Below are 126,193 nucleotides of genomic sequence, written 5' to 3'. Positions count from 1 at the left end.
CTGTGCTGCCCAGCCAGATGCCCGGCCCCACGGGGCGCTTGTCTCCAAGCTGGGGTTCGCTTCAGGGATGTGATGGCGGGAGGGACGGGGAGCCCTGGGGCGGCTGGTGTGCAGTCACACAGCCTCCTTGGCTCCTTCCTCTCACTTGTGAGGGCTTCCATGTCGCCCCCCTCAGGGTTGCTGGAGGGAGTGCCCAGCGAGAGGGGAGCCGCTGCCAGTGCTGCCCAGGGGCCAGGGGCCTGGGGATGCTGCCTGGCAAGACGGCAAGAGGTTCTGCTGCCGTGGAAACCCTCCCCTCTGCCCCCACGCCTCCACCCCCTCCCCCAGCCCCCCTCTGCCCCCTCCCCTCTGTCCGTTCCGTTTGCCCTGGCCCCTCCATCCCCTCCCCTCTGCCCCCTCCCATCCGCCCCTCCCCTCCACCCCCTTCCCTCTGTCCCTCCTCCTTCCTCTCCAGCTCCCGGGGCAGAGGCCCCAGCCCAGGGGCTGCCCTGTTGGATGGAGAGTCCAGGATGGAGGCTGTCCCAACAGTCAGTGTAGGGAGAGGAGAGTGACCATGTCCCTGGGCTGGAAGTGAGGACTCGTTTCACAAGTGCGGACAGGGTCCTGGGGAGGAGGGGGACATGTCCCCGCACCGAAGGAGCAGTTGGAAGCTGCAGGGAAAGCAAGAAAGCGGGGGATGGGTGGGGGTGTGAATAGTGAGGACATGTTGGCCCACTGGCGGTGGGCAGGGCAGGGCAGGGGGGCACAGGACAGGGGAACGCAGGATAAGGGGACACAGGACAGGGGGACACAGGACAGGGGCACACAAGACTGGGGGACACAGGACAGGGGGATACAGGGCAGGGGAACACAGGACAAGCAGACACAGGACAGGGGACACAGGACAGGGCACACAGGACGGGGACACAGGACAGGGGCACACAGGACAGGGGCAGAAAGGACAGGGGCACACAGGACAGGGGCACACAGGACTGGGGAACACAGGACAGGGGGACACAGGACAGGGGCACACAGGACTGGGGGACACAGGACAGGGGGGTACAGGGCAGGGGAACACAGGACAAGCGGACACAGGACAGGGGACACAGGACAGGGGCACATAAGACGGGGTACACAGGACAGGGAGACACAGGCCGAGGGACACAGGCCAGGGGCACACAGGACTGGGGGACACAGGACAGGGGCACACAGGACAGGGGCAGAAAGGACTGGGGGAAACAGGACAGGGGCACACAGGACAGGAGGACACAGGACAAGGGGACACAGGACAAGGGGACACAGGACGGGGGACACAGGCCAGGGGCATACAGGACAGGGGACACAGGAAAGGGGCACACAGGACAGGGGGACACAGGACAGGGGCACACAGGACAGGGGGACACAGGCCGGGGGACAAGGCCAGGGGCACACAGGACTGGGGAACACAGGCCAGGGGGACACAGGCCAGGGGCACACAGGACAGGGGGACACAGCACAGGGAGACACAGGACAGGGAGATACAGGACAGGGGGACACAGGACAGGGGGGCACAGGACAGGGGGACACAGGACAGGGGCACACAGGACAGGGGCACACAGGACAGGGGGACACAGGACAGGGGGACACAGGACAGGGGGACACAGGACAGGGGCACACAGGGACAGGGGCACACAGGACAGGGGAACACAGGACAGGGCACACAGGACAGGGGGACACAGGCCAGGGGCACACAGGACAGGGGCACACAGGACAGGGGGACACAGCACAGGGGGACACAGGACAAGGAGACACAGGACAGGGGGACACAGGACAGGGGCACACAGGACAGGGGCAGAAAGGACAGGGGCACACAGGACAGGGGCACACAGGACTGGGGAACACAGGACAGGGGGACACAGGACAGGGGCACACAGGACTGGGGGACACAGGACAGGGGACACAGGACAGGGGCACATAAGACGGGGTACACAGGACAGGGAGACACAGGCCGAGGGACACAGGCCAGGGGCACACAGGACTGGGGGACACAGGACAGGGGCACACAGGACAGGGGCAGAAAGGACTGGGGGAAACAGGACAGGGGCACACAGGACAGGAGGACACAGGACAAGGGGACACAGGACAAGGGGACACAGGACGGGGGACACAGGCCAGGGGCATACAGGACAGGGGACACAGGAAAGGGGCACACAGGACAGGGGGACACAGGACAGGGGCACACAGGACAGGGGGACACAGGCCGGGGGACAAGGCCAGGGGCACACAGGACTGGGGAACACAGGCCAGGGGGACACAGGCCAGGGGCACACAGGACAGGGGGACACAGCACAGGGAGACACAGGACAGGGAGATACAGGACAGGGGGACACAGGACAGGGGGGCACAGGACAGGGGGACACAGGACAGGGGCACACAGGACAGGGGCACACAGGACAGGGGGACACAGGACAGGGGGACACAGGACAGGGGGACACAGGACAGGGGCACACAGGGACAGGGGCACACAGGACAGGGGAACACAGGACAGGGCACACAGGACAGGGGGACACAGGCCAGGGGCACACAGGACAGGGGCACACAGGACAGGGGGACACAGCACAGGGGGACACAGGACAAGGAGACACAGGACAGGGGGACACAGGACAGGGGCACACAGGACAGGGGGACACAGGACAGGGCACACAGGACAGGGGGACACAGGCCAGGGGCACACAGGACAGGGGCACACAGGACAGGGGGACACAGCACAGGGAGACACAGGACAGGGAGACACAGGACAGGGGGACACAGGACAGGGGCACACAGGACAGGGGGACACAGGACCGGGGCACACAGGACAGGGGCACACAGGACAGGGGGACACAGGACAGGGGCACACAGGACAGGGGCACACAGGACAGGGGCACACAGGACAGGGGGACACAGGACAGGGCGACACAGGACAGGGGGACACAGGACAGGGGCACACAGGACAGGGGCACACAGGACAGGGGGACACAGGACAGGGGGACACAGGACAGGGGCACACAGGACAGGGGCACACAGGACAGGGGGACACAGGACAGGGCAACACAGGACAGGGGCACACAGGACTGGGGACACAGGACAGGGGCACACAGGACAGGGGGACACAGGACAGGGGGACACAGGACAGGGGCACACAGGACAAGGGGACACAGGACAGGGGCACACAGGACAGGCACACAGGACTGGGGACACAGGGCAGGGGACACAGGACAGGGCACACAGGACTGGGGACACAGGACAGGGGCACACAGGACAGGGGACACAGGACGGGGGACACAGGACAGGGGCACACAGGACAGGGGACACAGGACGGGGGACACAGGACAGGGGCACACAGGACAGGGCACACAGGACTGGGGACACAGGACAAGGGTCACAGGACAGGGGCACACAGGATGGGGGACACAGGACGGGGGACACAGGACAGGGGCACACAGGACTGGGGGACACAGGACAGGGGGACACAGGACAGGGGCACACAGGACTGGGGAATACAGGACAGGGCACACAGGACTGGGGACACAGGACAGGGGGACACAGGACAGGGGCACACAGGACGGGGGACACAGGATGGGGGACACAGGACAGGGGCACACAGGAATGGGGGACACAGGACAGGGGGACACAGGACAGGGGCACACAGGACAAGGGGACACAGGACAGGGGCACACAGGACAGGGGGACACAGACAGGGCACACAGGACACGGGCACACAGGACAAGGGAACACAGGACAGGGCACACAGGACAGGGGCACACAGGACTGGGGAACACAGGACAGGGGGACACAGGACAGGGGCACACAGGACAGGGGGACCCTGGAGGGGCTGGGTGGTGCTGGGGGCTGCAGGCAGCTGGAGCCCCAGAACGGAACTGGCGCCCTGGGAGAGTGTCTGGGGGTGGAGGCGGCGTCGCTGCTCTCTGCCAGGGCGACCTGTCCCCCAGAGGAAGTGTCCTGTCACAGCTGCTGTCCCTGCAGCACCTGCCCCAGGCCACTGCAGCAAAGGGGGCAGAGAGCGACAACTAAATCCGCGGTGGGACCCCACGGTCAGCCGTGCGGCATGCCTGGGCCTCGGCAGTGGGTGCAGCGTGGGGACACACAGGGGTGCACGGGTGTCAGGGGGGAGCCCAGACCCCACCCAGGGCCCGCCGTGCCCGCCCAGGGCTGCTTCTCCAAACCATCGCCCTGCCCATCTCCTCAGCCACCAGCAGCGACTTGGCTGCCCTGTCCCCCGTTCCACGGGCCGGGGCACCTGCTCTGCACCGAGCGAGCTCTGGGCCCCGTGGAGCAGTGACGCCCACAAGCAGGGAATGAAAAGGAATGGCCGCTGGCGGGGAAGGGGACACCCAGAGCCTCCCTGAGGGGCAGCGGGGGGCACTCCAGGCAGCAGCGAAGGTGGAGGGGCCAAGGGGGGGCCCGAGGGCTGGACAGCTAGAGTGGCAAGGGGCCACCGGGCAGCTGGAGTGGCCACTGCAAGTCTCGGGGGTCACGGTATTTGGGTCTTATTATTGGGGTAACAGGTGGAGGGAGTGCAGGCAGGGGAGGAGAGAGGGGGGCTGAGGAAGGGGGCAGGATGGTCTCCCCAGCCCCCACGGGCTCAGAGGTCTCAGGAGATGCCCTCACTCTCTACCTCCAGACCCCTACAGGTCCCCTCAGTTCCCTTGGGGTTCAACCCCTCTCTTGCCCAGGCCCCCCAACCCTGGCCTGACTCCTCGGAAGCGGCCCACGGGGTTGCAGGCCTGCCGAGGAGTCTGATTTCCCAGGAGCCTGGTTCTGGGGTCCCCCACCCCACTGCCATCCCTGAGGCCACCTGCAGGCCTGGGGCGCCCTCTGGCGGCCAGCGGGCCAGACTGGCGTGGGTGCCGGTGACCCCAGAGCCAGGGTCCCGGACGTGGCACCCCTGGAGCCCAGGTGGGAGGGGGCCCTGCAGGTGGTCCCACACTGTCTTTGGGGAGGGGGAGCCTCAGACACCTCACCCAGGCCCTGTCCTCCTCGTGTGTTACCCTCAGCCCCCAGAGGCCAGGCTAGCAGGATCCCCGTTTTACCAACAGAGAAACTGAGGCCTGCGTGGAGAAGTAGCTCGAAGGTGGCAGAACCGGGCATGTGCCCAGGCCCAAAGGGCCCCCACGGCAAACCCTCTTGCCCCCCAGGAAGGGCAACGGGTGCTGCCCAGCTGCCCAGCAAATGGACGTGGCCTGCGCCACCCTTGGTGTGGTACTGCCTCCGCGTGCAGGGACTATTCTGGCACCTTCTCCTTATCACGTCTCTGCACGGCTGAGCACCCAGGCCCGAGGGTCTGGGGACCATGGAGCCATGAGCCGCTGGGCCCTGGGGGCCTGGGGGCCACGCTCAGCTCGGGCCACTGCTGTTGGGAGCTCAGGTGGTCACAGTGCTGCCCACACCAGGGGACACCTCGTGGCTGCCGTGTGCGCCCCAGGCTGGCTGCCCTGCGTCCACCCATCCTGAGGACCGTCCTTGGGGGCCCTCGGATGGGTGATGGGTCGCCTGTGCCTCCCTAGCCTCGGTGGGCCACAGAGGTGTGCGCCCTTGTCAGGCACGAGGTCTTGGACCCCCACCCCGCCACGCCAGGGGACGGGCCCTGTTCTCACGCGCCGGAAGGAGAAACTGAGGCTCGGCCGAAGCTGACACCAGGAGCCAGGCCTGATCACAGGCCAGGGCGTGGCCCAAGCTGATGTGGCCCCGGGTGCCCCCCTAGGCCTGGACCATGGGGGACCCGACAGCCCCCCGTGAGCTCGCCTGTGGCAAAGGGCCGCACCTGCTCAGAGTGGGCGTGCCCGGGCACCCAGGTGTCACCAGGCCAAGGGCGTGCCCACAGGGGGTGCTGGGCTCCTGGGTCCTGCTCCTGGGGGAAGGAGGGAGAAGGAGCAGAGGGCTGCACCCTGCACCCCAGCCAGCAGCTGTGTGCCAGGGCTCTGGGGAGTAGACAAGCAGGTAGGTGCCCCCTCCTGCAGCTCCAGCGGGCGCCCCTCTCCCAGGTGGGCAGGCTGGATGGTGGAGGGAGTAGGTGGGTGCTGGTGGGCCCAGCTCTGCCCCTCTCTGTGTCTCCTTGTCTCCCTTTCCCACCCTAGAGTGGGGAGAACCCCACCTTCCCGGGGCATGAGGGGTAATAGGGCCCAAACCCAGTGATTAGGGAACCTGGGGAGGAGGTGGCCTGTGGGCTCCGGCCAGCACGCTGGGCAGGAGAGGTCGGGGGGCGCAAAATTCAGGCCCCTGGGGGGCCGGGAGGCCAGGGGGAAGGTGGGGGTTCTTCACCAGGTGAGGGTCAGTCCACAGCATGGACCACGGGCCTGCCGCGTGCAGGGACTATTCTGGCACCTTCTCCTTATCACGTCTCTGCACGGCTGAGCACCCAGGCCCGAGGGTCTGGGGACCATGGAGCCATGAGCCGCTGGGCCCTGGGGGCCTGGGGGCCACGCTCAGCTCAGGCCACTGCTGTTGGGAGCTCAGGTGGTCACAGTGCTGCCCACACCAGGGGACACCTAGACATGGCCTCCCGACCGTGGGTCTTCCTCTCGGGGTGGCATGAGAGGGGTCTGGCTCCCCGGCCCCCTCCAGGAGCACACAGGGAGGGGCGCTGAGACCCAGGCACCTGCTTATGCAAATGCCGGCCAGTTTGCATACCTTCCCTCCGGAGGCCCTGTTCCCTGGTGTCTGGCCTGGCACCCCCAGTGGCCCCCAGCAACCCCCAGCACCCACCCCCCAGTGCCCATCTCCAGTGCCCCCCAGCACCAGCCCAAGTGCCCAAGCACCCCTTAGTCCCAGGCTGGGAAGCTGGCGGCTGGTCCTGGCTCCCTCTCCAGGGGCTACGATGGCTACCGGGGGGGCCAGGCTTAGCCCATGCAGACGGGGGGAGGGCGACTGTCATGGCTTCAGGGGTTGGGACTGGTCCCCGAGGCCCCTGTCCAGCCTCCCCTGCCCGTCAGCTGCCCTGCTGGCCGAGGGGGTGCTTGCCGCGGGGCTGAGCTGTGGGTGGGGGAGGAATTTCAGGGCGCGAGGAGCACCCCCTCGGGCCCCTCGCAGAGCAGAGGCGAGAACTGAGCCACGGCCACGCAGCGTCCAGCCTGAGGCTCACCAGGTCGCTCAGGGCCAGGCGAGGACAAGGTGGCCAGCCCCAGGCAGGGAGACCGGGGTCCAAGTTCCCCAAGGCCGACCCACGGCCTGGGCAGGGGGCGCACCTGGCTGTACACCTCGGCCGGCGGGGGGATGGGTGGCCGGTGGGGGGCAGCTGGCGGGGCAGTTCCTGAGGGGAGCAGGACACCTCCAGCAGGGCTTATGCACCCCTCCTCACCCCGCACCCCGTCCTGCCCCACCCAGCCCACGCCGACATTAAAACCCACAAACAAATTCCCGCCAGCACACAAAGGACATATTCAAATCCCACATCTGTCCACACCCTGCAGCCAAGAGCCAGCGCTGGGGGGAAGGGGGCGGGCCAGGGACTTGCCCCCCGCCTCAGGCAGCGCCCACAGCTTCGGGGGGACCTGGGAGGCTGGGCGGGCACGGTCGGGGGAGGTGGCGGCTGCCGAGAGGCGAGGGCTGTGACCCCCGCCAGCGGTCCTGAGTAGGAGGGACCTGGGGTGCACACGGGGCCCCCAGGCGTGGCCGGGCTGCTCTCCCACCCCCTCCCGAGGCCCCGTCACCCCATGGGTGGCCCCCCACCGCTCCCGTGTGCACAGGTAGACAGGGCTAGCCCAAGGAGGGTGCACAGGAGGGCCCTTCTCCTTTCCTCACCAAGAGCCCATGCAGCCCGCGTGCCAGCCGGGGGTGAGCGCGCAGGGGCGGTGGCCACCGGGCAGTTGGCGAGGGGGCTCAGTGGGCCGGGGGCTCGGGGCTGACGGCATTGCAGACTCCGGGGCTGGGTGGGAGAGGGGGGCATGTACCACCAAACTCCAGAGGAAGTGGTGAGCACAAGGTCGGCAGGGCCGTGGGGTGGGTGGGCTGAGTGGTCACTCTGCCCTGTGGCCAGGCCTCTGGGGGCTTCCCAAACCCCCCGCGGGAGCCTTCAGAGAAGCGGGACGGGGTGAGGGCACAGTGAGCAGCTCCCGGCGGCCTTGCAGGGGGTGAGGGGCAGAGGGCACTGGCCGGCCCCTTCGTCACAGCCGTCAGGAGGGCAGAGGGACATGGGACGCGGGTGGGACGGCGTCTCCTGAAACAGCCATCGGAGGGGGTGACGCTGAGCTGGGGGGGAGGCCGGAGAGGGGCCTTTAGACCATGGGGCTCAGATGCGCCCCCTGGCGGTCCCCCCTCTTTCAACACATCCGTTGGGCAAGAACGTCCCAAAGAGGGAGGCTGGGGTCCCGGGAGCTGCCCGTGCCCGGTCCTCAGGGCTCTGTGTCCGCAGGGTGCCCCATGCAGGCTGTGCAGGGAGCCGCGCCCGGCAGCCCCGGGGAGGTTGGCACGGGGAGGGGCCCCGGCCTGCGCTGCGGCGAGATTGACTTCGGGGGGTCTGGGAAGAAGCATGGCAAGGTAAGGACAGACGGCCGGAAGGACAGGCGTCCCCACCCACGGCCCCATGTTCTCTCCAGGACACTGAACCCCTGGTACCCGCTCACTTGGGGCTGGTGCTCCTGGGGGCTGGGCAAGGTTTGGGGGCTAGCAGAACCCTCTGGCACCTGGGGGCCCCTGCAGCAACCCCCCCACTGAGGGTCTGCCCCACCCCCACCGCCGCCCCCTCCACCCCACCCCCTGCACCTGGGACCCTCCCCCGCAGTTTGTGACGGTGCCGAGCGGCGTGGCCCCTGCCCTGCTCTTTGACCTCATGCTGACCAAGTGGCACCTGCCGGCCCCCAACCTCGTGGTGTCCCTGGTGGGCGAGGAGCGGCCGCTGGCCGTGAAGCCTCGGCTGCGGGATGTCCTGCAGAAGGAGCTGGTCAAGGCAGCTGAGAGCACAGGTGAGGCACCAGGCCCGGCGGCAGAGCCCCCACAGGGCGTGGCGCCCCCCAACCTGCTGTGGGGTGTCCGGGAGGGGTCCCGAGGCCTCCAGGGGTGGTGGATGCGCCTCCCTCAGCCCCGCTCGCCGTTCCTCGGTGCAAGGGGTGCTGGTGGCAGGTGCTCTCCTGGGGCACCGGTCAGCTCCCGGACTCGGCATCCGCCGGCTCTGCTTTATTTCCGGGCCGGCTCGGCTCTCAGGAGAACCCAGCTAAGGCTCTGGGTTTGCTGAAATACCCTAGACGTGGACGGAGCCGCAGGCCGGCTGCTTGGTCATTTGGTCATTTGGTCATTTGGTCATTTGGACCCCAGGCCAGGACGAAGCCCCTCCAGGGGAACGCAGCCCCCGGCGGGCACTCTGCAGGGGACTGTAGTGCCATCGCCTGGCCTGGGGTTGGCAGGGGCCAGCAGCAGGTCTGAGGGCCAGGCCTGCTCCCAGCTGATCCCATGTGGCAGCTGCCTTGGCCAGGTGTCTTGTGCTCACTGGGCCTCAGTTTGCCCTCTGTGCCCCTGGCACTGCCCGGCCATCGGCACTGAGCCCGCCACCCCTCAGGGGCCTGGATCCTCACCAGCGCGCTCCGCGTGGGCCTGGCGCGGCACGTGGGGCAGGCGGTGCGCGACCACTCGCTGGCCAGCTCGTCCCCCCAGGCGCGGGTGGTGGGCATCGGCGTCGCCTCGCTGGCCCGCGTCCTGCATCGCCAGCTCCTGGACGGTGCCCAGGTGAGCATCCGGCTCTGGGCACACGGCCCTGGGGCGTGCGGGGGCGGCGGGGAGGGGACCGCGACCTTGGTCGCTGACCCCCTGGAGTGCGGAGGTCCAGGCGTGCCTCTCGGACTGGCCCTGCCCACCACCTAGGGTGGCTTCTCCTCAGGCCAGGGTTTTTGACCTTTGCCAGGCACTGCCCTACTGGGTGTGGGGGACAGCAGGGGACAGAGGATGAGGCTCCGGGGAGCATGGGGTGTGGGGCAGGTGTGATTGGGACGGTAAAGGGAGCAGAGGGAGGGCAGAGCCTGCAGGTGGGGCGAGGGGGCGGGGGAGGAGAAGGGGACACAGGGCAGGAGACAGGGAAAAGGGACAAAGATGGGGACAGGGACAAGAAGTGGAGGGCAAGGAGGCAGGCTAAGGGCCGGCAGGAGAGGAGGGGTGCAGGAAGAAGACAAGGAGACGACAAAGAGGGGGGCCACCGCAGGACCACACACAGCCGGCAGGGGGCAGCACTGCCCAGGGAATGGCCCCAGGGGCTGACAGCCCAAATGGGACCAGGCCTGGCTCGGCCACAATTCCCGGAGAGCCTGCCCTCATGCCTGCACCCGTAGGCCCCTGTCCATGGCTGCGTGGAGGCTGGGCAGCCCCCCAGCAGGCCTGACTCCCAGCTGAGCCTGGAAAGAGGGGCTCCCTGCAGCCTGCCCCCGTCCCGGCCTGCCCCCACCTCAGCACCAGCTTAGAGGAAGCCCCTCCCTGCCACACTGGCCCCTCAGCTGGGCCTTCCAGGGCCCCAGGCTGTCCCAGGGAGGCCCCCTCCCCCGCCCCCAGCAATCCAGCCCTCCTTCCATCTGAGGGCAGTCAGGGAATCAGGCCTGGCTGGGAGTGAGAGAGGGGGTGGTTCCCAGAGCCTCAGGGCATATGCTGGGAAATGCTCCCCATGCTCAGGGCATAGGATGAGGTCCAGGGGTGCCAGGGGGGTGTTCTAGTGTGGGTGCCAGTGGGGGTGCTGGGGGGTGCCAGTGGGGGATACTAGAGGGGGTGCCGGTGGGGGTGGCTAGTGGTGGAGGTGCCGGTAGGGGTGCTGAGGGGCCCTGCCGAGCTGCTCCTGCAGTGCTGCCCATCTCCCCTGGGCCAGGTGGACAGCCCCGTCCACTACCCGGCAGACGACAGCGGCAGCCCGGGCGCCCTGTGTCCCCTGGACAGCAGCCACTCCCACTTCATCCTGGTGGATCCAGGCCCCCCTGGGGAGGGCGACGGACCCACAGACCTGCGGCTGCGACTGGAGAAACACATCTCCGAGCAGAGAACCGGCTACGGTGGTGAGGGGCAGGGGCTGAGGAGGGCTGCCAGGGAAGGGCCTTCCAGGCCAAGGAGCACAGGGCATGTGGGGGCCCTGAGATCAGGCCTCCATGGGCTGGGAGGAAGGGCCTGGGGGGCAGGGACAGGGCAGGGCAGTTGGGCACGGACAGGTAGAGTGGGTCCGGGAAGGGCCATCTGCCTGAGGCTCTGTGTCCATGGCGGCTCCCCTGGCCAGAGCCCGGGCTGTGGGCTGTGGGCTACTGTGAAACAGAACAAGCTTTGCAAACCGCAAGGGGTTCCCACCACAAGGTATGCTGCCACCAGGGGGCGGCAATGACCCAGGAATGGACGTTGCCCGGGCCAGTGGCGGGCTCGAAAACTTGATTTACCAATACTAGTGCATAAATTTTTATAAAAGCATATAAACAAGTTCTCGGTGAGGTCAGTTGAGCCCTCTGTAAAAACAAGAACACAAAGTCGTGTTTAAAACCAAGCAATACCTTTTCAGTTTGGTTTCTCTCACTACCATTTTGGCCAACCCTGGTGGGTCCCTTAGGGTGCAATCAAGAGGTGCCTTTTGAAGTCGGGGTACCCCCCCTGGGAGTCCGGTTCCCTCTGGGTGACCTTAAGACTTCCGGGGCCGGGATCTGCTCTGGGAAGCCGGCAGCCAAAGCCTCTACCGGATGGGGAGTTGGGGAGGGGCCAGGGATACAGTCCTGCTTTAGCCACAAAGCCTGTGACAGGACATCCAGAGGCCGGCCTGAGCCCTCCTCTGGCCAGGGGAGCCACCCAGGGCTGGTGGGAAAGGGGCTGCCACGGCAGCCCACGAGCCAAAGCCCCCTGAGAGGCACTGGCCCAGCACACAGGCAGGCTGGCAGGCTGGGGCCTGGGGTCTCCCTGTGGGGGACACTAAGGCTTGGCCGTGCCCTGTCCCGAGCGCGTGTGGGGCCTCAGGGGATGCTCCACCTGCAGGAACCGGCAGCCTTGAGATCCCCGTCCTCTGCCTGCTGGTCAATGGCGACCCCAGCACCCTGGAGGTAGGGGTGGGGTGGAGGTGGAGGGCCGGGAGGGGAGGGCTGGGGGCACTGGAGCTGACGCTGGGCCCGCTGTCCCCCGCAGAGGGTCTCCAGGGCCGTGGAGCAGGGGGCCCCGTGGCTCATCCTGGCGGGCTCGGGCGGCGTCGCGGATGTACTGGCCGCTCTGCTCGGGCAGCCCCACCTCGTGGTGCCCCGGGTGGCCGAGGAGCAGCTTAGGGAGAAGTTCCCCGGCGAGTGCTTCTCACGGGAGGACATTGAGCACTGGACCAGGCTGGTACGCTGCCCAGATACCAGCCTTTCTGGAAAATTCCTGTGGGTCTGGTCCTCCACCCCTCCTGCCGGTCCACCCCGGGAGGGCCCCCCAGCTCTCGTTCAGGCTCGGCCATGCACCGGACCCATCGGGCAGCGGGCCCCAGGGCGGCAGGCAGGGGTGGGCCTGTTCCCCCTACACTGCCGGCTCCAGGCCCGGCTGCCCACCCACGCCATGTGCACGGGCGCCCGCTCAGGGCTGTGCTCCCGCCCGCAGCTGCAGAGGATCACCTCGCACCCACAGCTGCTCACCATGTACGACTTCGAGCAGGAGGGCTCCGAAGAGCTGGACACGGTCATCCTGAAGGCACTGCTGAAGGGTGAGGGCCGGCTGCGGCTTCTCTGTGCGTGGGGGCTTGGCTGGCGCTAGTGATGGACGTCCCCGGGGGGCCTGCAGGGACAGGACAGGGCAGAGGCGAAGCTGGGGTGACTGCAGGTCTCCCATGGGCCCCCCACCCGGGACCGAGTAGCTGTGCCATCCAGGGCCCCTGCTGTGCCACGTGGTGGTCAATGCATGTCCCCGAGGCTGTGTGGCCGTCACCACCAGCTAGCTGCACAGCATGTCCTTCTCCCTCATAGGAGACCCCTCCCTCCCCCGCCCCTCCCTGCCCCCCACCCCAGCCCTGGCTCTGCCCACAGCCTGCAGGAGCCACAGCCAGGATGCCCGGGACTACCTGGATGAGCTCAAGCTGGCCGTGGCCTGGGGCCGCGTGGACATCGCCAAGAGCGAGATCTTCAACGGGGACGTGGAGTGGAAGGTGCCCGCCCCGCACCCCCGCCAGCGGGCATGCCTGAGTGCCCCCCGGGCCCTGTCCCGCCAGCCGAGTGCACCCTGGCACCCGGGGTGCCAACATAGCACAGGGGCCACGCGGAGGGCTCGGGGCGGTTGGTGTCCTGAGAGGCAGGAGGGCCCCAGGGCTGCTGACCGGACCTCTGGGGACAGCCATTGGGGTGACACCTGGTGCAGCCGCTGCCCTGCGCCGTGGGCCCCCCCAGGACTGGAGACCCCTCGGGGGAGGCCACGTGGGGCCGGCTGGGGCGTGCGGGAGCTGGGCGAGCGGGTGGCTCCACGCCCTGGGGGTCCCCTGCCGGCCCCCGCTCACGGGACGCCCCTGCCCACGCCCCCGCCCAGTCCCGTGACCTGGAGGAGGCCATGATGGATGCGCTGGTCAACGACAAGCCCAAGTTCGTGCGCCTCTTCGTGGACAACGGGGCCGACGTGACCGACTTCCTGACGTTCGGGCGGCTGCAGCAGCTGTACCGCGCCGCGCCCCCCAAAAGCCTGCTGTCGGAGCTGCTGCAGCGCAAGCACGAGGAGGGCCGCCTCACGCTGGCTGGTCTGGGGGCCCGCGAGCCGCCCGACGGCGCGCCCGCCTTCTCCCTGCACGAGGTCTCCCGCCTGCTCAAGGACTTCCTGCACGACGCCTGCCGCGGCCTCTACCAGGACCACCGGCCAGGGCGCCCGGGTGGGGCGGTGAGTGGGGCGGGGCCAGCGGCTGGGGGTGGGGGCAGGCGGGGCTGAGGCCCACGGTGGTGGACGGGGGCCCAGGGCCGTGAGCGGGGCGCCCAAGGTGGCGAATGTGGGGCTCGGGGTGGGTAATGGAACCCAGGGCAGTGAAGGGGCCGGAGTCGGGCGGCAAGCAGGCCCTGGGCCTGGCGGCCGGGGGCCGACGTCTGTGTCCCCTAGGAGAAGGGACCGGCCAAGCGGCCCCCGGGGCAGAAGTGGCAGCTGGACCTGCGGCAGCGCAGCGAGGAGCCCTGGCGTGACCTGTTCCTGTGGGCGGTCCTGCAGCACCGCCCCGAGATGGCCACCTACTTCTGGGCCATGGTGCGTGGCCCCTACAGGGCCGGGCAGGAGGCACTGGGGCGAGGGTGGGGGTGGGAAGGGAAGGGGCTGCCTGGGCCCGCCCCCTCAGTCCCCGTGTCCCAGGGCCAGGAGGGCGTGGCAGCCGCGCTGGCTGCCTGCAAAATCCTCAAGGAGATGTCCCACCTGGAGATGGACGCCGAGGTGGCCAGCTCGCTGCGCGAGGCCAAGTACGAGCAGCTGGCCCTGGGTGAGCGCCGCTGTGGGCAGGATGGGGGGGGTCATGGGCGGGGCACGTGGGAGCAGGCTGGGAGCCCTCTGCGGCCCGTGGCCGCCCCCGTGAGACAGGACGGAAGCAGCAGGTCGCCCCGGGGTAGAGCGGGACCCCGGGCTCTGCGGGAGGTGCCGGGTGGGGTGGGGAGGCCGGGACGCAGCCCACCCCCGTGTCGCCCCAGAGCTCTTCTCCGAGTGCTACAGCAGCAGCGAGGAGCGCGCCTTTGCCCTGCTCGTGCGCCGGAACCGCTGCTGGAGCAAGACCACCTGCCTGCACCTGGCGGCCGAGGCTGACAGCAAGGCCTTCTTCGCCCACGACGGCGTTCAGGTGAGTGCAGGTGAGCAGCAGGGGCGCGGCCAGGCGGGCAGGGGCCTGCTGACCTCGTCACCCGCCGCTGCTCATCCCCATGCACGACGCCCGGCCACGCAGGGGCTTCAGGTCTCAGAAGGTGGGGGCATGCTCTTCCCCCTTGCCCCCCCGGGCCCCCTGGCCCCAAGCGCCCACCTCCCCCTACTGCAAGGTGCCCAAGGACCCTCACCCCCCAGGAGCGAGGCAGGAGCTGAGTGGGAGAGGTTTTGGTGGGGGCCGACCATCTGACAGCCTGGGGAGGAAGGGCGTCCCCGGCGTGGGCAGGGGTGTGGGCGGGAGGCAGCCTGCCCCGCCTTCCTTCCAGGCCTTTCTGACCAAGATCTGGTGGGGGGACATGGCCACGGGGACGTCCATCCTGCGGCTGCTGGGCGCCTTTGTCTGCCCCGCCCTCATCTACACCAACCTCATCACCTTCAGGTGCGCAGGCGGGGGACGGGGGGGGCGGGGAGCAGGGGATGGGGTGGGCCGGGGTCGCGGTGCCCACGTGCCACAGCCACAGGGAGCGTCCAGGCTCAGCGGGGGCTGATGGCTGTCTGTGCCACCCCGTGCGCCCTCAAAGCCCGCCCCCATGCCCGGCACGGGCATCTCAGCCTTTGTCCCTTTCTCGGTGGCCCCAGAGGCTGGCCATGGGATGCTTGGGGCCATGTGGGTGCCTCCGGCGGCCTGGCCCCACCCTCTGAGCGGGTCTGTGCTGCTCGCAGTGACACGGTCCCACTGAGGGCGGGTCAGGACGCCGTGCCGGGCTTGGACAGCCTGGACGCAGAGAAGAGCCTGCTGTGCCGTGATGGCAGCCGGTAACAGGCCGCGGGGAGGGTGGTGGCATGGAGGCGGGGCCGCTGGGACTGAGGCCCTGGGGACTCACCGCCCCCTCACGGCTGGGCTTCCTTTATGACCCAGGGCAGACGGGTCAGCGGAGGCGCCAAGGGCTCCCGGCCACCGAGGGCCACGTGGGACCTTCCTGCTGACGCGCTGGCGGAAGTTCTGGGGCGCACCTGTGACCGTGTTCCTGGGGAACGTGGTCATGTACTTCGCCTTTCTCTTCCTGTTTGCCCACGTGCTCCTGGTGGACTTCAGACCACCGCCCCAGGGGCCGTCGGGGCCCGAGATCACCCTCTACTTCTGGGTTTTTACCCTGGTGCTGGAGGAGATCCGGCAGGTGGGTGGTGGCCAGGCCCCCCTTCCCTCTGGCTCAGCCGCTTTTCTGTAAACCAGCCAGCTGAGCCCCAATCCCACCTCTGGACTGAGCCTGATCCCCGTGCCCAGCTGAGCCCGGATCCCAGGTCCACTCTGAGCCCCAATCCCAGCTCCATACTGAGCCCTGATCCCAGATCCACACTGAGCCCCGATCCCAGCTCCACACTGAGCCCCGATCCCAGGTCCACTCTGAGCCCCGATCCCAGGTCCACTCTGAGCCCCGATCCCAGGTCCACTCTGAGCCCCGATCCCAGCTCCACACTGAGCCCCGATCCCAGGTCCACTCTGAGCCCCGATCCCAGGTCCACACTGAGCCCCGATCCCAGATCCACACTGAGCCCCGATCCCAGCTCCACACTGAGCCCCGATCCCAGGTCCACTCTGAGCCCCGATCCCAGGTCCACTCTGAGCCCCGATCCCAGGTCCACTCTGAGCCCCGATCCCAGCTCCACACTGAGCCCCGATCCCAGGTCCACTCTGAGCCCCGATCCCAGGTCCACACTGAGCCCCGATCCCAGGTCCACACTGAGCCTGGCCGTGGTCTCCCCAGCCAGGGTCCAAATCCTGACCCTAATCTCAGACTCAGCTGAACACAAAAGTAAACTGGTCCTGGACCCTAGTGACAAAGAGCAGTCCTGACCACAGCTCTAGACTGACCTCAGCCATCATCCCAGGGCTAGCCCTGATCCCACTTCCACCTGACCTCTAATCCCAGTCACAGACGGGGCCCTGATCCGCTGGTCAAAGGCTGAGCCTGGATCCCTGTGCCCAACCACGGCAGCCTGGCCTGGGCAGGGATATCTGCAGCCAGAGGTGGGAGCTGGGGCAGCTGTAAGCAAACGTTTGCCCCTGCAGGGCTTCTTCACAGACGAGGACACCAGCCTGGTGAAGAAATTTGCACTATACGTGGAGGACAGCTGGAACAAGTGTGACCTGGTGGCCATCTTCCTGTTCACTGTCGGTGTCACCTGCAGGTCAGTGTGCAGAGGCCCGACAGGGCAGCCCAGGCCCGGTCCTGCTGGGTAGGGCAGGGGATGCCTCGTGCAGAAACCGCCCAGGGCCTCTGGCCGCATGCCCAGCCGGTCGCCCTGCAGGACTCTGCCCTCCGTGTTCGAGGCTGGCCGTGCGGTCCTGGCCATCGACTTCATGGTCTTCACCCTGCGGCTCATCCACATCTTCGCCATCCACAAGCAGTTGGGCCCCAAGATCATCATCGTCCAGCGTATGGTGAGCCCCGGCCCGATCGCGGCTTCCCCACCCCGGTCCCCATCACGCCCCGCCACGCCCCATCTCGCTGTGGCCCCGCCCCCGTCACGCCTCGCCTCCGCCCCACCTCGCCGTGGCCCCGCCCCCCGCCAGTCCCCGCCCCCGTCACGCCCGGCCCCGCCCGGCCCCGCCCTTCCCCCCGCCCCTGCGGGCAACTGCTGACGCCCCTCTCCCCGCCCCGAGGAGATGAAGGACGTCTTCTTCTTCCTCTTCTTCCTGAGCGTGTGGCTCGTGGCCTACGGGGTCACCACGCAGGCCCTGCTGCACCCGCACGACGGCCGCCCGGAGTGGATCTTCCGCCGCGTGCTCTACCGGCCCTACCTGCAGATCTTCGGGCAGATCCCGCTCGACGAGATCGACGGTGGGGGCGGGGCCTGAGCACGGCGGGGGTCAGGACAGGGTGGGGGCGCGGGGAGGCAAGGACCGATGGGCCCCTGCCTGGGGTGTAGGTGAGGGAGCCCAGCTCTGCACGTGTGGCCCTGAGGGAGGCCCAGGGGCCGGGCCTGGACCTGGCTGAGACTCCGAGGTCCGTGAGACAGGCCCCCACGCCTTGCCCAGGGGCCCCAGAGCAGGTGCACTGGACTGCTGGAGTCCTGGGCTGCTGCCAGCTGATTTCCTGGGTCACACGTGACCACCCCCCCGCCCCCCCCACACACACACAGCTGAGCTGGGACTGGGACTGAGGCAGGAGGCAGCCAGTGGCTGGCTTGCTGGGGGAGGCTGAGCGGGCCCCACTTTTGGGGTGGTCTGTGTGGGATGGGCACACTCCAGGGGTGCAGCATGGGGCCCCTTCCCAGCTGTCCCTGGCCATCTCCTGAGGTTGGGGCCTTGTCTATCCTCTTAGCACCCCCACCCCACCACCCACTCAGGTACAAAGCTCCCACCCTACCCCACCCCAGCCTGCACCAGCCTGCACCAGCCTGCCGGAAACCCTCTAGAAGGAGCGGGTACCATGCAGGAGGCAGAGCCCTGGGCTGCCAGGGTCTCAGTGGTGGTGGTGGGGGAACACCAGAGACGGGGAGGGGTCCCTGCCACCAGGGACTGGGTGAGGGGATCCTCGGGCTCGCAGACGGGGCATGGAGTGGAGCAGGGCAGGGTCCCGGCCAAGGCTGGTGTCAGATGCCTGGGGTCACTACGGGCCACCCGAGGCACAGGGACTGACCCCACCCACTGCAGGGAGCAGGAGGGGGCCCCTAACAAGGCTGGGACCCTCAACAAATTGAAGGCAAAGGCGGCCATCCTGTAAGCAGCCTCCGGAGGGGCTTCCCATGGCCCATGGCCCGGGGCTGTTTGCTTAACTGCCCCACTCTACCCCACTGCATGAAATCTACAAGAATTAAGGCTCCAGGCGATGTGTCTAACCAGGTCCGCCTGCCGCCAGCACATCCGTGGGACCTCTGGGGGCATGCCATGACCCCCCAACACTGCCTGCCAACAGGGCCCTTTGGGGAAGCCCCAGCCACATACCCTCCCCACCCATGAGGGACAGTGCTGATCACAACCCCTCTCCCACCCTGAGCCCTGGTGCCACCCTGGCTGGAGCGGGGGGGTGGGGAGTGGGGTGGGGAGTGCTGCCAAGGCTCCCCATCACCCCACTCTGGGCTGCTGAGAAAGGCCTCTGAAGGACCAAGGCCAGGGCTCCGGGCTGGCTGGGCCCCTCCCGCTCTGCTCAGAGGTCCTGGGCGCACATGTCCAGCTTACCTCACCAAGGGTCCGGCATGCTGCCGAGGTAGAGTACTCACGAGCATCCCCCTGGGCCAAGAGGGAAACTGAGGCCCAAGCCTCCCGCAGCCCGCTGGTCCCCCCTGCAGGGCCCAGGGCTGAGCTGTGCTGAGGGGAACCCCAGGCCTCAGGGCGACTTTGTGCCCGCAGCTTGCAGCAGCCTGGCCCCATGATGCCCCTGGAACCCAGGAGGGGTGGGGGTGAGGGGCTGGGGGTCAGCCCAGGAGCAGATCCGTGGGCCAGGGCAGGGCTCCATGACACTGTACCCACCACACACTCACACACGCACACTCAGTAACACACAGGGTCCGCACGACGACTCTAGGGAGAAGGGAGGCAGATGCAATCGCACGACTGCAGGCACGCCCATGCACACGCACACCACCGGGGGAGATCGGGAAGTGGAGCCAGGGCTGGGCCCTGCCGGTGGCCAGGAGTCGGGCTCGTGACGGGCTGGAGCAGCCCAGACAGGGACGCTTATTCCCCTGGCCCAGAAAATGCCCCTCGGGCCAGCCCACTCAGAGGGGTCTGTGCGCCCCCCGTGCCCAGAGTAACTGGGGTCCAGGGCACTGGGGCTCAGATTTGGAAAAGAACCAAACTTGCTTCCAACTTTGAGGCCTGTGATGGGCAAAGGCCCTGAGAAGTCCTGCAGCCCTCCCCAAACCCACTCTACGTCTGAAGCCATTTTGTGGAATCCAGGTGACAGCTAGCAGAACATGGTCCTCTGATCCCTGCCGCCCGCCTCGTCCCCTCAAACGGCCCTGGCTCTGCCCCTAACAGAGGGAGACGGGGACCAGTTCTAGGCTTTCCCCTCCAGCCTGCCCTGGATATGGGGAGTCCTGGGAAAGCCTGGGCCGCGCCCCTGCTGCCACGCATCCCCCCGCATTTCAGAAGCCCGCGTGAACTGCTCCCGCCACGCACTGCTGCAGGAGGACTCGCCCTCCTGCCCCAACCTCTACGCCAACTGGCTGGTCATCGTGCTGCTTGTCGCCTTCCTGCTGGTCACCAACGTGCTGCTCATGAACCTGCTCATCGCCATGTTCAGGTGGCCCTGCCCCCCGCCCCCGGTTCCCCCAACAGCCAGGTCCCGCTGGCCACCTGCGCGTCCCCCCACCCTGGCCACGACCACGGCCACCCCCTCAAGCCACGTGCCGCCCGCTCTGTGCCCACAGCTACACGTTCCAGGTGGTGCAGGGCAATGCCGACGTGTTCTGGAAGTCGCAGCGCTACAGGCTGATCGTGGAGTACCATGGGCGCCCGGCCCTGGCCCCACCCTTCATCGTCCTCAGCCACCTGAGCCTGCTGCTCAAGAGGCTGCTCAGGAAGGACGCCCAGCCCAAGCGCCAGCTCCTGGGTGAGCCGTGGGGGCGGGCCGGGACCTGGGACCCCTGCCTGTAGGCGAGCCCCCGGCCCTTGGCCTCGCTCTGTCCCGGCTGACCCCAGCCCCAGGCACGGAGGGGCCCGTGCAGGCCGAGTCAAGACGCCTGTCCCCACGCCCGTCTCCTGCCCCAGCTGGCCCGGCTGTCCCCTTCTGCGGCGGTCTCCCTGAGACCCACCTGCCACCCTCCCCCCACCCCAGAGAGAGAGCTTCCTGAGCCCCTGGATCAGGAGGTGGTCACGTGGGAGACCGTTCAGAAGGAGAACTTCCTGACCAGCCTGGAGAAGAGGCAGAGGGACAGCCAGGAGGAGGTCCTGCGCACAGCTGCCCACAGGTGTGCGCCCCGCCCCCCACCCTCACCTCGCCTCTGCCTCCGTGCCCTCCAGGTCCTGCGCAGGCAGGCGGGCAGTGAGATCTTGGGGGTACAGGCCAGGGTTGGGCATGGGGGACTGGTCTTGCGGGGCTGAGCCCCCCACCCCTGATTCCCTCCCTGCCCATGAGTCTGTCCTGATTGCTGGGGGAGAGGTCAGGTGCCAGCCACAGAGGACCTGAGGGGGGTAACTGAGGTTAGAGATGGGCCTGCAAACTGGGCCTCCTTCCCACTGGGGTGTCTCCCCAAAGGACCCGGCACCCCCTTTCATGTCCCCCTCCCCACTTGGCAGCCCTCTAGCCCACACTGCAGGGCTCCTGACGGCTTGGGTGAGGACCACCTGACCTACCTCTCTTGCCACATTGGGCTTCCAAGGGCGGGGAGAGCACTCCAGCCCCTCCTCATGCACCCCAGGAGGGGACAAGAGAACCCTACCTTCCATTGCAGCTCCCCAAACAGTTGGGGCGTCACCAGCTGAGGGGGGCAGGGAAGTGTGGGGAGGCTTCAAGTACCCAAGGGTTGGGGGAAGGGTGGGCAGCCTGACGTGGAGCCCTGACTACCCACCTGCCCCTCGCCCCTAGGGTGGACTTAATTGCCAAGTACCTCTGCGGGCTGCGGGAGCAGGGGAAGAGGGTCGAGAGGCTGGAGTCACAAGTAAGCCAGCGAGCTGCTGGGCCCTTCCCCACCTGGCACCCCGGCACACGCTTCCCCAGCCCCAGTGGGGACCTGCCCGCAGCCCAAGAGGAACCACTAGCCTCGGGCTCGGCCTGCTCAGGGTAGTACAGGGAGGCCCTCAGGTGGGGAGCTCAGCCTCGTGCCTGCCCCCTCCTTGGTTCAATTAGCAGAGGGTCTCTACTCCACTAGCAGCAGGGTACCAGCATTTGAGCCGCCCTTGCTGTCTGCTTGGAGCCCAGCTCTCGCCTCCCCAGGCCACAGGAGCTCCATGCAGGGAGAGGGGCCCGGGGGCCAGCCCGTCCCTGGTGGAGGAGGGGCCCAGGGGGGCTGCCTGGGTGGGCGCAGGCAACTCAGGTGCTCCGGCCTGTCCCTGCTGTTGCGAGGCCTTGTGCTCAGCACTGGGCCACCTCCTACCCTCCCGCAGCTCAGCCACTGCACCGTGCTGCTCTCCTCCATGGCTGACATGCTGGCCCAGGGCAGCGACCATGGGGGTAAGTGCGTGTCTGGGGGAGCAGGGTGGGCACGGGCAACTCAAGTGCTCCAGTCCTTGGACCGAGGCAGAAGGGCTCTCGCTGACCATGGGGTGCAGGGTCCTCTAACAGCTCCCACCAAGTCCTAAGGCTCTACCAGGCTGCCTCTGGGCATCACCCTGCCTGGTCCCTTGCCTCTGGGCAGCCTCCTCTAATCTCCCTGGGACCTGCCCAGTGGGGCCAGCAGCTTAGGGCTGGAGAGGGGCCTGCCTTCCCCACCAGGCCTTTGGAACAGCAGCAGGGGGCACCTGGGGCCTGGCCACCTGCAGCCTTCAGCACCCGAGCCCACCTCCCCAGAGTCCCCAGCCTGGCCCACTCCCATCCCGAGCAGGAACTGGGGCCTGGCCTTCATGCAGTCATCCCTGTTCCCAGGACTTGTCCCCCTTGTCCCTCCAGCAGAAATTCCTGGTGGGAAGAGGCCCTGTCGTCCTTGAACAGCCCACCTCTTGCTGGAAACCTGGCCCGGTGAGGACCTACTTCTTGCTACCGGGCACGCCCACTCTGGGCCTCCCTCTGCTTCAAGGACAGCCCCTTGTAGGGGGCAGTCTCCTACTGCCCAGCCCCCAGCCTGGGCCAGGAGAGCAAGTACTGGGCAGTGAAGGGGAGGCACCTCCCACCCCTGGGTGGGCAGCTGCTCTGCGGCCTGTGACTCCCACCCCAACCAAATTGTACTGCCAGAAAAGAGATGAGTATCTGAAACTCCAAGGGCTCAAATTTCTTCCCTTTGGATGTGAATGGTCTCTCAACTGTCTGGGGCACCTCTCAGGGCAGGGCTGAGGTCTCATGTTTGCCACTCCCAGCCCCATACCCCCAAAGGCTTACACACATTCACCAACACTGCTTTGTGAGCCAGGAGAACCCCGTCCCCCCAGCCCATGAGCTGGCAGCCCCAGGAAGGACTGGATGAGATTAAGATGGACACCTGGGGAGTGGTGAGGACTCATCTACCTTGGGGAATTGGGGTCTGGATCTGGCCCACCCCTTTCCCTGGCCCTCCACCTGCACAGCTAGGGACCTACAGCCCTGGGGAAAGTTCAGGAAGCTCGAGTGGCATGGCCCTCCTGGACAGGACTGGTGCTGACCAACAGCCCCCTGCCTGCAGCACCAGGAAACACTAGTTATAAATACTGCCTGAGCACGGGGCCCAGGGCAGAGAGAGGGGACGCCACCAGCCTCTGCCCTCAGCAAGACAGCCTGCAGGACCCTTCCACCCCTGCCTGCCCCCTCCTACTCTGGACAGACGGTCACTCCAGTACTCCAGGAAAGTGCGCTGTGCCCTGCCAGCAACAACCTCTGCCACCCAACGGCACTGGGCTGGGAGGTGCCAGTGTGGTTCTATAGAGGCTGGAGTAAGTGCTCAGGTACCAGGCTGTGGGTCGCAGGGGCCAGAGACAGAAATACAGCCTGAACCAACGCCCAAAACCTTTATTATCCCACAGCAGAACCATGGATCCAGCGTGTCCGGCCCCCTTGTCCACACCCTGCAAGAGACCTGGACGAGGTCTCTGCTCCCCAGGGCATCTATTCTCTATGCCCGGACTACAGGTTGCCAGTACACCTGCAAGCAGCTAGTGAGGTCCCTACTAACCCACGAGGCTCCCCTTGCGAGGCAGGCATCCCCGGCAGAGCTCACTGCTGCGGGCATGGGGCACCATGGGGCTCATGTGAGGGCCGGGCCTGGGCCCAGAAGGCAGGGCCTCGGCAGCGGCCAGAGTGACCTAGCTGGGCAGTCGTTCTGTCAGGCCTCAGTTTCTGGGCCCTCGGGGCTGCTGCCTTTATTCCGGAAGTGCTCTCTACTCCGCTTTTTGCTACCATGGAAGCCAACAGCCTCCACCACTGGGGGCCCCCCAGGGTCAAGCACTGACTCACTGCGGGCAACCTCCTCGGGCAGCCCCCCCTCAGTCTCAGGACTTGCCACTAGATGGGCCAACTCCACGGAGTCCTCGGCCTCTGCCAGCCCCAGGTCCCCAGGGACACTCCTGCCTGGCCCTCCTGCCTTGCCCAGGACCCTCTTCCTCTCAGGTCTGGCCTCACCAGCCCGGGCCGGTTTGGAAAAGATGATTCTTCCTTCCCCGCGGCTGGAGGGGTCCTGGTTGAAGGAGGGCGCATAGTGAGTGGGGGCAGCCGGGCCCCGGGAGCCCAAGAATGCCAGGGCTGCAGCCTTGTTGCTCTGCTCGCTGGCTTCGGCCACGTCCTCCAGGCTGTACCTGGTCCAGCGCTCGGGGTGGGTCACGTAGTCAGGGACAGATGGTGCCCTCAGGGGAGCAGGGTTTCGACCAGACCTACCCAGGGCCTCTCTGAGAGGCTGGCTGGGGGGCACAGGGGGCAACTTGAAGTCCCCATCGTCACCCACGCTGGTGACATGGGCCAGAGAGGGCAGGGCCTGCTTGGCCGCCCCCTCCAGGCAGTCAAAGATGTCCCGGCTGCGCTGCGAGAAGGTGGAGCTCATGCCTCTCAGGTGGAACAGCTGGACGGGGGCTCCTGGGAGGTCCAAGGGGAGACTGGGGGGCTCATCAGGCTCAGAATCCCCACCAGCTTTACCAGGCAGCCCCTCAGGGGACAGAGCTTCCACCTCAGCACCGACCGGCAGGCTGAGGTCCGAGTCCGACTCCGAGTCGCTGAGGGAGACTGTGTCAGAAGGCAGGGCATCATACTCTGCCCCACGCTCGGCATCCAAGCTGGGGGACGGCTCGCCTGCCCCTGCCTCCGCCATGTGTGCCGAGGGCTGCACCACACCTAGACGCAAACAGCCCAGGGACTTAGAGCTGCCTCTACAGAGAAAGGGCCTGGGTCCCACCCTTACCCATGGATAGCCCTCTCTCACCTCCCTCGTTTCCTGGACGCTTGAAGCTGGTGCCTAAGTGCTGGCTGGCGAGGCAAAGGCGCCCTGACCCAGTTCCGCGGCTGCAGAGGCGAGGTCTTCCCAGTCCCAGGAGACTCCCCAGCACGGCTCTGCTTGGCTGCTCAGCTACAGCTGGATGAGGGTTGGGGAAGAGACTCAACCATCAGGCCAGAGAGTGAGCGTGCAAAGTGGCACTCACGAGGGAGCCTGTGTTCACCATGCCCCCAGTGCATGCTAGGCACTGCAGGAGGCACTACCAACACATTACTTCACTTAATTCCAATAACCCTCTTAAGACAACATCGTCTTAAGTGCAGGCTGCAGAGATGGAGGCTCAGCAGACTCACTGGCCTACTTGGGGGTGGGGGGGATTTCACTGGTCCACAACTCAGCTAGGGTCTGAGCCTAGGATGAGGACAGCCTCTGCTCACGTACTGCAGGGCCCTTGACGAACTGCTTAACAGAGTACCCAGCACAGACTCAGTATCCCACAGAGGTCGGGGCACCTTCCTGGTCCATGGGCAGGAAGTTGGCATGTACTTGCAGGGAACTGCCCTGGGAGCTCTGAAGAGATCAAGACCTTCGCATCCAAGTCTTGGAAAACTGGGGAGTCAGTGACCACCTGGAGCAGCTTTTCTGACAAACAGGCCCTAGGCAGCTTCTGGAACAACCTCCATTCCGCATCTCCCCTGCGGCATCCAGGCAGTCAGAGAAGTGCTGGAGACACAGGCAGGGTCTGGCGTCTCTGGGAGGCTTGGAGCTTGGCTGACCGCAGGCTGAGGACAGCGCGGCCTCGCCCCCAGCCAATCGCCACCACCACCTCCTCCTGCCCAGCTTCGCTGGCTGCTGCACCCTGAGGATGCAGACAGGCCAGGAGGGGCTGAGAGCTCCCTGCCGGGCCAGACACGGGGAGATCTCAGGGTAGGAATAATCGGCCTAAGTTACCCAGTTCCAGCCGGACTCTGCTTCCCCAATTCGCACTGTCCTCTGCACCCCGGGGACGCTGCCGCGACTAATCAAAGTAGCCTGGTGGGCGGGACTCCTGGAATAAAGGAAATTCAGCTAGCGGAGCGCAGAGTTGAGCGGAGGCTGAGGGTCTAGGCAGCCGGGGACAGGGGGCAGCTTCCTACGGTTGTCTCTCCCCTCGGGACCCAGCGAGCTAGCACGCGCAGGCTCCCCACGTCGGGGAACCACGGGACGGCTCTCGGGAGCCGGTAGATTCTGGCCGGATAGGTCCCGAAGGCCAGGCCGCGAAGGGAGGGGGTCCTGTGTGCCGCGGGACCTCTGGGCTCGGGGATGCGGACAGCCGCCTCCCAGCCACAACCTACCAGCTCTCGGCGGCCTTCGCCTCCATCTTGATGGGCGCGCCCGCCGGGTCGCCGCGCTCGGCCTTCTGGGAAACCGAGTCCTCTGAGGCCGAACGCGGCGGCTCCCGCGGCCAGAGAACTACAACTCCCACAAGGCACTGGGGGCGCGGCGCCCGAGGCATGCCGGGACTGCTAGGCCAGGGGGCGTCGGCGTGCGCGCTCCCTATAATCTCCGCGCGCTGGGGGCTAACAGCCCAGGCAGCGGCGGCGCTTCTTCTAGAACGAAGCCCGAACTGACTCAGACGCGGAGGGGTGCGGGGGCCCGGGCTGCGACACTCACAATCCTGAGGGCTAACGGCCAGCGTGAAGCTCCAGGCGTCCCAACACCACCAGGGGAGGGGGGCCGCAGGGAGAGCGCGACGGCCCACGCCGGAAGCGCGGCCTCGAGCGCCGCTAAGCGGGGTGGGTCCTTCGGACCTCAACCGGAAGAGGCGGTGCCTCGCGCCTCAGCCGGAAGGGGCGGTGCCTCGCGGGTGCTGTAGTCCGAGTTTCAGCTCCGGGGCCGTCTGCCGGCGCTCGTGCGCTTTCCGCCGCGTTCCCGTCCCCGCCTCGGCCAGCTGCCGTGCCAGCTCCGCTCCGGGCCTGGCTGCAGCCGACACGTAATGCGGGCGCAGTCTGGGCACCCCGCTGGCCTGGGTGCCTCCCACCCGCATCCCAGGCGCTCCCCGACCCCGGCCCCGCGGACCTCCTGGTTCCCTCAGGGACGCGGCCGCGGCCAGCCATCCCCGCCACGTGGGCTCTGACGACAGCGGGCCCCATCTGGGCTTTCTACCCGGGGCACTGACGGCGCGCCTGCCTCCTTCGGTCACCGGGGAGACGCGCCTCAGGGGAAGTGAAAGGGAGACCTGCAGGTGGGGAAGCCAGGGCCCAGCGTTCGCCTGGCTGCGTCCTCCCAGGGCCCCCGGGGAGAGCCCGAGTAGGCCTGGGGGCCGTGGCCCGGACGGCCCCGCCTCGGGAGGCTGGCAGCCTGTTGGAGGGGCCCGCTGCTGTGAGGCAGGTCACGTCCGCACAGCAGAGAAGGAGGTCCTGGTCTCCCTTCCCCCGGGACGGCTGATGAGCCCATCCGTGAGGCCCCTCAGCTGCCCAGCTCCACTTTTAGGGGGACGGGGTGGTGGTCGAGAGAACCTGCCCTTTTCCCCGGCCTGGCCTCTCCTGGGAACCCAAGGACTCAAGGTCCTGTGTGGTCCAGCCCAAAAAAGACCCAGAGGGGTTTGAGACGTGCCCCCTCTCAGTCCCTGATGTGCTGGGCAACCCTGAAATACCCCATTTGTGAGGCTCAGTCCCCACCTGCCTCATCAGGATCCCACTGTCGAGTGAACCATAAACTTACTTTTGGACCCCACGTCTCATCCTGCAGCATGCCATACGCGAGGCTATACCCAGACCACCAGGCCACAGTCTTGGGCAGGGATCCAGGGGCAGCAGAAGGGGCTCCTTGGACCATCCTGTGCTGTCCCAACCTGCCCGAGCGTCAGTAGTAGGGAATGGGGGAGGCCTGCTGAGACCCCGGGGCAGGACTGGAAGTCCCTGACATAGTCAGATAGGCACTTGTCAGGACTATCCCTGACATAGTCAGATGGGCACTTGTCTCTGGGGGCCCAGCTGAGCTCATGACACCTTCACTCAGCATCCTTGGGCTCCCAGGGAGCGGGGGACCAGGCAGCAGGGTCTGGGCTGCACTCACTGAAACCTCTAGAACAGAAAGACCTCCGTGGGCCCAGGGAGCAGGCCAGGTGGTCTTCCCCACCAACCCTACTCCAGCCTCCCAGCTTCTCCTGATGGGCAGTGAAGAGTCCCTCACCCCTTCAGGAGGGGAACATGTCAGAAGGAAGGGGAAGGAGTGCTAGCACCAGGCATCCATGCCAAATCCTTGCAGTCCCAGGCAGACAGCAGCCCCAGAGCAGCCCTGGTGCTCTCAGATGGGGTGTGGGGCTCTGACGAGCATGAGGAAAACCCAAGGCTGGAACAGCCCTCAGAAGCAGGGAGGAGTGGGGGGTGGGATCTTGTAGCCACATGGACCGTTGTCCAAGGACCATGGGTCCACCATTGCCAGGTCGGGTCCAGAGCCAGCTGGGGCCCCCCAGGCCTCTAGCCATCCCCGGGGTGTGGCATTGCCTGGCACAGGAAGGGGCTCGGGCAGCCACGTTAGCATGCCTGGTTTTCCTTTTTTATTGAATGACTGTTCCAAGATGTTACAGTTACAGTTGAAGATGACATGTTAGAAAGGATAGCTGCAAGAAGGCATACGGGTGCTCTAGAAAAGGGGTGGGAGGAGGAACGCGGATTAAAAAAGGCGGGAGACGCCCAGCCCCCAGGTCAGGCTGGGGTGGGAGGACACAGCCCATCAGCCGGGACAGGTGCCCCCCTGGACAGCTGTGCTGGACAGACAGAGCCCCCAAGGCAGGGACTCCTCGTGGACCCCTCCCCTGCTTCCCCAGGCTGGGCCCAGGCCCTTCTCCTGCCACCTACGCCTGGCGCAGGCCCCAAAAGGGTAACAGGAAACCAGAACAAAACAAAACCTCAAAAGTAAAAATGCTAAGTATAGCAGGGTAATACCGGAAACGTTATATACACAGGTGGTGCCAGGGGCCGCCTAAGAGATGGCCGGGTCATGAGGGGAGGGCCGTGGGGGTCCCACTGGCTGGCTGCTACCCTCTGCCCTCCCCCACCCCACAGCCAGGGCTGCCGGGGCCTCAGTACACGGAGCTGTTCCGGATGCCGCAGCACAACACCATACTCAAGATCATCTCGAAGATCTGCGGGGACAGGGGTGGGCACGTGAGGTACAGGGAGATAGTGACTGGCCCCCCAGACCCCCGCGGCCCAGAGTCCCAGCCCCCACCCGCCCGAGCCGGCTCACCATGATCACAGCAACCACAATGGCGGCGATGCCGATAAGGTACAGCTTTCCCGAGAAGAGGTCGTCGATCTTCTGGTGACAGTCCTCCTGTGGGGAACACAGGAGTCATTAGGGCTGCAGGGCACCAGCCCTTGGCTCACTGTCCCACCCCCCTGCCCACACCCTCCCTCCTGGTGCTACAAAGCTTCACAGAAAAAGTATGGGAAATACAGGAAAAGCACCAAAGGAGCTTGCCCCTGCCTCCTCCTAGCCATGTTGGGCCAGTGCGCACCACCCCCCTGCCCCCAGCTCAGAGCCCCTTGCACCCATCTGGGGGCCTGCACGGTCACAGTGGCCTCCCAGGGGCACCAGGAGTGCCGGCCTCTCACATGGGGCCGTAGATGGCTGCCTGGGGGAGCCTGCAAGCTGCCCAACTCCTCATCCCCAGATCCCCAGACAGGTCCCCCCAGAAAGATGTGTTCAACTTGTCGCCCCACCCAGCGGGCGCATGCCCACGGGAAATGGGACCTCTGCAGAGAGGCCCAAAGGGACTGGGGTGGGCCCTACACCAATGGGACTGAAGGCCTCACACGCTGGGGACATTGAAACTCGGCCAGGGAAGGCGAAGGGGCCGCCGGGGAAGCAGCAGGCTAGTGCCGGCACAGCACACAGCCTGGGAGAAAGACCCTGGCGCTTTAGACGCTGTGAGACAAGCCCCCAGCAGGCAGCTTTGTCCTGGGAGCCCCAGCAGACGGAGATAGCAGATGCCATGGCCTTCCTCGGCCACACCTTGACCCCCCAGCCACAGTGTCCCAGCAAGGGGCAGCCTGCCCACGCTGGCCAGGGACCCGCCACCCAGAAACAGTCAGGCCCAGCCCCACTCCTGCCTCAGGGGTCGCCCCGAGGGGCGTGACGTACCTTGAGGAAGTTGCTGATGATGTTGCTGCCCGATGGACAGAGGTTATTCTTGGTCAGTGTGCTGGCCAGCATGGTCAGGGTGCTGGAGCCACAGCAGTTGAGCTGCAGGGAACGAGGGCAGTGGTTGGGCCAGGGCGTCACGCCTTCCCACCAGCCCTCGGCCGGGACAGAGTGATGGGGTGCGGTGAGGTCTGGGGGATGCTGAGGACCCCAGGATCAAGCAAAGGGCGGAAAACTGGGCCCCAGCAGCACCCCGTCTGGGTTCCCAGGGGTGCAGAGCTCAGGGGACCAGGCTCCTGCCTCCCGCAGCTCCAGGCTGAGGCCAGGACCTGACCCCCGGCCCCCGCACCGTCTCATGGAAGGTCTTCACGACGGTCTTAGCCTTGTTGTCGTCGTCGTCCACCACAGCCTGCTGCAGCGCCTGGTCGTAGAACTGCTTCACGTCCTTGGCGATCTGGGGGGCGGGCGGGCACCCCTCAGTGGAAGCGGTGCACCCACACTCCCAGGAGGCAGGGACACGGCCCCGCTCTGCCCGCGGCTCAGCCCCGAGGCCGCCTCCCCCAGAAAGCCCTCCGTGACTTTGCTCTCAGCCCCGAGGCTGCCTCCCCCAGGAAGCCCTCCGTGACTTTGCTCTCAGGTGGGCCCCAGGGGAGCCCATCCCCGGCTAAGGGCCAACCCGCCCGCCCACACCTGAGCACAGGGCCCTCTCCGCTGCCCCCCCAGGCTCTGGCTCACCTGGTCTTTGTTGACGAAGCCCCAGATGCCAGCGGCCACTTCACAGGCAAAGAGGATCACCAGGCAGGTGAAGAACTGGGTGGGGTGGGGGAGGGTGCAACATCAGAACAGGACAGGACACCCAAACAGCCCACGTTCCGGACCAGACCCCAGGGTCTGCCCGCTGACCCTTCCCCAGGCCCGCGAGAAGCACTGCCTACTCCATCTCCCAGGCTTGTCCATGAGAACTGCAGCTGCTCCTGGGCCTGCCCCATGACCCCCAATCTCCTGAGGATCCCAGGCCCGCCCTCACCCTGTCCCTCAGTCCCTGCCCCCCCACACCTCCCCTGTAGTCCCCAGGTCCACCCCACAGTCTCCCCACTAGCCCCAGCCCGGCCATGGCCCCCCTGCCAGTCCCTGCCTGACCCCACCCTCCCACGGTCCCCAGCCCACCCCAAGCCCCCTGTGGCCCCCGACCCAGTGCCCCGCCAAGCTCTCACAGTCCCCAGCAGACACTGTGACTCCTGGATAGCTCCGTAGCAGCCCAGGAAGCCAACGAACATCATCACGGCGCCCACAGCGATGAGAATGTAGATACCTGGGGGAGGGGGCGTGGTCGGCTGTGTAGACGCAGTGGCTGGCGCCCCAACAGCCTGAGAGCAGGTGCAGTGAGGCGGAGCCCCTGTCCCCCGCAAGCTGGCAGGGCAGCACCCTTTCTGCCGCTGTCAGCATCAGCACTTGGCCGCCTGTCCCCAGGGGCTGCACTGTGACAACTGCCCCAGGATGCCCTTATCAGACAAGGTGGCCGCGCTGGTGGGGGGCAGGGGTCCCTGGTCCCAGGACAGCACAGTGACAGAGTGGCAGGGAGCACTCAAGAAGGGCCAGGGGTCCGTGTCTCCTCCTCCCTCCCTCCCACCTCCTGCAGCCCTAGGTGGGCTCTCCATGGTGGGGGCGGTGCTGAAGGGCAGGGGCTGCGCCCGCTGACAGCACCATCACCAGAGCTCCTGGGCCTCCTGTGCTGTCCCCCTTGGTGCTGAGGCGCCCCCCAGTTGGGGACGGGGCTGTGGGGGGCAAGTGCCCTCTGGGCCATCGCCTCCCGCTGCCCCTTGGGACATGCTGGCTGCGTCCCTGCAGGCTCCCCCTCGACTGTTACCGGGCAGCCCCGGCCTCCTGCTGCAAAGCCAAGAGGTTCCCAGGGCCAAGTCAGGCAGGGAGGGCCATTGTCTTCCTGCCCGGCTGGCCAGGGACCCCTGCCAGGCTCAGGGTGAGCTCCAGGCCCAAGCCACCCCCCACCAGCCTGCTTCCTGTTTGCCACTCGCTCAGCCGTCTGGGACTCCCGGGGGTCTGGAGTCCTGTGAGTAAGGCAGGGGTTTGCACCCAGAAAACTGGCATCCACTCCCCGTGTGGCAAACAGCCCACTGCCCCCCTGCTGCACAGGGGCTGACCCTGGGCTGGGTAGGGACGTGGGGGCCAGGGGATTCTGAGTGCCCCCACCCATAGGGACAGAAGCCCGAGCAAGCGAGTGGCACAGCCTTGCCAAGCACTCAGCCTACCTGGGGGGCCAGACCCAGAGCCATCTCCCCCAGTGGCTGGACTCAGGGAAGCCAGACTGAGGAGAGGGGCAGGGGCTGCAGCAGGCCGGGGCTGGTCCGTGGTGAGGGAGTACCTCCTCACGCAGCCCCCCGTGCCAGGGCTGAGGGGCACACGCAGGGGGCCTGAAGCAGCTGCACTGCCCATCGCCCGCCCCAGCTACCCCCTCCCCTCCCGACGAGTCCTCTGTCTTCCTGCCCTGCAGCCTGTCCTGCAGCCTCTCCGGCCAGCGCAGGGGAGGCAGGGGCTGGGATGGAGCACTCCAGATACACCTTGGAAGCTGCCTGGGGCACTGGCTGGGAGGGGTGGGCCTGGTCCCAGGTTTGCCTCTGGGGGCTAGTGGCCCCCAAACACCCGACACCAGGGATGGGTGGAGAGAGCAGACGCCTGGAGGACTCCCAGGGTAACAGCCCTCGAGGGGCCCGAAGATCTGCCCAGGGCCCCCAGCCCACTACCCCAGGTCCTCAGGCACACAGGCCTCTCTCCACAAAGACAGCTGGCTGGGGGCCTCTGCTCTTGGGGGGGGGCTGCACCCCATGGGAGAGGCCAAGGGCCTCCCAAGGCTGGTGGACCTCCGAGGCCTGCTGGGTGCTGCTACCCTGTAATCAGCTGGCCCAGGAAGCTGACGCTGCTGGGTGTGTATGTGGGAGGTGGGGAGAAAGGGATCGCCCCAGAGATGCTGGGGGCAGGAGCCAGGGAGACAGCGGGCACCCCTTCTCATGGCCAGTACTCTCGGCAGGCCCTGGGGGTCTGGGCAGAATGGCCTGGGGCCCTTTCTGTCCCCACCCGGCTAGGAGAGGGGGCTGCTGAGGTCTCCAGGAGGGGTCTGGGTGTGGGGTGGGGCAGGGCCAGGGTGGAACTGCTCCTTTAAAAGAGAGAAACTCTCAACAACATTCCAGGGCCCGGGAGACCTGAGGGCGGGGCTCAGTGTCCTGCTGGTGGGGGTGCCCCCTCCCCTTTCCCCTCCCCCAGCCCCTGAGGGGCCTGCAGCTGGTGCCTGGGGTGGCGGCCAGGCCTAATAAGGCAGCGCGCGGGGGCTGAGTCACCCCGGCCTCCCGGGGCACAGTTTTCCATCTGCCTCTCCCTGGCTCCAGCTGCTCCAGGGGCTCCAGCTGCTCCAGCCGCCTGGGGCTGCCGCCTCGGCCTTTCTGGGGAGCCGCCGTGGTGGGGTCCCCCCTGAGCCACGCAGCCACAGTGCCTTGGCCCAAGCCCCCCGAGGCCAGCCCGAGCAGCCGGGTCTTAAGCTGCTCCTGGAAGGGGACCCAGGCCCTGAGGCTACCGTCCTGGGCTGCCTCCTGCCCCCATGCTGGGTCCTACCACCGTTCTTTCAGGGAGGCATTCCCCTCGCCCGGGACCCCCACACAGCCCCACGCCCGCCTGGCCCCGCGGGGCGCTCACTCACCCACGTAGAAGGTGTTGGGCGCCTGCCTGTCCCCGAGCTCCAGGTAGAGGAGGTTCGTGGTCTGCGGGTCATGGCGCAGCCACAGCGCCACGCCGAGGATCACACCCCCAGCCAGCTGCGGACAGAGGGCACAGGGGTCACAGGCCGCCCATGAGGCCACCCCAGGTATTGGGGACCAGCCTGGCACCTCAGCAGGGCCGGGACAGGATGTGGTTAAGGGACGTTGCCCAAGACAGGCTGAAATAAACAGCTGTACATTGTTTATCCGCCATTCAAGTCTCCTAGACCCCGCCTAGGGGCGGCTGCAGCCTGGCAGCCTCGGCTGAGGACACTGGTCCCCCGCGGTGGGGTCTCGGGGTCTGTCGGGGGACAAGTCTGGGTACAAGCCTGGGCTCTGGGGGATGTGGCCTATGCGACGAGACGGGGGAGTGGAAGCCGGGGCCTGCGGGGAGAGGGGCCAGGCTGGCCGGTGGGGTAAGTATCTACCGCCAAGAGTCCGTGCTGTGAACCCACAGGGAGAGGAAGGATGCACGGCTGTGGCTGCAAGACAGGCCAGGAGGAGAGGCAGGGGGTGGGAGGGGCGCCCGCAGCCGCTGGGGCAGGACGAGGGGGCTCTGCCCGAGGGACCCAGGTGGCTGCTGTGGGCCTGGGGTGGCGTCCGCCCCTGAGCACACACCCTCCCTGCCCCAGGTTGGCCCCCTCCCCAGCTGCCTTCCCCACCCAGACCCAACACCACCCCCCATCTCACTGTCTCCTGTGGATGGCCCAGGCATGGCTGGTCCCCGGGGACGCAGGGTCCCCTTGGTGACCAGTACAGAGGGGGCCCTGGGCATGGGGGCAGTGCCAGCATGGAGGGGGCACCGGTGGACCAGGGCCCCGAGGGCCTGCCAAGTGGCCTGTGCTTCCAGGGCCGGGGCTCGGCAAGGAGCAGAGAGCGGGTGACCCGGGGGAGCCGAGCCCAGGGCAGGAGGCTTTGGGGCCCCGCTCATCTCTCCGCAAGCACGGGTGGCTGTGAGGGCTTCTCTGCCTCCAACCCCAAACCCACAGCCTGACCTCAGCACAAACCCTGGCCAGCCAGATGCCTTCTCCAGGGGAATGGCAGGGGAGCAGGCAGTGGGCCCCCTGATGGCTAGGGGGGGGAAACAGGCCCCCTGATGGCTGAGGGGGAACGGGCCTCCTGATGGCTGGAGGGGGAGCAGGCCCCCTGATAGCTGGGGGGGAACAGGTCCCCTAATGGCTGGGGGGGGAGCGGGCCCCCTGATAGCTGGGGGGGAACAGGCCCCCTAATGGCTGGGGGGGGAGCGGGCCCCCTGATGGCTGGGGGGGAGCGGGCCCCCTGATGGCTGTGGGGAGAGCGGGCCCCCTGATGACGGGCAGAGTGCAGTGCTGAGGCAGCGTGACGGCCACCCCTGAGGAAAGCCCCGGTAGGGTGACACTAGGTGACATGGGGTGGGGCCGACCTCTCCAGGCCCTCTTCTGGGCAGGGTGCACCCCACCTTCCTGCGGGCCAGAGGCTGAGAGGGGCCCCATGACAGGGCCCTGGTCACGCTTGGCGCCGTCCAGAAGCCACGGCTGCTCAGGGGAGAGGGACACCTGAGGGGCAGGGGACGGGGGACCCGGGGGGCTGAGAACTGGGTCAGGAAGGGGGGGCGGGGCGCTGGCAGCCATCTGCGGGCAGGAAAGGGGTGGTGAGGACAGTTGCCGTGGCAACCCTGGCTTCCTCCGGGCTTGTAGAAAGTTGTTTGCTTTTAGAAAGTGGTTAGTTGTTTTGAAATCATAGTCCAGGGACTGCTAAATGCAGGGGGGGGCCCAGGGGGAGGGGACTGCAAGGAGTGGGAGGGGCTAGCATAGACGGAGGGGACAGGGAGGAGAAAGGACAGGAAGGAGGGGGAGAGGGGCCAGCAAGGACGGAGGGAGTAGGGAAGGCAGAGAGAAGCAAGGAGAGGGACAGGGAGGAGGGGACAGAGGGACAGGGAGGAGGGGAGAGGGACAGGGAGGAGGGGAGAGGGGACAGGGAGGAGGGGAGAGGGACAGAGAGGAGGGGACAGAGGGACAGGGAGGAGAAGACAGAGGGGCAGGGAGGAGGGGAGAGGGGCAGGGAGGAGGGGACACAGGGACAGGAAAGAGGAGACAGAGGGACAGGGAGGAGGGGACACAGGGACAGGGAGGAGGGGACACAGGGACAGGAAAGAGGGGACAGAGGGACAGGGAGGAGGGGAGAGGGGCAGGGAAGAGGGGAGGGGGCAGGGAGGAGGAGAGAGGGGCAGGGAGGAGGGGAGAGGGGCAGGGAGGAGGGGAGAGGGGCAGGGAGGAGGGGAGAGGGGCAGGGAGGAGGGGAGAGGGGCAGGGAGGAGGGGAGAGGGGCAGGGAAGAGAGGAGAGGGGCAGGGAAGAGGGGAGAGGGGCAGGGAGGAGGGGAGAGGGTACAGGGAGGAGGGGAGAGGAACAGGGAGGAGGGGAGAGGGGACAGGGAGGAGGGGGGCACAACGAGGAGCCCCTGGCCCTAACCTGCGCCCCCCGTGCTCATGTGCCCTCGCGGCCCCCTCCACGCGCTCCTCTCAGGCCCACTGGGGTGGCCCAGGCCGGTGGTCCAGGTCTGCTGGAGGGCCTGGGCCAGGGGGAGGGACGCAGCCTGTTCCTGCATCGCCAGCAGCCCTCCAGCGCCTCCCCACCCCAATGGAACCTGAGGTCCACAAGGTCCCGCCCCCCCCAGGCCCGTGCAGCCAAGGCCTGTGCCCTGCATCAGCTCCCAGCTGGCCCTCGAGGGTGGGCGGGGGTCAGGGGGCTAACCAGAGGCCCCTCCTTGAGCCTGCACCCCACTTCTGATAGTATGGACCAAGGCTGGCCGGGTGGCACACCTCAAAAGGTCCGAGCTGGGGTACAGCTTCCCACCCCTGCCCCAGGGCCCTGGAGAGGCCCGGCTGAGGGCTTGCGGTGAGAGGGGTGGGGAGACCTGGAAATGGGAAACAAGGCAGGCCAGAGGAAGGGTGAGTGCGCAAGAGGGGAAGGCCCCAGGGTCCCCAACCCTTCCTGGGGCTGAGATGAGGGGCAAGGCTGCACCCACCGGGACACCTGGTGGCAGGTGGGGGGAGCCAGAGCTGCTTTCACATGGGGGTCCACTGCTGCAGTGGCCAGGGGTAGGGCGTGGGGCTGCGGGGACACGGGTGGTCCCCCCAGGACCACACCCTCCCCCCCCCCCCCCCCCCGTTTCCAACTGAAGGTTCCGGCAGCCCTGAGGCACCCCCACCATGTGCAAAGCCAACACCGGTTTCGGGGCAGAGCAGCACAAGGGGGGAAGGGCCGCTGTCAGGCAGTGGGGCCCCCAGGCTGGTGGACAGAGTTTGGGGCCTCAAGGAAACGTCTTCTAGACGCTGTTCAAGAATGGAAAGAGGCCGTGGCCAGGGGAAGCCCTTACAAACACACGATTGCATATCCGGAATCGATAAAAAAACCCTCAAACCTCAACATAAAAAGTCAAACAACCCAATTTTTAAAGAAGCAAAAGGAGCAAGCAGACACTTGCCGGAGCACGTTCCAAAGGCCCAGGGAGGCCGTGCACAGCCACCCAATGGCGGGGATCCTGGGCCGCACTGGTGGAGGTGGGTGCCCGGCCCCGCTGGGTGCAGGCTCGGCGCCCTTCCAGGGTGTCTGCGCCCCGAGAGAAAGAGCGCCGGGTCCTCACCACACCTCGGACGCGCGCTCGCAGCATTCCCGAGCTGGCAACTCCCCGAGGGCACACCCACCGGTGGGTGCAGTGGGCGCCGTGGGCGCCACTCGGGGGCACTCGGTGTGGAAAGAAAACGGGCCGACTGTGGCGTGGGGGTGTTGACGGGGACAGGCACGCGGGCAGGGGCTGCGTCTATAAAAGCGTAAGAAGCGCGCCTGGCAGGCGGCCACAGCGAGCAGGTCAGGGGCGCCCTGGGTTCCTGGGAGGCACCAGACACCCTGGGGTGCCTGGCGCAGGGAAGCCGTGTCCGTGAAACACCACTTCACCGCGTGTGCGGGTTACTGTGCGTCGCACACGTGGACATAAAGCGGTAAGAACCCACCCAGCCCCAAGCCCCCCACCCGGACGGAATCCCCAGCTGTGAGGTTGCGGCTGACCTGGCGTCCGTGTCGGGGTGGGCTTCTGGAAGCCCCCAAGTGTTGTCCCCAGAGCCGGGGCCCAACACCAGGGCAAGTCCAGTATTGAGGGCGTGGGGGGAGCACAGGCCACAGAGGGGGCCCAGGGCGACCTCAAGTGACCAGCCTGGGGCACACAGGGTCGTCCACAGTCCAAAGTGTAGTTGGGGACTGCCCAGCACTCCGTCACTGCCCAGTCTGTCTGCGCTTCCAGGGAGCTGCACAGGGGGAGTGGGCACCACCCAAGGGGGGCTGGGAGGCAGGGCGGGAGCTCTCCACCCCAGCACACCTCCCACTTCCCCACGAGGGGCCCCGATTGGGTGTCTGTGTCCCCACCCCTTATCCGGTCACCTAAGCCCTGCCCGCCAGGGTAAGTGAGGGCACCCAGGTCCCAACTGGCTCCCCAAGTAGGTGGGGGTACAGACACAGGGGCAGAGGCAGAGATGTGCCAAGGGCCTGAGGGCTCTGAGCCTGCTCCCGGCTCCCCAACCACCACAGGGGGGCTCTGGAACCTGGGGGTGCATGCATGCTGGGAACCGTACCCCAAAACACCAGCTGGGCTTGGCACCTGGGAGGCCCCGGGGCCTGTGAGTGCACCCTGAGAACAGGAAGGCGGGGGCGGGGAGGGCGTGAAGGCCCCGTGCGGACACTGGGAAGCTGATCCCTTGCTGTGCGTCCACCTTGAGGGGACGGATGGGCTGCCCTGGGCCATGGGCCTTGGGAGCAGAGCCTAGGGGACAGGGCTCCTCGCAGGAAGGAAGTGGGAAGGGCATCCTCTCCGGCCTGTAGGAAGTGGACCCAGCCTCTAAAAATAGGAGCTGCAGGACGCCACCAGCCCCTCTGTGGCCCCTCAGCCGGCAGGGGCGTGGGGGACAACCGGGTCCCAGCCGGTCTACTGGGGGTGGGCCCCTGCCCTGCCAGACGCCAAGCCGCCATCCGTTGCCCCTCCCCAAACAGGCACACTTCCTCTAAGGCGCTGGACCTCTGCAGAGCCATCCCCCAGCCACATGATTGTCCCAGCAACAGGATGGAAGAGGGGCCAGATGGGAGGGGGGCGTGGGTGAAGCCGGGGCACCACTGGGCAGGGCAGGTCCCAGCCTGTAGTATCACTGGGCAGAGAAACTGCAGCCCCCACTGCCCGGCCAGGCTCCTGTGGGCACAGCCCTGATGGGCACCTGGGCCCTATAGCAGTAGAAGCACAGGCTCTGCTTTCCAACCTCCGTCCCACAACTTCCTAATGTGGTCCCTTCTGAACCTCGGTCTCCTTATCACCCAGGGGCCCAATCAGAGCCCGGCTAAGCTACAAGGCAAAGGGGCCGGATGAGCCCGACATGCCAGGCACGGGGAAGTGCCGCTGCCAGCGAAGCCTTATCATCTCGGGACAGAGGGAGACACTGTTCTGTCCTGTCCGAGGGCAGGCCAGGCCCCGGGGGGTGGGGAGCAGCCTCTGGCCGTGGAGGCCTGGGCATTTGGCCAAGACAGGCAGGCAGCTATGTGACGGGATGAGCTTTCCGTGAGCAAAGACTGAAACCCGTGATTCTAGACCCGCTACCCCTCGGGAGCCCCTCAGCCCCACCAGGACCCCCTGGCACCAAGACAGGGGAGAGGGGCAGGTGGGCAGCCCTTAGCCCTCCCTTGCGCTCCGGCCACAGCACCACACCCATGGCCAGGCAGTCACGTATGCTGGGCAAACCCTCACCCCCCCACCGACGGCACGGCAGGGACGGCAGGCCTGGGCACCCTTAAACACACCTTGAGAGCAAACGACCACCTGGTGCTAGAGCAACTCTAGATCAGTCCGTACCATCAGGTCGCATGGCGACAAACCAGCACAGGCAGGGGTCACGCCCAGGCACCAGCTGCCCTCCTCGTGGCACGTGACCTGCAGCTTGGGGGTAGTAGGAGGGGCACATGGCCTTTCTGAGCTTAGACAAGGGGGATTCTCCTCCCAGCCAGCTGGCTCCCTGCTCCCAGGCACCCCTGTGCCCCTGCCCCAAGCAGCGAGGCTCTGACATGCCTCCCTGCACCCCAGCCTCAGCCGGCACCAGGCGTGAGCCTGGACGGCAGCAGCCCTGGCGTGAAATCCGCAGTCAGTACTCCTGCGTCTGGGGGCTGCCTGGAGGGTCCCCAAAGTGTCCTCACAGGGCTCAGCATTTGCTCTGCAGCACCCCCAGAGGCGGAGCTGAGGCTAGGCCCAGAAGTATAAAGTAGGGGCACCGAGGAAGTTCAGGGGTTTCTGGGAGGGGTCCCCCGGGGCCACCAGGCAGCCCTTCCTCGGCCTGGTCCCAGAACTCAAGGCTGGACTGATTTCATGACCAAAGCTCTCCCCAGGGTGGGATTTCAGCCTGGAAACTGAAAGCGTGGGGGGCCTGGGGGTCCATCTCCCCATGTGGGCTTAGAAGTTGTCAGGAGACAGGGAAGTCAATTTACAGAGTGACCACACAGGGGTGGGCAAGGGTGAGACCTGAGGGATCAAAGCGGGGGAGTGTCTCACATGCTGCCTGGGGAGGGTGGGAGAGGGGCTGGCCTCAGCCAGCACCCACAGGGTCCCCGGGGCCCAAGCTAGCACCCATGGGGTCCCCGGGTTCCCCCGTGCCTGAGTCCTGCGCAATCTGGAGGGTGTAAGCACCCACGGGCCAAGCATCCTCGGCTGCGGCCAGCCCGTCTTGGACAAACCACAGATATGCTCCTACCAGCCAGCCTGAGAGCAGCTCCCCAGTGCCCAGGGGAACTGGGGGTAAAACAGGCACGAGGGAATCCCCGCCCCGCCCTTGGGTGCCAGCTGTCTCCACCAGGAAGCTCCTGACCCATGCTGAGAACAGGTTTTGCACACTGCCTGGGTCTTGGCCGGAGGAGGAAGGCAAGTGAGAGCGAGCGAGTGTCCATGTAGGGGCACCTGGGCCAGGATAGAGTGGAAGAGCCATGTCACGTGGGATGGCCCCCAGGCACTGCCACACTGACCCATCATGGCTGCTGCCCTGCTGGCCATCACATCCAACGCCCATCTCCTGCCCCCCCACCCTGTGCCAAGTCACCAACAACCCCGGGAAATGGGACCCCTAGGACAGGGCAGGAAGCCAAGGCCGGACTCCACCCAGCTCCCACTCCAAGTGGTTCAGGGGCTCGGCCAGCCCCACCCTACTCTGTTCTGCATCCCCCCCCCAGGGCCCAGGGGGTGGGTGGGTGCTCCTGTGTCTCAAAGTGCTTGGATAGGTGGCCCACCAGCTCCCGCACAGGGCAGAGAGGCTCAGCTCAGAAGCCGTTCCTGGAGCCTCGATAATAAAGAGCAGCCCCCCCGGGGACTCGTTAGACTGCCACCCCTGCGGGGGGGAGGGGGGAAACAACGGCCGACTGGCCCAGCTCCCAGGGGAGGTGCGGGAGGGACTCGCCCAGCAGGGTCCCAGGAGGCAGGAACACAAGTCCCTTCCCTGTGCCTGTGCCTCCCTTCCAACCAGGGTCGACACCCCCAAATCCAAGCAGAGACGCCACTGGGACATCCCATATCAGTCTCCTGGGGCCAAGGCAGGCAGACTTTAAACATGCTGAAGCCAGCACTCCAGGACCCCCAGCTGGGAACTCCCACCCAGCCCTGGCCAGAGGGACCCCGTGCCCTCCTGCAGTATAGCCCAGCTTGGAGAAGGACAGCACGACCCCTCTCTTGGGTGCTCAGTCCAGTCTCTGTCCCCCCACCCCCCTCCCAAATACCTCACTGCCCCCGCAAGCATCCTCAGTGTCCAGATGGGAAACAGATGTGCCAGGCCCAAACGCGCCTGCCTGGGGGACATCTGCAAGTTTACCCTGCTGGACTCCACAAAGATGCGGGCCACTGTCCCCTGTGAGAGAGGGAGTTCATGCCCGGGATGGAGGGGCAGCAAGGGAAGGGACCCGCGGTCAGGCCAGCCCCCCACCAGCAACCTCCCTGCCCCCAGTCCTGAAGGAGTCTCCCTCTGCTCCCAGATTCCAGGGCTAACGGGAAATGGAAACAAAAGGAAAAGCGCACCCCCGGGGAATTCCCAGCAGTTCAGGCAGGGCAGAAGAAAGCAGCTCCTCCAGGGAGACTCTCCAGTCCCCCAAAAATTCATCATCAGAGGTGACCACAGCATGGGTCCCTCTTCCCAGAAGGCAAGCTCTCGCCCAGGACTTGGGTACTGGTGCCGGGACCCTGTCTTGAGCCCACTCGGGACGCCGGCCCCCCCTCCCCTCCACGGCAGTCCCTCCCCCTCCCCCACACCCACTCCAGGGTGCATGGGAGACAAGGCCAGGGCTGAGGTCCCACGACGGATGGGCAGACGAGGCGGGGGCAGGCACCCCAACACGCAGACACGCCTGAGCCAAGCCCACTGCTTTCCTGACCCCAGGATTCAGAAGCGGTCACAGCGGTTGGAGGCTGGGCTGGAGGGGGGGCTGTGGACGGTCCCAAAGCCTGGGCCAGTGGGCCGACGCAGGGGCGGTGGCCCCGATGAGCTCATGGGGGCGGGGCGCCAAGAGCCCCGCCCCAGCCCCCTCCCGCCCCCCTAAGTAGGGTGGTCCCGGGATCAGCCGCTCGGGAGAGCGGGCTGCGGCCGTCCCCCACCGAGGGGTGCCCGCGCGCGCGGCCTCGGGTCCCGCAGCCCCCACTCCAGTCCCTCATGTGGGGATCGGCGGCTCCGAGCGCCGACGTCACCCCCCCCCAGGGCCCCCCAAATGCCCCGGCCCGGCCGCGCGGCCCGGAGCCCCTGACGCACAGAGGCCCGGGCGTCCCGTAACCCCGCGCCGACCCCGCGGGCAGGGGCGCAGCGACCACGGGCGAGCCCCCGCGCCCCGGGCACGCAGGCCGGGCGCCCACAGGTGGCCCCGCAACTTGGCGGGCCGCGGCCGGGCTGCGCCGCCGCCTGCGCTCGGGCCTAGCCGGGGCCCGGCCTGCGGGAGTCCGGGGCGTCCCCGCAGGAACCACCCCGCCCCCCGACCTCCGGCGGCGCCGCTTACCCAGAAGACGAAATTGAAGACGAAGAGCAGGTACTTGATGCACTTGGTGCAGCCTTCCACCCCCATGGCGGCGGGAGCGGCGGGGGCCGGGCCTGGGCGGCGGGCGGGGGCGCCGAGGGGCCGGGGGGAGGCCGGGGGTCAGGGACGCGGCGCGGGGGGCGCGGGGGGGGCGCGGGAGGCCTGGTCGGTGCGCGCTCGGGTCGCCGCGGCCGCTGCTGCTGCTGCGCGCTCGCTCTCTGGCCGTGCGCGCGCCCCGCTCCGCGCCTCTTATAGGACGCACGAGGCCCCGCCCCTTCCCCGCCCCCCGCCCCGCCCGCTGCCCGCAGCGGCCCGAGCGCGCGGGGCCGCCGGGAGTCCAGAGTCGGGCCCGCGCGCGGCGTGGGGGGTGGGAGTGCGGGCAGTCCATTGGTGTCCCCACGGGGTTCCCGCAGACCAGCGCGGGCTGGCTGGGAGGTCTGGGCCGGCGGGAGGACGGTCAAGCAGGCTGTGCTTCCCCTCATCCCCTGGGAGGGGCCGGAGCCCCCCGGGGCGCCAGGCCCCACTTCCCGCTGTGGTCCCCAAAGCCTGGTGGCCAGGCCCCCGCCCCCGCCGGCTTGGGGCAGTGAGGAAGGGAGACCCATGGGGACGGTGTGGGGGTGGGTGACCCACAGATGAAGTTTCTGCCCATTCTTGCCCAGAGAAACAGGGAGGGCCAGGCAGAGCCCACTCACGGTTCGCCCCACCCTCCGGACCACAGAGCCACCCTTTAGGAGCTACCCCACCCCACCCGCCACTCCCGCAGCTGCCATAGCCGAAAGCCCTGTGTCTGCCTGACACCTGGCTGTTTGTGACCTTTGAGCCGGTGAAGTGTGGCTGGTGCCTCTGAGAACTGCATTTTTAATAGAATTTAGGGGTAGCTGAAATTCGGATAACCAGCCATCAGTCTCAGCTGCTTCTACTTAATTCTGTCGTCTTCTCTGGTTAATTTGTAAATCTGTGTTGGTTTTGTACTTGGACAAGAGCTGCAAGCGTGAGTTTAGAGCTAGTTTTTTGTGCCTATCTATGTGACGTGATAATAAAAGTAAGTCTTCCCCGGGGTCAGGGAGTGTTTGTTTCACTTAAAGGAGACGGAACAGTGATGGAAGGAAACAGTCACCCAGGTGTTCTGGGCACCTGCTGTCCCATCACAAGTTGCATCTAAGTGACAAGGAGGGGTGTGGGGGCTATGGCCGGCTCGTTCTCTCCCTTCTGCAGTCGTGGAGAACACCTGCTGGACACCTGCTACATACCAGACACGGTGCCGGGGCCCGGCTGGGGACTGGGCAGCCAGGGCGCCTTCCCCTGAGGGCCCTGGGCTCCGGTGGGGGAGCTGGGTGATCAGACTGACCCTGGGAACCTGGAGAGTAGCGAACGTTGCGAAATCCCCCATCCCTTTGTGTTCCGGAAGGTGGCTGGCTGCAGAGCCCGCCCTCCCCGTGAGATTCAGATAAGCCCCTTATTTCCCAGGAGCAGCCGGCCCTGCACAGGTCACTCGTGGCTCACAGAGGACGTGCTGAGCCGCGGGTCCCACTGAGCCACCAGACCCTGAGCCCTGAGGGTGCGTAGAGGGCAATCCTGCAGAGGGCAGGGAGGGGCATTCACTGGGCAGGGGGGAGGGGCCAGGTGCCTTGGAGAAGCAGGAAGGAGGCCAGTGGGATAGGGGCAGAGGGAGTTATGGGGACAGGGCTGAGGCTGGGCAGAGGAGAAGGCAGGGCAGTTGGGGGGCAGGTGGAGAAGTCAGGGGCAGGCAGGACACTCGAAGGGGCAATCAGGGAAGTCAGGGGGGCAGTTGGGGGGCAGGCAGGAAGGTCAGGGGCAGGCAGGGAGGGGTTGGGGGCAGGCAGGCCAGCATGAGGTCCTGAAGCATAGGGAAGGTGCCCTGGATTCGGAGTGGCAGTGGGAGTGGGGGGCTCCGGTTTCCCGGGGGGATTGACTGAAGGGTGGCCCACATGGCAGCAAGGAGAAGGGTCAGGAGGCTGCCTCGGCCCGCCATGGAAGGACACCCCGGCCCCACAAGCTGGCAGGGAGCACGACTAAGAGGGTACAGGCGGACCCCTCCCAGTGCCCTGCGCATGGGGGGTGCCCACACGCTCAGGCCAGGCCCTCCCAGGGGCACCACGTCATGCCCTGCACACAGCTAGGTTCCCACCCAGTGGCCCCCGGCTTGATCCAGCGGGGACCGCAGGGGACCGGCCAGCAGTGATGGCACAGGCCTGTCCTAGGAAGGGCCCCCTTTGTCATCTGGCCAGCTCCAGGACACCAGGAGAAGGACAGAGCAGAGGCGGGGCCGTCCAGAGGCCATGCCCGGGGCCCAGGCGCTGTGGGCCCTGAGAGGGACTGAGGTTGTGCATTCGTTTGCAGGCTGCTGGAATGCAATACCACAGAACTGGAAGGGCTTTGACAATGGGGGAATTTAATAACTTACAAGTTTACAGTTCTAGAGCTGAAAAATGTCCAAATTAAGGCACCAACAAGAAGTTACCTTCACTCAAGGAAGGCTGATGCCATCAGGAACACGTCTGTCAGCTGGGAAGGCACATGGCTGGCATCTGCTGGTCCCTTGTTCCTGGGCTCTGTTGCTTTCAGCCTCGGTTCCTGTGGGGGCTCCTCACTTTGCTTCTCCAGGGCTGACTTTCATCTCTTGCCTCCCCTTGGCTCTCTCCAGGTTCTGGCTTGCTTAACATCTCATGGCAACGTCTGCTGGGCTCCAAGCATCTCCAACCATCTGTGTCTCTGTTCTGCAAGTGTTGGCATCAGTGTCAGCTCTGCTCTGAAGTTTCCGTTGGCTCTGAGGCTTCTGTCCTTTCTCCAAATTGTTTCCCCTTTTAAAAACTCTAATGATCTAATCAAGACCCACCTAGAATGGGTGGGGTCACATCTCCATTAAATCAAAAGATTACACCCACAATTGGGCGTGTCACGTCTCCATGGAGATAATCGAATCGAAACTTTCCACCATGCGATATTGAATCAGGATGAGAAGAAAAAGCTGCCCTCACGAGATTCAGTCAGGATTAATACATGGCTTTTCTGGGGTACATAATACTTTCCAGCCAGCACAGGGTGTAATGAGGAGACAGTGGCTGCATGGGGACAGCAGGCCAGCCGGCTGTGGCTCGGTCTCCTGCTCTGTACTGGGTTGGGTGATGTTCCCCTAAAACTGATGTCCACCTGGACCCCAAGGACATGACCGTATTTGGAAATAGGGTCTTTGCAGATAGAATTAGTAAAAATTGAGGTCATTCTGAGTTGGAGTGGGTCTTCTAATAAAAAGCTGCTCTTCTAGGAAGGCCAGGGAAAGACACCGAGAGGAGACAGTGTATTGCTGCCGCAAGCCGGGGGGGACCCCCAGGAGTGGGAAGAGGCAAGCAAGAGCTCACCCTCAGAGCCTCTCAAAGGAACCAACCCTGCCAACGCCTTGATTTCGGTCTCTGGCCTCCAGAGCTATGAGAGACGGTATTTCTGTTGCTTTCATCCTCCCAGTGTGGGGTGTGTGCCCCAGAAAAAGCCGTGTTCTTTTCATCCATTTCTGTGGGGGCAAACCTGTCGTGGGCGGGGACCTTTTGTTTAGGTTGCTTCGTTTGAAATGTGACCGGGCCCATGCAAGCTGGGCCCTAATCCTTCTCTGGAGCCCTTTATGAGATGATAAGGACAGGAAAAGCCAAGAGAGCCTATAGAGAAGAGCCCTGGAGAAGCTAAGAGAGGACGCAGACACTCAGCGAGGAAGCCACTGGAACCAGGAGCTGAAAGCAATGAAACCTGGGAGCAAAGGACCAGCAGACCCCGGCCATGTGCCTTCCCACATGACAGAGGTGTCCTGGATGCCAGCAGCTCGTTTTCAGAGTCCAGGTATCGTCCTGTCAATGCCTCAATTGGCACACTTTCATGGCCTTAGAATTGCAGACTGTAAGCTGCAATTTTTTGCACCCCCGTTGCAAAAGCCAACCCATTTCTGGTTTGTAGCACCCTGGCAGTTTAGCTAACCGAAATGGGGTGCTTTGTTACAGCCGCCACAGGGCACTGATACCAGGCAACTCTGGCGGGGTCCCGGATGCAGCCGGGGGTCTGGGTGGGTTAGACCTGCAAACAGCACAGCCATGAGGGCGGGGTCACCTTAGCAGAGCCGGCGCCGGGCAAGTTGTGTCCTCCGGGGGTCCACTGTCCCGGGCTCCTGGAGCCGGCCGCTCAGCACCCCCTGGAGCCCACCCCTGGGAATAACTGAAAACCACCGAAATACAGACAAACGGGTGACTTATTCGGAGAGGCTGTAGCAAGGGAGCTGATGGCCGTCACTGGGGGTTGGCAGATAAGGGCAGGCACGGGGTGGGACAGCTTCGTAGTGGAAAAACAAGGGTGGGGAGGGCCTAACTGAAAATCAGTCAGGGTGATACAGCGTATTAGCACATAAGGGACAAAAACAAACAAACAAACAAAAAAACACAGAAACGTCTCAATTTTCTTTTCATGCAGAAAAAGCATTTGACAAAATCCAACACATTTTCAAGATGAAAAACAAAAACTCCACAAAGCAGGAACAGAAGGGAGCATTCTTGACCTGATAAAGGGAATCCTCAAAAGCCACAGCCAGCCTCATACGTGAACGCTGAAACCCTTCCCCCATGGCAAGGATTCAGCTTTCACCATTTTTAGTCAAAATTTGACTGGAAGTTCTAGCCAGGGCCACTAGACAAGAAAATTAAGTAAAAGGCACCCAGATTGGAAAGAAAGAACTTAAAACTATCTCAGTTTGCAAATGAATGCTCTCATGTAGAAAAAATCCTAAGAAGTCCATTAAAAAATCTCATAGAATTAATAAACCCATCCAGCAACGTGGCAGCTCACAGCATCCGTGGACAAAAATCAATTGCATTTCTCTACGCCAGTAACGAACAACGCCAAAATGAAATTGAAGACACAATCCCATATAACCCCATATTTATCATAGCAGCAGAAAGGATGAAATACCTAGGAAGCATTTTACAAAAGAAGTGCAAGGTTTGTATATCGGAAACTACAGATACTCTTGAAGGAAATTTAAGAAGATCTAAATAAATGGGAAAACACCGCATTTTCATGGCTCAGAAGGCCGCATTATTGAGATGACAATGCTGCCCAAACTGATTTACAGATTCAGCCCAATCCCTACCAAATCGAAGCTGCATTTCGGTGCAGAAATTGACAAGCTGATCTTCAGCTTCATATAGAAATGCAGGGAACAGAAGAGGAGAGAACAGTCAAGGAAACTCACACTGTCAAAACTTACTGCAAAAGGACAACCATCAGGAAAGCGTGGTGCTGACATCAGGACAGACGTACAGACCAGCGAACTAGCCCTGACAGCCCAGAGACAAACCCCCACACCCACGGTCAGCTGGTCTGGCCGAGACCAGGCAGGGCAAGAGTAGTCTCTTCACCCGGTGTTGCTGGGACGACTAGATACCCATTTGCAGAAGAGATTTAGACCCCTGTCTCTCCCCATGCACAAAAATTCAAAGCAATTCAATGACATAAAATATTTAGAAGAAAGCATTGGAGTAAATCTTCATGACCTTGGGTTAGATAATGGTTTCTTACACTTAACATCAAAAGCACAAGTGACAGGGCAGGCCACGGTGGCTCAGCAGGCAGCGTTCTCACCTGCCATGCCAGAGACCTGGGTTCCTTTCCTGGTGGTGGACCATGCAAAAAAAAAACCTAAGGAAAAAAGAATAGATAAATCAGACTTTATTAAAAGTCAAACATTTGTGCATCAAAAGACAGCACCGAGAAAGTGAAAAGAGAACCCACAAAATGGGAGAAAATATTTGCGAATCATGTATCTGCTAAGGACCTGGAATCCAGAACATACAGAGAACTCTTACCATCCAACCAGAAAAAAAAAAAAAAAAACCAATTAAAAAAACAGGCCGAGGACTTGAATTGGCAGTTCCACAGAGAAGACACACGGTTGGCCCATCAGCCCCGGAAAAGACATTCCACATCATTAGCCGTGAGGGAAATGCAAATGAAAACCACAATGAGAAACTGCTGCATACCCACCAGGACAGCTGTAATTTCAAAAGGGAGAATAACAGTGTTGGAGAGGATGTGGGGACAGTGGAGCCCTGGCGGGCGCGTGGCTGGGGACAGTCAAGCTGGGGCAGCCACCATTGACAGTGGTTTAACAGTCCCTCAAGCAACCGCTGTGGAAGGCAGTTTGGCGGTTCCTCAAAAAGCTGAATATAGAATTGCCATACGACCCAGCAATACCATTGCTGGGAATCTACTCAAAGGACTTAAGGGCAAAGACACAAACGGACATTTGCACACCAATGTTTATAGCAGCATTATTTACAATTGCAAAGAGATGGAAACAGCCAAAATGTCCATCAACAGACGAGTGGCTAAACAAACTGTGGTATATACATACGATGGAATATTATGCAGCTTTAAGACAAGATAAACTTATGAACCATGTAATAACATGGATGGACCTAGAGAATATTATGCTGAGTGAGTCCAGCCAAAAACTAAAGGACAAATACTGTATGGTCCCACTGATGTGAACGGACATTCGAGAATAAACTTGAAATATGTCATTGGTAACAGAGTCCAGCAGGAGTTAGAAACATGGTAAGACAATGGGTAATTGAAGCTGAAGGGATACAGACTGTGCAACAGGACTAGATACAAAAACTCAAAAATGGACAGCACAATAATACCTAATTGTAAAGTAATCATGTTAAAACACTGAATGAAACTGCCTCTGAGCTATAGGGTTTTTTTTGTTTTTTTCTTTTGTTTGTTTGTTTGTTTTTTCTTTTTTTACTATTATTACTACTTTTATTTCTTTTCTCTATATTAACATTTTATATCTTTTTCTGTTGTGTTGCTAGTTCCTCTAAACCGATGCAAATGTACTAAGAAACGATGATCATGCATCTATGTGATGATGTTAAGAATTACTGAGTGCATATGTAGAATGGTATGATTTCTAAATGTTGTGTTAATTTCTTTTTTTTCTTTCCGTTAATAAAAAAATAAAAAAAAAAGAACAACAACAACAACAAAAAACAGTCCCTCAAAGGGTTAAACCTAGAGTTACCATAAAGCAAATAAACCCCAAGGTATAGACTCAGGAGGCTTAAAAACATGTCCCCACAAAAACTCAGACGAGAAATTTCACAGCAGCCTTATTCAAAATAAGCAGAGAGTGGAAACAATGCAAATGTCCTCGCAGATAAATGGAGAAACGATGTGGTCTGTCATAAGATGGGACGATGTGGTCTGTCATAAGATGGGACGTTATTCAACCGTGCAAAGGGAAGCAGTTCTGACACCTTTAAACCTTGGCCTGCGCCCTTAGACCTTGGGCTGCGTGAAAGCGGCAGTTCTGTGTTTATGAACTGTTCAGGATGGCAAATCCCCAGAAACCCAGATACAGAAAGTAGATTCATGGTTGCAGAGGCTGTGAGGAGAAGGGGGGGATGTGGGGTGGTGGGGGAGGGGGGATTGCTAATTTACGGAGTTTCTTTTTGAAGTGTTGGAAATGTTCTAAAATTAGATGGAGGCACTGGTTGCACAACCTTGCAAATAGACTAAAAACCACGGAACTGTACACTTTAAATGGGTGGGTTTTATGGTAAGGGGGCTGTAGCTCAATAAAATCTACAAAAAAAGTGGGGTGGGGGTCTCTGGGGGTGCGGGGAAGCTGGAGGCAGGCTCACTGGCATTGGGGCGCCCTACATGATCGGTTTGGAGAGCTCGTTGAGCCTCCCCCCGCTGGGCCTGGGCTGGGGCTCAACGGGGGAAACTGGCAGTTACTGACCGAGTCCCGTCTGGCCGCCTTGGGCGCTGTGCACGGCCCCCGGGCGCCCCAGGTGGGCTGAGAGGGGCAGATGGCACACGGGCGGTCACCCGGACCACAGGGCGCTGAGAGGACAGGAGGGGCTGCTGAGGAAGGAACCGAGAGCAGCAGGGAGTAGAGGGGCTTTGGGACGGTGCCCGGGGTGGGGCTCGGAGACCTGAGCAGACACACGGGGGAAGGTGGGGAAGGTTGGGGCTTTTCCAAGCTCAGGAACCCACAAGACCTGAGGCCAGTCAATGCCATGGGATGGGGGGATGGGGGTCCCTGGGCCCGAGCGGGGTGGAGCCTGGTGAAGAGCCTGAGGGGGTGCAGAGGCGGCTAAAGAGACTAACTGAGGGGACCCGGGGCGGGCCGTAGGTGGGCCTGAGCAGCTTGGAGCTAAGGAGCTACCCCCTGCTGCCCCTGTCCCCAGGCCCTTGGAGGCAAAGCCGCCCCGCCTTCCAGGGTGAGAGGGGAAGGTAGCGGGAGGCTTTGGGAACTGCCTGGGGCCCCAGAGGGCTTGGTTGGGAGGGTGCAGGGTAGACTGGGGGCAGCGGGGTTTGCACGGCCCCTATAAGGCATGTGGATGTCCTGGTGGGCCCCAGGGGCGGGGAGGGGCAGCCCCTCTCCTCCCCGGCCTCTCCTGCCTGACCGAGGCCCATGTCCCTCGTTAAAGGCTTCTAGGGACCAGGACCAGGGCCCTCCCGGTCAGTGCCCCATCGGCCAACGGTGGCCTCTCCAAGGCCCCATTTACGCATGCACGTAAGCAATGTCCTGGCCACACCCACGGAGCACGGTTGACAATTTGCATGTCCTGTCGTGGGGGCACAGCCGACCACCTGAGGCCAGGGGACAGGCACGGGAAGGACCCCTCTGAGGGTAATGTGGCCTGCAGATGCGGGTCTCAGCGCCCATCCTTGCGGCACTTCACCCCACGCGGGCATCCACTGGGCCTTTGTCTCACGACGTTTTTTAAAATCCCAACTGCTCTGGTTTTTGAAAGCTACAGGAATGCCAAGTACCCGGGACGGGGTGGCTTTGCCGTGGGGATCTGCTCACTTGCAACTTAGAGTTCTCAGGCTGTGAAAATGTCCAGCTAAAGCCTGTCCTTCTCCAAGACAGGCCGCCGGCGCCCGGATGCCTGGGTCGCTTGGGAAGGTGCTTGGTGGTGTCTGCAGGTCCTGGGGACTCTGGGGTTCGTTGCTTGCAGCTTCTGGTTCCTGTGGCTTTTGCCCAGAGCTTCTCTGGGGCTTTTCTCGGAGCTCTCCTGGCTTCTTCTGCGTGTCCCTTATCCTCTCGTGAAGGGCTCTGGTAAAGGGTGACGACCCACCTTGCCTGGACCGCAGGGCCCCCCACAGCGGGCCTGCCCCCGCGGAAATGGATGAGAAAATCACGGTTTGAAGCAACAGCTTCGAACTAACACACCGACTCTCGAAGTCGGGACTTCTCCAACCGTGCCAAGTCCCTGCTTCTGGACCCATTTCCCCATTTGCTTTCAGTCTGTCTGCGAACTTAGTCCCGCCGCCCCCAACCTCTCGTCCACGGCTGTGGACAGTACCGTGCTCCCGCGAGGACCCGTGGGTGCTGAGCCCTGGTCCCGGAGTGCGACGCTGTCTGGAAACAGGCCCTCCGAAGATGCCACTGGCAGGTAAGGTGTGCACTCATCTCCTTTCTTTCTTTTTTTTTTTTTTAATATATTTTTATTGAAGACGTCTTCACACACATACAGTCCATCCAGACTACAATCAATGGTTCACGACATCACATGGTTGTGCATTCTTCCCCACGATCATTTTTAGAACATTTGCATCACTCCCGAAAAAGAAATAAAAAGAAAAAAACTCATACAACCCAGATCCCTTACCCCTCCCTCTCATTGACCACGAGTACTGCAATCTACCCAATGTTATTTTTACTCCTTATCCCCCCTACTATTTATTTCTTTTTGTCCCTGTGCTTTTACTCATCTGTCCATACTCTGGATAAAAAGAGCACCAGACACAAGTTTTTCACAATCACACAGCCACGTTGTAAAAACTCTATCATTATACAATTGTCTTTAAGAATCTAGGCGGAAGGAACACAGCTCAACAGTTTCAGATACTTCCCTCCAGCCACTGCAATACACCATAAACTAAAAAGGGATATCTATGTAATGCATAAGAATAGCCTCCAGGATAACCTCTCGACTCTGTTTGAAATCTCTCAGCCACTGACACTTTATTTTAGTCCCATTTCTCTCTTTCCCCTCTTGGTCAAGAAGGCTTTCTCAATCCCTTGATACTGGGTCCCAGCTCATCCCGGGAGTCCTGTCCCACGTTGTCAGGGAGATTTACACCCTGAGAGTCAGGTCCCACGTAGAGGGAAGGGCAGTGAGTTCACCTGCTGAGTTGGCTCAGAGAGAGAGAGGCCACATCTGAGCAACAAAAGAGGTTCTCTGGGGGTGACTCTTAGGCATAATTATAAGTAGGCTTAGCTTCTCCTTTGTGGGAATACATTTCACAGGGGCGAACCCCAAGATTGAGGGCTCAAGCCTATTGAATTGATTGTCCCCACTGCTTGCAAGTATATCAGTAATTCTCCACATGGGGAAGTTGAATATTTCCTGCCTTTTCCTCACTCCCCCTAGAGGGCTTTACAAACACTTTTTTATTCTCTGCCCAAATGACTCTGGGATATATTGGGGTGTCACACTAACATGAAATAACCAAGAAGATCTCACACCGTATTCCAGATTCCATATACTTAACAGTGTTCAAGTAAACTGGCCATACAAGTTAAATTAGATTGTGTTCTACCAAAAATATAAATTTTGCACCAAATAAACCTTCCTTCGTTTGGTCTCACGCAGAAGTTGAAGTTCTAAAACATGGGCCATACCATCCTTTACCCTGATTTACCTTTGTGCCATCCAGCTCAGCTTTGTTTATGTCTCTAGTTGCAGGTGGGCTCGTTTCCGAACCGGACCTTAGAAGACCCTGTTTAGACGAGGCCAGGTAGGGTCAGGGTGGGCCTTAGCCGAGATGCTGAGGTCCTGAAAAAATAGAGGGAATCCAGACTTGGTCAGTAAAGCCAGAGGTCAGTGGAATTCGAGGGTGGGCCCAGGAGAGGGACCACAAGAGTTGGAGGTGGCTGGGACCCCCAGCTCCGAAGGGAAGCCCACCCTGCCATCATCTCACAGCTGGACTTCCAGCCCCACGGCGCCGAGCTACAGCAGCTGACCGCGCTAGCTGCCGTACAGCCCGGCACACCAGCCTCTGCCTTCCCCCGTCTCCCGTGGGCTGCCGGCTCTGTCATCTCACAGCCTGCCTCCTGGGTGACCCTGGATGGCTTTTGCTCAACGTGCTGTCCCCCGCCTCCCTGCGCTCGCCGTGGTCCCGGCCTCTGCCAATGCACGGCCAGCAGCCAACTTCAAGCCAGTGCCACGCCACTCCAGTTTCGAGGTTTATTTGTCACAGCAGCATAACCTGGTCTATCCGACTAACATAGGAACTGGGTCTTAGACGTAGGGCGCTGCCATAATGAGGACAAATGTCCGCAAATTCCCCCGGCACTCACCAGGGGAGGTCCAAAGCCAGGAAAGTCAAGGATGGCCGGGGCCGCTGGAAGCCAGAGGCAGGAGGTCCTCCCTAGGGGCCCCCGGGGTGCAGCCCTGCCCTCAGGGGGGCGATAACTTCGGGTGCTTTAGGCCGCCCTGTTGAAGGTGCCTGGTGACGGCTGTTCCCCACCCCCTCCCCGCGGCCAGCCTCTAGGCATAGGTCGTTTCCGTGGAGATGTGACGGTCCATTCCAGGCGGTCTCCACCCTTTACTGGAACCCTTAGGAGAGGGAAAAGGACAGAAGCCCAGAGACCTCAGAGAAAAGCCCCGGGGGAGCCGAGCGGGTAACGGAAGGTAGTAGCTCCCAGCATCCCAGCACAGCGACCTGTCCCAGGGAAGGTCCTGGGGGTGCCCTGGGCAGGGCGGATTCCCGGCCTGAGACGTCTAAGTGGGCAGCACCCCTCTGCGGAAGTCCCCCCTTCTGGCTGGGCCAGGGTCCCCTGCCCACGGCCAACCTCTTCTCCCGTCCAGGACGGGGACTGGCCAGAGCTCCTTGCTGGGGCAGCTGGGGCCTTCTTGCTCCCTCACCTGCTGGGCTCATAGCCCCTTGCTGGAGGAGCCCCGTGGCACCTTCTCTCTGGCCCCAGCACGTCTGCGCGTTCGGGGAATGTGGGGAGCAGTCCGGGGCAGGCGCGTGCTCTGAGCTCCGGTCTGGGTGGGCGGTGTGTGTCTCTGTGTGCTGTCACCGGAACCCTGGGTTCTGTCCCTGGCTCAGGCCACAGGGAGCTGGTGCCTCCCAATGGAGGTATCCGCCTCGTCCCGATGCCCCGAACGCCGATCCCTCGGGGGCTCTGGGGAGAGAACCAGTCCACACAGATACAGGCAGAGAGGTTCTTTTAGGGAACTGGCTCCCACAGCTGCCGGCTGGCAAGTCCTCTCTCCACTGGGCCGGCCACGGGCTAAGATTCTGGCCGGGAGGACCCCGTACAGGCCACCTGCTGCCGCTGGCAGGACTCAGCTCCTCGCTAGGTGGGACGGGGAGGGTCCCGGGTCCTCACTGCTGCTGCCCTCAGCGCCCCACCACCTGGACTTCTCCACTGGCCAGGCAGGGGATGGCCTCTGGCTTGCGGCTGGGGGAGTGGGCAGGAGGGGATGAAGGGATGGGGGCCAGTGCCATGGGCAGGCCACTTTTAGAAGCGACTTCCCATAGCATCGACCTGCTTGTTTCCCAGAAGGAAGGCCTTGTTCCAGGCACCCCTTGAGAAGAGGCCTGCCCAGGCCACAGTGGTCAGGAGGGGTCATGGGAGGGCATTTTGGACACTGCCCATCCCAGTGGAGATTCACCACCTTGCAGCAGTAGCGAAGTAATTGATTCAGTCCGTGCCCAGATGCCGACCCGGGAGGGTGCTCGTGGGGATCTGGAGGCCATCACAATGCCCACAGGTGCTGGCAGATGCAAAGAAGAGTTGTAACTTCACAGTGGAAATGGCCTGGCTGCCGCTGAGCGAGCAGACAGCCTTGTCTTTCTACTTTTCTCTGTGTTAAGATTTTCATTAAAAGGTAAACAAACAAACAAAAAACTAAGAACGTCTGTTCACCAAAAAAGCACCATAAAAAAAGTGAAAGTCAAACCACAAATAAGGAGACATTATTTACCAAAGTGAAACAATTGATGATTTCTATTCATATGCTTCTCTGTCTTGATATCTAAAAACTTCCCTATAAATCAGTAAAGAAAAGGGTATGTGATCCAATATAAAAATGGGTGAAGCACTTGAATGGACATTTCACAGAATAGGACACAAAAATGGTCAATAACGCATAAAAGCCCAGAAAACAAGCAGGGAAATGAAAATAAGGCCATGATGTCATGCCGTTTGCAATGCACCAGTTGGCACGGGTTTTTAATTTGTGGGTAGAGCATACAACACCAGGATGCTTGGGCAAGCTGGCAAGACTGCCCGTGGGACCAGCCCTCGGAGGGCTGTCTGGCCACGTCCTGTCAGGGAGAACGCGTCCACACACGATGGCCCAGCAACCCCTTTTCTGGATGGAAGCCCAAAGCCGGGCTCTTAAAATGGCCAAGGTGTTCCCTGCCTCTACCCTGACAGGTGGCCCAAGAGGTTGTGGCTTTGAGCAAGGAGCCCAGGGTTTGCTGCAGGCCGGACAGTGGCCTGGTGGCTGGGACCCAGGGGTTCAGGGCTCCAAGCCGTGTCTTGGTGGACTGGGTGCAGCGGGGCCTGTGGGCGGCTGGGGGGGGGGCCTGGTAGTGTGCGCATCAGGGCGACGCAAGCTGCCCACCCTGGACCGAGGTCATCGCGCCCCCCGGGTTGTGGCGTTGGCAGGCCCAGCAGCCCTCCGCACCAAGTAGAGCCGTGTAACTGGACTCTTGGAAGGTTCTGGCAACGTTGCAGACGACAGAGAGCCTGGGCTCTTCGGCCACCGTCCTGTGCCTCCCTCTGGCCTGCTGCACTGATAGCGCCAGAAGCTGCACGTTGCCCGACTGCACCGTCCCAGCCGGCCCGAGTCGCAGCGGGCGCCACCACGGCCGAATGCCCGTCAGCCGGCAGCAGCAGCCAATGCTGACCCGCGATGCGGCGTCACGCGCCCCCAGAGGCCCGCCTGCCAGGTGGAGGGGGGAGAGATTTCCCCGGCATTGGACTTTTTCTTTTCTTTTAAAGTTTATTTTATTTCAACTAGTTCCATCCCCCTACCCCCTATGATTGACAGCCCCTTCCAACATTGAAAAAGTTAGAATGGGCACAGCCCAGGTACCCTACAGAGTGGGAGAGAGAACAAGGGCGATGGTGGAGTTACACAGAGAAGGTAGGTTTAACAAATGAATCCGACTGCTGAATTCACTATGTTCCCATTTCTTTTAGTCTCCAGTGTCTTAGAGCAGCTAGAATAAAAACCTACAATAGTGGAATTGTAACCCAAACCAAACTCTGAAATGTGTTCTACAACTAATTGTTGCGATGTGCTTTGAACTTGATTGCTTTTATGTGTATATGCTATTTAAAAAGGAGGAGTACAACAGAGGAGATAGGATTTAACAAATGAGTGTGACCGATGAATCCTTACATCAATATTTCTGTTGGTCTCCAGTGCTTGGAGCAGCTAGAAGAAAAAATGAGAAGTCGTGACACTGTCACCCACACCAAACTTTAACATCTGTTCTATAACTACTTGTTAAAACGTACTTGGAAATGGATTGCCTTTTTGTATATCTATTTCATAATAATAAAAAAAACATGAAAAACATTTATTTTTCTTTTTAGAGCAGTTTTGGGGTTACAGAGAGATCATGTGGGAAGTACGAGCCCCTGCCGGCCTCGGCAGCACACAGGGCTGCCCTGTCAACATTTTACATGACCGTGACAATCACTACAGTTTAGGTAGCCGCATAGTCATTGGTTAGCTAAAGTCCATAGTTTACAGCGAAGAAGTCCCCTCTGTGGATTGTGGGGTTCTTTGGTGCTTTTTTAGAAGCGTTTTATTGTGGCAGTAGGTGTGCGACACAGAATTCCCCACAGCGAGCACGGCCGAGTGCCCGGCGCTGCCCTCGCTCTGGGTCTGGGCGTCCTGCCCGCCCTCAGCTCACCCAGCGCCCGCGTTGCTGCCTGCTCCTGCCTGCAGCTTCTGCTCCAAATGGGCTTCGCGACAAGAGGAGGGAGACGGCGACAGGAGGCCAGGGGATGCCCGAGCCCGGCCAGTGTCCCGGGGCTGCAGGCCAAAGGGTCACCGCCTGGTGGCTTTGGGAACAGAAATATCTTCTCTCCTCGTTCCAGGGAGACCTCATGGGGGCAGGCCATGCTCCCTTGGCACCTGTGAGGGGCTCCTTCCCGCCCATCCCCACCCCAGCCTCCAGCGGGGCTTGTGTCCTGGGCACCCTGGGCTCATGGCTGTGCCAGCTGCGGTCACCCGTGGCCTCCCCCGCCCACCTTCAGGCTTCCCACTTCCCATCAGGCCTGTCGGATTGGCGGGACCACCCTCAGCCACCCCCCGCTGCAGAGACCCTGTTCCCCAATGAGACTCCGTCCAGGGTTGGGGGTCAGGGACCCAGCTCAGCCCCTCTCCTGAGGCTCCCGTTACCCTGCGACCCCCAAGGCAGTGCCCCGTGGAAGGTGGCCCGGCCTTCTGGCCGCAGCTGGGGGTCAGCGCGGATGCCCACCAGGACCTGGCACTGGGAGCACATGTGGGTGCTGTCCCCCCAAACAGGGCCCACGGTGGGGGCCTGGGGTGAAGCGGGGCATCGCACCTTACAATCACGGCTACTGAGCCATGCCCAGCGTCTCTGCTCCTGCCGCTGGCATGCCACCTTCTCCCGCGTGGAGAGTTCAGTGGCCAGCAGGGGCATGCTTGGGGCGGAGAACAAAATACGCTCGTCATTGGGTTGGAAGCCATGGGAGGTCCCGGCCACTGCAGTCTGTGCCCCTGGGGAAAGAGACCAGCAAGGGGCCAGAGGGGGGCTGGGCGAGCCTCTTGCAGCTCAGTGTGGGTGGTCCCGAGAGCCTCTCCCTGTCCACCCACGGCCGGCGATGCAGCTGGCGGGCGGCTGCAGCCACTCTGGGCCCACCCAGGTGAAGACCCCTGACCCGCTGGGGGGCCTGGCAGGGTGGTGCAGGCGAGAGCCGCGGCCCCACGGCCCACTGCAGAAATGAGCATTCTGGAGCTTCCATTGACATTTCTTTTCTTGCAGCGATGTGTAAGATTCTACAGAATGTAGCCATCTTCCTCTACTTTCTCTTTCCCCCATCGTTGTGCCTGCACGTGCTGCCAGTGGCTTCTTTAAAACGGATTTCCTAGGTTGTGGAAGAGTGGGGGCAGAATCAGACAGGTGCACCCTTCTCCAGAGATCCTGGATGACACGTGGCGGCAGTGACCCGTGGGCACTGGGCTGACGGCCTGTGCACACTCAGTTGTAGGAGCAGCATTGAACTTATGCTGGGTGGGAGCATTCTTGGTTTTAGAACTCTGTGTGTGTGTGTGTGTGTGTGTGTGTGTGTGTGTGTGTGTGTGAGAGAGAGAGAGAGAGAGACTGACGGACAAGGGGGTGGTCTATAGTGGGCATGTGGAGCCTGAGAAGATGGGGGGACTGTGTGGACGACTGTCACTGTTGGCTCCTCTCCCAAGCACCTCCTACTTGGGGCCACCCTCCATCACTGGTCTTGGCGGGAAGCAGAGTCCACTCCCTCTGTGGATGTCAAAAGGACCCTGACAAACCTACAACCTCCAGATGGGTCCCTGGACCAGATAAGTCCTGAAACCTAGAGGGCCCAGACTCTCCAGAACATCAGATAGTTCCATCTTCCTACCCCATATTAGTGACATCCCCTTCCAATGCGAAAAAGTTAGAATGGCCATAGCCCAAACACCCCTAAAGAGAGGGATGGAAAGATCAAAGGTGATGGTGGAGTTATGCAGAGAAGATGGGATTTAACAAATGACTATGCCTGCTGAATCATTAAATTACTAACTCTTTTAGTCTCCAGTATCTTAGAGCAGCTAGAAGTAAAAACCTAAAATTGTGAAGTTGTAACCTATGTCAGAGTCTGAAATCTGTTCACAACTAATTGTGGTGCTGTGCTTTGAAATTTATTGCTTTTTTGCATATATGTTATTTTTCACAAAAAAAGAAAAAAGTCGATTGGGAAGATACAAAAATACTTAAGCCCTCTAGCCTCCTATATCCTGGAGCAGCCGGCAGGAAAAATCTAAGAGGATGGTGTGGTGGCCCATGACAAACTCTGGGATCTGTCCTATAACTACTTGTTGAGGAGTGCTCTGAAAACTGTTGCTTTTTTCTTTCTTTGCTTTGTATATATGTTATGCTGTACTATAAAAGACATTTAAAAAGGGGGGCCCTGGCATCCCCTCCCCCATCAGCTGCACCCCCTAACCCCGTTGGACATTGAGGGACACTTCGTGCTCATTCATCACAGTGTTGGTTTGGGTGTCCAGTGAGAGGGACTGGGCTGGGTGGGGTTTCTAAAACGGCCCCCGAGATGTTCCACCTTAATCCCGAATGCTGGGAACTTGGGAATGTGTGCTCTATGGCAGAGCTGGCCCTAACGTGCTGGGTTATCCAGCGGAGCCTCATTGTACCAAGAGCCCTTACAAGCAAGAGCTTTCCTGCTGGTGGCAGAAGGGAGATTTTAAGCCCTGGAAGGACTTGCTGTGCCATGGCCAATTGGAAGATGGGGGGTCAGTGTGCAGGAATGCGGGTGGTCTCCAGACTGCAGAGAACGGCCCCGAGTGGACGGTCCGCAAGGAAGCCAGAACCTCAGTCCTACAACGGCAAGGAACTGAATCTGCCGGCGACCGGAGTTTCCCCAGGTCCCAGCCCTGCCGCCACCTGCAGCCTCCTGAGACCACCCAGAGAGCCCGCCCAGACGTCCAACCACAGAGCTGGAGCTGTGGTGTTCAGTTGCTAGCTGTGTGGTATTTGTTATGCAGCAGAGGCAGCTAGCACATTGGGTGTCCAGTGCTGGTCACGGAGACCCTCCCCAGCCAGCGCTGTTGCTGCAGCCTGTCCTTTCTTCTTTCTCATTCGCAGCCCCTCTCCCCAGATTCGACGAATGACTCTGCATCCTTCCATCTACTTGCAACGGGGCTTTTATCTGGCTGGGTCTCCTCTCCCTTGTCCACCCCCCACGGCTGCGGAGGCAGCAGCTCCTGAGCCTCCCCTCGGAGGGCAGGCGGCGGGCAGCGGGGCAGGCGGCTGGAGCAGGGCCTCTGCTGTCCGGGCAAAGCCAGGGGCTGGTGGAAGGTTCTGTTTGCTGTGGATGGCCATGGGGAGCCTCTGTTTTGGAGGGACGTGGATGGACGGGGCCACCACGGGTGTGTCAGGAGCAGCTGGGGTCCCGGGGCTGGCGGCCGTGGACGCTGAGAAGCAGAGGGGACTGCGGGCTCTCCCAAAGAGCGGGGGCCAGGCACGTGCTGCACACAGGGAGTGGGTCCGAATGGCCAGGGGCGAGTGACTGGGAGCGTGATAGGGCTGGGGCAGGCAGGGTGGCCCTGAGCCCTGGGGAGCAGGAGAGCTTCCCGGTGACTGGGCCTGGGTCCCCCAGCTCCCCTGTGAAGGGAGCCCTAAGGTTCCCCAAAGTCAGAGACCCTGGCCCCGGGGCTCCTTCTCTCCGTGTTGGCAGAAACAGCCCTTGGGAGGGCAGGTCTTGTTTGTGTGGGGCAAGTGGAGGGGGGTCCACGTGCAGCCATGAGGGGCCACAGGCCTGGCCACCCCCCTCAGCCCGGTCAGCCCCAGGATCTCCCTTCGAGTGTCACCTCGGGCTTGGGGCGGAGGGGAAGGCGGGCTGGGAAAGGATGCTGCCCGGGCGCCCCCCCCCCAGCTGCCCCACCCTCCCCCCGGTCCCTACCGCGGCGTCAGGCTGTATGTGCCCCGGCGTCCCAGGCCGTGGCCGGAGCGGACAGCGAACCAGAGAAAGGAGCTCAGCAGCATGGCGTACACCTGGGGGCCGCCGGAGGCGTCAGCAGCTGGCGGGGAGGCCGACCCACCCCCACCAGGCCTTTACCTGGGGTCGGGGCCTGCCCTTGGCTCTGGCAGGTTGGGGGGCCGGCGGGGGAAGGGCTGGCGGGGGAGGGGCCGGCGGGGGAGGGGCCAGCAGGGGAGGGGCAGGGGGAGGGGCAGGGGGAGGGCTCAGCAGGTACCATGAGGGCGAGGGCCAGGCTGGTCAGGGTGGAGGCAACACTGAGCTGCGTCCTCAGGAAGCCCCGGATCCCCCGCAGGCAGTCCTATGGGGGGGGGGGGCGGCGACATGCACAGCCCTCACCTGCTGAGCCAAGGGGCTGCTGCGCCCACCCAGGCCAGGAGCTGGGGCGGCGGGGAGGAGGGGGCTGCAGGGGGTCCCAGGGAAAACCACCCCTGGGGAAAAGGCCATGCCGAGCAGGGAGGTCACAATCAGTGTGGTCAGCACCACGTTCCCGAGAGCAGGGTCGGTCTGGTCACTGGGGACCCGGCTAACGGGGAGGGCGGGACCCTGCAGCAGGTGGAGGGTGGGGTCCCGAGTCCTAGGGCGCAGCATCCCTCCCAGGTGCAGGAGGGACCCCTTGCTTGGTTGTGGAGGGGTGGGGTGGGGGAGGACCCCCATTCTGGCCTCCCTACTGCCCTGCGCTGAGACAGGGATGGGTCTCGGCGACACAGGCAGGACTCAGCCTGAGGCTGCTGGGCTGCCACCCCTGCTCCTTGGGCCGCGAGCTGCCCGCAAGCCTCCGCTCTGCTCATGGAGGGGTGCCAGGGCCTCTGGGCGCGAGGGAGGCCGCTCTGTTCCAGGATGGCAGGGGAGGGCGCTGGGCAGGGACCCAGAGCCAGGCGGGCTGGGAAGGGGGAGGCGGGGCCGGGACCGTCCCCCAGCCAGGCTGCCCCTCCACCAGCTCTCGCCGTCCTTGACATGCCCTTCCAGCCCCTTCTGCAGGGCGGGGAGGGGGGCCTGGGGGAGTGGGTGGGGGGCTCAAAGACCACACCCTGGAGACGCCTGCCTGTACCCCGAACAGAGCGGACCGCCCCTGCCTGGGGGCCCCGGCACTGACCACACCCTGACTGTCTCCCACTTAGTCCCTGCATCTCTGGAAGCCTCCAAACGTGAGGACATCACGGTTCTCAGCGCCCTCCACGCCTGGCCCCCGAGGCCGCCACGCCGGCAGTTGAGTGAATGAATGAAGGAGAGTGTGAATGGAGGACGGGACCCACCGCTGCTCAGAGAAGAAGCCTGGACCGCACCGTCGGGGGCAAGCTGAGCCAGCGCCCCAGCCTTGCTCAGACAGCCCCTCTCCCTGAGGCCCCCCGTGACCCCTCCGGGGGGCAGGTCGTGGCCCCCTCACCTCTCTCCCGGCCTCCTCTCCTGGACACAGGTCCACCTCCACACTCCCCAGGAGGCTGAAAGGCGAGCGCTTCCCGCAGCACAGAAACTAGGAGGACAAACAGGCGCGTCAAACCCCGAAGTTGGGCAGGGCCGATCGCAGGACGCCCGTTGGACAGAAGAGGAAACCGAGGCACAGAATGGCCACAGGGCCTAGGTGGGGTCCATCAGGATTGGGGCCTCTGCTAGAAGCCAGCGTGGGAACTTGGGGAGTTTGGCTGCCTCTGCTGGGGGCCCCAGGCCCCGGGTCCCTGTGAGGAGGGACTGTGCTCCCTTGCCCACCCCCAGCCTGCCCAGTGGAAGGAGGTGACTGACCCCTGCCCACCTCCTGACAGTGCTCTCTCCACGTAGGCCCCAGGAGAGCTGCGGTGGCTGCCGCCGTGAGCGGGGTCCCCGCTCAGAAGGCCATGCCCAGGGGAGGGGGAGGGCCAGGCCGGGCCCTGTGCCCACTCACTGTGTCCTGGATGGCCGCCAGCTCCTGTCCCCGGCTGCCCGGGGGGCTCCTCACCGCCCGTTCATATGCCAGGTCGAAGGCATCCAGCATGACGTCCTCCACCTGCTCGGGGAGAATCTCGGGACAGGTTCTGGCCTGCACCCCCTGTCTCCCCAGCGGAGCCCCGTGCCCGCGGCCTGCACACATCCATCCCCGCCCACCGCCAGCCAGAGCCCCCCGAGGGCACAGCCCTGTCCCCTGGCGGCCGCAGCCACAGCAGCTGCCGTCCCAGCAGATCAGGGGCCTCTGCTGTGGGGAGCCTGCCTTGCACTGCGGGGGGACGGGCCAGCACTCCTGCTCCCCAGGACAGCCCAGCGGGGTCAGCCTGGAACCCCAGCTCTGCCGCCCGCCCCCACCATGACCCTGTGGTGCCTGGAGGGGCCAGCCCAGGAAGTGTCCACCCAGTTACTATTGGTCTGGAAACAGGTGGGGGAGGGGCAGAGACCGTCGATGGGGGTCTGGGCCGAGAAGCAGGGAGCTCAGGCCCCAGGGATCCTTCTAGATCATTCCCCGACTGCATTTTTAGAAGCCTTTGGCAGGGGAAGCTGTGGGCACCCAGGGCCAGTCTTGGGGGGTGAAGCCCCCTGGGTGGAGGAGGTCCAGCAGCCTGGCAGCTCTGCCCTCGCCCCACACCCCAACTTCTTCAGGCACAGCTGGCTCCACTCCTCATTGCCTCTGCCCCCCAACTTCTCCTTTCCTGCCTTTGCCCACGCTACCCATATCCAGCCAGCTCAAGAGCCCTACCTTTATCAAGATATTCTTAAAAGATACTCAAGTCTTGCTTCCTCCAGGAAGTACTCCGTGATTGCTTCAGGGGTTGCCCATCTTTGGACCTCACACCTGGACCCTCTCTGGTGCCTCCTTTCCCACCTCAGACCCTGGGCTGTTCCTCCCTCCCCTGGCCAGGCTGGCACTGCTGGGTGCCTGGGTGCTACCTCTGGGGGCTGGAGGGGCCCACAGAAGTCCACTCATGCCACTCCACGACTCTCCAGGAGTCAGCCTCACGGGGGGTGGGGAGTGGCCCCTGTCCTGGCCAGCGCGTTGCCAAGCCCCGTGGCCGCAGTAGGGCGCCCTGGGTGTCTCCATCCCCGCTGCCTCCCCTGCAGCAATCAGTTCCACCTGAACGAAAGCCAGGGCTCACTGGCTGAGTCACGGTGCAGCCAGCCGCCAGCCCCTTCCCTCCCGCCGCGGGGGCAGGTGCTGGGCTGGGCCCTTCCTTTGGCCTCAGTTTCCTTGAGTGTGAAATGGGGTCATGCCTGCCAGGCCCCTGCAGGAAGGTCGCGTGGGCCGATGTCACAGGGGCCGGTGGGGCTGGCCGGGGCCAGGACCTTGGACCATCCTTCGGGACCTCCTACAAGACAAGATGACCCATCTCCCCCCACCCTTTCCCCAGGTGGTCCTGGGCATGGCGTCGCTGTTATTAGTGATAGTACTAGGACAGACACCCCTTGCTGGAGGCCGGGGCTCTGCCAAGCCAGACCCCTGCCCGGATCCCGCTGCCCACCTGTCACTGGGTTTCCTGGTGGGAGACCTTGAGAAAGAAGCAGTGTGGGTGGCCCGTCCCTGAGCCCCCTGCTGGGCCACCAGGGTCCTCAAGTCGTGCCTTTCAGGGGTCCGGGGTCCCCTCCGCAGGATGAGGATCAGCAGGTGGGCCAGGGGCTCCCTGCTGCCCAGTGCGTGTCGCTGGGGCGCCACCTCCGTCACCTGCAGGAACTGGGCCCGGGTGGGCAGCAGACCCTGCCAGGTTTATCCCCGAGACGGCCCGACCCCCGGCCGTTCTGACCCCAGGCGTGTGCATGCACTGGCAGCCTCTGGGCCCCACCCCGCTGTCCACTCTAAGGCCTCACCTGAGCAGCTGGCAGGGGTGGGGCTGGCGGTGCTGGTGAGGGTCTGGGGACAGTGCTGGGGTGGGAGGCATGGGGGTCTGTGCCAGAGCCCACCTGGGGCCTTGAGGGACTGGCTCAAGGTGGGGGGGGCTTATAGCTCTGCAGGGCCACTGCTCACACTGCCAGGTGTAATGGGTATGGGGACTAAGGGACCTGGGCGACCCGTTCCCCGGTGCGGCCTCATCGGGAGACGGGGAGCAGTTGTGGCCAGTGGCTCTCAGGCTGTGGCTGGTAGGCCCCTGTGTCCCCAGGAGGTGGCAGCTGGGAAGCCTCATGCCTGGGGTCCCCAGGGCAGGCGGGTACCCCCCACACACCTGCTCAGGGTCCATGGCTCTGGTTGGGGGCTGCGAGGTTCAAAGATGGGCAACCCCTGGAGCAATCACGGAGTACTTCCTGGAGGAAGCAAGACTCGAGTGTCTTTTAAGAATATCTTCGGCCTTCTCCCCCCTCCTGCCTTGGGCGGCCCCATAAGAGGGCTGAGCCGCCGCGTGTGAGCAGAAAACTCTGGGGTCCGGGCCTCTAGCCTGTACAGCTTCCGGCAGCGCAAACAGCTTTGGCCTTTTTATGCTGAACATGTTGTGGAGAAAAAGCCCCCAAAGCAGGAGTCCCCTTGGAGGTACCTTTCCCTTCATCCATGCTCCATGCCAGAGCCCCTGTCCCAAGCTGCCCCGCGCAAGCCAAGGCGGCCAACAGAGGCCCCCAGGCAAGGATCTGGACACGCCTTTTACAGATGGGGAAACTGAGGCCTGGGGAGATGGAGTGACTGCCTAGGAGCCCCCAGCAGAGAGGCTGACCCCTGACCTCAGACCACGGGGCCCAGCATTGCCTGCACCCGGCACCCGGACGCACACTGCCCACAGCCTGTGTCCACCAGGCCGCCTGAGTCTGAGCCTGAGAACAGGGCCCCAGCACCCGCCAGGAGCACGGAGCAGATAGGATGCTCGCTGTGGGGGAGGCGAGTGGGGCACACCAGGTGGAGGCCCCCGGGGAGCTGCCAGCTTCTCACGTCCCCCACCCCGCCCCTGAGTGCAGTCCCCAGCAGGGCCCTGTCCTGTGGCTCCTGCCCAGCCCCGTGGCTCCTTCCCAGCCCCCTCCTCTGCAGATCTGAGCACCCTGGGGTGAAAACACAGACCGAGGAGTAAGGGAGGGGCTGAGTGGTCCCCGGTGGCCTGGACAGGGCTCCTGGCCGGCTGTGGGGGTCCAGGCTTCACCAGGGCCCTTCTAGATCAGAGGAGATGGCCATCTCCAGCCCAGTTACAGGCAGGTGACCCCAAATGATGCTGGGGTGACCCTCAGGCAGGGAAGGGACAAGAGGTAGTGCACATGGGGTAACAAACACATGATGTGGGGCCCAGTGTCCCCCCAGGTCCCACATTCCCGGGGTGACCACGGGCTCCCCCTGCCCAGTGGGGTCTACATCTCCCCAGCTGTGCTGGGCTGGAAGCCAGGCTTGCTTTCTCCTCCCAGCAAGTCTCGGGTTCATGGAGAGAAAGTGGGTGCAGGGACAGCAAGTTCTGAAGGGCCATCTAAGCCCCTCAAACCCGTCCACGGCCCCCACAGAGCCTCTGCAGCCGGCGTCGCCACCCCTGAGTGGGAGCTGATGGGCGTGACGGCCCCCCACCCGCCCATCGACCCTGCCTGCTGCCCTGGGGTCCCACCGGGGTCTGGGCTGATTCCTCCTTCGGGTCCAGGGCCTTGTCCCCCGCTGGGGGCCAGGGGCAGGCCAGTCCCCGTCCTGTCCAAGCCCCGCTGTCCCACAGTGGAGGGCAGAGGCAGAGGCAGGGGGTGTGGAGAGTGTGCCCCGGGCACCGAGCAGGCCTGTGGCCTGGAGTGGGCACTCAGAAGCACAGGGGTAGCCCTCGGGTGAGGACCCCCTTGGGAATGGCACGTCCTGGCCATGTTGGGGGGAGCCTGAGCTCTGGGTCTTGCCAGGGTCCCCCCCCCTCCCAGCCTGGGGCCCGGCTTCTCACCAGCCCCTCCCAGCCAGCCTGGCCCTCAACACGGGTCCAGCTTCTAGCCCGAGTCCCAGGCCGGGAGAGGCCGCTCACATCCTGCACCCCCGTTTCCAAGAGGCTGTCAGCACTGCCGTCTCCCCAGCTGTGCTGCCCGACCCTGGGCCCCGCAGCCACCCCCTCTCTGAGCAGCACCCCTCCTCAGGAATCTGCCCTGCAGACCCCCGGGGTGGGGCCAAGCACGTGGAGGCAGGCTGATCCCCCCACAGCCCCCATGCCCTGGGCTGCCCCCTCAACTCTGGCATGGATGGATGGATGGATGGATGGATGGACAAACGGCCCACCTCCTGTGGGACCCAAGTCACCACCCCCCGGCCCTCCCCTGGGAAGCACCCCCATTAGACTCCTGCCATGGGGCCAACTGAGCCAGCCCCCTGCCTCCGGCAGCTCAGCGTCCAGGTGGCCCCGGACCCCAGGATAGCTGTGACCCAGCAAGGCCCGATGGACACCTGCCCACACCTTCCTGTCCCCTGCCCCCACCCTTCACGGCTTCTGAGGACTTTTCCTGGGACGCAACGTCCCTCTCCTAGGGGGCCTGGGCGAACCGGCCCCTGCCCCCTACTCCGCCCCCCAGGGCCAGGGCCGAGGTGCCCAGGCAGGCGCTCACCTGCTGGGGGCTGCGCAGTCTCCAGGAGACCAGCTGCACCAGCGCACAGAACACCAGCGCGAAGCACAGGAACGCCTGGGGCGGGCGGGGCGGTCAATCCTGCGGCCCGGGGGATGCTCCGCCCAGGGTGGGAGGGCGGGCACCACGGACGTCCCCTTCTGGGGGTCCACCAAGCCCGTGGTGGGGCAGGGCCCAGGGTCTGGGGTCACCCTCCACGCGGGGGTAGAGGGGACACCTGCAGGATGGGGCGTGAACTGCAGGTCCTGCTTTTGCTTTTGGTTCTGTTTTCTGGAATTTGTCACTGGACCTGCTCCCGACCTGTCCAGGAGGGTCCCCTGGGGGCTGCAGCGGGGACAGCAGGACCGGGACAGGGGGGCCAGCACGGTGGCCGGCTCTCCCAACCCAGGGGTCTCCTTCAGGGTGACGACTAGGAGAACCGCTGACCAATGGACAGAGCCGCCCGCGGAGGCAGACGGACCACAGACACCGGGCCAGATTGGCAGAGGCGAAGGCAGTCCGGGTCGAGGCGGGGGCAGCAGTGCCAGGAACGTGGGAAGGACTGGGCACAGCTCCCCCACCCCAGGATTGGGCACAGGGGCCTCCGGCTCTGCAAGTGTGGGGAAGATTAGGGGGGAAGCGGGGGTGGGGGTGGACAGTCCCTAACCCCCCTCCTTGTGCCTGCTCGGGGACTGCAGGGCCTTGGCTCGAGCAGGCCTGGGACCTGCCCTCTCCCTGTCCCCTCCTCCCGCCTCCTCCCCTCCCTCTCGCCCCTCGTCCCCTCCCCCTCCCGGACCCCTCCCGCCTCCCCCTCGTGGCCACAGCGGCCTCCCCCATCTGGAAGCCATCGCTCCGCCCTGCCTCCTAGGCTCCAGGCCCCGAGCCAGCCCTGGGACAGGCCTTCCCGGAAACCGGCTCATTCCTCCCGAGAAAGCAAGAAAGCACCGAGTCCCTGCCCCACCCTGCTCCTCGCCACACAGAGGGGTCATCCCTCCCGCCCAGGCCCAGCCCTGGCACTCTTCCGCGCCCCCTTCTAACTGAAAACAAGTGCGTAACTACGCAAATAAATGGGCTGCCAGCTCTGCTCTCTGGGCCCAGCTTGCTCATTTCCTGGGCAGGAGGCCGCTCGGCTAGCTCGGGGAAGGCGGGGCAGGAAGGGGCATGGGGCAGTGGCTGGGGACGCCACACGGGGGCAAAGCTCCCACCACCCGCCTGCCCAGGGCGGGGACACATGACATGCACAGACATGCACAGACACACAGAGGCCCACAGCAGGTGCAACCACAGCCAGCCCGTGAGGGGACAGAGAGGACAAACCCAGCCACACACACACGAGCACACACGCACACCAGCACACGCACAAGCACACACACGCACATGAGTACACAAGCAAATGCATACACGCACCAGCACACATGCAAATGTACATATGCACAAGCACACACACATGACGCACACACGCACAAGCACACACACAGGAGCACACATGCATGAGCACACACACACATGAGCAAGCACACAAAGCAAATGCATACACGCACAAGCACACACGCAAATGCACGTACACAAACACACACGAGCACACACGCAAATGCACACATGCATGAGCACACACAGAAATGCACACACGGAAATGCACACATGCATGAGCACACACAGAAATGCACACACGGAAATGCACACATGCATGAGCACACACACACACACACAACTTAAAGGACCCTGAATTCTCTCCACCCACCCCGAGGGGCTGCCTGTTTCCCCATGGTGGCCGCACTGGGCTCCCCTCCAGGCCGGGCCGAGGGGGCTGGGGTTCAGGCTGGGGTTGGGGGTGCAGCAGCCACCCTCAGTTGTACCCAGGGCGCCAGCTCCACAGCAGGGCCCAGGTTTGTCCTGGGCATGGGGGGCACCCCTGCCCCTGAGCGTGGGGGTGGGGAGGTGGCAGTGGGGAGGGGACGCTGCGCAGAGAGCCCAGGTGCTTCCCGAGTCTCTCTCCCCCAGGGCAGGGCACACATGCGGGGCCGGGGGGGGGAAAGGCCCTGGGTCTGGCAGGCCACACCTGGCTGTTCCCTCCCACCCCTACCCCATGCGACGACGCCCACTCCCGCCCGTCCCGCAGCACCCCCTGGTGGCCGCACGCCACGTCCCAGCTCCTCACTCCCAGGGCCCTGCCCTGACCCTGGTCTCCCCGGGCAGCCTTCTGGACACCTGAACCGCCTTTGGCAGGGTCAGTCTGACCCACCCATGGCACCCCCAGCGGGGCCTCCCTTCCCGCCCCACCCTTGCCAGCACCATCCCCACCCACACCCATGGGCCCACCCTGGCAAGGGCCCAAGCTGCCTGGATCTAGCTCTGCCACCCCTAGCCCCCAATCCACCCCCATGCCCTGCAGCCCACCCCCATGCCCTGCAGCCCACCCCCACGCCCTGAGCCCAGCCCCAGGCCCCCCAGGTCCTGCCCTCAGAGAGATTCACAAGCCAAGAATCACTCAGCAAACCCTTGCTGGGAGTCTCTGCCTTGGGGACCCCCAGGGTTCTGGCCTCAGAGTCCCCTCAGGACCCAGAGCCTCAGGGTCGCTGGCTACTCTAAGTGAACCACTCCAAGTGGCCAGGCGGGAGCGTGCCCAGGGTGGGAGGGTGGAGCAAAGGGCCGAGGGCTGGCCGGGAAGCTGGTTGGGGTCTTGGCAAAGAAGCAGGATTGATTCTGGGCCCCATGGGGAGCCCAAGAAGGGCTTCAGGAGAGGGTGTGCGTTCCAGGGGCGGCCGGGCTAGAGGGGAGAGCCCAGGCCCTAGTGGGGAGCTGCAGCCCCAGGGCAGGGAACAAGGAAGGGCTGAGTAGGCCTTGGCAAGGTGGGGCTGGCTGGTGGGGTGCAGGGGCCTGGGGTGTCCTCTAGGGACAGTGGGGTGATTGAACAAGATCAGGGGCAGGAAACCCCCAGGGGGTTGAGGGGCCTATGGGGCAGCTCGTGAATGAGGGTGATGGGGTGGGGCTGGCACCCTGAGCCACACTGACCAGGCTGGACCTGCTGCAAACTGAGCCTAGCCAAGGGGGCTCGGCCTCCCCTGACGAGAGACGGAACTCACCAGAACTCATTCCCGGACCTCAGGGTCTCCGTGAAGGGAGCCAGAGACTCCCAGGGCCTTGGGGCCGGCTCTGGGATGGGGGTGCCCAGGAGGGTGGCCGGGAGGGGGGCTTGGAGGCTGGGGGCCTGGGGGTGGCCGGACCCTGGGCTTGTGGAGGACTCACCCCAGCCATGAGCCCCTGGGCCTCGCGCACGGCGGCTGCGGCACTGAGGAGGGCTCCCAGGATCAGCAGCATGGCCAGGCTGGTCCCTGCGAAGCAGGCTGCGGGGAGAGGGAGCCGGGGTTAGGGGGGTCCCGCGGCCTCCTCCCCCTCCCCCGGACCCCCAGGAGAACTGGGAGGGAAGGAGTGGGGAGGCAGCCACCAGGGGCCCTGCTCTTCCTGCCGCGGCCTCCAGGGCTATCTCGGAAGCCACATTGCCCCCCACCCCCCAGGCTGAGCTGCTGGCCACGATGGCCTCTTCTTCTTATCAGGAGGGCCCGGGGAGGCCTGGCAATCTCAGGCCCCAGACTTCCTGCCCCTGGGAGGCCCGCAAGGAAGTGGGGGCTGGACCCGGTTGCCCCAACCACCAGCCTCAGTTTCCCCCAGAGGCGGGTCTCTGCACCAGCGAGCAGAAGGCAGCCTGCCCCCCCTCCCCGCAGTGGTAAGGCAGGCTGCGGGGAGAGGGAGCCGGGGTTCGGTGACCACGCTGCCACCCCACGCGTGGGCCCTCTCGTCCCCTCTGCCGGAGCTTCCCCGTCTGCGGAAAGGCTGCTCCCCTCCATCTGCTCGCCCCGCCTCTGCCTCACTTCTCAGCAAATCTCCTCGGAAGGAGCTCAGGCCCAGCAGAGAGTCAAGCCCTTGCCGCCCGTTTTCTCGGCCCCACTCCCATGGCTGCAGCCCCTGAGACGCTCCACTCCCGCTCCTCGCAGCTCCACCTGCCCCTTGGCGCCTGCGACCCCCATGGCCCCAGAGGCTCCTCCCTGGAGCCCTCATCTCTGCCTTCTCGCGCACCCAGACCTTTCAGCTCCGCCTTGGAGAGCCCACCCTGTCTCAGGGCTTTAGACGCCACCCCAGGCCCTGGACGTCGCCCTCGAAGCCCAGTGTAGTGGGGCCCGCTGTCCGGCAGCCTCCACGCTGGTCCCTCCGTCTGCCCGTCACACCGCGCAGTCTGGTCCTTCAGCCCGTCCTGGTGGCCCTGTCCCCAGCAGGGATGGCCCCGAGAGGCCCCGTCATCTCGCACTGGCTGCTCTGGCTCCTGCCCGCCCCCCTGGCTGTTTGGATGGAGTCGCCTGGGAACGTGGGAAGCCGACGAGGCCGGCCTCCGCCCCGAGGCTCCGAGGCTGCCAACGTGCAGGGAGTGCCGAGCGCCGCGGCCAGTGTCCACGCAGCGGACTGGGCTGCCTCCCGTGGCTCTGCGCAGACCCTGCCGGGCCCCTCGGCCTCCGCTTGTCCTCATCTCGGCCCCTCCCTCTTCTTCGCCCTTCCATTCCAGAAGCAATGGCCCCTCCCTGGTGGGCCCCAAATTCAGGACTCGGGGCCTATGGTTCCTCCCTCCCAGGCACTCGGCTTCTTGCATTTTTCTGCACCTCTGCATCCCTCTCGTCCTGCGCGCTGCTCCGGCGTGCCCTGCACGTGAGCCCCCCCAGCACGCCCCACCCCCACTGCTGCTCCCCGGCCCTGGGTACAGTGTCACTTCCGGCCGAGGCCCTCAGGGCCGGGACCACCTAGAGCAGAGGCCGGCATGGCAGGTGCTCCCACATTTCTGCTGTGTGTGTGACATTCACTGCAGGGGAGCCCCTTTCCATTCACCCGGCCATCCGCGCCCCCTCCCCACCCTGGACCAGCGCCAGGCAGCCCCCGCCCTGAACCAGGTCCTCAGTGGGCAGAACTGGGGTCCTGATGCCAGGGAAGGAGCCACCCGCTGGCACACCCACTCTGTCCCCAAGCCCTGGCTTCCCAAGGGAGCCTGGCACGGGGGCACCAGGCCAGCACCCAGCGCCAGCCGTCTGTCCCAAGGAGCCTGGACTCCGGAGGGGCCCTTCCTGCCCCTGCTGCCCTCTCTGCTGCCCTCTAGGATGGCCTCAGGTCAGGCATGGTGACCTCCCATGCCAGGTTGGGGGAGGACATCCAGTGTTGGGGCACCCAGGGAAATGGGGGTGGGGGGTGTTCCCGCGCAGGGCCTGCCCCCCCGGGACCTGCTGGAAGAAGCCGCTTTGGCTTTGCCCTGGGAAGACCCTGCCCATCCTATCATATGCCAGAAGCCCCTCTCCCCCAGCTGCCGGCCCTGGGGCGCCACTCACCCCAGCGGTGCACAGCCTGGTAGGGGTTCCTTTCCGAGGACACACGGCCGATGACAGCAAAGTGGGCCCCAAAGTAGGTGAGGGTGGTCACAGCGGCCACAGAGAGGCCCAGCAGCTGGGGGGGTCAGGGATGGAGCGTGGCAGGGCCGGGGGGCTGCGGGCGTCCAGCCCACTCCCCCAGCGGACAAAGGGCAGACCCTGCTCTCCCTAAAGGGGTCCCCTGGCCTCCTGGTCTCACGGGGGCTGCGGGGGCTCTGTGGGTGGTCTGCAGGGGGGCCTTTCCCCAGACTCACACACATGGGCATGCAGCAACTGTACCCTCACACACTCACGGTCTGGACCGGGGGGAGTCCTCAGCAGCCCCCTCCCCACCCTGCAGGGCTCAACCCCAGCCCCTGCGCTCCTTCCCTGTCCTAGGAAGACACCCTGGGGGGTCCCCTACCTGGGGGTGGGGAGGTGGGGGAGCCCTGAGCCCAGGAAGCCAGTGCTCCACCTTGGGTGTTGCACCCCCAAACCCCGTTCACGGCCCGCCAGGGCCCCCCTTGGCCTCCTCCACTGCAGACAGTGGAACAGCCACCATGGGCTCAGCCACGGGACCCCAGGAGCTCGCTGTGGGAGTGGTGGAGAATATAGAGAGGGGTATGGGGGGCAGCCACAGCATGGGGCCCCGATAACTCAGCCTGCCCCCACTCAGCCACAGCCCCCCCCGTACCCTCCCCCACCGTCCTGCTAGTTACCAAAATGAAGAGCCCGGCGACCAGCAGCTGGCATTTGGCGACCCTGACACGATGCCAAGAGCCCATGTCGGTGTCCTCTGCTCTCCTCTCCTCTGCCCTGCCCTGCCCTGCGGTTCCTGGGGGGCCTCAGACCACAGCTGCCTGCCCAGAAGCAGGCTGCGTCCACTCATCTGTCTGTCTGTCTGTCAGTAGTCCCTGAGGGCTGGGCCACTGGGGCCCCAGAAGGAGGGCAGGCAGGAAGGGGTGGGGCGGCGGGGCCTGCTCCCGCCACCCGCCCCTCCCCCCCTGAGATCCCTGGGTGTTTGCTGAGCGCCAAGGCCTGGGGTGGCTGCAGAGGGGAGCCGAGGTCCCAGGCGGACAGGAGAGGGCACCTGGGAGGGGTGAGCTTTCTGTCGTGGGAGTATGCAAGCAGGGACTGCACTCACCGGGGAGCCCGGGCGGGGCGGTGGTCCCTGGAGGACTTTGGGAGGCAGGTACAATGAGCACGCCTCACAGAAGCAGGCGGCTCTAAAACAACATTTGAAAGTCGACAACCAGGTTTTGGACAAGGCAATTTGACTTTCCGCGGCTGGCTTCGTGGGGCTCCTGGGAAAGCTGGAGAAGAGCTGCTGGGGGCCTGGGGAGGGGGGAGGGGGCTGGGCCTCATGCCCCCCACGTGGGGCCGCCCTGGAGGTGTGTTAGGAGCACAGGTTGGGGCGGGAGTGCAGTGCAGCCACCGGTGAACCGGCGGTGTGTCTGAGTCTGGCCCTCTGAGGCCTGGGGCCCCCATGCGCCAACCGGCCCCCTCCTGGGGTCTTCCTGGAAGCTGGCAGCTCCACTGACATTGCTTGCAGCCCACTGAAAGGCTGCAGCTGGGGTGTGCGGGAGAGTTATGTCCTCCAGCCCCTGCGGGAGTATGGGGGGCAGGGGGCGGCGGCAGGACCCCTGGGCCTCTGCTGACCTCCTCTGAGGCTCTGGCCCACAGCTGCTCGTGTGTGCAAGCGGATGGACCCCAGGTTGGGCTCCCAGGACCAGGACCCTGACCCCATCCTCCTTCCCACAGCCCACTGGGACCCCCGGCACATTTCAGGTGCCTCCCACATTCCCCGGGGGACCCCCCCGCCCCGTATGCTGAGTCACGCCCGCCCACTCTGCAAGAGGAAGCGGAATCTTGGGGTACAGTCCCCGCCCCTGCCTGCTTCCCGGCCGCAGCAGCCCCTGCCCACTCCTCTGCGTCCCCTGGAGTGCTGGCTGCAGTGCTGGCCCTCGGCGGCCAGGAAAGGGGGTGGATGTTTCCTGCACCCCGTGACCCCGTCCTGAGGGTCAGCCCCCACTGCCCCTCTTGGCTGCCTCTTGTCTTTATTCCCAAGGAAGAAACCAGGGCTTGGCTTGTGGTTGTCGTGGGCTATTTATTGGCGGGGACGTCTGTTTTCCTCCCACTCCTCTCCCACCCCATCTAGGAACCAGCTGATTCGTTAAAATAGTTTTGTCACTGGCGCCCCTGAAAGAGGGCCCGGTGGCCAATGCTCGGACAGTCGTCTCAGTTTGTCAAAGCTGCTGTGGTGGACACCCCCCAATGGGATGGCTTAACTCCAGGGGCTCATTGGCTCTTGGTTTTGAGGCCAGAAGTCCAGTTGAAGGTCTTGGTCAGGTGTGCGTGCTTTCCCCCGCAGGCCCTGGCGTCCGGTGCTGGAGGTCCCTGGGTCACGGCCACGTCCCCTCCTTGGTCAGCTCTTCCAACTCCGCTGCCGTCCACCATCTCCCGTGCAGCGGGTCCGCGCAGGAGGGAGGTGGGCTAAGAGGCAGCTGGCGTGTGGGGCTCACCATTCAGCTGGCCACAGCCCCCGGTGAAGTCCATCTCTCAGGGGCCAGCCTGGTACTGAATACACCCACCCACCCACTCATCCGCCCAACCATCCATCCACCCACGCACACAACATCCATTCATCCTTCCATCCTCCACCCACCTTGCTCCTTCCATCCATCCAATCACCCATCCGTCCATCTCTCCATCCATCCAGCCATGCATTCATTGCATATTCACTGAGTACCATTGAGCTAGGTTTTGGGAAAACCCAGTGTGCCAGTTTTAATTTATTATGTAACCCCCTAAAAACCAAGTTTTAATCCTGATCTAATCTTGTAGGAGCAGCAGTTTCTTTAAACCCCAATTCAATATTGTAGGGTGGAAACTTTTGATTAGATTATTTCTATGGAGATGTGGCGCGCCCACTTCTGGGTATGACCTTTTCATTAGATGGAGATGACTCCACTTGTTCTAGGTGGGTCTTGGTTAGTTTATTGGAATCCTTTAAGAGCCAGAGCAGACAGAGCCGACAGAGAGAGAGCCAACAGAAACGTCAGAGCAGGGCTGACGGGCAGAGAATACACACCTGGGTGTCTGGAGGTGCTTGGAGCCCATTAGACATCATTGTGTGCCTTCCCACGAGATGTTAAACAAGCCAGAACCCGGAGAGAGCCAAGGGAAGCCAAGAGATGAAAGCCAGCCCCAGAGAAGCAAAAAGGAACCCCCACAGGGACAGAGGCTGAAAGCAACAGAGCCCAGGAGCAAGGGACCAGCAGATGCCAGTCATGTGAATTCCAGGTGACAGACCCATCGGCCTACCTTGAATTAAGGTATCTTTCCCTGGATGCCTTTGTTTGGACATTTTCATAGGCTTAGAACTGTAAACTTGCAACCTATTAAATTCCCTTTTTAGAAGCCATTCCAGCTCTGGCATATCACATTCCAGTAGCTTACAAACTAATATGCCCCCCCCCCAAAAAAAACCACATAAAACCCAATGGCTTCGTGGGGCATGTATTTACTGACAAGAAGGACTGGAGTGAGGTAGGGCAGAGAGCTTGGAGAAGCCCACTAGAGCAGGCTGAGAGCAAAAGCCTGAGCTGCTGCCCAGGCCTTGGGTGAAGCCAGCGTGGGGTGGACCTGGGAGAGTTCAGGGGGCAGAGGCCTTAGGTTGGGGGGGGGCAGTGAGAAGAGGAAGAGTGAAGGGCAGCCACCTCCTGGCCCTGGACTGGTGGTAAACCAAAAGACTTCCCAGTAGGAGTCTTCACCCTGCCTGTACGACATAGCTGAGGTTGAAGGGGGGAAGGCAGCACCTTGGGAAATGTTGGGGGACCATTTGCAAGAGACGTGGGACTGGAAAGGCTGGAGGCAAAAACTCTGCGAAGCCACCCTGATGGGGAGGTTTGCAGCGCTCCATTCATCCTCGGAGGCCCAGCGCTCTCAGGTCTGCCCCTCCCACACCCCTGGTGTGGAGTCCTGTGAAACTGTAGTCACAGCCACCCCAGCTGCAGCGGTGGCCCACAATCACATTTGGCCAATCGTGTTGGCTTCCCCTAGTGATCGGTCCAAGGGATGGACATGTGACCCACTCAGGGACAGTCCAGAGATGTCACTGCTGGACCCATCCCTTAGGATCATGGGCTATGGGAGGGGGCCGTTAGGTGGCTAAAAGGAGACCCAGGGATGGGAGAAAACTGCCCCAAGAGCGGACCCTCACAGCTCACACCTTCACAGGGGCGCCAGTTGATGGCTGCCCTGGTTTAGGGGAGATTCTGATATTTTGGACAACAGAGTTCAGACTAAAGCAGACAAGAGAGGAGGAGTCAGCCAGAGGGGTGTAGCTGAGTGCGGGGCCCACAGAGCTTGGAGGAGGCCTGGACAACTGCATCAGAGTTGTCCCTATGTGCTGGGACTGCTGCTGCTGAGGCACCTGCATTATAGGGCAGTCATCACAGCTAGCAATCCTGGTCCTGCTGTCTCTAGAAGAAGGACAGATGGACTATCTCCCAGATTCTTACTTGACCTGTATAAGCAGATGGGTTCCAGGTCAAGTAAACAGAAATCTAAACTGAATCTCAGTGGTTCACAGCCCCTCATTCAATTCCCAGACACGAGGCACTTACCAAGAGCTACTTGAATGAAGAGGAGGCCAAGCTCCCTTGAGGACAGATGCTGCTACATTGCCAAAATTTTATACTGCTGAACTTCCTCCCAGCCTTTCCTCGCAAGGCACCTGCAGACATTTACCAGTGTGACTGTGCACTAGGGAAGAAGAAATAACATCTTTTCAGGGGTTACTGGACTCTGGCTCTGAACTGACACCGATTCCTGAGGACTCAAAATGCCACTGGGGTCTGTCAGTTGGAGTTGGGGCTTATGGAAGTCAGGTGGCCAATGGAGTGTTGGGTCAGGTCCATCTCACAGTGGTCCAGTGGAGCCCCACCCTCTACCTGCTCCAGAGTGCACCCAGCAGAGTCCCCACGCTGGCCACCTGTCCTGTGGCGTTAGGGCTATCATGGTAGAAAAGGGCAAGCAGAAGCCTCTAGGACCCTATCAGCAAGAACGGCAAGCCAGAAGCAGCACCGCTTTCCTGGAAGGAGTGCAGAAACTACGATGCGGTGTGGGGATTCCCACCATCTCCCCGTTCCACTCCTCCATCTGCCCTGTTCGGAAGACACATAGATCTTGCGTAATAAAGGACAGTGAATTGCCATAAACCCAGCCAAGACTCCAACCGCAACTGCCATTTGCTGGAGCAAGTCAACACTTCCCCTGGCCTCTGGTATGCAGTCATTGATCTGGTGAACTAGTTTTCTTCTCTACACCTCATAGTAAAGACCACCAGATGCAGGTTGTTTTCACTGGCAAGGTCGGAATACATGTCCACTGTCTGACCTCAGGAGTCTATTAACCCTGGGTCATTGTCTAGTCCACAGTGACCTCAATTGCCTTCCCCTTTCATGGGATGTCACACTGATCCAGTCCATTGCATTGATGATACCATGCTGGTTGGACCTGGCGAGCAGGGGGTAGCAGTTATTCTAAGAACCCTAATAATACCATGTGTGCCAAGGTGAGAGAAATAAATCCTACCAAAATTCAGGAGTTTCCCTCATTGGTGAAATTTCTAGGGGTCTGATGGTCTGGAGAATGACATCTTCCCTTACAATTACTTTAAAGGAAGCACAATATCTAGTGTAAACCTAGAGGAAGCAACACATGTCTCATTTGGGAATCATTTTTGACCCGTTTATCAAATGACCCCAAAAAACTGTCAGTTTTGAGTGGGGGCTAGAACTACAGAACTCTTTGCAGCAGGTCCAGCCCCCCTGGGCCAGCAGCCCTGCCACGTGGACCTTCTATGACCAGCAGAGCCAATGTTTCTCGAGGGGTCTCAGGCAGAGAAGAATGTTGCTTGGAACCTTTGGCAGGGTCCTGTAGGTAAATCCCAGCATAGAACCCTTAGGATTTTGGAGCCAGCCTTGCCATCCTCTGTGGATTATCACTCTCCTTTTGAGAAACAGCTTCTGTGCCTTAGGAGAGACTGAGCATGAGCCCATTTGCTACCTAGTTGTCATGCGACCTGCCCTGCCCACCGTGAATTAGATGTTGTCTGACTCACCATATAGGTTGAATAGTGAACCCCTAAAATTCATGTGGATTCTCAGCCTCAAAATGTGACTGCGTTTTGGAAACAGTGTTTGCAGATGTAGTTCGGTTAGGACGAGGTTATACTGGTTTAGGGTGGGCTTTTCGATCAAGTGACTGGTGTCCTTACAGGAGAAAACAGCAGGAGACTCAGACACAGATGCAGGCACACAGGGAAGAAAGCTACGTGGTGACAGAGGCTGAGATTCAAGTTATGCAGCTACAAGCCAAAGAATGCCAAGGACCGCCGGAGCCACCAGTAGCTCAGGAGGATGCGAGGAAGGATGGTTCCCGAGAGGTTTTAGAGGAGGCATAACCTCGCAGATACCTAAATTCCAGACCTCCAGTCTCCAGAAGGGTGTGAGAATAAATTTTTGTTAAGTCACCCAGTTTGGGGTACTTCATCCAGTGCCCCAAGAAATTAAAATACCTCCCGAGCTGTGTAGTCAGGCACCTGCGGTTGTATCCATCACCAGCGCAAGGGGCACACATGAGATCCAGCTCCAGCAGGTTCTGAGGGCTCAAGTAAGTGCACGAGGAAGCGATGCAAATGCCCACAGCCCCCACACCTGCTACTCTGTCTTCTCTCTTTCAATCTGCTCTCATGACGTCACAGGAAGTTGACTATGGTCAGATAACAGGGTTGGCTTACTGACGATGTGCGTGACCTGTGGGCCCTGCTGACCGGCCGGCTGACACACCACGGCTCCACTCTTAAGGACAGTGGTGAAGGCAAATGTGCCCGGTGGTCAGAACTTCAAGCAGTGCACCTGGTTGTGTCATTTTACCTTGAGGGAAGAAAGGTCAGAGCTGCAGGTCTACACTGACTCATGGTCAGTTGCTAATGGGTCAGCTAGATGGACTTGGAAGGAACTCACTTGGAGAATTGGTGGCAGGAAATCTGGAGACGATGTATAGGGTAAGATCCCTCCAAAGGGGCTGAGAAGAATCTCAGTGATTAAGTAGACAAGGTGACCCATTCTGTGGATACCAGCCAGCTTCCTGCTCCGGCCACTCTGATTGCCCAATGGTCATGTAAACAAAGTAAGCTCAGCTGCATGGGTGGAGGTTGTGTATGGGTTTGGCATATGGACTTCCTCTCACCAGGGCTGACCATTGGGTGCCCTTCCTACGGGGCAACAGCAAAGACCAACACTGACCCCCGAACATCATCCAGGGTAACTGCTTGGTGGCAGTTGAGTATGTTGGACCACTTCCAACATGGAAAGTCACCCACTTTGCTCCCAGCATAGGATCTTACCCTGGGTACGGATTTGCCCTCCCTGCCCACGATGCTTCTCCCCAAACCACCCACGGTGAACCTACGGCACGCTTTATTCACCATCATGTATCTCAGAGAACTTTTCTTCTGACCAAGGAACTCATTTCACAGCAAATAAACTGTGAGAAGGGGCCCACGCGCCCAGAATTTATAGGTCTTACCATGTGCCCCATCAGCCTGTAGCTGCTGGCCAGACAGGAGAGTGGGATGGCTTTTGGAAGACTCAACATCTTGCTAAGCTGGGCCCTGTCCTCCAGGATGTGGTCTGAGCTGTGAATCAGTGCTCGGCCTGTCGTCTTCACGTAACCAAGATTCATGAGTCTGGGAACCAAGGGGTGGAAAGGCAGTGACTTCTTTCTCTATTAGCCTAATGGTCCTCCAGTGAGGGGGTTGTCTCCTATCTCCAGAACTCCAGGTTCTGTTGGTCTAGATATCTGATTCCCCAAGGAGCAGGGATTCTAGCAGAGGGCACAAGAATGATTGTGTCATGCTAGGCATTGACAACTGCCAGGCCACCTTGGGGTCTTCCAGCCAGAGACTCTACAAGCAAGGAAGGGGGCTGCTGTGCAGGCTATCTTTGGGAAATTCGATGTTATTTCCCAACAGGGATAAGGAGGGGTATGCCTGGAATGCAGGACATCCCCTGGAGCCCTTCTTAAGACTCCCGTGTTCTGTGATTGAGATCAGTGGAAGACTACAACGACTCAATTCAGGCAGGGCTGCTAATGCCCTCAGCCCTCTGGGAATGAAGGCTTGGGTCACCTCCCCAGGCAAGGAGCCACAACTGGTCAGATGGAATACGGAAGAAGACAGCTGTAACTCCCAGCTACCACCACGTGGCCGGTGCAGAAACAGGGCCGGTGTTTCTTCCTTATTCTGATGCGAAAACATTAAATATGACTGTGTTAACTGACTTTCCTTCTCCTCTTCCATCCTCCCATGATTTAATACAATATGTAATTACTAGGAGCTAACCTTAGGGTTCGAATTCTGAAATATCAAAGGGGGAACACGGGTCAGCTGGAAAAAGAATGAGCAGCACCCCAAGGTGGAAAGGGTGATCTCGCTTCCTTTTGGGGAGAAGGTAGTGTATTTTCGGTTGTACAAAGGCTCAGTTGTGTATTGTTAGGTGGAAGCTTTTGTTTCATTTTTATTTAGAAGTTAAATACAGTTTTTACAAGATGTGCGTGGCACTGAGTAGGAAATACCAGACAGGCAAATCCACAGAGGCAGGGGGTAGACCAGTGGCTGCCAGAGGCTGGGACTGGGGGGCAAGGTGGGCGGGGGGGGGCTGTTTTTTTTTAATGCGACAGTGGTGATGTTTGCATGACTCTATGAATATACTAAAGAAACCATTGACTTGCCCACTGAAAGGGTGACTCTGTGGTCTGTGGATTACGTCAATAAAGAGGTTAGTGATCCTAATACTTAAGAGAGGAGCAGGTGCAGACCTGGCCTCGCTCTCAGCCAACTTGGAAGGTGAACTCACTGCCTTCCCCCTTACATGGGACATGATTCCCAGGGCTATACAACTCCCTGGCAACGTAGGACAGAAATCCTGGGATGAACTGGAACCTGGCATCATGGGATTGAGAGAGCCTTCTTGACCAAAAGGGGGAAGAGAGAAATGAGACGAAAAAAGGTTTCAGTGGCTGAGAGATTTCAAACAGAGTGGGGGGTTAACCTGGAGGTTATTCTTGTGCATTATATAGATATCCTTCTTTAGCTGATGATGCATTGGAGTGGCTGGAGGGAAGTACGTGAAACAGTAGAGCTATATTCCAGAAGCCTTGATTCTTAAAAACGATGGTATAAAGATATAACTTTTACAATGCGAAAAACGTAGGTGCATGTGGAGGCCATTCATGAACTTGGCTTAACTGGGTTCCATGTCCCACAATTCTCCTCCGTGCCCAGTTTCAGGCTAGCGTGGGGCTGAGTGACCCATGTGGGCTCTGGGGTGGCAGGGAGGTGACGAGCGTCTCCCTTTTACACTGCGGGTTAGTGCAGGGCTGGGCCGGCTGCCGCTGGGCACTGTCCAGGCTGGCCATGCCGGGTCTCCCACTGTGTGGGGCGGGATGATGGCCTCAACTCCTCCCGTGGCTTCTCCAGCACCGGGGCAGGTGGCTACTGCACCCAACCAGTGAGACCAGGCCCGTGTGGGGTCAGTCTGTCTTCTGTGTCATTCCAGCTGTCCAGATATTGGAGTATCTCTGGGGTGGGACAAGCCCCCCTTCCCACCTCCCGCCCTCACCCCTTGGATGGTTTCATCAGCTCCCATGGGCGTACCTGTCACTAAAGACCCAGGACTCTGCAGTTCCAACCCTGCCACTGAGCCCCAGATTGGGATTTCAGCTGCCAATCTCCCACTTCTATTTGGATATTTTCCAGATTTCCCAAAAGCCACATGTCCAAAAGGAAACTTGATTTCCCTCCGTACTCCCCACCATGGCCAGCTACCTTTTCCCAGGCAAGGGCTTCTGCAGCCACTGAAGCATAAACTAAACCCAACTGGGACCCTCCCCGACCCCACCCATCCACAGCAAGGCGGGTTGATTGCTTCTTGGGACCATTTCCTAAATCCCTGCTTCCTTCCTTAACAATTGCCAAGGCCCCAGGCCAGGCTGCCATGACCCAAGGCCAGATGCGATAACACCAGGACAGAAGCAATGGCCCTAAGCATGGCTGCCTGGCCGGAGGGCCGGCCACATGACCACAGCTCAGGCTGGCATGACGGCAGGCCAAGCTACACTTAGCACAGGGCATGGCGCTGTCCCCAGACCAGGCCATCAGGACCCAAGGTCAGGCTGTGATGACACTGAGCCAGCCGTCTTGTCCAAGGCCAAGATGCCATGGTCCTGGAGCAGCTGTTATGACCCTGGACCAGGTTGCCAGGACCCCAAGCCAGGCTGTCATGACCCAAGGTCAGGCTGCTATGACCCTGAGATGGCTGTCCTGAACACAGGCCAGGCTGCCATGATGCCAGGACAGGTCACCATTATCCAAAGCCAGGCTACCATGAACCTTGACCAGACTGTGATGACCCAAAGCAAAGCATCCATGACCCCAGACCAAGCTACCATGACCCCAGGCCATGCTGCTGTGACCCCAGGACAGGCCTCCATGATTCTAGGCCATGCTGCCATGACCCCAGACCAAGCTGCCATGACCCCAGGGCATGGTACCATGACCCCAAGCCATGCTGCCATGACCCCAGGCCATGCTGCTGTGACCCCAGGACAGGCCTCCGTGATTCTAGGCCATGCTGCCATGACCCCAGGCCATGCTGCTGTGACCCCAGGCCATGCTGCCATGACCCCAGGACAGGCCTCCATGATTCTAGGCCATGCTGCCATGACCCCAGGCCATGCTGCCGTGACCCCAGGCCATGCTGCCGTGACCCCAGGGCATGGTACCATGACCCCAAGCCATGCTGCCATGACCCCAGGCCATGCTGCCGTGACCCCAGGACAGGCCTCCGTGATTCTAGGCCATGCTGCCATGACCCCAGGCCATGCTGCTGTGACCCCAGGCCATGCTGCCATGACCCCAGGACAGGCCTCCATGATTCTAGGCCATGCTGCCATGACCCCAAGCCATGCTGCCATGACCCCAGGCCATGCTGCCATGACCCCAAGACAGGCCTCCATGACTCTAGGCCATGCTGCCATGACCCCAGGCCATGCTGCCATGACCCCAAGACAGGCCTCCATGACTCTAGGCCATGCTGCCATGACCCCAGGCCATGCTGCCATGACCCCAAGACAGGCCTCCATGACTCTAGGCCATGCTGCCATGACCCCAGGCCATGCTGCCATGACCCCAGGCCATGCTGCCATGACCCCAAGACAGGCCTCCATGACTCTAAGCCATGCTGCCATGACCCCAGGACAGGCCTCCATGACCCCAGGCCATGCTGCCGTGACCCTAGGCCATGCTGCCGTGACCCCAGGCCATGCTGCCGTGACCCCAGGACAGGCCTCCATGACTCTAGGCCATGCTGCCGTGACCCTAGGCCCTGCTGCCATGGTCCCAGGCTTGCCTATTCTCAAAGCTGAATTTCCCTACAGGGTTTAAGGTGAATCTCACAGAAGGTGCTGACAGAGCAGGAGAGAAGGGGGCAATTGATGTAATTCTGAGGCTCCCGCTCCATGCCAAGGGCTCACTCCTTCCCTCTTTAATGTTTTGTTTCAATACAATTTCAAATGGGCAGAAAAGTTGCAAGAATAGTACAAAGACATCCCCTATCTCTTTACCCATATCCCAAGTATAAGCACTTTATTACATTTGCTTCAACATTTTCTTTAAATATAATCTACCTTCTTGAACATATGGGGCATATCTATAAGGGTTGTATTAATCGCCTTCTCTATTAATTTTAGCCTCTCTGTCATGTTTGAATCTGTTTGTAATGACTGATGTTTCTCTGGGCTTGGGGTCACATTTTCACATTTCTTTGCATGTGAGTCTTTTATTGTGAGTTTTGTGTTGTTGGGTGCTGGATTTTGTTGTATTCCCTTCATTAGTGTTGGACTTTGTTCTGACACTGCTAATTGGTTTGATTTTGGCTGGATTCCTTTAAGGTTAGCTGTTACGCTTTGTTGGGGTGAGTCCCAGGCAGCCGTCAATCTAGGGCTAATTTGGGATCAGTGCTAAGGGGATCCCAAGGACTCTGGCTGCCATCCTGTGTGCTATGTAGTTTGATGGGGACACCAACAGTTTACAGGCCTGTGTGGGCCCCTCCTGTGGTTTTTTCCCAGCGGCAGGGAGTGTCTGTGCATGCGCGTGGGGATCTGTACTCAGCCGAAGACTCGAGGGCACCCTCTGCAGCTGTCCCTCTCTCTCCAGGGATCTGCTCTGCAAACTCTGGTCTCTGTCTGCCCAGCGAATGCACCCCCCAGCTCAGCGTGGGTTTCTCCTCCCTGTGCTGTAGCCTGGAAACTCTCTCCCGTCGATGAGCTGACGCAACGACTAGGCTGGCCTGGCTTGTTTCACGCCTTCGGTAGGATCACATCCCGCAGTGTCTGCTCAGCATTAGTAGGCTGCTGTTTCGTGTATTGTGTATTCTGGTTGTGTCGCGAGGAAGGCTGAGGTTGGTCCTATTTATTCCATCAGGGCCAAAGAGGAAGTCCTGGTGATGTTAACACTGGACACTTGGTTGAGTTGTGTCTGGTAAGTTTCTCACTTTAAAGCTACTCTTTTCCCCTTCATAATTAGTTAATATTTTAAGGGAGGAAGCATGAAAATATGTATCACTCCTTGCCCTCCTCAAACTTTGTACTTGCTGGTTTTAGTGCCCACTGATGATTTGCACCTAAATAATTACTGTGATGACTGCCCAGTGAAGATTTTCTAATTCCATTTTTCCTTCCACCTTAGTTGGCTTCTACTGTAGAAGAGAGTGTTTCCTTCTCCTCCATGAATGGTGCTTTTCAATTTGGACTCATGGACTTCTATTTTATTCAGTGGATTGTGAAGTGTTACTATCACTATTTATTTTGGTGTTGAAATTGCCGCAGATATGGCAGTAGGAGCCCTTCAGTTCAGCTCCTGGGTCATTTTGACAAGTCTCTGTCATTTTTGAACAGCTTGTTTACTTTTTAGCAAAGATGTTCCGGGTTCATCTTGTAATTCGCCTTCTCCAGTCCCATAACCAGCCATGGCTCGAAAAGCCCTGGTTTCTTGTAGTGGAAAATGGTATTTAGAAACCAACATCTGAACACCAGGTGTGCCCAGTGCCTTTGGGCATCGACTATTTAGGGTCCTGATGGAGAAAGCTAGTAACACATGTAACAACACATGTATCCATAGCTACCTCGCTAACTGTCAATTTCTGTATATTAAAAATCACGAATTTACATTGCTTTCTTCAAGTTCTAGTCCAACATCCCAGGTAGAGTCTGTACTTCACCCTTTCTGTATCTATCACTCCTTTCTCCACCCAGGAGTACTGGCTTCCACTATCCTTAATGTATATACACTTAGTTTCTCACTCTTTGTCTACTAATGTCCTTCAGCTGGCTGCTTCCTTGTCCCTGACCACTGCCTCAGGCCTTGCAGTCCCCAGCCCCTCCTTGGTCCTGACCACCTCCTCAACATGGTCCCCTGCTCCTCCCCCTTTTGCCTCCTTCCCTGAATGCAATTCAGGCCCAATTATCTCAAAGGAAGGGAAGGAAAAGAAGGAGCCAAGAGATGTTTTTTAAAGAAACTGAAAGGGAGGACCCTGAGACTGACTGACACAGGTCCCTGCCCCTTCACTGGCACCTGCTATAAGAGAGAAGCAGTGAGCTGGCCCTCACCTAGCACACGAAGGGCATTTACTGAAAGGGAGGGGCCAAGAAATTAAACGAATCCTGAAAGAAGCCCAGGGACATAAGGGATGATGTTGGCAATCTGAAATAAATAAATTTCCCAGAACTAAAGAAATACGAGAAAGGACTCTCAAATGGTCAAATGGGGCAGCTAAAGAAGAACCTAAACACATTAAAATTTATCAAAGTCTATGATTCTATTTATATGAAATATCTAGAATGAGCAAATTCATGGAGACAGAAAGTAGACTAGAGGTTCCCCGAGGCTGGGGCAGGGGGAAAGGGGATTTATTAGTGGGTACAGAGTTTCTGAGTAGAATGAGGAAAAAGTTTTGGAAATAGATGGTGGTGATGGTAGCACAAAATAACAAATGTAATATTCATACCACAGAATTGTACACTGAAAAATGGTTAAATGGGAAGTTTTATGACATGTATGTGTGTGTGTGCACACATGCAAACAGTCAAAGCCAACGTCCTAAAAGTTGCACAGTAAATCAGCAGGTTTCCTAAAGGGACGAGAATGAAAACGATATTATTCTGCTTGAGAGCAGCACGGGACAGGAAAAGATGAAAGAGAAATCTGAAGGCATTAATGAAAAACAACACTGAACATAGAATTGTGCAGGGTGTAATGCTTGTGGGTATGGGGTGGAATAGAAATACTTTCAGGCACAGAAGTCCTCAGAGTATCTGCACTCAGGCACCCCCTTTGCCAGCACGTTGAAGGAAGTGCTATAGTAAGAGAACTATTATTCTCTTGAGAGGCTGCAAGAGACGTGGAACAGTGAGGTAGCTGCTCCCAGTGCTTCAATAACCAACGAGAAGGTAAAATAAAAGACAAGAGCACGCCTATAAAACTGGAAGTATCTAGAAATCAATATAACGGGAATATGCTAAACTTCCATGTGGAAAATGCTAGACTCAAGGACCCCAGTAGGTGCTGCTTGGAGTGAATGGACAGACATTTCATGAAGGGGATGCCTTAGTATTGCAAACTATGCATGTTTGACATCATTGCAATTGATGTCACATCATTGCAATTGATGTCAAACATCCTAAATCAATCCTGACATCTGATGCAATCCCATTTGGCCCCGCAGTTGGGGTGTTTAAAGAGTTTGATGCACTTACTATCACACGGGTACTGAAGTATAAATGTCCTGCAGTAGCTCAGTCAGCTCTGACTACAAAGAAAAAAGAAGAGGAACTTGTCCTGCCTAATACTAAGAGATGTTATAAAGCCATAATATCAAAATTCCAAACCACATGGGATTGGCACAAGCACTAGAGCTGGACCAGAGACAGGGAGTAGAGAGATTAGAAAAGACTCTGGAATACTCTTCTCTTGCACTTAAAAATATTAATTTGTTTATGAGAGCCTTGCTGTGAAGTGAAAAGCCATTAAATGAAAAAAAAATACTTCCATCAATTTTGATGGGAAAACATTATGATATACTCCATCCTAACCTAAGATACATCCCCGATTTTCACAAGAAAATAATACATCAATTGAAGAATGAAAATAAATTTGCGTGAGTAATAAAGAACATGCATTTTAAAATCAGTTTGTCCACTGCCACACTAAAAAAAAAGCCTGCTGGGGTTTTGATTGCTCTGAATCTATAGATCAATTTTGGAGAAATTAACATCTTAACAATATTGGGTCTTCCAATTCATAAACATGGTTAATAGATCCATTTTTTAAAAGTTGACATTAATTTCTCTCACCAATGTTTTGTAGTTTTCAGTGTATAGGTTTTGCATGTCTTTTGGTATATGTATGCCTAATCATATTTTTTATTTATTTAAAATGGAATTTTAGTTCCAGTTCTGATTGCTTACTACTGGTATAAAGAAATACAATTGATTTTGTGTATTGATCTTGTATATTGCAGCCTTGCTAAGCTCGCTTATTAGTTATAGTACTTCTTTGTTGATTCCCTCAGATTTTCGTATATATGATTATGTTTTCTGTGAATAAATACAATTTTGGGGTGCACGGGTGGTTCAGTGGTAGAAGGCTCGCCTTTCATGTGTGAGACCCGGATTCAATTCCCAGACCATGCACCTAAAAAAAAAAAGAAAATTTTGCTCTTTTTTTCCAATACAGACACATTTTCTTTATTTTTCTTGCTTTATTGCACTGGCTAAAATGTCCAGAACAATGCTAAATGGAAGCTGTGAGAACAGACATTCTTGCCTTGTTCCTTATATTTTGTTTCATAGATATGGGGTTATTATGATTATCTGTCTCTTCTTGAATAAGTTCTGGTCGTTTTTTTTCTTTCAAGGTATTTGTCCAATTTATATAAGTTGAAGAATTTATTAGCATAAAATTTTCTCCTGACATTGTGCAACCATCACCATTATTTCCAGAATTTTTTTATCATCTCAAATAGAAACTCTGGACCATTGAGCAATAACTCCCTATTCTCTGGTAACCTTTATTCTACTTTTTGTCCCTATGAAATTTTTTTTTTTTTTTGCATGGCAGGCACCAGGAATCGAACCCGGGTCTCCAGCATGGCAGGTGAGAATTCTGCCACTGAGCTCCCGCGCACTGCCGTGTCCCTGTGAATTTATCTAGTCTAGTGGGAGATGGAGCCCCACCCCACCGCCACTCGCAGAGATATTCCAGTGAGTGGGTGTGAACTCTTCTGTAGAGAGGACATTTGAAGATCTTATTAACCTGGGGCCAAACTGAATCCGGGTTTGCCTTACACTGGTCTGACTTCTTAGTCCATATTAGCAAAGGAAATTTGGACATGGAAGCCCAGGGCATATGAGGAAGCAGAAAGAGACAGGGTCGCACAATGGAGCCCGGGACTGACCACCAGCAAGCAACCAGCAGAACCCCACGGACGTCAGCCTGCGACTCCATGATTTTGGAATTCCAGCCTCCAAACCATGAGCTAATGAATTCTTGTTACTAAGGTCACCGGTTTGTAAGGTCGCCAGTTGGTGGTGTTTGTCATAGCAGCATGTAAGTACCCGTTTGAATCCCTGTTTTCAGTTCTCTTGGGCAGTGTATACCTATAGAGTGGAATTGCTGGCTCGTATGGTAACTTTTTGAGGAACCACCAGACTGTTTTCCACAGTGACTGTACCCTTTGCTATTCCCACCAGCAATGCAGAAGGGTTCCAATCTCCCCACATTCTTGAGTGACCTGCTAAGTTCCATTTGACAAATAATGCCCATCCTAGCAGCTGTGAAGTGACATCTCGATGGGCTTGATTTGCCTTTCACTAATGACTAATGAGGTTAAGCATGTTTTCATATGTTTGTTGGCCATTTGTGTATCTTCTTTTTTTTTTTTTAAAGTATTTTTTTTTTTATTTTATTATTTTTTGTTTGTTTGTTTGTTTGTTTGTTTGTTACATGGGCTGGGGCCGGGAATCGAACCGGGGTCCTCCGGCATGGCAGGCAAGCACTCTTGCCCGCTGAGCCACCGCGGCCCCTGTGTATCTTCTTTGGAGAAATGTCTGACCAAGGCCCTTGTCCAGTTTTTAATTGGTTTATTTTCTCTTTTTTTGTTGAGTTGTAAGAGTTCTTTACATATTCTAGATTTTTGTCTCTTTCTAGACATATGATTTTCAAATACTTTCTCCCATTTGGAGAGTTGTCTCTCTTGATGGTGTCCTTTGATGCCCCCAAATTTTAAATTTTGATGAAGTTTTATTGATCTGTTTTTTCTTTTGTTTGGGGCACCATGCTTAAGAAACCATTTTCAAATCCAAGGTCGTGGAGATTTTCTCCCACGTTTCCTTCTAAGATTTTTATACTGCTGCCTCTTAAATTTGGGTCTTTGATCTGTTTTGAGTTCATTTTTACTTGCAGTATAAGATAAGGTCTAATTTCATTCTTTTGCAAATGCATATTCAGTCTTCTCAGCACAATTTTTTGAGAAGATGGTCCTTTTCCCACTGAATGGTCTGAGACTCTTGTAAAATACGATTGATCAAAGCTATGAGGGTCGGTCTTGGAGCTGTCTCTTCTGTCCCACTGACCTATAGTCTGTGCTTGTGCTGGGACCACGTCATTTATTGTCTGACAATGACATCCCAGTTCTCTTCTGGTGACTATGATACGTCGAATCGCCTCCCCGGGTAAACACATCATCGTAACCCGTGTCCCTGTGGGGGTGAGCCTGCTGCACGTGGGGCCTCTGGAGGCTGTTATTTGTTGTTGAGGCCCAACTGATGGAGAGCGATTCTTGGCTGAATTGCCGGGGGCCTGAGGAAGAGGAGCAGAAGTCATAGAAGGAAGGAAGGAAAGGATATCACCATGTGACAATCGGGAGCAGAGACACAAGCCAAGGACCCAAGGACTGCCGGGCAGCCAGCAACAGATTTGGTGGAGAAAGTATGTCTTGCTGGTATCCTGATTTCGAACTTCTCCTAAGCCTCAAAACCATGAGCCAACACATTCCCGTTGTTTAAGCCAACCCATTTTCTGTTATCGGGCACAGCAGCCTGGAAAATTAAGGCAGTTACTATGTGCATGGAATTATCTTTTTCCATCCTTTCACCTAAAACATCTTTGAATCTGAAGTGAATCTCTTGTGGATAGTATATAGACGATACCCCCCCCTTTTTTTTTTATCCAATCTGCCAATCTCTGCCCTTATATAGGACAGTTTAATCCATTTAAGTTTAAGGGAATTGCCGGTAGGGAAAGATTTATTTATGCCATTTAGGTATTTGCTTCCTGTATGTCGAATATTCTTTTTCTTCCTCATTTTTCCATAATTGTCCATTTTAAAATTTAGTTGACTTCTTGCAGTACACCATTTTGAGTCCCTTCTTCCTTTTTCCATATATTTCTTAGTTGTTTTCTTAGTGATGGCCATGGGCGTTGCAATGAACATGTTACATTATAACAAACTAGTTGTAACACAGCCAACTCAGCTTCAATGGTACACAAGCACTCAGCCCCTCTGTATCTGTCCCTTCCCTTTTATATCATTCACAACTCAGATTACATCTTTCTATCTTATGTGTCCATTAAATTAGTTTCATAATTATTATTTTATGTATTTTCTTTTTAAATCCTATAGATAAAAAGGAGTTATAAACCCAAACTACCATAAGAGTAGTTCTTACGTTTCCCTGGGTAGTTATCTTTACCAGTATCCTTTATTTTCTCCTATGGATTTCGGTGTCCTTTGATGTCCTTCATTTCAGCCTGAAGGGCTCCTTTACCATTTCTTATGGGTCAAAATCACTGGTAATGAGCACCCTCAGCTTTTGTTTATCTGGAATTGTCTTAATTTCTCCTTCATTCTTAAAGGATAGTTTGGCCAGATACAGAATTCTTGTTGACAGTTTTTTTTTTTTTTCCTTTCAGGACTTTAAATTTGTCATCCCACTGCATTCTGGCGTCCATGCTTTCCGATGAGAAATCTGCTATTTTCCTTATTTTCGTTCCTCACTACATGATGTGTCTTTTTTCTTTATTTGTAAGATTTTTAAATTTACTACTGTTTTTGAGTAGCTGGAAATACAATGTGTCTTAGTTGTAGTTTTCTCCTCGTTTCTTGTTTTTGGGGTTTATTGGGCTTCTTGGATCTGTGGGCTTATAATTTTCATCAAATTTGGAAAACCTTCAGTCATTATTTCTTCCATTTTTTTCTATCTACGCCTCACCCTTTCATTCAGGGACTCCAGTTGTGTGTTGGATCACTTGAGTTGGGTATAGTTCACTGATGCATCTTCATTAAAAAAATATCTTTTCTCCCTTCAACTTCCCCAAGTTGAATTCTTGATATTCTCACAAGCAGTGTGGACAACCAAAGCTATAGGCTGAGCCCCCAGTCTTGGGGTTTGTTCATATGAAACTTAAGCCCACAAAGGATAGGTCAAGTCTACTTAAAATTTAGGCCTAAGAGTCACCCTCAAGAGAGCCTCTTTTGTTGCTCAGATGTGGCCCCTCTCTCCAGCCAACACAGCAAGCAAACTCACCACCCTCCCCCTCTCTACATGGGACAAGACTCCCAGGGGTGTGGACCTTTCTGGCAACGTGGGACAGAAATCCTAGAATGAGCTGAGACTCAGCATCAAGGGATTGAGAAAAACCCTAGAATGAGTTGAAATTCAGCATCAAGGGATTGAGAAAACCTTCTCGACCAAAAGGGGAAAGAGTGAAATGAGACTAAGTGTCAATGGCTGAGAGATTCCAAACAGAGTCGAGAGGTTATCCTGGAGGTTATTCTTACGCATTGAGTAGATATCAACTTGTTATTGAAGATGTAATGGAGAGGCTGGAGGGAACTGCCTGAAAATGTAGCACAGTGTTCCAGTAGCCATGTTTCTTGAGGATGATTGAATAATGATATAGCTTTTGCAATGTGACTGTGTGATTGTGAAAACCTTGTGTCTGATGCTCCTTTTATCTACCTTGTCGACAGACAAGTAAAACATATGGAATAAAAATAAATAACGGGGGGAACAAATATTAAAATAAATATAGTTTGAAATGCTAGTGATCAGTGAAAGCGAGGGGTAAGGGGTATGGTAGGTATATCTTTTTTTTTTTCCGTTTTCATTATATTTCTTTTTCTATTGTCTTTTTATTTCTTTTTCTGAATGGATGCAAATGTTCTAAGAAATGATGAATATGCAACTGAGTGATGATATTGTGAATTACTGATTATCTATGTTAATGTTATATTTCATTTGTTAAATTTTTTTAAATTAATAAATAAATTAAAAAAAAATCTTTTCTCCCTGAGTTTAATTGTGGATATCTACTACTTTTGTATTATCTCCTATTTTCAAGTTCATTGATCGTCTCTTTCTTCTACAACATCAAATCTATATTAACTGAACTTAGTGTTCTTCTCATCTCAGGCAGTTTGTCTCCAGAAATTCAATGTGTGCCTTTTAAAATATCTTCCCCATCTCTACTTTCCTTCTTAGCATCTGGAATGCAATTATAATAACGTTTAATGTCCTTGTTAGCTCTGGGTTAGTTGTTACGTATTTATTTCCTCATTATGTGTCATGTTTTCTTGCTCCTTTGCACGCTTGACTTTTTTTAATTGGGTATCAGACATTGTCCATTTTCTCTTGTCAGGTGCTATATATTCTGTGATCCTATAAATAGCTTTTGGATTTGTTTGGAGCATAGTTAGGTTACCTGGTGTTCTAGTTTGCTAGCTGCTGGAATGCAACATACCAGAAACGGAATGGCTTTTAACAAGGGGAATTTAATAAGTTGCAAGTTTACAGTTCTAAGGCCGAGAAAATGTCCCAATTAAAACAAGTCTATAGAAATGTCCAATCAAAGGCATCCGGGGAAAGATACCTTGGTTCAAGAAGGCCGATGAAGTTCAGGGTTTCTCTCTCATCTGGAAAGGCACATGGTGAACGCAGTCAGGGCTCCTCTCTCGGCTGGACAGGCACATGGCGAATATGGTATCATCTGCTAGCTTTGTCTCCTGGCTTCCTGTTTCATGAAGCTCCCCGGGAGGCGTTTTCCTTCTTCATCTCCAAAGGTCGCTGGCTGGTGGACTCTCTGCTTCGTGCTGCTGCAGCATTCTCTGCTCTCTCTGAGTCTCTCATTCTCCAAAATGTTTCCTCTTTTATAGGACTTCAGAAACTAATCAAGACCCACTCAGATGGGTGGAGACATATCATCCCCTAATCCAGTTTAACAACCGTTCTTAACTAAATCTCATCAACCAGGGAGATGATCCCATCACAGTCCCAAATACACAGCATTGAATAGAGACTATTCTACCTTTAAGAAATGGGATTTATATTAAAACATGACTTTTCTTAGGGGGCATACTTCCTTTCAAACCAGCACATTCCACCCTCTGGCCCCTAAAAAAGACATGTTTTTCCCATATACAAATATATTAACTTCATAACAATATCAGAAACCTTAAACCTTTCAGTAGCAATACAATGAAGTACAAAATTAGAGACAGTATAAAATCTCATCAAGTCAGTTACAGGCATGGTCTGTCCTAAGGCAAAATTCTCTCCATTTGCTCTGGACCTTTGAAAACTCATGACAAGTTATTTGCTGCCAACATACAAAGAAGGAACATTCACAGGATACATAGACACATTTCCATAGGGAGGAAGGAACACAGGGGTCACTGGACCCATACAGTTTCGAAAACCCGCAGGGCAAAGTCCATTAGATTTCAAAGTCTGAGACTCATTTATCCTCAGGGCTTTAGAAAGTGGCAGTCCCACCCTTTCCAAATGCCTACGCCTGCCTCTCTCTGAATGCAACCTTGGGGGATATTGGGGAGACCACCTTTTTCTCGGCTCCACCCTCTCCAAGCATTGGGGCCACACCTGGGCTCTCTGCCAGCTCCGGGGCACACGCTCAACCCCTCCATGTGGTGGCAGCCAGGCTCCCCCCAAACCCCAAGGAACGTGCTTCACCTTCTCCAAGGCCTGAGGCGGCATGACTCTTCCACTGCAATGAGGTGGAAGGCCCATTCTCTGCCTTTGGGGCAAACTCACCCTCTCCACGGGCTTGGGTGGGTCTGCTCTCCTGGCCTGAGGCTTCTTGACTTCAGACCTCAGCCTCCATGGCTTTGCCTCTGAAGTTATTTTTCCTCCAATGTGTCCCTTCTCTGAACCTTTCAGTCCAAACTGGCAGCAGCTCTGTTTATACAGGTCCCACAGCACTCTCGTTGGCTTTCTATGCAGTAGCCTTGGATCATGCCCATCAGACGTAAGGAGTTTCCACAAATCTTTCCTGGATAACTCCATGTCTGATCCTGACTTTCTCTGAAATGACTGGCTGGTTCTACATTTGGTTAAATCCACACTATACTCTGTAGTCTCCCTTTCTGTAGGCCCAGAATTTTCTGGGACCTCAACTTCTGGTTTCTTTTTACTCAAGAGTTCAGTTTTCAGCTTATCTCTTTCCTGTCGCATTTCACTATAAGCTGCAAGGAGAAACCAGACTGCACTTTCGACATTTAATTTGAAGATCTCTTCTGCTAAATATCCAAGTTCATGGCTTTTAAAATTTGCCTTCCAGCCAAAGCCACTAGTCAATTTTGCCAGACTATCTGCCATTTTAAAACAAGGATCGCCTTCCTTCCAGTCTACAATAACACGGACCTCATTTCTATCTAAGGCCTCATCAGAATTGTCTTTAGAGTCCACATTTCTACCAACAGTCTCTTCAAAACATTCTAGGCCTTCTCTATCAAGCTTTTCACAACTCTTCCAGAATCTTCCCCATATCCATTTAAAAAGCCGTTCCAACATGTTTGGTATTTGCAAACTGCAGCAGCAGCACCCCACTCTCCGGTACCAAAATCTGTTCTAGTTTGCTAGCTGCTGGAATGCAACATACCAGAAACGGAATGGCTTTTAACAAGGGGAATTTAATAAGTTGCAAGTTTACAGTTCTAAGGCCGAGAAAATGTCCCAATTAAAACAAGTCTATAGAAATGTCCAATCAAAGGCATCCGGGGAAAGATACCTTGGTTCAAGAAGGCCGATGAAGTTCAGGGTTTCTCTCTCATCTGGAAAGGCACATGGTGAACGCAGTCAGGGCTCCTCTCTCGGCTGGACAGGCACATGGCGAATATGGTATCATCTGCTAGCTTTGTCTCCTGGCTTCCTGTTTCATGAAGCTCCCCGGGAGGCGTTTTCCTTCTTCATCTCCAAAGGTCGCTGGCTGGTGGACTCTCTGCTTCGTGCTGCTGCAGCATTCTCTGCTCTCTCTGAGTCTCTCATTCTCCAAAATGTTTCCTCTTTTATAGGACTTCAGAAACTAATCAAGACCCACTCAGATGGGTGGAGACATATCATCCCCTAATCCAGTTTAACAACCGTTCTTAACTAAATCTCATCAACCAGGGAGATGATCCCATCACAGTCCCAAATACACAGCATTGAATAGAGACTATTCTACCTTTAAGAAATGGGATTTATATTAAAACATGACTTTTCTTAGGGGGCATACTTCCTTTCAAACCAGCACACCTGGATACACTTCGATTCTTCTGGGTCTTGCTTTTAAGATTTGCCAGGCAGACTGGAGAGGTGTCCAGCTTAGGGTTCGCTGTCCCCCACCACTGAGGCAAGGTGCTCCCGCAGGGTCCACCCCATGCCTCGTGAATTACGAGGTTCCCCACGCTGGCTGGTGGGAATGGCGCCATTATTCTCACCGCGAGGGAGAGCTGGGCACTATGGCTGACCCTTTAGGGCAACTCTTTCCCCAGTCTCTGGCACTTTCTTCACATAACCACCTTTATCAGTCCCCTGCTGAGTATTCGAGGGGCCTCTGCAGATCTCTAAGAGTCCCTCTCTGGTTCTCCATCCTGGGAAGGCACGCTGCCGTGGCCTCTGTTTCGGTTTGCTAAAGCTGCCGGAATGCAATATACCAGAAATGGATCGGTTTTTACAAAGGGGATTTATTAGGTTACAAATTTATAGTTCTAAGGCCATGAAAATGTCTGAATTCAGGCATTAGCAAGATGATACCTGGACTCTGAAGAAAGGTCACCGCCGTCTGGAACAGCTCTGTCAGCTGGAAGGGCGCGTGGCGGTGTCTGCTGGTCAGTGGCTTCCTCTCTGCCCTGCAGGTCTTCTCGTAGCATCTCCAGGGTGTTTCTTTCTCTAAGCCTCTGTCATGGTTAGGGACAGGTGTCAACTTGGCCAAGTTGTGGTACCTGTTCATCTGATTGGGCAAGCGCTGGCCTGTCTGTTGCAATGAGGACATTTCATAGGATTAGGTCATGATCACGTCAGCCACATCCACAGCTGATTCCATTTGTAATCAGCCAAAGGGGAGTGTCTTCTGCAATTAGTGATGCTAAATCCAATCATGGGAAGCCTTTTAAGGAGGACTCAGAGGAGACAGGTTGCATCCCTGCTTTGGCTGGTGAGCCTCTCCTGTGGAGTTCATCCAGGCCATCCATTGGAGTCATCGGCTTCGCAGCCTGCCCTGTGGATTTTGGACTCTGCGTTCCTACGGTCACGTGAGACACTTTCATAAATTTTATATTTGCAAGTGTTCCCTGTTGATTCTGTTTCTCTAGAGAACCCTAACTAATACAGCCTCTGTGGGGCCTCTCTTAGCTTCTCCGGGGCAAACTCTGGATGTCTTCTCTTACCTTGCCTTGGGTCTTTCCAGGTTCTGGCTCTTTCTGTTTCTGTGCGTCCTCACTTAGCATCTCCTGGAATGCTCTCTTTCTCCATGAGCTTCCTTAAAGGACTCCAGTAAGTGGATTACGACCCATCTTGAATGGGCAGGGTCACATCTCCATGGAAACGATGTAACCAGAGGTCCTACCTCACAACAGGTCTCTCCCCCCATGATCGGACTAAGAGAGCAAGCCAGCTCAGCCTCCACAGAGCCCTTGCTCGGCGTCCTCAATCCAAGAGTCCATGGGTTGTGCCCAGGCTTGTGCCCTGGGCCACTCTTGGGGGAGGGGCTGGGCAGCCCCAGGCCCCCCCATTGGCTGCCCATCACTGGAGTTTCACTCTCCTTTGATGTCTGACATCCAGTGTCTTGAAAACCATTTTTTCCCAAAATTGATCCTTTTGTTGGGTTGATTCAAGGGATAGGGTCAACTCCACCCCTCCTACCGTGAGAAGCAGAAAGCGGTCTTTAATTTATAATCTCTCTCTTACATCTGTCATGTTCCCTTCCAGAGTTCCATTTTTTTTCACTATGTCTTCTCTAATTTCTTTATTACATTAGCCTATTTTGTAGGTCATTTTTAAAAAATCAGGTTTTCATCTTATTGACAAAGTTCTGTTTTCCATCTTACTAATTTCTTCTTTTAGCGACATTAGTGTCTCCTTATCACCTTTTTACATTGGTTTTGATTTTCTCTTCCTGATGTTCTTGAAGTGAAGCTTTATTCATTTATGTTCCGTCTTTCCTGTTTTCTAAGAAGCTCCCTTAAGACCACTGACCTGTTTTGGGGTAAGGCTTGTACAGGAATTGTTCTGGCAGCCACGTAGTTTCAAAAAGCCCATCACGCTGCTTTGCACTCTTCTTTGACCTGGAGCTAGTTAGAAGAGGCCTCTCTCGCACCTCCTCTGTTTTCTTTCTCACTCTCTGGCGCTGTGGTTGGAACGTGGGGCCGGATGATTTGTCCTGTCCTGAACGTGCTGCCATCCTCCCCGTGGCCTAGAGGCGGGGGGCGGGGTGCGGACCAGCTCTCCTAAGGAGGCAGGACTGAAGGCGCGCAGCTGGGGCCCGTGGCTCTCTCTGCCCCGCGCTGGCCGGCTGGGGGCAGGTCACCTGCCCTCTCTGAGCCTCAGTTTCCCTGTCAGTTACGGGAGGGAACAGAGCATGAAGCTTCTCTGCCAAGACCTGTGCTGTCCCATAGCCTCACCACCATCCACAAAAGAACCGCAGCGTGGCTGGTGCAAACTAAAACGTGCTGGGAGCGCGCAATGCACGCTTCACTCAAAAGTCTCTGGATGCCAAGGAGAAGGTCAAGTTGCTCGTTTTATCTCGATGGCATGTTTCGTTTAACACTTTTATTGAGGCATCTCCACACACATTCATGGTACACAGTGGCTCATATTATCATCACAGAGTTGTGCATTCGTCACCAGGATCATTTTGGGAACATTTGCATCATTCCAGAAAAAGAAATAAAAAGAAACAAGAAAAAACTCATACATTTCATACCCCTTACCCATCCCTCTTATCTACTCAAATTTTTTTTACCCTTATCCCCACTATTATTTGCTTATTTTTCATCCTTTCTTTTTTTTACTCATCTGTCCATACCCTGGATATAAGGAGCGTCAGACACAAGGTTTTCACAATCTCACAGTCACATTGTAAAAGCTATATAGTTACACATCAATGACAGGCTGAAGTGATCTTGTCATATATATATATATGCATATATATGTTATATATACATATATTTTTTTGTACTTGTGAGGGTGGGGCGGGGAGGTGCATGGTCCGGGAACCAGATGTCTTAGATGTATTTCATCTGTTTCTCCTTATTGGTGTTTTAGACATGGCCAGATCAGGTCATTTGAAATTGCGTACGTGGTTCACGGTGTATTCTGGCTGGGCAGCGCTGCTCCAGGCCGCCCAAACCTGCTCACAGACACTGCACCCGGAGACAGGTGGGGCCAGCTCCGTTGTGAAACCCCCTCGGGGGAGCACCAGGCTCTTCTCTCCAGAGCAGCCCCTGAATTTGTCTTCTCAGCACATCTGAAGCTTGAGTGCTGGGGTGCACTTCTCTTTCCAAAGCTTCCTGCTTCCCCATGCATCAGGATTCCAGAAGGTTCCAAGGGCTCCCGAGTGACCTGAACAGCGAATGCGATGCACACACGAGGCTTGCAGCATAGTTTACATACCTGGAGGAGGATTCTGGAAGGTTCTGAGGTCTCCCAACCCATGACCTGAATCAGAAAGGACCTAACGAGGAACCTGGCGCTGAGGCGCAGTCCCTGGAGGGGCAGAGACAGAGCTGCCCAACGGCGTCGGGCTGTGGACACAGGCAGGGCTTGGGCCCAACCAGCCAGTGGTCAGCCCTGGCCCTCCCAGCCTCCCGGCTCACCAGGGTCCTCTGCCCACGCCAGTCCTGAGGGGTCAGGAGGGGGCAAACCCACATGCTCCCCTTAGGAGCAGCTGCAGGGTGAATGAGGGTGGCCAGAGCCCCTGGCCCAGCCTCTCCCAGGCTCGGCACGTGCTCCTCATTTCATTCTCGTCCCGTTTCCTGCGTGAGAGGCCGAGGCACGGAGGGCTCACCTCGAGGTCCCTCGGCTTGAGGGAAGAAGGTCCTGCAGGAGTCTGTCCACCTGATGCTCCAGCAGCAGCTCCTTCCCCTGGGCCAAGCCCCCCATGTCTGCACACGTGCCCCGACCTCCTTCCCCATCCCCACCTCTGCACAGCCGCCCAAGCTCTGGGCCCTGCACCCCGGTTCCAGCAGCCCCGGGGGCCCAGGGGCTGGGCCGCAAAGAGCTCAGGAACCCCTGGAGGCCAGTCGCAGAGCTGGGACCCTCCCTTGGCTAGCTGTCCTGCCCGCTGACAGGCTCCCTGCAGCACTGCCACATGGAGAGCACAATACACCGGGCTCCCTGGCCGTCGAGGGAGAGGAGGGGCCGTGCCCGCCCTCACAGAGCCCACCAGCAGTGGGGGCCAGGAGGCTGCAGGGGTCCGAGACGGCTTGCAGTGATGACGCCAAAGCCGGACAGGTGGTGGGGACAGAGGGCCGTGGAGCTAGGCCTCGACCCCGACGGTGAAGGCAGGGTCCCACTGGGCTTCCAGCCAGAGAGAGGCCGGGAGGGGGCAAAGCCGGGATGCAAGACCACAGCGACACGTGGTGACCCTGCTCGAGGTGCGGCAGACAGACAGACAGACGGAGACAAAGTTAAGAGATGGCAGGGGAGCCGTGCCAGGACCTGGGGTTGACCCCCATCTTTTCCGCCTGGTGAGGTGGAGGGATGCCCCAGTAGGGAGGGCACCCAGAAGGAGTGGGCTTCGGGGACAGGAGGGTGGGCTTGTCTGGCTGCAGGGCGGCCCGTGGGTGGGTAGAGCAGCCCGTGACCCCCTGCCCTGCACGTGCCGGGCACTGTCTACAAGGCGAGGACAGTGTTCACGCCTCTAAGTGGGAGGAAGACACCAACGGGAGAGAATCATTTTGTGATGCAGGAAAACCACGTGAAATCCCCATGTCAGCGTCCCTCGGGACGGTTTGCTGGAGCCCAGCCGCGCTCCTCTGTGGGGCTCATACTGCTGCCTGGGCCTGGCAGCCGCAGTGCCTGGGATGGTGCCACCTGAGACCTGCCCTGCCCGCCACCTCCGGCCTAGCATTCAGGGATGGAGACTCAAGGACGGGCAAGCTATGAAATCTGTGCTATGACTACTTGTTAAAATATGCTTTGAAATGTGTTGCTCTTTTGTGTATTTTATTTCACAATAAAAATGTTAAAAAAAAAAAAAAAGAATGGGTGACACGGCCCAAGGAGGGGTGCCAGGATGTGGGTGCGGCACCTGGAACAGCAGGTTTATTTTAATTGTGAACAGCTTTATTGAGGGGACTCGGCATCAAGGGAATGAGCAAACCTTCTTGACCAAAAGAAGAGGAGTGAGGCAAAATAAAGTGTCAATGGCTGAGAGATTCCAAACAGAGTCGAGAGGTTATCCTGGAGGTTATTCTTATGCACTATACAGATAGCACCTTTTTAGTTTATGGTCTGTTGGAGAGGTTGGAGGGAAGTACCTGAAAATATAGAGCTGTGTTCCAGGAGCCTTGTTTCCTGAAGATGATTGTATAATGATATAACGTTTACAATGTGATTGTGTGATTGTGAAAACCTTGTGTCTGATGCTCCTTTTACCTAGGGTATGGACAGATGAGTAAACAGTATCTATACATAATATGTAATAAGGGGGACAAAGGTTAAAATAAATTGGGTAGATGGAAACACGAGTGGTCAATGAGAGGGAGGGATAAGGAGTATCGTATGCATGAATTTTTTCTTTTTCCTTTTTTATTTTTTTTTCTGGAGTGAGGCAAGTGTTCTAAAAATGATAGTGGTGATGAATACACAACTATGTGATGATATTGTGAGCCACTGATTGTACATGGCTCACATGGATGAGATGTTTGTATGTTAAGACTGTTTCTATGTTTGTATGTTGTTTTATCAATAAAAATATTTTTAAAACATCTTTATTGAGTTATAATTCACATGCCACGCAACCCACCCCTTTAAAGTGTACAATGAAGGGTTTAGTATATCCACAGATATGTGTGGGCACCACAGCGTTACCTTAGAACGTTCTCATCCCCTCAAAACGAAATTCCAGATCCTTTACCCCAACCTCGGACGCCCCCACCTCCCCGCCCTCAGTGGCCACCTGCCTGCTCTGTGGACAGAGCCCATCCTGGACAATCCGTATAAACGGATCCTACAGTACGTGGCCTTCTGAGCGTGGCTTCTTCCGTCGCAGCATGTGCCTGGGCCCGGTCCCCTCTCAGGGCTGAGCCATGCTCCGCCCCGGGACACGCCCGGTTCTGTGCATCCACTCCCCACCGGCTGGGCCCTGAGCGCGCCCGCCGTCTGGCTCTCACCACCATCGGGTGGCGCCGCTTGCCAAGGCCCCCCGGGCTTCTCTTTCTGAGCTCAAGTTCCTGGGCTCCTAAGGACTTCAGCCAGTCCGCAGAAAAGCCCCCCTCACTCCTTTTGGGCCGGACTTGAGCTAAAACACCTTCACAGGTCCCACGTGACAGAGGGCTCCCACCCACACGCCTTCTGTGGGGACGTGAGTCAGTCCCCAACACCAGAGACAACTTCCATTTCGGACAGGGACAAGAACTATGCTGCAGGTGGGGGTGGGGCGCGCTGCGTGGGTGGATGCGGGGGGAAGGGGAGGTGGGGGAGCCTGCGCTTTGCATGCAGGGGAGGGGGGAAGTGGGGAAGCTGTGCACGTGCAATGGGGGAGGTGGGTGGGGCTGCGTCTGCGGGTGCAAGGGGCAGTAGGTGGGGCTGCATGCACAGGTGCCAGGGTGGGGGCTTTGAAGGAGACATGGATGGGCATGGGGCAGGGCCCCCCCTTGCCCCCGTGGTCTCATCGCACTCATTTCTCCGTCCCCCGAACCTGGGCCTGTCCAGGTAACTTATTTTGACCAGCAGTATGCCGAGGGGCTGTGTCCTGAGTGTGGGTTCAGGCACGCAGCTGTGAAGGAGCTGGGACGGGAGACCCTGTGGGGAAGGACACCCACCAACCGGTCATCCTGGCTGACCGCAGCTGCAGGAAGGAACCAGCAACCCACGGCATCCTAGAGATAAGGATCGTAAATCACTCAAATCCCATGGTTTGTCCATGGCAGTAGATATCCACAGGTCTCCAGGCCCCAGAGGCCAGCTCAAGTCCAGGCAAGGATGTCTGGGACCCAGTTTGCGGGATTCCAGGATTTTCTCTGACGCCTAGTCCTGCGGTCTTGTGTGGGCAGAGGAAGGAGATCAGCCCCAGTCATCTCGGGGGGGGGAGGGGTCTGCCAGTGACCCTCGGGGAAGTGGGGGCCTCTGAGCAGGGGAGCTGCAGAAGCCAGCAGGGGCGACTCTGTTGGATGGAGCAAGGCTGGGAACACGGGGCCGAGGGAGGGTCTGGAATTCCATTTGGGCCAGAGCACGCCCCAGCGCTGACAGGGGGGCTCAGGGGCTGTCCTGCCTGAGTCTGCTTCCTCTCAGGTAGAAAGGGACCCACGCTCACCCACCTGGCTCCCGGGATGGAGGGAGGATGGGTCCACACGGGCAGCCTCAACTCGGCCTGGGCCCGGCGGTGCCACCCTGCACCCCACTCCCCAAAGTAGGAATGCCAAGGAGAAGGACTCCAGGGAATCGGGCAGGGCAGTGGGAGGCAGTGGGCAGGTCAGTGGGAGGCAGTGGGCACCCAGAAGTGAATACGGGAGGCCCCGGCCTGGGCAGCCACTTGGAGCCAAAACAGAAAGGCAACTCAGCTTGAGGGTCCTCCAATTCCATGCATGGCCACCTTCCGGAAAAACCAGCCTGGCTATGGACCCCGGGGGTAGGGGGACAGGTCATCCAGCTGGCTTTCCCGGGCACTGTCAGGACCCAGACCCTCCCGGTAAGGTGGGGTCCTGCACACACCCCAATTTCCCCCATGGGTCAGGGAGGAAAGCGCTCTCCACGTCCCACCTCCCGTGGGCACGGGTCGCACTGAACCCTGGGCGCCGCAGCTGTCTGCAACGACCAATGTCAGCCGCCTGGGGTGGCTCAGAGGGGTGGGAGAGGGGCACCAGGCCCGGGGCTGATGCCCGAGGTCGCACTTAGCAGAAACAGAGCACGGAAGGAGGAGCGAGACGCGAGGGGTAGCGGGTAGCAAACGGGACAGCGACCGGAGGATAGGGGTCAGGAGGCCACGCATGGGGGGAAATACGGGAGAGGGCGGCAAGGAAAAGGGAGCGGCCCGCCGCCGAGGCGATGGGGTGCAAACCCGCAGGTCCTCAGGCTCTAGGCGCCGCTCGGGGCCCCCAGTCCGGGGGTGCAAGGACACCCCAGGTTGAGCGTGTGGAGGGCGGGGACAAGGAGGCCCGGCTCCTCCCCAAACCCCGCCCCTCCAGCCCCACCCCTCTGGGCGAGCACGCAGGTGTGCAGCAGGCTCGGGCACAGGTGTGGGGCGCGGGGCGGGGCGGGCGGGGCCGGAGCCTAGTTAGCGACGCTCTGCGAGCCACGCGCCGGGCGTACGCGCTGCCTCCGGGGGGTGGGGGCGCGGAGGCGGAGCCCGCCCGCCGCGATTGGCCGAGAGCCTCGCCCCACCTCTCGGCTGCAGGGGGTGGGGCGCAGACGGTGAGGCGCGTGCGGTCCTCTGGGGTCTCGCTCTGTCAGGATAGCCACGCGGTGGCCGCGGCCACGCATCCCGCCCCCGCATCCCACCCTGGGCTCGGGCGGAAGGCTGGCGGATCCAGAGACCTGCCGGGTGCGCGCGGGATTGGAGTTACACTGGGGACCTGCCGACAGGGCTCGGAAGACCAGGGTGGTCGCCCACGGGGACCTGTGGGCTGCGCCTGGGAGCTCGCGCTGGGCACCTGCTGGGGCTGGGAGCGCCCGTGCGGCCGGCGGACAGCTCCCGGGGGGTGGGTGGGAGGCGCGCGCACTTGCGCGGCTCGGATTGTGCCGGCCGGGTGCGCGCGGGGGCGGGCGAAGCGTGGCGGGAGGGCGAGGCGAGGGGAGGGCGTGGGAAAGGCGGCGGCTAGGAGGAGGGTTATCTATACATTTAAAACCCGGCCTCCTGCGCCGCCCGAGGGAGATCCGGGGAGCGTACGGCCGCACGCGCGGGACACGAGTGCCCCACGCTCCTCGGCGTGCAGGGCTCGCCACCGCTCGGCCACCCAGAGAGTGCGCCCCCGGGAGAAGCTCGGCGGCGCCGCGCCGGGGGCCACGTCGGGGCGCAATCCCCCGCCACGCCTGGGCACGCACCTGGCCGCGGCGCGCCGCGGGCTTGGAGGAGGCGCGGGGTGGGTGGATGTGGACGTGATGGACCGCGGCGCGCTGCTCCGGCCCGCGCCGGGCGACCCCGGCGGCTGCCCTCTGCGGCGGAGGTCCGCGTCCCCGGAGCTGTTGCGGTGCAGCCGGCGGCGGCGGCCGGGGGCGGTGGAGAGCGGACGCGGCGCGGCGGCCGTGGCGCAGCGCAACGAACGAGAGCGCAACCGCGTGAAGCTGGTAAACTTGGGCTTCCAGGCGCTGCGGCAGCACGTGCCGCACGGCGGCGCCAGCAAGAAGCTGAGCAAGGTGGAGACGCTGCGCTCGGCGGTGGAGTATATCCGCGCGCTGCAGCGCCTGCTGGCCGAGCACGACGCCATGCGCGCCGCCCTGGCCGGGGGGCTGCTGGCACCGCCCGCGCGCTCCCCCGCACCCCGCCCGCCAACCGGGACCCCAGCCGCCGCGGCCGCCGCCACCTCGCCCTCCTGCGCCTCGTCGTCCCCGGGCCGCGGGGGCAGCTCGGAGCCCGGCTCCCCGCGCTCCGCCTACTCGTCGGAGGACAGCGGCTGCGAGGGCGCGCCGAGCCCCAACGAGCGGGAGCTGCTAGACTTCGCCAGCTGGCTGGGGGGCTACTGAGCGCCCCCACCCCCGAGGTAACCACCGTCAGGCTAGGCGAGAGAGAGAGCCGGCGGGGCGGGGTGGGGTGCGTCCCCCAAGCCCGTGGTGCCGAGGTCGGCGCTCTGGCGATGTCTTCGATTTCGCTCACGCTTCATTTTCCCCCAACTTTTTCAAGCCCGTGCAAGACCGAAGATTGTTTGTCCGCGATTGCAAAACTTCCCTTCGCGCCCGGGGGGTGGGGGCAGGGGGGCGAGCGGGTGACGGGCCGGCCCCCGGCGGGCGAGGCCGGGAGTGAATGCGGGTCCCCGGGGCAGATGGAGGCGCTGGAGGCGGGGTGACTTTGCATTGCAAATCGCGCGCCCCGGCCCTGGCGGCAGAAGTGAGTCGGCCAGCGGGTACGCAGCTCTGACTCACCGCGGCTCCCGGGCGCGCCCAGCGCGGCCTCCACCCCCGCCCGGTCCCGGCCTCCGACCCAAGCCGAGGCAACCGCAGCCTCCAGCTGCAGAATCCATGAAGCCAAGCAAACTGCCGACATCGCGGCCGGGGCGAGGCGGGTGGGGCGCGGGAGGGCCGGCTGCACCCTGTGGCCGCCACTAACGCGGGTTCCCGGACCCCTCCTCTCCATACCCTCCGCAGCCGCAGTTCTGGACACGCAGCGCGCGCCCGCCGGACTGGCCTACGCCCACTGCCCCAAGCCCGGGCTATCCCACCAGCGAAGCCCCCGAGCCAGAGACTCCGAGGACAGCACCCTCGTCCCACACGGTACCTGCCGCCAGGCCCCCTCCAGCGCTGGCAGCTGCTTCTCTCCTCGAGGTTTCCTGAGAGGAGGCTGGGACACTCACGCTGGGAGATGTTCCTGGAGAGGACAGGATTTTACAAGGACAGAAAGAATCTATTTTTTACAAGTTGACTTGCACCCCCGGACTGACACACGGAGACTTATTTTTGTATCAAGACTCTTTACACATGGAGCACAATAAAGATTACCTGCACCCCTCTCACAAACTACCTGGGATTTTCCAGCCTGGCCAAAACTGGCTCCAGCAGCCCCTGAGGGGTGAGCTCCCTGGCAGGTGCCCCCTTGCCTTAGAGTGCCTGTTGGGTTTGTGTCCCACCCACCCAGCCAGCACTGCTCCACCAGGAGAGATCTGGGTCAGGAAAATGTGCTTTTGGGGGAAAAGCGGACTTTATAAATAAATCAGTGCTATTTATCAGTGGCTTCTGGTCATGTCCTCTGCTTGTGTTTCCGTCTCCCCCATTTCTCAGGTGAGGGCAGCCATGGTTGGGAGGGTGGGTGACTTTCCCTGGACCCCACCTCCTCTGTAGAGAGTTCTGAGATCTGGGGGTCCCACCCCATCCTCACTGTTAGCAAAGTATTTTAATTAAGAGGTGCGCTTTGCAGGTGGGTGGAGGCGTTGTGGGAGGCTGGGGGAAGTCCAGGGGGCTGGGCTGGGCCCCGGGGGCTGTGACCTGTGGCTCGGCCTGCTTTTGTCCCGGGACCAGGCCTGGGCTGCAGGCACGGTTCCTGTTACTAGCTGGGTAACCCTGGGCAAGGTTAACTTGCAAATGGAGGTGACACATGCAGGGTTGTGGGGAGATGTAGTGACATCCCCCTGCCTGCAGCCAGAATTGGAGGGATTGCCTGTCTCTCCACCTGGGCTGGGAGAGCTGCCAATGAACAAGGAAGGCTGGGCCTGCCAGGGGAACCCCTGGCCCCTCCTAGACCCCCCTGCCCCAAGGACCAGCGCTGGGACTTTGCTCAACTCTACCTTTGACCCCGGGCCTCGGCAGCTTTGAAACCCAGTGGGACCCACAATCTCCCTTTTATGATGGAGTGGGGGAGGGGCGGAGGGGATTCCCCAGGATGCTGAAGGCACCCCTTCCTTCAGGAGGGTGTGGCCAGGGCAAAGGCCTGGAGCCCTGTGGAGGCGGAAGTAGAGCAGGTGTCCCTGTGTTTGGGACCGTTGCATGCAGGTGGGGATTCCATCCCACAAAGCTGGGTGGACAGAGGTGCTCCCCTGCTCCTGCAGCCAGCAGCAGCCTCAGCCTCGTCTGGGCTCCCTGCAGCCAGGGGCAAAGCCACGTCCAACCCGGGATAAGGGCGGGTGGTTCTGGTGGGGCCCGGGCTCTCCTGGGGTCCAGACACCAGCTGTGGCCTGGGGCTGTGGGGCCCGCTGAACCGGCCTTGGCTACGGAACAGAGGGAGTGTGGCCACGGGCACCCTGGCTGGTGGGGGTCTCCCACAGCCTGCTGACCCTACTGGCGACCTCACCGAGGTCCCCAGAGACTCCTCACCTTGAGCCCAGGTGCATTGCAGCTGCTCGGGAGGGGGAGGGAGTTGCTGGGAGGGGTGGGGGTGTCCCGAGAGTTTGGGGAGAAGAGAGGATGGGAGGATAGGCCCTGCACGGAGAGGGACAGCCGGAGAAACTGCCACATTCACACACTACCAGTTTTGTTTTTCTGACTTTTTTTTTAACTTTTTTTGTTGTGAAATATAACATACATACAAAAATGCAATAAATTTCCAAGAACATTTTAACAAGTAGCTATAGAACAGGTTTTAAAGTCTGGGATGGGTTATACAGTTCCACGATTTTTTGTTTTTTCTTTTAGCTGCTCCAAGACACTGGAGATCAACAGAAATAGCAATACAATGATTCAGCAGTTAGTCATTTGTTAAATCCTATCTTCTCTGCTATACTTCTCCTTCTCTTTAAATAACATATACACATAAAAGCAATAAATTTCAAAGCACACTGCAATAATTAGTTGTAGAACAGATTTCAGGGTTTGGTAGGGGTTACAATTCCACAATTTTAGGTTTTTATTGCTAGCTGCTCTGAGGTACTGGAGGCTGAAAGAAATGTCAGTGTAATGATTCAGCAGTCATACTCATGTTTTAAACCCTACCTTCTCTGTATACCTCCACCATCTCCTTTGATCTGTTTAGGGATATTTGTGCTGTGCCCATTCTAACTTTTTCATGTTGAAAAGGGCTGTCGATAATTTGGGGTAGGGAGATGGAACAAGCTGATATTCTGGAGAGGCTGGGCCCTTTGCATTTCAGGACTTATCTGGTCTTTTCTGCCTTTTTATGTGTTAAATTACAAACATGCCCAAGTTGAAAGAGGGCTGATAAAACGCCTTTACCACCTTCAAAAGTGATCACCCCCTGCTTCTCTTGCCCCCTGCAACCCTCTCTCCCCAAGTCCGCATTATTTCCAGGAAAATCCCAAATGTCATAACGTCCCATCCCAAGGAATGCCCGATGCCATGTGCCACCCCCAGAGCTAATGGCAGCCTCTTGGTGTCATCGAATGCCCTTGGCCCACTCCTCATACCTGCCAAGGTTTTCACAGTTGGTTTTTTAGATTTAGGAATCACAGCAAGTCTTGTGGGGTCCTTTAAGCCCTTCTCCCCACCCCCAGTTTATTGCTTGAAGCACTTGGGTGGCTGGCCCTGGTCATTTCCCAGGTTCTGGGTGCAGCTTGCTGGGGGTGCCGGCGGCCACCACCCATTTCACAGGCCGGGAAGTCGAGGCTCTGAGCTCCAGTGCGTGAAGGTGAGGGGCTGCGCGTGGGGGGCGGGGCGCCAGGACTCCGCGAGCTGGATCCGAGGGGAGGGGGCAAGGGCCTGGTGCCAGACAGGGCTAAGGGGCCCTCTCACAGTCAGACCCAGCTGATTTTGACCCAGTATTACCATGGCAGGGGGCGGTGGTAAATGGGGTGGGGCTTCAAATGATGGGGGACCATCACGTGGAGTCAGTACAGTGCCTCGTCTGTTCATTCTGACGCTCCCCCAAGGAGATATGCCTTGTTTCCCTGGGAATGTCTCTGGGGGTCCCAAATGGCTTTTCATCCTGAACATGTCAGAAAACGGGGGGGTTCTTATCAGTTTCCTGGGGCTGCCGTAATGAGGTATCACAGCTTAGGAGGCTCACGCACGACAAAAATGCATCCTTCTGGAGACAGGATGTGCGCCAGTGAGGGGTGGGCAGGCCGCGCTCCACCAGGGCTCTGGGGTCTGGCTCCTGTGGCTGTCCATCCTCGGCATGCCTCGGCTCCCCCAGTCTCTGCCTCCATCTGTCCTGTGTCTTCTGTCTCTGTGTCCAGAATTCCCTCCTCGAAGGTGTCAGGTTGTTTCAGTTTGCTAAAGCTGCTGGAATGCAACACAAGCGATGACTGGCTCTTACAAAGGGGATTTATTTAGTTACAAACTTACAGTTCCTTGGAAGAAGGGCAGTCGGCTTTCCTCTGGCTTCCTCTGTCCCACCTGAAGACACACGGCCACATCTCCTGGCTCCATCTCTTCAAATGGCTTCCCCCATGGCTGTTTCTTTCTGCATCTCCAAACGTCCCGATCTGTGTCGGTTCTGAGCTGAGCTGGCTTGGCTGCGCTGAGCTCCGCTGAGCTGCCTCTCTCTTCTGGCTCTCCTTTTAAGCCTCCAGCTGATTAAACGTCACTCATTGCAGACGGCACCTCCCTTAGCTGACCACAGAAGTGATCAGCCATACATGATATTCCTGTGCTGATGATTTAATTCCACAGCTGCAGAACAACTGGGCACCACCCTATGGCCAGGTTGACAGCTGAACCTAACTATTGCACAAGTGAAAACCCATGAAGGCATAGATGGGGAGGCTTTGCTCAGGAAGACTGTTGCAGCAGAGAGAGCCCTTCCATCTCAAAACCAGTGGCAAGGCCTTCTTCTTAGGGCTGGGAGGAGCCAGCACAGCTGAGCAGAAACTTGCAAGGGGAAGCTGGGCAAGCAGGAGGCAAGGGGCAGCAGGGGTGGGGGAGAAAAGCCTCTGGCCGCAGGTTTTTGGGATGGGCAGGTGGGAGTGGGCCCACGTGCTTGGGCTGGGGCTGGGGGCGCAGAGCTCAGGGGCCTGCAGGGATAGGGGAAGACTGGGTGAACTTGGTCAAGATAAGGCCAAGGACAAAAAGTGGTCGGTTGTGGAGGCGAGGTCAGAGGACCCCCGCGCTGCTCAGGGCCTGCCCCCACCCAGCTCCCGTGCGTCCCCGTTTGGTCACATCAGTACAAACCTGGTCTCCAGATCAGGCCCATTCACGGTTCCTGGGATTCAGACTTAACCATGTCATTTGGGGGGGGACATAGTTCAACCCTGGAATTCCCTTAGGGCCCCCACGTGCAGGGCTCTGCCGACCCAGGGCTGACCCTGATGGAGGTGGGGCCAGTGGCCCTGAGTGCCCCGTGTCACACCTGGGGCCTTACCTGCCATGCCGACAGCTCCCATTTCAGGACCCTGCTCCAGTCCGGGGGGGTGGGGCTGGGGGGACAAGTGGATGCGGGGACCATGTCCTCCTGGCACTGATGCCCTAGCAGGCAGGTGGGACATGGAGCTGACAAGGAAATGTACAATCTGGCCAAGGGAGGCTGCTGGCACCGACACTGGGGTGCAGTGGATCCCCTCTCCCTGCCACAGGGAAACAGTCCAGGCCCCATGCACACGCCATGCCATCCTCTGAGCCCTATCGCTGTGTGGGCTGGACAGACCCGGCCTCAACCATTCTCCGGGGCAGCCCCCAGGCCTCCCACTTTGAGGGGCTTCCCTGTCCTCTTGGGCCGCTCATTTGGGGGCTAGTTTCCAATGGGGGGAAGGGGACTTCACTGCCCTCGGAAGCCAGTCAGGGCCCGGGCACCAGCTGACGTGCCAGCAGGACTGGCTGTTGGATTGATGGGGCCAGGGCAGGCCCCACATTCACGAGCAGAGAAAAAGCCAGAGCCTCAGAGGGTGTAGGACATTCAGCATTTTCCTCTCCCTCCTGTCTCTTTCTCAACCTCCAGTGCCTTTTCATTTGCAGCTTAATGCTGTCTTAAGTTAAAAAAAAAAAAAAAGAGCAATTTAAAAATTATTAGCATGAATTATGTGGTCTGTCTTTATATTGTGCAACTCCCGTTTTACATGCAAGTCTGAGGGCACCGCATGTGCACACAGGATCACCGGAATTGCGCAATTTGTATTCTGCAGCTCGCACGCCCATGCTTATTCCGTTTTCAGCAGATCAGTGGAAACGCTGCCCCAGACCAACTGCTTTTATTTCCACTTCTCGGTACATGCAGCCTCCTCCAGCGGTCTCCGGCCTCCTGATGTGGCACCGACAGGAAAAGGAACTTGGGTTGCCCTTGCTTTCCCTTCCCTTTGGCGTCAGCACTTCGGGTGTGCGTGGCTGACTCACGCGGGGGGTGGGGGCAGGGGGGGGCGGGGCTGAGCGTCCTCTTTCAAGCCGGGAGCGCGGCCTCCTGGATGGGGGTGTCCTCACTTCACGTTCCCCCCCCACCGAGCTCCCCCAGCCCAGGTTCCACTGGGGAGTGGCTAGGGTGGTCACCCAGGCCTGGGCACCTCTCCCCTGCCCTGTGGGCCCCGCCAGCACCCCTGTGGCCCTCCAGACCGCAAGTCCAGTGGTGCAGCTACCCAGAGCTTTCCACCCGCGCTCAGGGCCTGGGGCTGCCCGGGGAGCCCGAGAAGCTGGGGTGGGGGCAGAGAGGCATCCCCAGCCGGGGCCCCTGGACTCTGAAAGGGACAGGGCGCAGGCGCCGTGGACCCTTCCTCCTGGGGGTGCCCGCTGCACAGCTGTGCAGGGAAACTCGCAGCACCGGGCACCTGCCCCCAGCCCCTGCCGCCTTCCCCGGGCCAGGAGTGCCCATGGAGACATCCCCCTCAGTGACAGGGGAGGGGCCTCCCCATGGAGGGGGTTGGGGGCAGTCCTAGTTCTGCTTGGGGGGAAGGGCACAGTGGTCTGCTCCCTGTTGCGTCCGGAAAGGACTCCCATGTCCATCTCTCCAGCCAGCGCCCTCCCCTCCTCCCCGTTCATGAGTGGCCCCCTAGGGCAGGACCCTGCAGAGGGAGCTTCAGGGAAGAGGCAGGGCAGCATGCCTGGAGGGGTGGTTGGAGAAGAAGAGGGGAGGGGAGAGGAGGGGAGGAGAGGACAGGGCAGGGCAGGGCAGGGCAATGCAGGGGATCCCAGGCAGGGGCCAGGTCTGCCCTGTGGCTAAAGCAACCCCCTGGCTGCTGGGGGCGCTGGGCCTTAGGGAAAGAGAGCAGGGGGACTGGAGCCCCCAAGCAGGATGGGAGACAGACGGCAGGAGTGTCGGGGTACCTGAGAAGCAGGGGAGGTTTCCCCTCTCCAGAGGCTGGAAGAGGAGGAGGAGGCGAGAAGGGGCTGTGCTGGGTGGTGGCTGTGATCAGGGCCAGGCCAGTCACCAGCTGCCCAGACCCCCCTGAACTCCAGGGCCCACGGCCCCTACTGGCCCCCAGCCCTGTTACACCCACTTCAGCCCTCACCCCCACCTCCTCACCCCTCAGTCCCCAGCTGCTGGCTGGGATTAAAGGGGCTGATCCATTACCGGGAGCCTTGGAGGCCACAGGGACCTGCCCCCAGCGGTACTCCCCACTGAGGCTGGGTCCCCAGCACCCCCCACCCCCGATATTGTCACCAAGAGCTGAGCCACCAGCTCCCCAGGCGCCCCTGCAGATGTGGGTCCTGGCTGAGGCTGGGAGGAGCCTCCCAAGGGGTGTCTCCCTATCAGCACCCCCAGAACGGCCCCTGCTCAAGGCCACACAGAGAGGGAGAGTGAGGGTGGGTGCACGCTCTGCTCGCCCGCTTCTCTGTGCCAAGAGGGGACTGCAGCCACCCCCAGGCCAGGGGAACTCTGGGGTCTGTGCCTCCGGGGACATGCCCAGGCACCCAGGGCCCCGAGGCCAGAGAGGGATTGTGGCAAAGTCACGGCAGGAACCAGCCCTCCAGGCGCAGAAGCGGACAGCGGGGGAAAAGGGGGTTCCAGAAACAGCAGTCCCAGGCCCCCCCGCCACGTGGGGTCAGCACTCTCTGGACCTCTCCTGTCCTCCTGGGACCCCAGGAGCTGGGCGGTGGCCTTCAGGATTCCTGCGAGGTTCCCCAACACTGAGGGGCTCTGCTCTCCAGATGTTCCTCACCCCTGGGGGGCTGCAGAGGGCTGGACAGGCCCTAGAGCCCCCCCGGAGGGTGCGTGACTGGGGGTCCCGTGGCTGCCTGCCCGATGTCATATGATAGGGACTCCTGGGCTGCCCTGGCAGACTGAGGAGGTGGAGGGAGGGCAGGGGCAGCTTCCTTTGGGGGGTGCAGTCTTCTTTAGGGAGACACTTCCCTTCATGGGGGTCGGGGCAGCCCCTTTTGGGGGGCACTGTCCATGGCAAGGGCCATCTCCTTTGCAGGGGGGCAATTTCCCTCGTGGGGGGTAGTCCCCTTTGTAGGGGAGGGTGTTCTCCTTCCTGGAATGTGGGGGGCTGGGACAATGGGGCATTTGCGTGGAGCCCTGTTGGCAGAAACCACTCTTTTCTCGCTGTTGTCCTGCTGGGTCCTGTGTGGAGTCCCGGCCGTGGCCCCCGTGTCCTGTCCGTGGCCCTGAGCAGGGACAGGCAATGCTGTCCTGAGGTTCGGGCATGCTGGCAGCCCCCTGGCGCCCCCACTCCTGGTCCCTGGCCCCTGGCATTTGCCTAACAGACCCTGGGGCGCTGTTCTGGGCCAGGCGCCAGCTCCCCGGGGGTCCTGGCTGTCACCCCGCATTGATAGTATGCAAATCTCTAAACGAAATCCAACTAATACCCAAATGAGGGCCTGGGAGCAGCGTTGGGGGGGGCCAGGGGGCCGGGCTGGGCTTTGTCTTCGGGCCCAAATATTTGTGTCTCATTTGAATGTGCTCCATGGCTGGAGGGCGGGGTTTGCAGCAGCCCGGCTGCCCGCAGGTGAGGGGCCCTGCTTGCTGGGCCAGGGGAGATGGGCGCTGGAGCCGCCACCACCCCCGCCCTCCCTGGGTCACCGGACTCTGAGCTCGTCACAGGAAGGCATGGGGCCGGGAGACGGGCTCAGGACACGGCCACGGGGTGCATGGCTGTGGCAGGCTGGGGTCTCTCTGGGGTTGAACACATGGGGGCCGCTCAAGGGGTCGAGAGGGGCCAGGCCGCGGGGCTGGCCTGGGTGGGGCATGCGGTTTCTGTGGGCAGCTCCGCTGTGACCTCTCCATCCCCAGGGCTTCTCTGACATCCCTCAGGACCCCACAGCCACTAGGCCTGGGCGCCCCTGCACAGAATGCCCTCTGTGTGGATGCTGGGTGCACCAGGGCCCCCTTTAGTCCTAGTGTGTGTGCAGTCTGCATGTGCACATGTGTGTATGTGTGTGTGCATGTATGTGCTGGGTTTGTTTGTGTGCTCATGTATGTATGTGTGTATGTGCTGGGTTTGTGTGTGTGCACACTTGTGTGCTCGTGTGTGCATGCGTGTGAGTGTGTTTGCCTGCACGTGTGTAGTCACGTGCGCATGTGTGTGTTTGTGTGTGTGTGTGAATGTGTGTCCACCCTCCCCTGTGATCAGCTGAGCTGCCAGCCTGGCTCCTGCTTTGCTGGTGCTGCCTCTGCAGTGCTGGGAGCTGCCAGGGCCCTTGGGCAATGCCCACTCTACAGAGGCCCCAAGGACAGGGCTGGCTGCATCCAAGAGACAGAGCGGGCCCAGTGGGGGAGGCGGGGCGGGTGCCCTTCCCCACCCGGCCGCCTCATCTCCCCTCCCCGTTGCTCCCCAGCCCCGACACAGCCCCTCCTTGGGACAGCCTGTGGCCATCGGCTGGGCCTTTGGGGCCAGCACCCAGGAAGCTGGTAGGGCGCCGGTGGGGGCCAGGGGGCCTGGCTCAGAGAAGCTACACAGCACAGCCCTGGCTTCCAGATCCCTCCTCGCCCCCCTTCCCGCCCCCGTGGCCCCCTGCGTGCCAACACAAGCTGCTGCCGGCCTCGCCAGGGCCCCTCGCCCCAGACCCCCACCACGAGGCGGGATGGAGGCATCGGGCTCTGCATGTGAAGAGCCCTCCAGGTGGGTTTGCCTGCTCTTGACCATCACGCAGCCTCGACCGCACAGTACGGACTCTCCTGTGTCCTGCCTCGGGAAGCCTTCCTGGGCTTTCCATGGCGGGGCCTGCCCTCATGCACACATCATGTTCCTTCCCGTGTGTGGCAGCCATGCAGGGTGCTACCTGGTTCAGGGCTCCTGGCTCCCGGTGGCCTGAGCGCCCGGGGCTCCCGCGAACATGCCTGGAACCCAAAGGCCGGGCCTGACGGCCACCTGCGTCTGCATCCAGGGCGGTGAGAGCGGGGTTGCCATGGGGACAGATTATTCTCCAGTCCAGGAGCCGGGGGAGGACTGGGTGTGAGCGTGTGCAAGCGTGTACAAGTGTGTGTGTGTGTGTTGGGGTGCACTGGGCAGATGGCCTCCATCTAATTTAAGCTTTCTTGGGGTGACACACGCAACACACAATCACCCCGTGAGCCGCCAACGATGTCGTGGCCTCCCTCATGTCTTGCAGCCACCACTGCCACCTCCATCCGCTTCCCAAACTGTGACCCGCTGTCCCCAGCACCGGCCTTTGTCACACCCCATGCCAGCTGCCGGGAGGGGCACATGGAACCCCTGGTGCCAGGCCGGGCCCTACTACCCTGGCCTCATGCTCCTTTTGGGACACGGCAGGGCACATTAAAACGAACAGAGGCACAAAATAAAGAATGAAAAGAAACGGATCACTGGCCAGCAGTCCATGTGCCCCCTGCCCCAGTGGGCCTGGGCAGTCAGGTCCACCTCAGTCCTCAGCCCCCCACCGTGCACAGGGCAAATGGACCGTCCCTGGGCACCCCTCCTCCGGGACTCGGGCGATTCCGGGCCTTTCTGAAGGTCCAGGGGGTAGGGACATGACCTGTCCACCGCCTCCCCCTCCCCCCTGGGGCAGCACAGATGTGGGGTTCCCAGCCCAGCCAAGGGGACAGCCCAGAGCCTTGGAGGCTGGGTGAGCTTGGAGGGCTTCCTGGAGGCGGGGACAGGGTTGCCCTGGGAGATGGAGAGCCCTCAGGTGGGCCACGGGTGTGAGCGGAGAGCAGGTGCCTGACATTGCTGCCCCAGTGAGGGCGTGCCACGTGGGCTCCAGGTGCAGCGGGACGCGGGTTGTGGGTCAGGGACCCCCTGGGCAGAGTGGGGAGTCACAGGGCTCAGATGCCACGCGCGCCCCACCAGGACCCGAGATCAGGCAGCACCCCAAGCTCTGTGGGCAGTGAGTGGTGGGTGGTGGGCCGTGGATGGGGGTGGTGGGTAGGGTGGGCTCTGGGTGATGGGTGATGGGTGATGGGTCATGGACTGTGAGGTGGGGGGACTCTCCCCAGGCCCCCGTTCCCCGGCCCGGCCCCTTCCCAGGTCAGTCTGGGTCGCTGGTCCAGGTAGAACCTGTTCTGGGCAGGGCCCGGCACCCGGCGCAGCCGCAGGGGGTGGATTCCAGCTTTCTCTTTCTGCTCCATTTCGCTTGAAACCACTGCCTCCGCCCCAGCCCCACCAGCCCCGCCCGTCTCCCTCAGCCTCAGGGCCTTTGCTCTGAAAACACCAGGCAGCCGGGAGCCGGCTCCCCCTCCCCAGGCCCTCCCACCCCGAGCAGGTTTGGACTCGCCGGGTCCCTGGCTGGGGCAGGAGGTCCAGCCCGGGGGGCCACATGGGCCTGCCAGTGGCAGCCGTGGTGCCTGTCCCAGCCCCCCGCCTGTGGGCTCTGTCACAGAGTCCCCACGCCACTCACTCGCGACAGGGCGGACACCCACCCCAACGCACAAAATCGGGGCACCCCACCGTCTTGACCCACAAACATCTGTGTACTTGGGCATGTGGCTTCCCTCCTTGCCAGCACTTGGCTGTGTCCGTATTTTTCTCTTAGGATTTGCAGTAGGTATCAGGTGGTTTCTCCCTCGGATTTCGATCTCTGCTCCCCTGAAGACTGAGGGTGTTCAATCTTTTCATGGGCTCGTTTGCCATCTGCTTCTCCTTGTGGCGAAGTGTCTCTTCAAGTCCTTTGCCCACTCCTTACATTGGATCTTTTTCTTATTGTTGAGCCTGAAAGTTCTTTTTTTTAATTATTATTTTATTTTTTAAATATTTTTATTGACAGATTTCACATGCATACAGTTCATACATGGTGTACAGTCTGTGGCTCACAATATCGTCACATAGTTGTGTATATATCCCCATGATCACTTTTTAGAACATTTGCCTCACTCCAGAAAAAGAAATAAAAAGAATAAAGAAAAAACTCACACATACCTTACCCCTTACCCCTCCCTCTCACCGACCACTAGTATTTCCATCTACCCAATTTATTTCCCCCTCATCCCCCTACTATTTATTTATATTTATCCTGTTTGTTCGTGTATTTTTTTTAGCAGGAGTTATTTTTGATGTGTTGAACTTGAGAAACCTGCAGAGATATTTTCTAAGCAGGTGGCTGGAGAGGCCTAACTGAGGCCGTGAAGTATATAGCAAGTATGAAGAGAAGAGGATTGCGGGCAGAAGTAGATAACTTTATGTTTAAAATGTGAATCGGAATCTGATGAGTACATAAAAGTATCAGGGTGAAAGGAGAACCAGGAGAAAGCGGAAGATTGTAAGCTAATTCTAAATTATACCGTGCACACACCATCTCTTTGTCCACAAATCCTACCAGCTGCTGAAACTTCTTTACATATTATGGATACAAGACCCAGATCAGAGATTTTCTTCCCGTTTGTGGTTTGTCGTAACAGTATCGTTTACATTCTCTATCATTTTCTGCACATTATCTTTTACAGAGCAAATATTTTTAATTGTAACAAAGTCCAATTTATCACTTTTGTTTAAAGGCTGGAATCCCCGACTATCCTAAGGTCACAAGATTTTCTCCCGTGTTTTCTTCTGGAGTCTCTGCAGTTCTGCATTTTACACTTAGCTCTATAATCCATTTTTGAGTTAAATTTTGTGAAAAGTGAAGGTCTACGTTTTGGTTCTTTTTCTCTTTTGTTTGCATGTGGCTTTCCAGCTGTCTCCGCCCCATTCGTTGAACGTGCAATCCTTTCTCTCTCAACTTGCCTTTGCATCTGGTTTTGGGGGCTCCTAAATTCTGTAGTTTTCTAGTGAGTCTCGAATTCGGGCCATGTGAGTTCTCTAACTTTTTTACCATTTCTAAATTGCTTTGGCTATTCTGCTTCTTTGGCATTTCCATCTGAATTTGGAAGTCAACTTACACGCATGTCCAAAGTCTTCTCCTGGGGAATGGTTTGGGATGATATGACTCTTTGGATCAATTTGGGGAAAATTGTCATCTTAATGGTATGTTTTCCCATTTATTTAAGTCCTCTTCCCTTTCTTTCATTAGTGTCTCGTGGTTGTCAGGATACAGAATCTACACGTTTTTGTTATATTTATAGCCAAGCATTTCATTTTTCGGATGCTACTGTAAGTGGTAATGCTTTTATCATAACATTTGGAATTTCGATCGTTCATTGCTGCCTGCAGAAATGAAGTTTATTTTTGGACATTGAGTTAATCCTGAGTGAAGAGCTTGCTAAACAGTTTTATTATTTCTAGGAACTTTTGGCACTGGGGGGACTTTCTGTATAAACAATCATGCCATTTGGAAATAGAGCTCAGCCTCCCAGGAGAGGACTGAAGAGTCATGGTGAGAGAAGTGTCTATGCCATCTTCCCAATCCTGGATGGAAAGCATTCGGGTTTTTGCCCTTTAGCACGTGAGCTCTGTGTGTGTGTACGAGTGCACATGTGTGCATCTGTGTGTGTTCTGATACCTTTTATTCGGTTAAGAAAGCTCCCTTCTATTCCCAGTTTGTGTAGAGTTTTTATCATGGATGAATTTTGAATTTTGTCAAATGACTTTTCGGCACGTGTTGCTCTGATCATATGATTTTTCCTTTTTATTGTGTTAATGTGATGAATGACTGACTGGTTTTGTAACGTGGAACTAGATTTGCATTCTGGTTGTGGTATGATATGCCTTGTATATATTGCTGAATTTGATTTTCTGATACTGTGTTGAAGATGTTTGTGCTAATGCTCAAGGGGGTTATTGATAGGTGGGTTTTTTGTTGTTGAAAAAGAACCAACAGGATATATGGGATCGGTTATAAGGACTTGGCTCATGTGACAGTACAGACTAGCCAGTCTGAACTCTGCAGGGCAGGCCACAAGCGGCAAACTCTGATAAAGGTGACTCTGAAGTCTGACATGTCTGAACTCTGTACAGCAGGCTGCAAGCCTGAAACTCCATAAAGGTCGTGCTGAAACTGAGGCCAAATTCCCCAGGGTAAGTTGGTAGACTGAAGTTGAGGCAGAAAATTCTTCTTTCTCATTTCTGAAAGCCTCAGTTCTGGGTTTTAAGACCTCCAACTGATTGGATAAGGAAACTCTCCGCATTGCTGAAGGCAACTTCTTTGTTGATTGTAGATGCAATCAACTGTAGATGCAACCAACTGATTATAAGTGCACATGCATCTATGAAATCCCCTCACAGTAGCACACAGGCCTGTGCTTGCTTGACCAAATAACTGGACCAAATAACCAAACCAAGCTGACATTTGGTATCAGGATAATGCTGGCCTCATGAAATAGGTCCCTCCTCTTTCATTTTTTTTTTTTTAAAGATTGTATAGAAGGTATTATTTCTTTTTAAAATGTTTGGTAGAATTCACAAGTGGAACCATCTGGACCTGGAATTTTACTTGTGGGAAAGTTTTAAGCTACAAATTCGATTTCTTTAATAGCCATAGGATGACTCATTTATTTCTTGAATGAGCTTCAGTAGTTTGTGTCATTCAAGCAATTGATCGATTTTTTCTTAATTGTGGAATTTTGGCTTATAGAGTTATTTGTGGTGTTTCTTTATTGCCGTTTTTATCAGCTCTGGGGGTCATGGTGACTCCACTTTCATTCCCATTATTAAGTCATTCATGCCTTCTCTATTTTTTACTTGGTCAGCCTGGCTAGAGATTTATCAGCTTTACTATTGCTTTTTGAAGAACTAGCTAATGGTGTCGTTCATTTTCCCTCTTGTTTTCCTGTCCTCAATTTCATCACTTCTTCCTCTTACCATTATTTCATTTTGTTTGCTTGCTTTGGCTTTACCTGGCTCATCTTTGCCTTGTCCCTTAAAGTGGAAGCTTAGATCACTGATTTGAGCCCTTCCATTCTTTCTCTATGTTGTTTTTTTTCCAAACAAACACTCCCCCTCTCTGCCTCCTCCCCGCTCCCTCCTATCTCCTATCTTGGAGTTTGCTATTTTCAGTCATCTTATCAGTGACACCCTGTGATATCTGTCCTGGCTTATTTCACTGAACAGAATGTTTTCAAGGGTCCTTCCATTTTTGCAGCAAAACTTCATTCTTTCTTTTGGCTTGAATAATATTCCATCCGTCGTGTGTATGCTCATCCGTTGCTTTTTGGTGGATAGTTGGGTCATCTCCACCTTTTAGCTGTAGTGAATAATGCTGCTATAACATTCGCGTACAAGTATCTGAAGACCTGTTTCCCCTTTCTTTACATGTATACCTAGAAATGGGCTTGCCAGGTCGTTTAACTTTTTGAGGAACCACCCTATTGCTTTCCACAGCCGCCGTGTCTTTTGCATTGCCACCACACTTCAGACACCCAATTCCCCTGCATCCTCTCCAAAACTTATTGTCTGTGTTTTTTTTTTTTCCTTAATATAGAGGTGTGGTTGTGAAGTGGTATCTCACTGTAGTTTCGATTTGCATCTTTTCCACTCTTTTAAACATTTAGTGCCATAACATTATCTCTAAGCACTGAGAAGACTTGGGATGTTCTGTTTTCCTTTTCAAACAATTCAAAAATAATTTTTAATTACCCTTGAGATTTTCTTTCATCCAAGGGTTATTTAGTCGTATGCTGTTAAACGTACAAATATTTAGGAATTTTCTAGATACGTTTGCTTTTGGTTTCTAGTTTAATGTTGTTCTGAACAGAAACATAAGTTTTCTGATTTCTAGCCGTTTGCATTTCTCCTGGCGTGGTTAATGACCTTGAATAGTGTGTATCTGGGTGATGGTTTCATGCTCGCTTGAAAAGAATGTGCTTCCGTTCCCTTTGGAAAGCTTATTCCATGAATACCAATCCGAACATATTTGTTGACAGCATTTTCTGGTCTTGTATGTCTTGGCTGTTTTTTCGTCTATTTGTTCTATCAATTACTGGGGAAAAAAAGCATGATAAATGTGGATCTGTCTGTTTATCCCTCAAGTTTTATCATTTTTTCCTTCATGTATTTGAAGCTCTGTTGTTAGATGCACACGCATTTAGGACTGCTTTCTCTTCTTGGATAACGGACCCCTGGTCATGATGTTTTATCACTCTTACCCCTTCTAATATTCCTTGTTCTGAAGTCTACACTGTGTGAATATAGTTACTCTGACTTTATTTTGATAAGAGTTTGAATGCTGTATCTTTTTCTATCCTTTTACCTTAAATCTATTTATGTCTTTTATTTAAGGTGAGTTTCCTGTAAACAGCATATAGTCGGGTCTTGAATCGTTTATCCAATCTGACAATGTCTTTTAATTGGAGTACTTAGAGTGTCTCAGTTTAATGGGATTATTTATATGGTTGGATTAAAATTTACCATCTTCTAGCCATTTTCTATTTGTTACAGCCATTATTTGCTTTTCTCCTTTTTCTGCCATCTTCTGGATTATTTGAATATTTCTTATGATTCCATTTTATCTCCACAAGAGGTTTATCATATATATTTTAAACAAAATGATTGTTCTAAGGTTATGATATACATCTCTAATAACGCAGAGTCTATCTTCAAATCACAACAAAAGGGTCACGCATCTGTGTATTCTTGATTCTTCCCTCCTGTTGTTCATTGTCATTCATTTTTATTTTACCTAATACTCTGAATGTACTATACGGTGCCACTCCTTTCTCTTTAGATGGTCAGTTATCTTTTAGAATAATGAGTAATAAAAATAAAAATAAATGATTTTATTTTTGCCTTTATTCCTTTTTTTAAAAAATAAATCCAAGTTTCTAGCTAACATCATGTTCCTTTTGCTCCAAGAGCACCCGTTGACATTTCTTTTAGTACGGGTCTCCTGGCAATGAATTCTTCAGGTTTCCTTGTCTGAAGAAAACCTGTTTTTCCTTCTTTTATTTTTCTTTTTTTGTACTGGGTATAGAATTCCTGGTCGACAGTTTTTTGGGTTTTTCCCCACTGTTTTCTGGATTGCTTGGTCTGACCTGAAGTGTTATTCTTATCTTTTTACCTCTGTACATAATGTGCCTATTTTCTCTGCCTACCGTCAAGATTTTCTTTGTGTCTTGGGTTTTCTGCCAAGACACAAAGAAATTCTTTTTATGGGATTTATCTCGCTTGGGTTCTCTGAGCTTCTTGGATGTGATGTTTGTTGCTTATCAATCTTTTTTCCTTTAATCCTCATCCACTGCTATCTTCAAATATTTCCTTGGCACTGCTCTACCTTTCTTTCTGGGATCCCAGTCATACATGTGTTAAGCCATTTATATAGTCTCACAGTTCTTGGCTGCTCCATTCTATTTGTTTGTTTTCATTACGTTTCCTCTCTGTGTTTTGGATAATTTCTACCGACCTGTCTTCCAGTTCACCAATTATTTCTTTGGCTGTGTCGAGGTCACTGACGAGCCCATGAAAGGTATTCTTCCCACCTATTGATGTGTTTTCCATCTGTAGCATATCCTCTTTAATTTTTCCTTCTCCAGGAGCCTCTAATAACATTTCTCATGGTTATTTAAAATTTCCTGACAGTTCCAGTGTCAGTGTCAAACCTTGGTCTCTTTTTTAATTGTAAAAGTCTCCACCTCCAAGCAGCATGGCCCCTCTGAGCAAGGTAGTTCTGGTTGCTCTCCCTCCTGCTTCTGTATTGTCCTCCTCATTTGTCTGTGTCTTGGGGAGGACAGTGGGGATGGAGCTAAGGTGCTTGCACCTGGAGCCAGCCATGCCCAGCCCTGGGTCATCCCAGCCTGAGTTGAGCAGAGTTTGGGTTGGCCATGGTTACCTCGGAACCACACAGAGGTTAAATCCCCCAGCGCTATTTTGTGCTGCAAGTGAGGATGCTTTGCCCGATGCACCCTTGCTGTGAGTGATACCTGTGCCGTGCCTCGGAGAGGCCCCCCGTGCTCCTGTAGCTCTCCCAGCAGGATTCCAGTGTGGGGCTCCTCTCCGCCCCCCGAACAGCTCCCCGTCTTAGGCAGGCACCCTGCCCCTGGGTTTTGGGGTACATCTTTCTTAGGGCTCCAGCCCCACCTTCAGCTGCATCCCAGGCCCGGTCCGTGGCTTAACCCTGCCCTGAAGGGTGGGGGGTGGCCATGATTCCCTCCCCCTGCTGCAGTGATGTCTCCCTAAGCTAAACGCCGCTGCTGCTCCCCTGCCCCGCCCCCCCCCGCAGCTTAAGGCCTCCGTTTTCTAGGGACGATGGTGAGGGAGGGTCAGGCCGTGATTTAAGCTCTTGGTGCCATGGCCGCTGTGCCCCGTCTGACTCAGTTTCCCCCACAATGAGCTGGCGTAAGCAAGAGGATTGTATTGGCTCATGGTTTGGGGACTAAAAGAAGTCCCAGATGAAGATGTCAGCATGGCTTGCTTTCTGCCTGAGTCTGTGGCACCCAGGTGCTAGCTCCGGCCATCCTTGGGACCCCCTGGCTGGTACCTGCCACCCCCACCCCATCACAGCGTCCTTGGGGTGCTCCTGGGGCTGCTGTCCTGGGCTTCACCAACGCCCTCTCCCTCCTGTGTGCTGCCCTCTGATCGGCCTCGGACTGTCCTCCCCGCCTGGCCTCCAGTGATCTGAGTTGAAACCCAGCCTGGAACAGCAAACCATCTTCACGCCGCCTGGCTGACACTGGGCTTAAGGCTGCGGGGACGTGGGTGAGGAGGTGGGGGGACACGACATGACCTGCTGTGCCGCCCCAGGCCTGTGTCCCCACAGCTGCCTTCTCAGGCCTTGGGCCAGTCCTTCCTGCAGGCCGCCAGGCCCAGAGACTCCCCCACGGGTCTGCCTCGGTGTCCATGCACCCCTCCAACCCCTGCTCCCCCTTCAGTTGAGCTCTCCTTCCCAGCGCCTGTGTCACCTGGCCCTCGAAGCAGGCCTCACGCTCTCTCTCTCTCCTGGATTTCGGGTTGGTTGGTTGCCCCATGACCTCAGGTCTCTGACAGTTTCAAGGAAAGCTGTGAATTTTCAGATGGATTGGGGATGCTGGTTGTTGTTCTGAGGGGGGAGCTGTGCTCCTTCCACCTGTCTTTGCCCCCCATGGAGGCTGGACGTTGCCCCCATTGCTACCTCTAGTTTTCAGGGTTGCACGGGCATCCCTGTCTGGGGCCCTTGCTGCACCCTCCTAAGGTTGGCAATGGGGTGGGGTGTCACCACCCCATTGAGCAAATGGGGGATGGGGCACCGAGGCCCCAAGGGCTGATTGTCCTGCAGAAATGGCTAGCACCTCTTCTCAGCGTGGAGGTACTGGGGTGTGTGACGTGTCTCAAGGGGGAAGGTTGGGAGGTCATCTGAAGATTCGGAGGCTTCTGAGGACCCCCGGCCTGGCCTGGCTGACCCGTGAGCTTCTGGCCCTGCCTGGGGCCACAGCCTCGAGGCCCTCACTTGGGAGTGCAAACCGCTTGGCGTTAGCTTGGCCCTCTAGGGCCCTTCTGAGAGCCTGGAAATCAAGTCCATCCCCATTGAGATTCAAGTCCTGTCCCCAGATGGGTCAGCGTGATTTTGGAGGCAGGGTCAGGGTCAGCACTGGGGA

At 59.1% G+C, this 126,193-nt stretch overlaps 5 protein-coding genes and 2 long non-coding RNA genes across 10 annotated transcripts; 3 read left to right on the top strand and 4 right to left on the bottom strand.

Moving 5' to 3' along the window:
- Nucleotides 1-8,376: 8,376 nt before the first annotated feature.
- On the top strand, nt 8,377-22,007 carry TRPM5 (transient receptor potential cation channel subfamily M member 5). Its single transcript, XM_077115359.1, has 23 exons — nt 8,377-8,493; nt 8,738-8,918; nt 9,509-9,675; nt 10,796-10,979; nt 11,932-11,996; nt 12,079-12,270; nt 12,523-12,625; nt 12,945-13,063; nt 13,438-13,779; nt 13,993-14,133; nt 14,236-14,359; nt 14,565-14,710; nt 15,057-15,169; nt 15,454-15,546; nt 15,650-15,908; nt 16,802-16,920; nt 17,041-17,173; nt 17,399-17,573; nt 19,826-19,979; nt 20,107-20,288; nt 20,514-20,646; nt 21,264-21,336; nt 21,782-22,007. The coding sequence occupies exons 1-23, from the start codon at nt 8,377-8,379 to the stop codon at nt 21,974-21,976; spliced, it is 3,510 nt and encodes a 1,169-aa protein (XP_076971474.1). The 3' UTR covers nt 21,977-22,007.
- A 1,290-nt stretch (nt 22,008-23,297) lies between these two features.
- Nucleotides 23,298-26,584, bottom strand: TSSC4 (tumor suppressing subtransferable candidate 4). Of its 3 annotated transcripts, none has more exons than XM_077115362.1 (4): nt 26,377-26,584; nt 25,675-25,771; nt 24,712-24,861; nt 23,298-24,623 (listed from the first exon to the last, which is right to left on the bottom strand). In XM_077115362.1, the coding sequence occupies exon 4, from the start codon at nt 24,598-24,600 to the stop codon at nt 23,626-23,628; it is 975 nt and encodes a 324-aa protein (XP_076971477.1). In that variant the 5' UTR covers nt 24,601-24,623; nt 24,712-24,861; nt 25,675-25,771; nt 26,377-26,584; the 3' UTR covers nt 23,298-23,625. The 3 variants fall into 3 exon arrangements, with proteins under 3 accessions (XP_076971477.1, XP_076971475.1, XP_076971478.1); XM_077115360.1 differs by lacking the exon at nt 26,377-26,584 and adding an exon at nt 26,058-26,162; XM_077115363.1 differs by lacking the exon at nt 25,675-25,771.
- Nucleotides 26,585-28,241: 1,657 nt separating this feature from the next.
- Nucleotides 28,242-42,765, bottom strand: CD81 (CD81 molecule). The gene is made up of 8 exons (XM_077115366.1): nt 42,646-42,765; nt 33,560-33,674; nt 31,068-31,165; nt 30,589-30,663; nt 30,203-30,307; nt 29,854-29,955; nt 28,957-29,043; nt 28,242-28,852 (listed from the first exon to the last, which is right to left on the bottom strand). The coding sequence occupies exons 1-8, from the start codon at nt 42,709-42,711 to the stop codon at nt 28,790-28,792; spliced, it is 711 nt and encodes a 236-aa protein (XP_076971481.1). The 5' UTR covers nt 42,712-42,765; the 3' UTR covers nt 28,242-28,789.
- Nucleotides 42,766-43,330: 565 nt separating this feature from the next.
- On the top strand, nt 43,331-48,964 carry LOC143646462 (uncharacterized). The gene is made up of 3 exons (XR_013157474.1): nt 43,331-44,221; nt 45,950-46,512; nt 47,134-48,964. It is a non-coding gene; the product is annotated as an uncharacterized LOC143646462 (long non-coding RNA).
- Nucleotides 48,965-59,602: 10,638 nt separating this feature from the next.
- Nucleotides 59,603-74,196, bottom strand: TSPAN32 (tetraspanin 32). Of its 2 annotated transcripts, none has more exons than XM_077115364.1 (9): nt 73,998-74,196; nt 73,261-73,375; nt 71,144-71,241; nt 67,901-67,975; nt 63,357-63,458; nt 62,865-62,951; nt 61,695-61,778; nt 61,403-61,494; nt 59,603-60,968 (listed from the first exon to the last, which is right to left on the bottom strand). In XM_077115364.1, the coding sequence occupies exons 1-9, from the start codon at nt 74,061-74,063 to the stop codon at nt 60,875-60,877; spliced, it is 813 nt and encodes a 270-aa protein (XP_076971479.1). In that variant the 5' UTR covers nt 74,064-74,196; the 3' UTR covers nt 59,603-60,874. The 2 variants fall into 2 exon arrangements, with proteins under 2 accessions (XP_076971479.1, XP_076971480.1); XM_077115365.1 differs by having other exon boundaries at nt 59,603-60,914.
- Nucleotides 63,549-67,887, bottom strand: LOC143646467 (uncharacterized). The gene is made up of 3 exons (XR_013157475.1): nt 65,596-67,887; nt 64,900-65,108; nt 63,549-64,514 (listed from the first exon to the last, which is right to left on the bottom strand). It is a non-coding gene; the product is annotated as an uncharacterized LOC143646467 (long non-coding RNA).
- Nucleotides 74,197-105,999: 31,803 nt separating the features above from the next.
- ASCL2 (achaete-scute family bHLH transcription factor 2) lies at nt 106,000-107,774 on the top strand. Its single transcript, XM_077114936.1, has 2 exons — nt 106,000-106,598; nt 107,200-107,774. The coding sequence occupies exon 1, from the start codon at nt 106,000-106,002 to the stop codon at nt 106,579-106,581; it is 582 nt and encodes a 193-aa protein (XP_076971051.1). The 3' UTR covers nt 106,582-106,598; nt 107,200-107,774.
- The last annotated feature ends 18,419 nt before the right edge of the window (nt 107,775-126,193 follow it).

Source organism: Tamandua tetradactyla, chromosome 9 (genome assembly GCF_023851605.1).
Source record: "Tamandua tetradactyla isolate mTamTet1 chromosome 9, mTamTet1.pri, whole genome shotgun sequence".
Lineage (NCBI taxonomy): Eukaryota > Metazoa > Chordata > Mammalia > Pilosa > Myrmecophagidae > Tamandua > Tamandua tetradactyla.
This window is presented reverse-complemented; position numbering and strand designations above follow the sequence as displayed.

Coding starts and splice junctions, on each gene's coding strand:
- TRPM5 (XM_077115359.1), top strand. CDS start 8,377: ATGCAGGCTGTGCAGGGAGCCGCGCCCGGCAGCCCCGGGGAGGTTGGC. Junction 10,980..11,931: donor GCAGAGAACCGGCTACGGTG/GTGAGGGGCAGG, acceptor CTCCACCTGCAG/GAACCGGCAGCCTTGAGATC. Junction 14,711..15,056: donor TCGCCCACGACGGCGTTCAG/GTGAGTGCAGGT, acceptor CCTTCCTTCCAG/GCCTTTCTGACCAAGATCTG.
- TSSC4 (XM_077115362.1), bottom strand. CDS start 24,600: ATGGCGGAGGCAGGGGCAGGCGAGCCGTCCCCCAGCTTGGATGCCGAG.
- CD81 (XM_077115366.1), bottom strand. CDS start 42,711: ATGGGGGTGGAAGGCTGCACCAAGTGCATCAAGTACCTGCTCTTCGTC. Junction 30,308..30,588: donor GCTTCGTCAACAAAGACCAG/GTGAGCCAGAGC, acceptor CCCGCCCCCCAG/ATCGCCAAGGACGTGAAGCA. Junction 29,956..30,202: donor TGAAGACCTTCCATGAGACG/GTGCGGGGGCCG, acceptor CGTTCCCTGCAG/CTCAACTGCTGTGGCTCCAG.
- TSPAN32 (XM_077115364.1), bottom strand. CDS start 74,063: ATGGGCTCTTGGCATCGTGTCAGGGTCGCCAAATGCCAGCTGCTGGTC. Junction 73,376..73,997: donor TCGCCGGGCTCTTCATTTTG/GTAACTAGCAGG, acceptor TGACCCCCCCAG/CTGCTGGGCCTCTCTGTGGC. Junction 61,495..61,694: donor GCCTGGCCCTCGCCCTCATG/GTACCTGCTGAG, acceptor GGCGGCCCCCAG/GTGTACGCCATGCTGCTGAG.
- ASCL2 (XM_077114936.1), top strand. CDS start 106,000: ATGGACCGCGGCGCGCTGCTCCGGCCCGCGCCGGGCGACCCCGGCGGC.